This window comes from Spinacia oleracea, chromosome 3 (genome assembly GCF_020520425.1).
Source record: "Spinacia oleracea cultivar Varoflay chromosome 3, BTI_SOV_V1, whole genome shotgun sequence".
NCBI classification, from domain to species: Eukaryota; Viridiplantae; Streptophyta; class Magnoliopsida; order Caryophyllales; family Amaranthaceae; genus Spinacia; species Spinacia oleracea.
This window is the reverse complement of record NC_079489.1, coordinates 115,109,591-115,239,349: the sequence shown is the minus strand read 5'-3', so window position 1 is coordinate 115,239,349 and position 129,759 is coordinate 115,109,591. Positions and strand designations below refer to the sequence as shown.

At 41.6% G+C, this 129,759-nt stretch overlaps 4 protein-coding genes, 1 non-coding gene and 1 pseudogene across 5 annotated transcripts; 3 read left to right on the top strand and 3 right to left on the bottom strand.

Moving 5' to 3' along the window:
* The first annotated feature begins 48,314 nt into the window (after positions 1-48,314).
* On the top strand, positions 48,315-50,136 carry LOC130469987 (uncharacterized). The gene is made up of 2 exons (XM_056839540.1): positions 48,315-49,712; positions 49,924-50,136. Exons 1-2 carry the CDS (start codon positions 48,315-48,317, stop codon positions 50,134-50,136), a joined length of 1,611 nt encoding a protein of 536 aa, XP_056695518.1.
* LOC130471076 (small nucleolar RNA R71) lies at positions 48,486-48,591 on the bottom strand. Its single transcript, XR_008931760.1, has one exon. It is a non-coding gene; the product is annotated as a small nucleolar RNA R71 (small nucleolar RNA).
* A 5,865-nt stretch (positions 50,137-56,001) lies between the features above and the next one.
* LOC130470478 (uncharacterized) lies at positions 56,002-59,778 on the top strand. Its single transcript, XM_056840688.1, has 4 exons — positions 56,002-58,192; positions 58,276-58,654; positions 58,733-58,917; positions 59,001-59,778. Exons 1-4 carry the CDS (start codon positions 58,040-58,042, stop codon positions 59,613-59,615), a joined length of 1,332 nt encoding a protein of 443 aa, XP_056696666.1. The 5' UTR covers positions 56,002-58,039; the 3' UTR covers positions 59,616-59,778.
* A 20,287-nt stretch (positions 59,779-80,065) lies between these two features.
* LOC130469986 (uncharacterized) lies at positions 80,066-106,835 on the top strand (annotated as a pseudogene).
* A 13,644-nt stretch (positions 106,836-120,479) lies between these two features.
* Positions 120,480-124,346, bottom strand: LOC110779806 (uncharacterized). The gene is made up of 3 exons (XM_056839539.1): positions 124,133-124,346; positions 123,722-124,039; positions 120,480-120,601 (listed from the first exon to the last, which is right to left on the bottom strand). The coding sequence occupies exons 1-3, from the start codon at positions 124,344-124,346 to the stop codon at positions 120,480-120,482; spliced, it is 654 nt and encodes a 217-aa protein (XP_056695517.1).
* A 121-nt stretch (positions 124,347-124,467) lies between these two features.
* LOC130469985 (uncharacterized) lies at positions 124,468-125,043 on the bottom strand. Its single transcript, XM_056839538.1, has one exon. The coding sequence runs from the start codon at positions 125,041-125,043 to the stop codon at positions 124,468-124,470; it is 576 nt and encodes a 191-aa protein (XP_056695516.1).
* Between the last annotated feature and the right edge of the window lie 4,716 nt (positions 125,044-129,759).

Below are 129,759 nucleotides of genomic sequence, written 5' to 3'. Positions count from 1 at the left end.
CAGTTCAAGTGGAATTAATAATATTAATCCACAGCTTACTCTTGACTGAACCCGTAGGGTCACACAAATAATACGTGAACGGATCAAGTATTTAAGTGAATTAAATACTCCATTTATGGATATTCGGAATCGACGGATCTCGGTTCTAGTGGGAGCTGAAATCGTCAAAGGCAAATTATAAATACCCTGGAAAGGATGATATTGCCGGAAACGGAAATATGGATCGTATCAGAAATATAAATATTATCCAATTCGTAGATGTTGCCGGAAACGGAAACATGGTACGTATCGGAAAATATTATCGGAAATGGAAATATTGCCGGAATCGGAAATATTGCCGGAAACGGAAATATTGTCGGAATCGGAAATATTATTGGAATCGGAAAATATTTCCGCAATCGGAAATATTAAATATTTGTTCGAAATGGAAATTAATTCCGGAATCGGAAATATTAAATATTGTTCAAATCGGAAATGAATTCCGGAATCGGAAATTTAATCGGAAGCCAACGTACGAAATAAACATCGGACGAGCTTGCTAGACGCAAGGCCCAACACGAAGCCAGGCCTGCGCCTAGCAAGCCCATGTGCGCAAGGCAGCAAGGCAGCCCGCCAGCATCGCAAGGCCCAGCCAAGCAAAGCGCAAGGCCAGGCCTAAGCGAGGCCAGCAGGCTGGCACGCCCACTCGTGGGCTGCAGCACTGCTGGGCCGAGCCTTCTCCGCGCGCGCGCGCACCTAGCGCCCCTCGTGGGCTGTGCGTGCGTAAGTGCGTTGAGTTCGTGCATGCATCGAATCCTTAAGCAATTAGGATTAGATTAAAGATTAATTTCCTAAAGCTACTAGAGCTACTAGATTAACTTCCTAAAGCTACTAGGATTAGATTAAAGTTAAACATTAACTTAATAAGTTTTAATTAATGTCTAATTCTAATAGGATTAGATTAATTGAAACCTTGTAGGCTTCTAGTTCCAATAATCCAACCCTATAAATAGGTGATGGTATTCCCAAATTATTATCACCCAATTCTACTATTCATATAGTTTTAAGGTTAAAACTAAAGTTAATAATTTGCCACAAATTATATTCGAATAACTTAAAACCTTAGGTTGAATTCTAGTTAATTAAATCTAAGGCGGATCCGAACGTGTTGTGGACTATCTACGGAGGGACTACACTTGGCGTCCTAAACTTGTTCTTGTTCGGTTCAGGAGCAGCTAGGGAAGGCACGCTACACAAGTATGTATCCTAAATTATGCTAATTGTTATGTGGCAATTAATTTGGATTCCTGGCTTTATGGTTTTTCCGCATTAAATATATATGCTTTATATTTGTCATAATCTAACAGGGGTATCACAAGCCTCTAGTTAACATGGTTAAATTTTATACATTTGCAATGAATTAAAGGGGTGATTAATTTCGTTTTTTGTAATTAATTGCAAATTCGTGCGATTATTTAATTATATGTTCGCAAAATTTTTGGCAGTTTAGTCAATAATGGTCGGAATCGTATAATTTTATAGTGAATTTCGCATGTAATCAGCGTTTTAAAATTTTGACTAAAATCAAAGATTTGATGCCGAATCCAGAATTCCCAAATTCGAAGCCTAACTATGACTTTTCGGAGGTTTTAGTTTTTCGAACGCAAAATTTGTAATTTTTAAGATGTTAAATTAAATATTTGCGATTCTTGTTTGTAAATCTTGAATCTATGATTGACCTACTGTATATGTTTAACAATTTTAATTCCTAAGCTTGTTAATTATACAACCTAATTTGTAATTGTAATTAATTTGTTGAAATTCGAATAATTTAGAATTTGATTTGATTTTCATAATTAATTTACAATTTAATTAGGAATCCATGATTAAAAATTACCATGAAATTTGTTAAATTTGGAAAATTTTAAATTTTTATGACCTAGATTTGAATCCATGAAAATAAACTTGATCGGAAATTAATTTGAATAATAAATTTTTGATTTTTCGCCCTAAATTTATGAAATTAATATGATTTATTAATTAGTCTATAAATTTAAATTATAAAGTTTTGATTTTTAAAAAAACCGCTCACGAAACTTGCACGCACAAAGCAATGGACGCTAAGTGTTACCCTTAAGGGGTGTTGTATAGTGCGGGCATGCGACGACGAGCAAGGGAGCTCGTCGCCCATGCGGTACGTATGCAGCGAGCAAGCATGTGGCACGAGAGCACAAGGCAGTAGCCCTGCCTTGCGTCGAGTGCTGCGACGTGCATGGGCGGATGGGGCGAGAGGCAAGGCACCAAGCAAGCAGGCCGCAGCGCGGGCAGCAAGGAAGCCTCGCCCAGCGAGCGCTGCCTTGCCACAAGCAGCGAGCTGCTGCTGCGCGTAGGCGTGGCTCGGCTTGCTGCGTCTACGCGTGGCTGCTCGTGCCTTGCTGTGCAATTAGTCGAGTAGGGCGATGCTGCCTCGTGGACTCGACAGGGCATGGGCGCAAGCCCATGGCCTCGTCTTGACACGATTGATACGCTTTAATTGAATTTTTAATTTTCAGTTGAAAAACGATTTTAATTAAATTTAAAATTTGTAATTTAATTTTTTCTCGGAATTTAATTTTGAATAATTTAATTATTATGAATTTTATTTATACTAATTATTTTACTAAAATAAAAACCTTGATTAAATTTAAATTAATTAATTTAATAAACTGAAAATAAATTAAATGATTCAAATAATAATTTATATGAGCTTTAAATTTTAATTAAATTTGTATGTTTCCGGTTAGACTAGGAAATACAATTTTATGTTTAAAATTAGTAAAGCATGTAAATTTCTTGGTTTAAGTGGGAGCGTTTTAGTCATAAACTCTTGATTAGGTCTACATTCCTTTAAGCTTAAAACAACATGATTAGAATTAATAAGGATTGAATAATTGGTAGATTATTGGAAGCCTTGATTCATTGCTGCAAATATTTATGTGATGCATAATATGTTCTACTAACCAGCTATGTGGGCCATTCATTGATAAATGAATGGGTGAATGGTATATTGTGAATGTACTGTTTTGCACTATGGAAAGTGACTAGTATGGCCCAAATAGGATAGAAAATATGGTCTGCGTACTATTAATTTGAATGTAATTTTGGTCTAAAGTACCAAATTTTATTGCTTTAAATATGGTCTGCGTACCATCAAATAGTTGTAATTAGTTTAAATTATAGCTTATCCTATTTGGAGAAAATGGCGCCTCCCATGGTGAAATTCAAGACGGAGTTTCCAATCCATTTTCAAAGACGGAGTTTGAAGTTGAAGCTTCAAGATGAAGTCGGGCCATACTAGATCACAATTATATCTTATGCATGTTTTAAGTTATTTATTGCTTTAAATATATCTTAATTATGCATGAGATTGTGGCTTGATTATGTTGCATGATTAAGGATTTTAGTTCACTTAAAATCTAACCAACATAGTAAGAGCCTTAAGTTCCAAACTTTAAAAAATTGAGTTAAAAGGTGCCATGCCAAAATAACACTTACTTGGATAACCTTTACATCAATCTTAGTAATAGTTTTCCGCCTAAGCGAGGTGTTACTTATTGATCCTAAAGGGGTAAGGTACACAAATAATTGTGAGTACATGTTAGTTTTGGTGAAACTCAACGATATAAGTAAGGAGTCCTTTTATGTCGTGGCAAATGAGATAGGTTTACCTAATAAGTTCTTAGACGTACGTATCAACCAAGAGTAGTTTCTAGACTATTAGCAAAGGCTTTGCTTACCTAAAATATTTTAGAATTGAGTCTAAATACATAATGTGCTTAATTCTTCAATGATTTAAGGATCTTGGAATCATTTTATTCACACCTGCCGGAACACATAATTTGAATAAAATGCTTGATAAATGATAAATTATGCATGTATGCTAGAATTTAAGTTTATTAAGAGAAACTATGAATGGTTATTTATTTGTTTATTCTTTTTCAATTGTAGTTTTTACTATGGCAAACAACAATCAAAACATCATCATGGGTTCTGGGCTTATGGTCAAGCTGAACCTAACAAATTTTCTTGAATGGGAAGCTAAGCTAGTTGAAGTAGGCAGACTCAATGGATTTGAGTATGTACTGTTCAATCCAATGCCAAGCTACTATGCCAAAGACATGACCCCTGAAAGACATGCCGCCTGGGATGCGGATCTCAAAAAGGTTATGAGTCTCATGCTGAACAATATCCCTGATGAATGGGCTAGGAGGTTTGTAGCTTACGAACCTTTTATGCTCATCAAGAATCTGAGGGATATCTGTCGTGGAAACACGGAGGACAGAGACCTAAATGTCCATGAGTTGATTGAATCAATGTCAGGCCTGCAGGTTAGTTCTCATAACAGATGTTTTAGGATGGAAGTCCAAGAAACACATGTTCAGGTCCTTCGCACTAAACAAAGGGTGGGCGTTCCACTAAGGTTCCATGTAGACCATATGCTTTCATTGTTTGATCGCTTAAGTCTGCTAGGAACACCAATAAGCGAAAGGATGGAGTCTCTATCTTGCCCAATTCACTACACAGTGGGTTTGGTCGCTTTAAGCAACTATACCTAAGTGAACCAAGAGAAGAAACAGTTGCAGAGTTTGTTCACCTGGTCAAAAAGGCTGAGACAATACTCGACTGTGAAGCCAAGGATTTACTCAAGGCTAAAGGGAGACCCTTCAAGAAAGGTGGAAAGTCCAAGGGCAATGCTGAGTCAAGAAAGAAGACAAAGCAGGACAAGTCCACATCAAGATGTCTTTATTGTGATGGAATTGGCCATTACAAGAGAGAATGTCTGAAGCTTAAGGAAGATCAAAAGAACGGAACAGTCGTTCCATCTTCAGGTATTTTTGTTATAGACTGTATACTTGCTAATTCAACTTCTTGGGTATTAGATACAAGTTGTGGCTCACACTTATGTTCCAATTCACAGGGACTAAGAAGAAGTAGAAGGTTAAGCAAGGGTGAAGTCGACCTAAGAGTGGGAAATGGAGCAAGGATTGCTGCATTAGCTGTAGGAACTTATTATTTGTCGTTTCCCTCTGGGCTACTTGGAACTGGAAGAATGTTTCCATGTTCCAAGTCTTACTAAAAACATCATTTCTGTTTCTTGCTTAGATGCTAAGGGATTTTCCTTTTTAATAAAAGACAATAGTTGCTCGTTTTATTTTAAAGAGATGTTTTATGGATCTGCTAGATTAGTCAATGGACTTTATTTATTATATCACGACAAACAAGTTTATAACATAAATACCAAAAAGGACAAAAGGAATGATTCAGATCTCACCTATCTGTGGCATTGTCGATTAGGCCATATAAACATAAAGCGCATAGAAAGACTTCAAAAGGAAGGAATTCTAGAACCATTTGACTTAGAGGATTATGGTAAGTGCGAATCATGTTTACTTGGCAAAATGACAAAGCAACCTTTCTCTAAAGTTGGAGAAAGAGCAACTGAATTATTGGGTTTAATCCATACAGATGTATGTGGACCAATGAGTACAAATGCAAGAGGTGGTTTCAGCTACTTTATCACTTTCACTGATAACTTCAGTAGATATGGTTATGTCTACCTAATGAAGCATAAGTCTGAATCCTTTGACAAATTCAAGGAATTTCAGAGTGAAGTAGAGAATCAATTAGGCAAGAAGATTAAGGCACTGCGGTCTGATAGAGGCGGTGAATATCTAAGCTATGAATTTGATGACCATCTGAAAGAATGTGGAATTCTATCAGAATTGATTCCTCCCGGAACACCTCAATGGAACAGTGTGTCTGAACGGAGGAATAGAACCTTGCTAGACATGGTTAGATCAATGATGGGTTATGCCGAACTTCCAATAGAATTTTGGGGACATGCACTAAATACAGCTGCACTCACTATAAATAGAGCTCCGTCTAAAGCTGTCGAAAAGACTCCATATGAGTTATGGTTTGAAAAGCCTCCAAATGTGTCTTTTCTTAAGATTTGGGGTTGTGAAGTATATGTCAAACGATTAATTTCGGACAAACTTCAACCAAAATCTGATAAATGTATCCTTGTGGCTATCCAAAGGAAACAAAGGGATATTACTTCTACAATACTTGATGGTAATGTTATTCACATCCCTACTATCAACACACATTCGCCATGTGCCATCTTTCTTAGGCACAAGCAACACCGGAACAGCACATGGACTCAAGCTTTCTCTAACATAGCCTCGATTCACAAGTTCATCAATTTGCTTTTGTGATTCCTTTGTTTCCTCCGGATTGCAACGATAGGCAGCCTTATTAGGCAAAGAAGTTCCTTGAATAAGATCAATTTGATGTTCAATACCACGAATAGGGGGCAAACCTGGTGGTAATTCATCCGGAAATACATCCTTGAACCCATACAGCAATTCGGCAATGGGACTGCCTTCTTTCCAATTTTGGCCTTCAATTGGACTCTCCTTAGCCACGAGAAAATACACCAACTCTCCATGATCAAGAGCTTGCTCAATTTCTCGTTCACTAGCCAACATGGTGAGATTCGGCTTTTTCTTTTGTTTCACACTCATGGATCGAACCGCTTGAGATGACATAGGCTTTAGCACAATTTTCTTGCCTTTGTCTCTCAATTCATACTCATTGCTTCTCCCTTTATGAATCACGTCCCTATCAAACTGCCAAGGACGACCCAACAAAATATGACAAGCATCCATAGGAATAACATCACAAAGAACTTCATCCACATACGAACCCATAGTCAAACCAACCCTTACTTGCTTCGACACTTTTACACTATTACCATCATCAAGCCAATGGAGTGCGTATGGCCTAGGATGGGCAGTAGTGATTAAACCTAATTTTGACACCATTTCGATAGAAGCAGCATTGGTACAACTCCCCCCATCAACAATTACACTACACCACTTATCTTTCACTAGACATTTAGTATGAAACAACTGATCTCGTTGGTCTAGATCAGTAGGTGAAATTTGAGTTTGTAGCGCTCTAAGAACCAGATTTGTGTCATAAATTGGAGCCTCCTCATCACCACTCTCATCAAACACAAATACGTCCCCCAACCTCTTTTCCTCTTCCAACAACTCCTCACGACATTCAACAGCTTCTCTCAAGGTCACTACTCGTTTATTTGGACACGCATTTTGATAATGCCCAAACCCTTGACACTTAAAACAACGCACCTTGGACAGACTTGTTTCTTTGGTTGGGTTAGATAGTTTAGGGGCAGCCGTAGAATTACTTGAACCTACGGTACTAGGTGATGTGTTTGGTTTCAAGCTAGGTTCGGATTTAGCCCAAGACTTGGCTTTACCATCCATACTAGACCCTCCCCCATATTTTGCCTTCCCTTGATTTTCCAATTTTAAACAAAGTCCACAAAGAGTGTCAAAATCAGAATATGGATAAAGGTCTACGGTATTGGCAATATTATAATTTAGACCCCTTAAAAATCTGGACAGTTTTTGTTCCTCAATTTCCTCAATTTCTCCCATTAAGGACAACTTTTCAAACTCATCAATATATTCAGCCACACTCATTTTTCCTTGCCTCAATTCGGCAATTTTACGATAAGTTATTATTCTATGAGTTGTTGGCACATACCTTTTACGTAGCTTACGTTTCAAAGACTCCCAAGAGGTAATTTTCTCCTTCCCTTCACGTATTCTCTTGGATTTCAGTCCCTCGAACCACAATGAAGCCCCTCGTCCTAGCTTCAATATGGCATATTTGCACAGTTCTCATCATCAATGTCCTTGAAATCGAACATTCTCTCTATTTTGCGCTCCCACTCCAAATAGGCTTCCGGATCTGTTCCACCAACAAATTCAGGAAGTTCGGTGACCTTGAATTCATCCATAGCCCGTAGATCACGCCTAGGAGGCCTACGATACCCCCCATCTCTAACGTTCTTCAAGGCTTCTTGGAGATGTTGTAGAAAGTCAGGATCATCAAAATCCATATTTCAGTTTGTAAGAATTACGAACAGCAGCTCTTTTTTTATTTATTTTTTTTTTTTTTGGGCGGATCACACGAACAGCAGCTCTGATACCAGTAATGATACGAGTTTAAAAACTCGTTGTACAAACAAGGATAGTATTAACAAGCTAGACCTTTAACTCGTTGATCGTGAATGCAAGACAAGACCTATTGACTCACAATCAGTTCTTTGAATAGGAAACGCGTCCAAAACAAAGAAAAAAAGCTGAATTATAAACTATAATTCGAAATGTAACACACAAGTGTTTTAATCATCCAGTTGGTTGTTTATTCCAATCAAGAAGCTGACTATAAATAGCCAAAAACCAACAGCTACAAGAGCTTTAAACGGCTAATTAAGAGCCATTTAAGAGCCTTTAAAACTGGCAGTTACAAGCTCTAAAGCCTCCTAATTCAGTCACTAAATTGGAGGTTACAAAGGCTTAAAACTCTCCTTACAAACAGCAATAATCAAAGCTAAGTAATGACTGAATTTAAATTGGGGATTTAAACAAATATCCCTTTATTAAACCGACTTTAACCAAAGCAATTAAAAATAATAAGTGCGTACAATCTGTTTAAACAAGCGGACCAATGTGATTAAACGGACCGGTTTGATTAACGTACCACCTTGATAATAAGGACCATATAACGAGCTCACTCAATCCAAGTCACCATGCACACAAAATGAGCCATTGAACCCAAATCAGTTTTGGTTCCAATTGCTAGCATAAGACTATCACTTTCATCCATAACCGTATCATGGGGTGTCCGTGGATCGGTCCAAGATCGAGGCTATCAAATCATGGCCTAGTCCTAAAACTATAAGTGAGGTGCGTTCATTTCATGGTCTTGCTTCATTTTATAGACGTTTTATTCGTGATTTCAGTACCATTACTAGTCCTATTACTAGTTGTTTGAAGAAAGGTGCGTTTGTATGGGGACAGGGCGCTCAAATTGTGAATACTATATGAATAATTGAATTGGGTGATTATAAATTGTGAATACCATCACCTATTTATAGGGTTGGATTATTGGAACTAGAAGCCTACTAGGTTTCAATTAATCTAATCCTATTAGAATTAGACATTAATTAAAACTATTAAGTTAATGTTTAATTTAACAACCAACTCTAGTAGCTTTAGGAAATTAATCTTTAATCTAATCCTACTTCTCTGTAAGTAAGACTGCGCTTAGAGCGTAGTCTGAGATGGCAAGATAGAGGCATAGAACCTCCCCTTGGAGAGGGCTGACTAGGCGCGGCAGAGAGTGCAAATGCTCCTTCAAATGAAGGAAAGCGGCTTTTTCCCGCGGCGTCCATTTGAACTGGGTCCCCTTTTTGATGGTGCTGAAGAAGTAATGACACTTATCTCCAGCTCTGGACAAAAATCGTCCTAAGGCGGCAAGACAACCAGTCAGGCGTTGCACATCTTTAACTGTCTTCGGGGACGTCATTGTGATGACTGCTTGTACTTTGTCAGGAATGGCTTCAATGCCCCTTTCGTCAACTAGAAAACCGAGAAACTTGCCGGAGGTGACTCCTAAAATGCATTTCTTTGGATTGAGCCTCATTTGGTATGCCCTAAGGGTCTCGAAAGTCTCCCACAAGTCGCCGAGGTGATATGTCCTTTGTCTGCTTTTTACAATCATGTCATCAATATAGGCCTCTATGTTCCTTCCAAGCTGCTTTGCAAAAACTGTGTTCACTAAGCGTTGGAAGGTGGCTGGTGCATTCTTTAGGCCGAACGGCATCACCTTGTAACAGTACAGACCCTAATATGTGACAAACGATGTCTTCTCCTGGTCTTCAGGCCATAATGGAACCTGATGAAATCCAGAGTAGGCGTCCATAAAGCTCATCGTAGCATGCCCTGCTGATGAATCGACGAGGCGATCTATCTTTGGTAATGGAAAGCTGTCTTTGGGGCAGGCTTTGTTTAAATCTGTGTAATCGACGCACATTCTCCACGTCCCATTTAAATCTGTGTAATCGATTGCACTGTGTAATCGACGCACATTCTCCACATTCTTTCTGTGTGAGGTTCACATGCCGCCTTCTAGAATTTATAGAGGGCCTTTTTGTGAAGTGACTATCCTGAGGTTTGCAAGCTGGCCGTCGTGATGGTAGGCTCGTCCGCCATCCCAGACGCTCTTCTCTTACATGTTGACTTTCTTCCTTCAGATGCCGTCTTTCCCTAGGTGGGCCGCGGCCATCTGCTACTGGCTCCACCACTCTGCCGCTTCCCTGCACTGGGTTGGCTTCGCTGAAGGATTTGGTGATTTCTTCTTGGAGGACGTGCTGAAATCCTTCTTGCCATTCATTCGTGATGTTCTGATGGAGACCATTCAACAGGTACCGCAGAGACCTCGCTGAAGCCGGACGGCTAGTTGAGGCGTCACACTGCTTGCTAGTCTTGCCTTTAACAGGGGGCTTCCCTTCGTTGATAGCAGACCGGGTTCCTTCCGCGCTTTCCTCAGATTGCTGTTCGGCCATGATACTATACCTCCCCACAGACGGCGCCAAATGTTGTGGGATCTTTTACGGTGATGACGTGTCACGTGTTCCTCGGAGGTATCAAGTATGAGCTGGCACGATCCTCTGGCAACCTGCAAAACAAGAATATTCCTGTAGGAATATTCCCTTCGATGCTTAAGTAAGTATGAGCTAGAGAGAGAAGTAATTTGTAGAGAGAAGGCAGAGCAAAGATAGTTTTAGGTTGTTGGGAATGAATTGAATGCCCCTTTTACCTTGGGATCTGAGCTATTTATAGGGCTAGGGTTTCTTGGGATATGATCCCACAATCCTAGCTGCAGGATGTGTTGCCTACTTGGGATTTGGGACACTTGTCCTTGGGCAAAAGTTGATGGACCCTTTGCAATTTGGGCCTGGCCACCAACGAAGGTGGGCTTACGATAAAGTCATTGTTCTTTTATTGTTTAAGTATGTAGGCTTGAGCCATCTTCCAGGGCTTGGACCCATGAATCACCTGGAGGTGGGCTGTACTCACCTTTCAGCCCCTTTGGGCCTTATTGTGGAGATATTCAAGCCCATATCAGATGACCTTGCTGAATTGAGGTCAATTCCTTTTAAAGGGGAGGGGATGATACCGTCATGGATGAAGGTGATGGTCAAGGTGACGGTCTTATGCTAACAATTGGAACCAAATCTGATTTAGGTTCGATGGCTCATTTTGTGTGCAGGGTGACTTGGATTGAGTGAGTTGTTTGATGGTCTGTTTAATCAAGTGCGTTTGATGGTCCGTTTAATCAAGTGCGTTTGATGTTCCATTTAAGCTTATCTTTATTTGTTTTCGTTTAATTCAATTTAATAAGGGGACAATTGTTTTAATCCCATTTAAATTCAGTCTTGTACTTAGGTTTAAATATTGCTGTTTGTAAGGAGGGTTTTAAGCCTTTGTAACCTCCAAATTGGTGACTGAATTAGGAGGCTTTTAGAGCTTTGTAACCACCGGTTTTAAAGGCTCTTAAATAGCTTTTAAATGGCTGTTTAAAGTTCTTGTAACCACCGGTTTTTAACTGAGTGTTTAGGCTATTTATAGCCAGCATGTTGAATAGATTAAAACAACCAATTTTTAAGAATACACACTTGTTTTCAGTTTACTTTGAATTATTGATTATAATTCAACCTTTTCTTTGTTTTGGACGTGTTTCCTACTTAAAGAGCCAATTGTGAGTTAATAGGTCTTGCCTTTCAATCACGTTTGACGAGCTATAGGTCTAGCTTGTTAATCAACTATCCTTACTCCATGGTTCTAAGTTGTTCTCAAAAATTGATTTGCGGAGTGGTTATCATCAGATCCGGATGCGTGAAGGAGATAAGTGGAAAACGGCTTTCAAGACGAAACATTGTTTGTATGAATGGACCGTCATGCCATTTGGTCTCACTAATGCTCCTAGTACGTTTATGAGGCTAATGAACGAAGTGCTTAAATCATTTTTGGGCAGATTCGTTGTGGTGTATCTCGATGACATCTTGGTGTATAGTAAGAACGAAGAGGAGCATCTGATTCATTTGAGGGATGTTTTTGAAACCCTTAGAGCTCAAAAGCTCTACGGGAAGTTAGAGAAGTGTTCGTTCCTTGTTGATAATGTGGTATTCTTGGGCTATGTGGTTTCGAAGGATGGGGTGTCCGTGGATTAGCCATGATCGAGGCTATCAAATCATGGCCTAGTCCTAAAACTATAAGTGAGGTGCGTTCATTTCATGGTCTTGCTTCATTTTATAGACGTTTTATTCGTGATTTTAGTACCATTACTAGTCCTATTACTAGTTGTTTGAAAAAAGGTGGGTTTGTATGGGGAGAGGACGCTGAAAAGGCATTTGATGTAATTAAGGAGCGTTTGTGTGCTGCTCCTATTTTGGCATCGCCGGATTTTTCTCAACCTTTTGAGGTCGAGTGTGATGCTAGTGGTGTGGGAATTGGTGTTGTTTTGATCCAAGGTAAGCGTCCCATAGCTTATTTTTCGGAAAAGTTAGGTGGTGGTGGTTTGAATTATTGCACTTATGATAAAGAGTTCTATGCCATTGTTAGAGCTTTGGATCATTGGAGTCATTATTTGCGTTCTAGTCACTTTGTCTTGCATTCTGACCATGAATCTTTGAAGTATATTAATGGGCAACGAAAATTGAGTCCAAGGCATGCTAAATGGGTTGAGTTCTTACAATCATTTTATTTTTCTTCGAAGTACAAAGATGGTAAGAGCAATGTGGTGGATGATGCATTATCACGGTGATATACTTAGCTTGCTACACTTGATGTTCGTCTATTGGGGTTTGAGACCTTGCAAGACCACTATCGTGACGATGGTGACTTTGGAGTTGCATTTGAGAAATGTGCAGTTGGTGCCTATGGAGAGTACATGTTGCCAGATGGGTTTCTTTTCAAAGGCTACCGTCTTTGTATTCCCAAGCACTCAATTCGTGAGCTACTAGTTCGTGAGGCTCATGGTGGAGGGTTGGCTGGTCACTTTGGCATAGCTAAGACCTTGGAGATATTGAGGGAGCATTTCTTTTGGCCTAAAATGTTGGGCGATGTGACGAACATTGTGGGTAAGTGTGTGACTTGTCATATGGCCAAGAGTTCTTTCAAGCCAGGTTTGTACTCACCATTACCAGTTCCAGTTCGTCCTTGGCAAGATGTTTCTATGGATTTCATAGTGGCTTTGCCTCGTACTCAAAGAGGTAAGGATGCTATCATGGTCGTTGTTGATAGATTTTCCAAGATGGCTCACTTTGTTGCTTGTCACAAAACGGATGATGCTTGTAATGTGGCTGATTTGTATTATTTGTTCGTTTGCATGGAATTCCCAAGACTATAGTTTCGGATCGTGATTCCAAGTTTTTGAGTTACTTTTGGAATACATTATGGAGAAAGGTGCGAACCAAATTGTTGTTTAGCACTTCACATCACCCTCAAACTGATTGGCAAACGGAGGTTACAAATCGAACCTTGGGAACGTTGTTAAGTGGGTTGGTAAGTAAGACGCAAAAGGATTAGGATGTCAAGCTTGCTCACGCTGAATTTGCTTATAATCGTTCTCCTACTTATGCTACTGGTCATTCTCCATTTGAAGTGTTATATGGGACTAATCCATATTTTCCATTGGATCTGATTCCATCGCCAAACGATGAGTTGGTTCACAAAGATGCCGATGCAAAGTTGAAATCTACGATGAAATTGCCCCAACAAGTTCGTGACCGTATTGAAGCTATCAATGCCTCTTATAAACAGAAATAAAATACAAAATCGCAAACCTCGGGTGTTTGTCGAAGGTGATTTGGTTTGGGTTCATTTAAGGAAAGAGCGTTTTCCAAGCAAACGCAAGAACAAGCTTATGCCTAGGGCTGAAGGTCTTTCGAAGGTGGTTGCATGTGTGAATGATAATGCTTACAAGATCGAGCTTCCGGGAGATTATGGTGTCCATGCTACTTCCAATGTAGGTGACCTCTCACCCTATCTTAATGACGATGGCCTTGCTGAATTGAGGTCAATTCCTTTTAAAGGGGGAGGGGATGATACCGTCATGGATAAAGGTAATGGTCAAGGTGACGGTCTTATGCTAACAATTGGAACCAAAGCTGATTTAGGTTCGATGGCTCATTTTGTGTGCATGGTGACTTGGATTGAGTGAGTCGTTTGATGGTCCGTTTAATCAAGTGCGTTTGATGGTCCGTTTAATCAAGTGCGTTTGATGGTCCGTTTAAGCTTATCTTTATTTGTTTTGGTTTAATTCAATTTAATAAGGGGACAATTGTTTTAATCCAATTTAAATTCAGTCTTGTACTTAGCTTTAAATATTGCTGTTTGTAAGGAGGGTTTTAAGCCTTTGTAACCTCCAAATTGGTGACTGAATTAGAAGGCTTTAGAGCTTTATAACCACCGGTTTTAAAGGCTCTTTAATGGCTTTTAAATGGCTGTTTAAAGCTCTTGTAACCACCGGTTTTTAACTGAGTGTTTAGGCTATTTATAGCCAGCTTGTTGAATGGATTAAAACAGCCAATTTTGAAGAATAAACACTTGTTTTCAGTTTACTTTGAAATATTTATTATAATTCAACCTTTTCTTTGTTTTGGACGTGTTTCCTACTTAAAGAGCCGATTGTGAGTTAATAGGTCTTGCCTTTCAATCACTTTTGACGAGCTATAGGTCTAGCTTGTTAATCAACTATCCTTACTCATATAATGACTTTTTAAACTCGTATCATTTGTGGTATCAGAGCTGCTCTTCGTGATTCTTACGATCTAAAATGGATTTTACGATCCTGACTTTCTACAACATCTCCAAGAAGCCTTGAGTTCGAGATGGGGGATTTTGAAGGCATCCTAGACGTGATCCACTACGGGTTGTGGATGAATTCAAAGTCACGGAACTTCTTGAATTTTTTGGTAGAACAGATCCGGAAGCTTATTTGGAATGGGAGCGCAAGATAGAGCGAATGTTCGATTTCAAGGACATTGATGACGAGAAGCGTTGTAAGTATGCCATATTGAAGCTAGGACGAGGAGCTTCATTGTGGTTCGAAGGACTGAAATCCAAAAGAATTCGTGATGGGAAGGAGAAAATCACCTCTTGGTAGTCTTTCAAATGTAAGCTACGTAAAAGGTATGTGCCAACAACTCATAGAATAACGACTTATCGTAAATTTGCTGAATTGAGGCAAGGGAAAATGAGTGTGGCTGAATATATTGATGAGTTCGAAAAGTTGTCCTTAGTGGGGGAAATTGAGGAGATTGAGGAACAAAACTGTCTAGATTTTTAAGGGGTTTAAACTACAATATTGCCAATACCGTAGACCTTTATCCATATTCTGATTTTGATACTCTTTGTAGACTTTGTTTAAAATTGAAAAACCAAGGGGAAGCAAAATATGGGGGAGGGTCAAGTATGGATGGTAAGGCCAAGTCTTGGTCTAAATCCGAACCTATCTTGAAACCAAACACATCACATAGTATCGTAGGTTAAAGTAATTCTACGGCTGCCCCAAAATTAGTTAACTCAACCAAAGAAACAAGTTTATCCAAGGTGCATTATTTTAAGTGTCAAGGGTTTGGGCATTATCAAAATGCGTGTCCAAATTAAACGGGTAGTGACCTTAGAGAAGCTGTTGAATGCCGTGAGGAGTTGTTGAAGAGGAGAAGAGGTTGGGGGACGTATTTGTGTTTGATGAGAGTGGCGATGAAGAGGAAGAGGAGGGGTATGAGGCTCCAGTTTATGACACAAATCTTGTTCTTAGAGCTCTACAAATCCAAATTGCATCTACTGATTCGGACCAACGAGATCAGTTGTTTCATACTAAATGTCTAGTGAAAGATAAGTGGTGTAGTGTGATTATTGATGGGGGGGGGGTTTCACCAATGTTGCTTCTAGTGAGATGGTTTCAAAATTAGGCTTAATCACTACAGCCCATCCTAGGCCATACACACTCCATTGGCTCGATGATGGTAATAGTGTGAAGGTGTCGAAACAAGTAAGGGTGGTTTGACTAAGGGTTCGTATTTGGATGAGATTCTTTGTGATGTTATTCATATGGATGCTTGTCATATTTTGTTGGGTCGTCCTTGGCAGTTTGATAGGGACGTGGTTCATAACGGGAGAAGCAACGAGTATGAATTGAGAGATAAAGGCAAGAAGATTGTGCTAAAGCCTATGTCATCACAAGCGGTTCGATCCATGAGTGTGCAGCAAAAAAAGAAGCCGAATCTCACCATGTTGGCTAGTGAACGAGAGATTGAGCAAGCTCTAGATCATGGAGAGTTGGTGTATTTGCTCGTGGCTAAGTTCAATCGAAGGCCAAAATTGGAAAGAAGGCAGTCCCATTGCCGAGTTGCTTTCTGAGTTCAAGGATGTATCTCCCGACGAATTACCACCAGGTTTGCCTCCTATTCGTGGTATTGACATCAAATTGATCTTGTTCCAGGAACTTCTTTGCCTAATAAGGCTTCTTATCGTCGCAATCCGGAGGAAACAAAGGAGTTGCAAAAACAAATTGATGAACTTGTGAGTCGAGGCTATGTTAGAGAAAGCTGGGACATGGCGTATGTGTGTTGATAGTAGGGCTGTGAATAACATTACCATCAAGTATCGTTTTCCAATTCCGAGACTTGATGATATGTTAGATGAGCTCCATGGTTCGAAGTTGTTCTCAAAAATTGATTTGCGGAGTGGGTATCATCAGATTCGGATGCGTGAAGGAGATGAGTGGAAAACGGCTTTCAAGACGAAACATAGTTTGTATGAATGGACCGTCATGCTATTTGGTCTCACTAATGCTCCTAGTACGTTTATGAGGCTAATGAACGAAGTGCTTAAATCATTTTTGGGCAGATTCGTTGTGGTATATCTCGATGACATCTTGGTGTATAGTAAGAACGAAGAGGAGCATCTGATTCATTTGAGGGATGTTTTTGAAACCCTTAGAGCTCAAAAGCTATATGGGAAGCTAGAGAAGTGTTCGTTCCTTGTTGATAATGTGGTATTCTTGGGCTATGTGGTTTCGAAGGATGGGGTGTCTGTGGATTAGTCCAAGATCGAGGCTATCAAATCATGGGCTAGTCCTAAAACTATAAGTGAGGTGCGTTCATTTCATGTTCTTGCTTCTTTTTTTAGAAGTTTTATTAAGTGCGTTTGATGGTCCGTTTAATCAAGTGCGTTTGATGGTCCGTTTAAGCTTATCTTTATTTGTTTTCTTTTAATTCAGTTTAATAAGGGGACAATAGTTTATTCCCATTTAAATTCAGTCTTGTACTTAGCTTTAAATATTGTTGTTTGTAAGGAGGGTTTTAAGCCTTTGTAACCTCCAAATTGTTGACTAAATTAGGAGGCATTTAGAGCTTTGTAACCACCGGTTTTAAAGGCTCTTAAATGGCTTTTAAATGTCTGTTTAAAGCTCTTGTAACCACCGGTTTTTAGCTGAGTGTTTAGGCTATTTATAGCCAGCTTGTTGAATGTAATAAAACAACCAATTTTGAAGAATAAACACTTGTTTTCAGTTTACTTTGAATTATTGATTATAATTCAACCTTTTCTTTGTTTTGGACGTGTTTCCTACTCAAAGAGCCGATTGTGAGTCAATAGGTCTTGCCTTTCAATCACGTTTGACGAGCTATAGGTCTAGCTTGTTAATCAACTATGTTACTCGTACAACGGGTTTTTAAACTCGTATCATTTGTGGTATCAGAGCTGTTGTTCGTGATTCTTACGAGCTAAAATGGATTTTGACGATCCTGACTTTCTACACATCTCCAAGAAGCCTTGAAGAAAGTTCGAGATGGGGGATTTTGAAGGCATCCTAGACGTGATCCACTACGGGTTGTGGATGAATTCAAAGTCACGGAACTTCCTGAATTTGTTGGTTGAACAGATCCGGAAGCTTATTTGGAATGGGAGCGCAAGATAGAGCGAATGTTCGATTTCAAGGACATTGATGATGAGAAGCGTTGTAAGTATGCCATATTGAAGCTAGGACGAGGAGCTTCATTGTGGTTCGAAGGACTGAAATCCAAGAGAATTCGTGATGGGAAGGAGAAAATCACCTCTTGGGAGTCTTTAAAACGTAAGCTACGTAAAAGGTATGTGCCAACAACTCATTGAATAAGGACTTATCGTAAAATTGCTGAATTGAGGCAAGGGAAAATGAGTTTGGCTGAATATATTGATGAGTTTGAAAATTTGTCCTTAGTGGGGGAAATTGAGGAGATTGAGGAACAAAAACTGTCTAGATTTTAAGGGGTTTAAACTACAATATTGCCAATACGGTAGACCTTTATCCATATTCTGATTTTGATACTCTTTGTGGACTTTATTTAAAATTGGAAAACCAAGGGAAAGCAAAATATGGGGGAGGGCCAAGTATGGATGGTAAGGCCAAGTCTTGGTCTAAATCCGAACCTATCTTGAAACCAAACACATCACCTAGTACCGTAGGTTTAAGTAATTCTACGGCTGCCCATTAGTTAACGCAACCAAAGAAACAAGTCTGTCCAAGGTGCGTTGTTTTAAGTGCCAAGGGTTTGGGCATTGTCAAAATGCGTGTCCAAATAAAAGGGTAGTGACCTTGAGAGAAGTTGTTGAATGCCGTGAGGAGTTGATTGAAGAGGAGAAGAGGTTGGGGGACGTATTTGTGTTTGATGAGAGTGGCGATGAAGAGGAGGAGGGAAATTAGGCTTAATCACTACAGCCCATCCTAGGCCATACGCACTCCATTGGCTCGATGATGGTAATAGTGTGAAGGTGTCGAAACAAGTAAGGGTTAGTTTGACTATGGGTTAGTATGTGGATGAGATTCTTTGTGATGTTATTCCTATGGATGCTTGTCATATTTTGTTAAGTAGTCCTTGGCAGTTTGATAGGGACGTGGTTCACAAGGGGAGAAGCAACGAGTATGAATTGAGAGACAAAGGCAAGAAGATTGTGCTAAAGCCTAGATGACAAGCGGTTCGATCCATGAGTGTGCAGCAAAAAAAGAAGCCGAATCTCACCATGTTGGCTAGTGAACGAGAGATTGAGCAAGCTCTAGATCATGGAGAGTCGGTGTATTTGCTCTTGGCTAAGGAAAGATCGTTCGAAGGCCAAAATTGGAAAGAAGGCAGTCCCATTGCGGAGTTGCTTTTTGAGTTCAAGGATGTATTTCCAGACGAATTACAACCAGGTTTGCCTCCTATTCGTGGTATTGAACATCAAATTGATCTTGTTCCAGGGACTTCTTTGCCTAATAAGGCTGCTTATCGTTGCAATCCGGAGGAAACAAAGGAGTTGCAAAAACAAATTGATGAACTTGTGAGTCGAAGCTATGTTAGAGAAAGCTTGAGTCCATGTGGTGTTCCGGTGTTACTTGTACCTAAGAAAGATGGGACATGGCGTATGTGTGTTGATAGTAGGGCTATGAATAACATTACCATCAAGTATCGTTTTCCAATTCCGAGACTTGATGATATGTTAGATGAGCTCCATGGTTCGAAGTTGTTCTCAAAAATTGATTTGCGGAGTGGTTATCATCAGATTCGGATGCGTGAAGGAGATGAGTGGAAAACGGCTTTCAAGACAAAACATGGTTTGTATGAATGGACCGTCATGCCATTTGGTCTCACTAATGCTCCTAGTACGTTTATGAGGCTAATGAACGAAGTGCTTAAATCATTTTGGGGCAGATTCGTTGTGGTATATCTCGATGACATCTTGGTGTATAGTAAGAACGAAGAGGTGCATCTGATTCATTTGAGGGATGTTTTTGAAACCCTTAGAGCTCAAAAGCTCTATGGGAAGCTAGAGAAGTGTTCGTTCCTTGTTGATAATGTGGTATTCTTGGGGTATGTGGTTTCGAGAGATGGGATGTCCGTGGATCAGTCCAAGATCGAGGCTATCAAATCATGGCCTAGTCCTAAAACTATAAGTGAGGTGCGTTCATTTCATGGTCTTGCTTCATTTTATAGACGTTTTATTAGTGATTTCAGTACAATTACTAGTCCTATTACTAGTTGTTTGAAGAAAGGTGCATTTGTATGGGGAGAGGACGCTCAAAAGGAATTTGATGTAATTAAGGAGCATTTGTGTGCTGCTCCTATTTTGGCATTGCCGGATTTTTCTCAACCTTTCGAGGCCGAGTGTGATACTAGTGGTGTGGGAATTGGTGCTGTTTTGATCCAAGGTAAGCGTCCCATAGCTTATTTTTCGGAAAAGTTAGGGTGTGCTCGTTTGATTTATTGCACTTATGATAAAGATTTCTATGCCATTGTTAGAGGTTAGGATCATTGCAGTCATTATTTGCGTTCTAGTCACTTTGTCTTGCATTCTGACCATGAATCTTTGAAGTATATTAATGGGCAACAAAAATTGAGTCCAAGGCATGCTAAATGGGTAGAGTTCTTGCAATCCTTTCATTTTTTTTCGAAGTACAAAGATGGTAAGAGCAATGTGGTGGATGACGCATTATCACGGAGATATACTTTGCTTGCTACCGTTGATGTTCGTCTATTGGGGTTTGAGACCTTCAAAGACTGATGGTGACTTTGGAGTTGCATTTGAGAAATGTGCAGTTGGTGCCTATGGAGAGTACATGTTGCAAGATTGGTTTCTTTTCAAAGGAAATCGTCTTTGTATTCCCAAGCACTCAATTCGTGAGCTACTAGTTCGCGAGGCTCATGGTGGAGGGTTGGCTGGTCACTTTGGCATAGCTAAGACCTTGGAGATATTGAGGGAACATTTCTTTTGGCCTAAAATGTTGGGCGATGTAACGAACATTGTGGGTAAGTGCGTGACTTGTCATATGGCCAAGAGTTCTTTCAATCCCGGTTTGTACTCACCATTACCAGTTCCGGTTCGTCCTTAGGAAGATGGTTCTATGGATTTTATAGTGGCTTTGCCACGTACTCAAAGAGGTAAGGATGCTATCATGGTTGATACGAGTTTTTAAACTCGTTGTATAAACAAGGATAGTTGATTAACAAGCTAGACCTTTAACTCGTTGATCGTGAATGCAAGACAAGACCTATTGACTCACAATCAGTTCTTTGAATAGGAAACGCGTCCAAAACAAAGAAAAAGGCTGAATTATAAACTATAATTCGAAATGTAACAAACAAGTGTTTTAATCATCCAGTTGGTTGTTTATTCCAATCAAGAAGCTGACTATAAATAGCCAAAAACCAACATCTACAAGAGCTTTAAACGGCTAATTAAGAGCCATTTAAGAGCCTTAAAAACTGGCAGTTACAAGCTCTAAAGCCTCCTAATTCAGTCACTAAATTGGAGGTTACAAAGGCTTAAAACTCTCCTTACAAACAGCAATAATCAAAGCTAAGTAATGACTGAATTTAAATTGGTGATTTAAACAAATATTCCTTTATTAAACCGACTTTAACCAAAGCAATTAAAATAATAAGTGCGTACAATCTGTTTAAACAAGCGGACCAATGTGATTAAACGGACCAGTTTGATTAACGTACCACCTTGATAATAAGGACCATATAACGAGCTCACTCAATCCAAGTCACCATGCACACAAAATGAGCCATTGAACCCAAATCAGTTTTGGTTCCAATTGCTAGCATAAGACTATCACTTTCATCCATAACCGTATCATTCCCTCCCCCTTTAAAAGGAATTGACCTCAATTCAGCAAGGCCATCATCATCAAGATAAGGTGAAAGATCACCTACATTGAAAGTAGCATGGACACCATAGTCTCCCGGAAGCTCAATCTTGTAAGCATTATCATTCACACGTGCAACCACCTTGTAAGGACCTTCAGCCCTAGGCATAAGCTTGTTCTTGCGTTTGCTTGGAAAACGCTCTTTCCTTAAATGAACCCAAACCAAATCACCTTCTTCAAACAACCTCGGTTTGCGATTCTTATTTGATTTCTGTTTATAAGAGGCATTAATAGCTTCAATTCGCTCACGAACTTGTTGGTGCAGTTTCATCATTGACTTTAACTTAGCATCGGCATCCTTGTGAACCAACTCATCTTTTGGTAATGGAATTAAATCCAAGGGCAAGTATGGATTAATCCCATATACTACCTCAAATGGAGAATGACCAGTAGCATAAGTAGGAGACCTATTATAAGCAAATTCAGCGTGAGCAAGCTTGACATCCCAATCCTTTTGCGTTTTACTTACCAACCCTCTCAATAGCGTTCCCAAGGTTCGATTTGTCACCTCTGTTTGCTCATCAGTTTGAGGGTGATGTGAAGTGCTAAACAACAACTTGGTTCCCACCTTTCTCCACAATGTATTCCAAAAGTAACTCAAGAACTTGGAATCTCGATCAGAAACAATAGTCTTTGGAATTCCATGCAAACGAACGATCTCCTTATAATACAAATCAGCCACATTACAAGCATCATCCGTTTTGTGACAAGCAACGAAGTGAGCCATTTTTGAAAATCTATCCACCACGACCATAATAGCATCCTTACCTCTTTGAGTACGAGGCAAAGCCACTATAAAATTCATGGATACATCTTCCCAAGGGCGAACTGGAACCGGCAAAGGTGAGTATAAACCGGGTTTGAAAGAACTCTTGGCCATATGACAGGTCACACATTTATTCACAATGTTCGTTACATCACCTAACATTTTAGGCCAAAAGAAATGTTCTCTCAATATTTCCAAGGTCTTGGCTATGCCAAAGTGACCAGCCAATCCTCCACCATGAGCCTCACCCACTAGTAACTCACGAATTGAATGCTTAGGAATACAAAGGCGATTACCTTTGAAAAGAAACCCATCTTGCAACATGTACTCCCCATAAGCACCAACTGCACATTTCTCGAATGCAACTCCATAATCACCATCATCATGATAATAATCTTTTAAGGTTTCAAACCCCAACAAACGAACATCAAGTGTAGCAAGCAAAGTGTACCTTCGTGATAATGCATCAGCCACCACATTGCTTTTACCATCTTTGTATTTCGAAGAAAAATGAAAGGATTGCAAGAACTCAACCCATTTAGCATGCCTTGGGCTAAATTTTTGTTGCCCATTAATATACTTCAAAGATTCATGATCAGAATGCAAAACAAAGTGGCTAGGACGCAAATAATGACTCCAATGATCCAAAGCTCTAACAATGGCATAGAACTCTTTATCATAAGTGCAATAATTCAAACGAGCACCACCTAACTTTTCCGAAAAATAAGCTATGGGACGCTTACCTTGGATCAAAACAGCACCAATCCCCACTCCACTAGCATCACACTCGACCTCAAAAGGTTGAGAGAAATCTGGCAGCGCCAAATAGGAGCAGCACACAAACGCTCTTTAGTCACATCAAACGCCTTTTGAGCGTCCTCTCCCCATACAAAAGCACCTTTCTTCAAGCAACTAATGATAGGACTAGTAATAGTACTGAAATCACGAATGAAACGTCTATAAAATGAAGCAAGACCATGAAATGAACGCACCTCACTTATAGTTTTAGGATTAGGCCACGATTTGATAGCCTCGATCTTGGACTGATCCACGGACACTCCATCTTTCGAAACCACATAGCCCAAGAATACAACATTGTCAACAAGGAATGAACACTTCTCTAGCTTCCCATAGAGGCTTTGAGCTCTAAGTGTTTCAAAAACATCCCTCAAATGAATCAGATGCTCCTCTTCGTTCCGACTATACACCAAGATGTCATCAAGATATACCACAACGAATCTGCCCAAAAATGATTTAAGCACTTCGTTCATTAGCCTCATAAACGTACTAGGAGCATTAGTGAGACCAAATGGCATGACGGTCCACTCATACAAACCATGTTTTGTCTTGAAAACCGTTTTCCACTCATCTCCTTCACGCATCCGAATCTGATGATAACCACTTCGCAAATCAATTTTTGAGAACAACTTCGAACCATGGAGCTCATCTAACATATCATCAAGTCTCAGAATTGGAAAATGATACTTGATGGTAATGTTATTCACAGCCCTAATATCAACACACATTCGCCATGTTCCATATTTCTTAGGCACAAGCAACACCGGAACAGCACATGGACTCAAGCTTTCTCTAACATAGCCTCGATTCACAAGTTCATCAATTTGCTTTTGTAATTCCTTTGTTTCCTCCGGATTGCAACGATAGGCAGCCTTATTAGGCAAAGAAGTTCCTGGAATAAGATCAATTTGATGTTCAATACCACAAATAGGGGGCAAACCTGGTGGTAATTCATCCGGAAATACATCCTTGAACTCAAACAGCAATTCGGCAATGGGACTGCCTTCTTTCCAATTTTGGCCTTCAATTGGACACTCCTTAGCCAAGAGCAAATACACCAACTCTCCATGATCAAGAGCTTGCTCAATTTCTCGTTCACTAGCCAACATGGTGAGATTCGGCTTTTTCTTTTGTTTCACACTCATGGATCGAAACGCTTGAGATGACATAGGCTTTAGCACAATTTTCTTGCCTTTGTCTCTCAATTCATACTCATTGCTTCTCCCTTTATGAATCACGTCCCTATCAAACTGCCAAGGACGACCCAACAAAATATGACAAGCATCCATAGGAATAACATCACAAAGAACTTCATCCACATACGAACCCATAGTCAAACCAACCCTTACTTGCTTCGACACTTTTACACTATTACCATCATCAAGCCAATGGAGTGCGTATGGCCTAGGATGGGCAGTAGTGATTAAGCCTAATTTTGACACCATTTCACTAGAAGCAGTATTGGTACAACTCCCCCCATCAACAATTACACTACACCACTTATCTTTCACTAGACATTTAGTATGAAACAACTGATCTCGTTGGTCTAGATCAGTAGGTGAAATTTGAGTTTGTAGCGCTCTAAGAACCAGATTTGTGTCATAAATTGGAGCCTCATACCCTTCCTCTTCCTCCTCATCACCACTCTCATCAAACACAAATACGTCCCCCAACCTCTTTTCCTCTTCAAACAACTCCTCACGACATTCAACAGCTTCTCTCAAGGTCACTACTCGTTTATTTGGACACGCATTTTGATAATGCCCAAACCCTTGACACTTAAAACAACGCACCTTGGACAGACTTGTTTCTTTGGTTGGGTTAGATAGTTTAGGGGCAGCCGTAGAATTACTTGAACCTACGGTACTAGGTGATGTGTTTGGTTTCAAGCTAGGTTCGGATTTAGCCCAAGACTTGGCTTTACCATCCATAATAGACCCTCCCCCATATTTTGCCTTCCCTTGATTTTCCAATTTTAAACAAAGTCCACAAAGAGTGTCAAAATCAGAATATGGATAAAGGTCTATGGTATTGGCAATATTATAATTTAGACCCCTTAAAAATCTGGACAGTTTTTGTTCCTCAATTTCCTCAATTTCTCCCATTAAGGACAACTTTTCAAACTCATCAATATATTCAGCCACACTCATTTTTCCTTGCCTCAATTTTGCAATTTTACGATAAGTTGTTATTCTATGAGTTGTTGGCACATACCTTTTACGTAGCTTACGTTTCAAAGACTCCCAAGAGGTAATTTTCTCCTTCCCTTCACGTATTCTCTTGGATTTCAGTCCCTCGAACCACAATGAAGCCCCTCGTCCTAGCTTCAATATGGCATATTTGCAACGCTTCTCATCATCAATGTCCTTGAAATCGAACATTCTCTCTATTTTGCGCTCCCACTCCAAATAGGCTTCCGGATCTGTTCCACCAACAAATTCAGGAAGTTCGGTGACTTTGAATTCATCCATAGCCCGTAGATCACGCCTAGGAGGCCTACGATACCCCCCATCTCTAACGTTCTTCAAGGCTTCTTGGAGATGTTGTAGAAAGTCAGGATCATCAAAATCCATATTTCAGTTTGTAAGAATTACGAACAGCAGCTTTTTTTTTTTTTTTGGGCGGATCACACGAACAGCAGCTCTGATACCACTAATGATACGAGTTTTTAAACTCGTTGTATAAACAAGGATAGTTGATTAACAAGCTAGACCTTTAACTCGTTGATCGTGAATGCAAGACAAGACCTATTGACTCACAATCAGTTCTTTGAATAGTAAACGCGTCCAAAACAAAGAAAAAGGCTGAATTATAAACTATAATTCGAAATGTAACAAACAAGTGTTTTAATCATCCAGTTGGTTGTTTATTCCAATCAAGAAGCTGACTATAAATAGCCAAAAACCAACAGCTACAAGAGCTTTAAACGGCTAATTAAGAGCCATTTAAGAGCCTTCAAAACTGGCAGTTACAAGCTCTAAAGCCTCCTAATTCAGTCACTAAGTTGGAGGTTACAAAGGCTTAAAACTCTCCTTACAAACAGCAATAATCAAAGCTAAGTAATGACTGAATTTAAATTGGGGATTTAAACAAATATCCCTTTATTAAACCGACTTTAACCAAAGCAATTAAAATAATAAGTGCGTACAATCTGTTTAAACAAGCGGACCAATGTGATTAAACGGACCAGTTTGATTAACGCACCACCTTGATAATAAGGACCATATAACGAGCTCACTCAATCCAAGTCACCATGCACACAAAATGAGCCATTGAACCCAAATCAGTTTTTGTTCCAATTGCTAGCATAAGACTATCACTTTCATCCATAACCGTATCAATGGTCGTTGTTGATAGATTTTCCAAGATGGCTCACTTTGTTGCTTGTCACAAAATGGATGATGCTTGTAATGTGGCTGATTTGTATTATAAAGAAATTGTTCGTTTGCGTGGAATTCCTAAGACTATTGTTTCGGATCGTGATTCCAAGTTTTGAGTTACTTTTGGAATGCATTGTGGAGAAAGGTGGGAACCAATTTGTTGTTTAGCACTTCACATCACCCTCAAACTGATGGGCAAACGGAGGTTACAAATCGAACCTTGGGAACGTTTGATGGTCCATTTAATCAAGTGCGTTTGATGGTTCGTTTAAGCTTATCTTTATTTGTTTTCGTTTAATTCAGTTTAATAAAGAATAATTGTTTTAATCCCATTTAAATTCAGTCTTGTATTTAGCTTTAAATATTGTTGTTTGTAAGGAGGGTTTTAAGCCTTTGTAACCTCCAAATTGGTGACTGAATTAGGAGGCTTTTAGAGCTTTGTAACCACCGGTTTTAAAGGCTCTCAAATGAATATTAAATGGCTGTTTAAAGCTCTTGTAACGACCGGTTTTTAGCTGAGTGTTTAGGCTATTTATAGCCAGCTTGTTGAATGGAATCAAACAACCAATTTTGAAGAATAAACACTTGTTTTCAGTTTACTTTGAATTATTGATTATAATTCAACCTTTTCTTTTTTTTTGGACGTGTTTCCTACTCAAAGAACCGATTGTGAGTCAATAGGTCTTGCCTTTCAATCACGTTTGACGAGTATAGGTCTAGCTTGTTAATCAATTATCCTTACTCATACAACGAGTTTTTAAACTCGTATCAGCTACATTGTTACTTAACAAGGAAAAAGAAATGTAATTCCATGGTGAAAACAAGCTAAATAGCCAATAACCATTATTACTGAACCGCAATGTAGGGAAACAATAATTTACTCGTCAATTTGTCATATATAATTCTAGATTTTTGGTTACTACAATCCATGCATTTTTTTTTGGCAAATACAATTAATGGTAATTGTTTGCATTTTACTCCAAGAGTACAAAACGTTTAGAGAATGATTTCAATGCTTTGATACCTAATAACTAACTTAATTTCTGTAAATTTCCCTATTCTATAACATAATTAATTCTCACTAGCAAGAACACGTAGCTTAACAAATTCACTAGAAATATCAACAGATTTCAACTAAGTGGCCAACTTAACAGTATAAACATCAAAATTCGATAACAAACAACATCAAAATTAGAATTAATCAACAAAATTAATCTAGGTATAAATAATTAATTCGTGAAATATTTCTTGACTGGCATAAGTATAGAGAGAATGAAGAACCAGTGAATTGAGTGGTGGATGACCTCAGCTCGGCAACGTGGCAACCAACGAGGATGCGCCGGGGAGGAGGGAATGTAAGAGTAGGGAACACAACCGGCGAGCATGTGGGGTACGTATAATATCACACCATTTTAGCAACACATGTGGGGTCTTGAATTACTACAATATCGCAACATAAGTATAAGATTAAAGAGATTACCTAATTAAGTGGTGGGTTGTCGAAGATGGCAATTCAAGATCACCATTATCGGCGGTACAAGAGAGAGAGAAAGAGAGAGAGAGAGAGAGAGAGAGAGAGAGAGAGAGAGAGAGAGAGAGAGAGAGAGAGAGAGAGAGAGAGAGAGAGAGAGAGAGAGAGGGAGAGAGAGGGAGGGAGGCACCGCCAACAACAATAGTGCAACAACAAGAACCGTATCAATTACGACCAACCAGATGGAGAGGCGGGAAAGCAGTCGTTTTGGCGCGGCGACACAGAGGACAGAGAAAATTTAATTCGAGAGGAAGTGAGGTGAATAGTTGGATTTAAATAAATTATTTTAGAGCAACAAAATCCATAATCATTATAAGAATTAATTTCCAAAAATATATCTAAGGTAAAACCCGAGATTTAAATTTCGAAGACTATCTTATGAGTTAATAATAAATTTTCAAATTCACTAACTAATTTTTAAAACTTGAAAACAATATTGTCACATTCATTTAGAAAGAAAATTTGAAAAGAAGCATTAAGAAAATATTTAGACTTAATGATCAAGTTAAAAGCTGCTCAAAATCTGGCATATTACACTATACCGAACTTACAACAAGTTTCGTCCTTGAAACTTCAAAATGTTAAACCTTAAGTCAATTGAATAACCTTAGTTACTAGTTACTTAGTTAATTATAAATAGCTGAAATAACTAGAAACTTATAAATGTAAGTATAAAAAGAGTTCAAGATTTATAAGCTTGTAAACCTTACGTATGCAACACGAGCAAGCTTTAATTACTTATAAAATTCTTGTGCACGATAGCTCTTATATATGTAGCAAAACTTGTGGCACAAGTGAAGGTTTGTAGTAATGCGTTCAATAATAAATTCAAACAAAGTAAAATTAAGGTTCTACCACGTCAATGAGTTTCAATAAATTTCAACCATTCAACATGTTTACTCTAACTCTATAGTTCACTCTCTTCCAAGCATGTATGAATAGGTCCAATTAGTTCAATTCAGGTCAATCAAATTCAAGGTTAATCAGTTCCAATAAGTCCAGTTAAGTTCATGTTTAGGGGTTAGAGTTTAGGGTTTTAGGGTTTAGGCTTTTGGCATAACTTATTTTTCATTTTTTTTCTTTACATTAATAACATATTCAAGTAATTCTACGGCTGCCCCAAAATTAGTTAACTCAACCAAAGAAACAAGTATGTCCAAGGTGCGTTGTTTTAAGTGTCAAGGGTTTGGGCATTATCAAAAAGCGTGTCCAAATAAACGGGTAGTGACCTTGAGAGAAGCTGTTGAATGCCGTGAAGAGTTGTTTGAAGAGGAGAAGAGGTTGGGGACGTATTTGTGTTTGATAAGAGTGGCGATGAAGAGGAGGAGGAGGAGGGGTATGAGGCTCCAGTTTAAGACACAAATCTGGTTCTTAGACCTCTACAAAGCCAAATTGCATCTACTGATTCGGACCAACGAGATAAGTTTTTTCATAATAAATGCCTAGTGAAAGATAAGTGGTGTAGTGTGATTGTTGATGGGGGGAGTTGCACCAATGTTGCTTCTAGTGAGATGGTTTCGAAATTAGGCTTAATCAATATAGCCCATCCTAGGCCATACGCACTCCATTGGCTCGATGATGGTAATAGTGTCAAGGTGTCAAAACAAGTAAGGGTTGGTTTGACTATGGGTTCATATGTGGATGAGATTCTTTGTGATGCTATTCCTATGGATGCTTGTCATATTTTGTTGGGTCGTCCTTGGCAATTTGATAGGGACGTGGTTCACAAGGGGAGAAGCAACGAGTTTGAATTGAGAGACAAAGGCAAGAAGATTGTGCTAAAGCCTATGTCATCACAAGCGGTTCGATCCATGAGTGTGCAGCAAAAAAAGAAGTCGAATCTCACCATGTTGGCTAGTGAACGAGAGATTGAGCAAGCTCTAGATCATGGAGAGTTGGTGTATTTGCTCGTGGCTAACGAAAGTTCGATCAAAGGCCAAAATTGGAAAGAAGGAAGTCCCATTGCCGAGTTGCTTTTTGAGTTCAAGGATGTATTTCCCAACAAATTTCCACCAGGTTTTCCTCCTATTCGTGGTATTGAACATCAAATTGATATTGTTCCAGGAACTTCTTTTCCTAATAAGGCTGCTTATCGTTGCAATCCGGAGGGAACAAAGGAATTGCAAAAACAAATTGATGAACTTGTGAGTCGAGGCTATGTTAGAGAAAGCTTGAGTCCATGTGTTGTTCCGGTGTTACTTGTGCCTAAGAAAGATGGGACATGGCGTATGTGTGTTGATAGTAGGGCTGTGAAAAAAATTACCATCAAGTATCGTTTTCCAATTCCATGGTATGGCATTCTAACCATGAATCTTTGAAGTATATTAATGGGCAAGAAAAATTCAGTCCAAAGCATGCTAAATGGGTTGAGTTCTTACAATACTTTCATTTTTCTTCGAAGTAAAAAGATGGTAAGAGCAATGTGGTGGAAGATGCATTATCACGGAGATATACTTTGCTTGCTTCACTTGACGTTCGTCTATTGGGGTTAGAGACCTTGAAAGACTACTATCGTGATGATGGTGACTTTGGAGTTGCATTTGAGAAATGTGCAGTTGGTGCCTATGGAGAGTACATGTTGCAAGATGGGTTTTTTTTCAAAGGTAATCGTCTTTGTATTCCCAAGCACTCAATTCGTGAGCTACTAGTTCGTGAGGCTCGTGGTGGAGGGATGGATGGCCACTTTGGCATAGCTAAGACCTTGGAGATATTGAGGGAGCATTTCTTTTGGCCTAAAATGTTGGGCGATGTAACGAACATTGTGGGTAAGTGCGTGACTTGTCATATGGCCAAATTCTTTCAAGCCCTGTTTGTACTCACCATTACCAGTTCTGGTTCGTCCTTATGAAGATGTTTCTATGGATTTTATAGTGGCTTTGCCTCGTACTCAAAGAGGTAAGGATGCTATCATGGTCGTTGCTGATAGATTATCCAAGATGGCTCACTTTGTTGCTTGATACAAAACGGATGATGCTTGTAGTGGCTGATATGTATTATAAAGAGATTGTTCGTTTGCATGGAATTCCCAAGACTATTGTTTTGGATCGTCATTCCATGTTTTTGAGTTACTTTTGGAATACATTATGGAGAAGGTGGGAACCTAATTGTTGTTTAGCACTTCACATCACCCTCAAACTGATGGGGAAACGGAAGTTACAAATCGAACCTTGGGAACGTTGTTACGAGAATTGGTAAGTAAGACGCAAAAGGATTGGGATGTCAAGCTTGCTCACGCTGAATTTGCTTATAATCGTTCTCCTACTTAAGCTACTGGTCATTCTCCATTTGAAGTGGTATATGGCATTAATCCATATTTTCCATTGGATCTGATTCCATTGCCAAATGATGAGTTGGTTCATAAAGATGCCGATGCCAAGTTGAAATCTATGATGAAATTGCACTAACAAGTTCGTGACCGTATTGAAGATATCAATGCCTCTTATAAACAGAAATCAAAAAAGAATCGCAAGCCTCAGGTGTTTGTCGAAGGTGATTTGGTTTGGGTTCATTTGAGGAAAGAGCGTTTTCCAAGCAAACGCAAGAACAAGGTTATGCCTAGGGCTGAAGGTCCTTACAAGGTGGTTGCTCTCAAGAATTGATTTGCGGAGTGGTTATCATCAGATTAGGATGCTTGAAGGAGATGAGTGGAAAACAACTTTCAAGACAAAACATGGTTTGTATGAATGGACCGTCATGCCATTTGGTCTCACTAATGCTCCTAGTACGTTTATGAGGCTAATGAACGAAGTGCTTAAATCATTTTTGGGCAGATTCGTTATGGTATATCTCGATTACATCTTGGTGTATAGTAAGAACGAAGAGGAGCATCTGATTCATTTGAGGGATGTTTTTGAAACCCTTAGAGCACAAAAGCTCTATGGGCAGCTAGAGAAGTGTTCTTTCCTTGTTGATAATGTTGTATTCTTGGGCTATGTTGTTTCGAAAGATGGGGTGTCCCTGGATCAGTCCAAGGTCGAGGCTATCAAATCATGGCCTAGTCTTAAAACTATAAGTGAGGTGCGTTCATTTCATGGTCTTGCTTCATTTTATAGACGTTTTATCGTGATTTCGGTACCATTACTAGTCCTATTACTAGTTGTTTGAAGAAAGGTGCGTTTGTATGGGGAGAGGACGCTCAAAAGTCATTTGATGTAATTAAGGAGCGTTTGTGTGCTGCTCCTATTTTGGCATTACCGGATTTTTCTCAACTTTTCGAGGTCCAGTGTGATGCTAGTTGTGTGGGAATTGGTGCTGTTTTGATCCAAGGTAAGCGTCCCATAGCTTATTTTTCGGAAAAGTTAGGGGGTGCTCGTTTGAATTATTGCACTTATGATAAAGAGTTTTATGCCATTGTTAGAGCTTTGGATCATTGGAGTCATTATTTGCGTTCTAGTCACTTTGTCTTGCATTCTGACCATGAATCTTTGAAGTATATTAATGGGAAACAAAAATTGAGTCTAAGGCATGCTAAATGGGTCGAGTTCTTACAATCCTTTCATTTTTCTTCGAAGTACAAAGATGGTAAGAGCAATGTGGTGGATGATGCATTATCACGTATATATACTTTGCTTGCTACACTTGATGTTCGTCTATTGGGGTTTGAGACCTTGAAAGACTACTATCGTGATTATGGTGACTTTGGAGTTGCATTTGAGAAATGTACAGTTGGTGCCTATGGAGAGTACATGTTGCAAGATTGGTTTCTTTTCAAAGGCAATCGTCTTTGTATTCCCAAGCACTCAATTCGTGAGCTACTAGTTCGTGAGGCTCATGGTGGAGGGTTGGCTGGTAACTTTGGCATAGCTAAGACCTTGGAGATATTGAGGGAGCATTTCTTTTGGCCTAAAATGTTGGGCGATGTAATGAATATTGTGGGTAAGTGTGTGACTTGTCATATGGCCAAGAGTTCTTTCAAGCCCTGTTTGTACTCACCATTATCAGTTCGGGTTCGTCCTTGGGAAGATGTTTCTATGGATTTTATAGTGGCTTTGCCTCGTACTCAAAGAGGTAAGGATGATATCATGGTCGTTGTTGATAGATTTTCCAAGATGGCTCACTTTGTTGCTTGTCACAAAACGGATGATGCTTGTAATGTGGCTGATTTGTATTACAAAGAGATTGTTCGTTTGCATGGAATTCCCAAGACTATTGTTTCGGATCGTCATTCCAAGTTTTTGAGTTACTTTTGGATTACATTGTGGAGAAAGGTGGGAACCAAATTGTTGTTTAGCACTTCACATCACCCTCAAACTAATGGGCAAACGAAGGTTACAAATCAAACCTTGGGAACGTTGTTACGAGGGTTGATAAGTAAGACGGATGTCAAACTTGCTCACGCTGAATTTGCTTATAATCGTTCTCCTACTTACGCTACTGGTCATTCTCCATTTGAAGTGGTATATGGGATTAATCCATATGTTCCATTGGATCTGATTCCATTGCCAAAAGATGAGTTGGTTCACAAAGATGTCAATGCCAAGTTGAAATCTATGATGAAATTGCACCAAAAAGTTCTTGACCGTATTGAAGCTATCAATGCCTCTTATAAACAGAAATCTGATAAGAATCGGAAGCCTCGGGTGTTTGTCGAAGGTGATTTGGTTTGGGTTCATTTGAGGAAAGAGCGTTTTCTAAGCAAACGCAAGAACAAGCTTATGCCTAGGGTTGAAGGTCCTTACATGGTGGTTGCACGTGTGAATGATAATGCTTACAAGATCGAACTTCCGGGAGATTATGGTGTCCATGCTACTTTCAATGTAGGTGACCTCTCACCCTATCTTGATGATGATGGCCTTGCTGAATTGAGTTCAATTCCTTTTAAAGGGGGAGGGGATGATACGGTCATGGATGAAGGTGATGGTCAAGGTGACGGTCTTATGCTAACAATTGGAACAAAAGCTGATTTAGGTTCGATGGCTCATTTTGTGTGCATGGTGACTTGGATTGAGTGAGTCGTTTAATGGCCCGTTTAATTAAGTGCGTTTGATGGTCCGTTTAATCAAGTGCGTTTGATGGTCCGGTTTAATCAAGTGCGTTTGATGGTCCTTTTAAGATTATCTTTATTTGTTTTCGTTTAATTCGGTTTAATAAGGGGCAATTGTTTTAATCCCATTTAAATTCAGTCTTGTACTTAGCTTTAAATATTGTTGTTTGTAAGGAGGGTTTTAAGCCTTTGTAACATCTTAATTGGTGACTGAATTAGAATGATTTTAGAGCTTTGTAACCACCGGTTTTAAAGGCTCTTAAATGGATTTTAAATGGCTGTTTAAAGCTCCTGTAACCACCGGTTTTTAGCTGAGTGTTTATGCTATTTATAGCCAGCTTGTTGAATGGAATAAAACAACCAATTTTGAAGAATAAACACTTGTTTTCAGTTTACTTTGAATTATTGATTATAATTCAACCTTTTCTTTGGTTTGGTCGTGTTTCCTACTTAAAGAGCCGATTTTGAGTTAATAGGTCTTGCCTTTCAATCACGTTTGACGAGCTATAGGTCTAGCTTGTTAATCAACTATCCATACTCATATAACGAGTTTTTAAACTCGTATCATTTGTGGTATCAGAGCTGCTGTTCGTGATTGTTACGAGCTAAAATGGATTTTACTATCCTGACTTTCTACATCTCCAAGAAGCCTTGAAGAAGTTCGAGATGGGGGATTTTGGAGGCATCTTAGACGTGATCCAGTACGGGTTGTGGAAGAATTCAAAGTCACGGAACTTCCTGAATTAGTTGGTGGAACAGATCCGGAAGCTTATATATTTGGAATGGGAGCGCAAGATAGAGCGAATGTTCGATTTCAAGGACATTGATGATGAGAAGCGTTGTAAGTATGCCATATTGAAGCTAGGACGAGGAGCTTCATTGTGGTTCGAAGGACTGTAATCCAAGAGAATTCATGATGGAAGGAAAAAATCACCTCTTGGGAGTCTTTGAAACGTAAGCTACGTAAAAGGTATGTGCCAACAACTCATAGAATAACGACTTATCGTAAAATTGCTGAATTGAGGCAAGGGAAAATGAGTGTGGCTGCATATATTGATGAGTTTGAAAAGTTTTCCTTAGTGGGAGAAATTGAGTAGATTGAGGAACAGTTTTCTTTACATTAATAACATATTCAAGTAATTCTATGGCTACTCCAAAATTAGTTAACTCAACCAAATAAACAAGTCTGTCCAAGGTGCGTTGTTTTAAGTGTCAAGGGTTTGGGCATTATCAAAATGCGTATCCAAATAAACGGGTAGTGACCTTGAGAGAAGCTGTTGCATGCCGTGAGGAGTTGTTTGAAGAGGGGAAGAGGTTGGGGGACGTATTTGTGTTTGATGAGAGTGGCGATGAAGAGGAGGAGGAGGGGTATGAGGCTCCAGTTTATGACACAAATCTGGTTCTTAGAGCTCTACAAACCCAAATTGCATCTACTGATTCGGACCAAGGAGATCAGTTGTTTCGTACTAAATGTCTAGTGAAAGATAAGTGGTGTAGTGTGATTGTTGATGGGGGGAGTTGCACAAATGTTGCTTCTAGTGAGATGGTTTCGAAATTAGGCTTAATCACTACAGCCCATCCTAGGCCATACGCACTCCATTGGCTCGATGATGGTAATAGTGTGAAGGTGTCGAAACAAGTAAGGGTTGGTTTGACTATGAGTTCGTATGTGGATGATATTCTTTGTGATGTTATTCCTATGGATGCTTGTCATATTTTGTTGGGTCGTCCTTGGAAATTTGATAGGGACGTGGTTCACAAGGGGAGAAGCAACGAGTTTGAATTAAGAGACAAAGGCAAGAAGATTGTGCTAAAGCCTATGTCATCACAAGCGGTTCGATCCATGAGTGTGCAGCAAAAAAAGAAGTCGAATCTCACCATGTTGGCTAGTGAACGAGAGATTGAGCAAGCTCTAGATCATGGAGAGTTGGTGTATTTGCTCGTGGCTAAGGAAAGTTCGATCGAAGGCCAAAATTGGAAAGAAGGCAGTCCCATTGCCGAGTTGCTTTTTGAGTTCAAGGATGTATTTCCCAACAAATTTCCACCAGGTTTTCCTCCTATTCGTGGTATTGAACATCAGAATGATCTTGTTCTAGGGACTTCTTTGCCTAATAAGGCTGCTTATCGTTGCAATCCGGTGGAAACAAAGGAGTTGCAAAAACAAATTGATGAACTTGTGAGTCGAGGCTATCTTAGAGAAATCTTGAGTCCATGTGTTGTACCAGTGTTGCTTGTGCCTAAGAAAGATGGGACATGGCGTATGTGTGTTGATAGTAGGGCTGTGAATAACATTACCATCAAGTATCGTTTTCCAATTCCAAGACATGATGATAGGTTAGATGAGCTCCATGGTTCGAAGTTGTTCTTAAAAACTGATTTGCGGAGTGGTTATCATCAGATTCGGATGCATGAAGGAGATGAGTGGAAAACGGCTTCCAAGACAAAATATGGTTTGTATGAATGGACCGTCACGCTCTTTGGTCTCACTAATGCTCCTAGTACGTTTATGAGGCTAATGAACGAAGTGCATAAATCATTTTTGGGCAGATTCGTTATGGTATATCTCGATGACATCTTGGTGTATAGTAAGAACGAAGAGGAGCATCTGATTCATTTGAGGGATGTTTTTGAAACCCTTAGAGCTCAAAAAGCTCTATGGGCAGATATAGAAGTGTTAGTTCCTTGTTGATAATGTGGTATTCTTGGGCTATGTTGTTTCGAAGGATGGGGTGTCCGTGCATCAGTCCAAGATCGAGGCTATCAAATCATGGCCTAGTCATAAACTATAAGTGAGGTGCATTCATTTCATGGTCTTGCTTCATTTTATAGACGTTTTATTCGTGATTTCAGTACCATTACTAGTCCTATTACTAGTTGTTTGAAGAAAGGTGCGTTTGTATGGGGAGAGGACGCTCAAAAGGCATTCAATGTAATTAAGGAGCGTTTGTGTGCTGCTCCTATTTTGGCATTACCGGATTTTTCTCAACTTTTCGAGGTCTAGTGTGATGCTAGTTGTGTGGGAATTGGTGCTGTTTTGGTACAAGGTAAGCGTCCCATAGATTATTTTTCGGAAAAGGTAGGGGGTGCTTGTTTGAATTATTGCACTTATGATAAAGAGTTTTATGCCATTGTTAGAGCTTTTGATCATTGGAGTCATTATTTGTGTTCTAGTCACTTTGTCTTGCATTCTGACCATGAATCTTTGAAGTATATTAATGGGCAACAAAAATTGAGTCCAAGGCATGCTAAATGGGTTGAGTTCTTACAATCCTTTCATTTTTCTTCGAAGTACAAAGATGGTAAGAGCAATGTGGTGGATGATGCATTAGCACGGAGATATACTTTGCTTACTACACTTGATGTTCGTCTATTGGGGTTTGAGACCTTGAAAGACTACTATCGTGATGATGGTGACTTTGGAGTTGCATTTGAGAAATGTGCAGTTGGTGCCTATGGAGAGTACATGTTGCAAGATGGCTTTCTTTTCAAAGGCAATCGTCTTTGTGTTCCCAAGCATTCAATTCGTGAGCTACTAGTTCGTGAGGTTCATGGTGGAGGTTTGGCTGGTCACTTTGGCATAGCTAAGACCTTCGAGATATTGAGGGAGCATTTCTTTTGGCCTAAAATGTTGGGCGATCTAACGATCATTGTCGGTAAGTGCGTCACTTGTCATATGGCCAAGAGTTCTTTCAATCCCGGTTTGTACTCACCATTATCAGTTCCAGTTCGTCCTTGGGAAGATGTTTCTATGGATTTTATAGTGTCTTTGCCTCGTACTCAAAGAGGTAAGGATGATATCATGGTCGTTGTTGATAGATTTTCCAAGATGGCTCACTTTGTTGCTTGTCACAAAACGGATGATGCTTGTAATGTGGCTGATTTGTATTAAAAAGAGATTGTTTTTTTGCATGGAATTCCCAAGACTATTGTTTCGGATCGTCATTCCAAGTTTTTGTGTTACTTTTGGAATACATTGTGGAGAAAGGTGGGAACCAAATTGTTGTTTAGCACTTCACATCACCCTCAAACTGATGGGGAAACGGAGGTTACAAATCGAACCTTGGGAACGTTGTTACGAAGGTTGGTAAGTAAGACAGATGTCAAGCTTGCTCACGCTGAATTTGCTTATAATTGTTATCCTACTTACGCTACTGGTCATTCTCCATTTGAAGTGGTATATGGGATTAATTCATATTTTCCATTGGATCTGATTCAATTGCCAAAAGATGAGTTGGTTCACAAAGATGTCGATGCCAAGTTGAAATCTATGATGAAATTGCACCAACAAGTTCGTGACCATATTGAAGCTATCAATGCCTCTTATAAACAGAAATCAAATAACAATCGCAAGCCTTGGGTGTTTGTCGAAGGTGATTTGGTTTTGGTTCATTTGAGGAAAGAGCGTTTTCCAAGCAAACGTAAGAACAAGCTTATGCCTAGGGCTGAAGGTCTTTACAAGGTGGTTGCACGTGTGAAGGATAATGCTTACAAGATCGAGCTTCCGGGAGATTAAGGTGTCCATGCTACTTTCAATGTAGGTGACCTCTAACCCTATCTTAATGATGATGGCCTTGCTAAATTGAGGTCAATTCCTTTTAAAGGGGGAGGGGATGATACTGTCATGGATGAAGGTGATGGTCAAGGTGACGGTCTTATGTTAACAATTGGAACCAAAGCTGATTTAGGTTTGATGGCTCATTTTGTGTGGTTCGATGGCTCATTTTGTGTGCATGGTGACTTTGATTGAGTGAGTCATTTGATGGTGCGTTTAATCAAGTGTGTTTGATGGTCCGTTTAATTAAGTGCGTTTGATGGTCCGTTTAATCAAGTGCGTTTGATGGTTCGTTTAAGCTTATCTTTATTTGTTTTCTTTTAATTCAGTTTAATGAGGGGACGATTGTTTTTATCCCATTTAATTAAGTCTTGTACTTAGCTTTAAATATTGTTGTTTGTAAGGAGGGTTTTAAGCCTTTTAAACCTCCAATTGGTGACTGAATTAGGAGGCTTTTAGAGCTTTGTAACCACCGGTTTTAAAGGCTCTTAAATGACTTTTAAATGGCTGTTTAACGCTCTTGTAACCACCGGATTTTAGCTTATTGTTTAGGCTATTTATAGCCAGCTTGTTGAGTGGAATAAAACAACCGCTTTTGAAGAATAAACACTTGTTGTCAGTTTACTTTGAATTATTGATTATAATTCAACCTTTTCTTTGTTTTGGACATGTTTCCTACTCAAAGAGCCGATTGTGAGTCAATAGGTCTTGCCTTTCAATCACGTTTGACGAGCTATAGGTCTAGCTTGTTAATCAACTATCCTTACTCATACAACGAGTTTTTAAACTTGTATAATTTGTGGTATCAGAGCTGCTGTTCGTGATTCTTACGAGCTAAAATGGATTTTGACGATCTTGACATTCTACAACATCTCCAAGAAGCCTTAAAGAACGTTCGAGATGGAGGATTTTGAAGGCATCCTAGACGTGATCCACCACGGGTTGTGGATGAATTCAAAGTCACGGAACTTCCTGAATTTGTTGGTGGAACAGATCCGGAAGCTTATTTGGAATGGGAGCGCAGGATAGAGTGAATGTTCGATTTCAAGGACATTGATGATGAGAAGCGTTGTAAGTATGCCATATTGAAGCTAGGACGATGATACGAGTTTAAAACTCGTTGTATAAACAAGGATAGTTGATTAACAAGCTAGACCTTTAACTCGTTGATCGTGAATGCAAGACAAGACCTATTGACTCACAATCAGTTCTTTGAATAGGAAACGCGTCCAAAACAAAGAAAAAAAACTGAATTATAAACTATAATTCGAAATGTAACAAACAAGTGTTTTAATCATCCAGTTGGTTGTTTATTCCAATCAAGAAGCTGACTATAAATAGCCAAAAACCAACAGCTACAAGAGCTTTAAACGGCTAATTAAGAGCCATTTAAGAGCCTTTAAAACTGGCAGTTACAAGCTCTAAAGCCTCCTAATTCAGTCACTAAATTGGAGGTTACAAAGGCTTAAAACTCTCCTTACAAATAGCAATAATCAAAGCTAAGTAATGACTGAATTTAAATTGGGGATTTAAACAAATATCCCTTTATTAAACCGACATTAACCAAAGCAATTAAAAATAATAAGTGCGTACAATCTGTTTAAACAAGCGGACCAATGTGATTAAACGGACCAGTTTGATTAACGTACCACCTTGATAATAAGGACCATATAACGAGCTCACTCAATCCAAGTCACCATGCACACAAAATGAGCCATTGAACCCAAATCAGTTTTGGTTCCAATTGCTAGCATAAGACTATCACTTTCATCCATAACCGTATCAGACGAGGAGCTTCATTGTGGTTCGAAGGACTGAAATCCAAGAGAATTCATGATGGGAAGGAGAAAATCACCTCTTGGGAGCCTTTGAAACGTAAGCTACGTAAAAGGTATGTGCTAACAACTCATAGAATAACGACTTATCGTAAAATTGCTGAATTGAGGCAAGGGAAAATGAGTGTGGCTGAATATATTGATGTGTTTGAAAAGTTGTCCTTAGTGGGGGAAATTGAGGAGATTGAGGAACAAAAACTGTCTAGATTTTTAAGAGGTTTAAACTAGAATATTTCCAATACCGTAGACCTTTATCCATATTCTGATTTTGATACTCTTTGTGGACTTTGTTTAAAATTGGAAAACCAAGGGAAAGCAAAATATAGGGGAGGGTCAAGTATGGATGCTAAGGCCAAGTCTTGGTCTAAATCCGAACCTATCTTGAAACCAAACACATCACCTACTATCGTAGGTTCAAGTAATTCTACGGCTGCCCCAAAATTAGTTTACTCAACCAAAGAAACAAGTCTGTCCAAGGTGCGTTTTTTTAAGTGTCAAGGGTGTGGTCATTATCAAAATGTGTGTCCAAATAAACGGGTAGTGACCTTGAGAGAAGCTGTTGAATGCCGCGAGGAGTTGTTTGAAGAGGAGAAGAGGTTGGAGGACGTATTTGTGTTTGATGAGAGTGGCGATGAAGAGGAGGAGGAGGGGTATGAGACTCCAGTTTATGACACAAATCTGGTTCTTAGAGCTCTACAAACCCAAATTGCATCTACTGATTCGGACCAACGAGATCAATTGTTTCATACTAAATGTCTAGTGAAAGATAAGTGGTGTAATGTGATTGTTGATGGGGGGAGTTGCACCAATGTTGCTTCTAGTGAGACTAGTCTTATATGCACGCGATGCGTGCGAGATTGGATAAAACCTAAAAATTGCGTATTGACAAACTCATCAAAATCTACTTTAAGTCAGTATCTAAATAAGATTACATTGATCAAATTCCAGTCAAGCAACATTTATGTTATGTTACTCATCTGCTTCTCATTATACAATTTCATGAAATGCAAGGGATCTCGAGAATGCAGCGGGATTTGCTTGTAGAACCATAGATGATGCATCAATCAAACCAAGCCATCGTTGTTGTATTAGCTGTTGTACAAATGCAAAGACTTGTTTAAGGCAGGATCGTCATCAACTACATTATAAATCTTCCTGTACAAAACAAACACTAAAAGAATATGAACATTTGAACTTCCTGGAGCAGAATCAGAATTACATAGCCAACTATTAAACGAAAAAGGAACTGAAAACTGAAACAAAGTACACATGCAACATCTTAAACTCACTATAATATCTAGAAGGAATCTATCAGTTTAAGTTGTATACAAATACATAATCCACGAACAACAGCTAAAGATGCAACGATCTTCCAAATCTTAACCTAGATGAAAAAAGAGACATATGTCTTTGCACTGAAGGACCACAGTAATCCAAAGGGTTGTTGACTTCTACAACCCGTGAAGCGGAGTATATGTTCAAGAACACTACAAAGATCACATCAAATATTCCTTTTGAAACCAAGGCCTCAATCAGGGTGCTCTGTTGTGAGCACTTTCCCTATACATTGCAAATTTCATTTTGGTTTAATGAACCAGACACTAAGATTAATTTCAGGAATCAAACCTACAATTGGAAGAAAACCCAGAACTCTAGAAACCTAATCAGATCCAGAAAAAATTCAAAAGAGCTAAATTGCAGTTCCACTGGTTGTTTTAGGGTTGTCCTAACTATTGCCACCATTGGTTGACATAGCACTCTTCAACTCATAACATCAAACAGCTGCATCTTATGCAAGACTCGAGCTACATCGAGAACTTGTCCTTTTTTAGTGCACATTATGTCACCGAAACCCTATTGCTCATGGCTCATTCCCTTTCTCTTAGACAATCTTACAATGCAACATTTGGAGCTATCCTCCAGCTCAAGATCGAGCTAGAAAAACAATCTTGGTCTATGTCTGAACTCGATTCAAGAAATAAAGTTATATAACTGCCTAATTTTTACTCTTCTCACATCAATAATCAAATCAAACCATAAAAAACAACTATAATCTCAAGCAAGAATAAAAATTCAACACAACATCAGCTCATCAAATTCAGCATAAAAACCCATTTCTATAAATCAATCATCATAAATAAAAATTCAACCCTAATCCACTCACAATAGTAATTCAAATAAATACAAACAAAAAGGTCTATAGACAAATGCTCACACAAATTCACCACAAAATACACAAATTAAACCGAAAAAAAAACATCTAATCACAAAATGCAGGTGAATAATAATACGAAACATACCTGGAAAATAATACTCAATAGACCACAAAAAATGGAAGCAGATTTAAAAAAAATGTAAGAGGAGAGTGAGAAAACAAAAGGAAATCCTAGGGTTTCTCAGATCGAAAAATGATGCCAAAAGCATGGATTTTCATTTTATTTACTCATTTAGTAGTCAAAAACTATCTGTCAATGTTTACATTATCAAATTATAAGAATTATCATATTATAAGAAAAATCAAAGCAAAAAACTTTCAAGAAAAAAAATTATACCCACAATATAATGTTTACCCACCTGTTCAACAGTTGCACAATCTGCTTTCTCTGTGTTCTTTTTTTTTTACCAATTGCCATCCCACGCACACTCTCACGAATTGCAGTAGTGACTGAGTTGGACATGCCAGCATTTGTCCTGCCCTTTCATTCCTGCAAGAACAATAAACTTGAATCAAAATACTCAAATGTCACTGAAGCAAAGAGCTCAGAGTGACAATGGTGACACCCCCCCCCCCTCCCCCCCCAAAAAGACACACACATAAAACAAAAAAAAGCTTCTTCTACGGAAACTAAGCCAAGCACGGAATAGTGGTCTTCCATTGTTGCACTATAAGGGATTTGAGATCTTCAGTGAAGGGAGTAGAGAGAAAGTACGTGAGAGTGAAGCAGTGAAGCGGCGAAGGAAGAGAAGTAGGGAACTTCGTTTTTGACGCGTAGGATTTGAGAGTAAAAGGGTAGAGGGTATAATGAATCTTCTAGCAGCTCAAAACAATCAAATAATCTATTAAAAGACCTTAAATTTACGAATGGTTGTTGAAGAAATTGAGATTGAATTTATGTCTATTTAAATTGAGATCGAACACCTTAAATAGACAGAAAGATTAACTCCAAATAAAATTTAAGTTAATAAATTGAGATTGAATTTATGTCTTGCTAATTAATGTAATTTAATCCAAAATCAATTGAAATCGATCAATTGAAGTATTATATGAAAATTTTGAAATCAGATTAACAAAAAAAGATGCATAAATTCATCTCTATAATAAGGAGTCTCCGAAGTTAGATCCAGACAACTTTTAAAATCATTTAATTACCTGACTATCAACATTTAGCATAAAATTATAATGTAATGTTTACACTTTATACTACCCAAAATCACAATCTTACACATTTTAATCAAATTCTAAAAACAACTAATAGCCAAGTTTTCAATAATTAATAACTCTGAATCCTTAGTAAAACAACGAAAATTCAGCAATTCACATTATGAACAAACAATCCCAATTCACAGAAATGCCTTGGAAATTACATCTTATCAAAAAATACAATATTAAACCTGAAAAAGGTAGTAGTGAAAAGGATCAAAACCTGGGCAAGAACTTGTTTATTCAAGCCAGATACTTGAAAAACAGCAGTACGATTATGCGAATTTCCTTCAACCAACACCTGCTAAGATAATCGAATAGCAAAAAAAAATTATTAAATGTAATTAATTGATGAACTAATCCATAATTAAGCAGAACATAAAGAAAAGGAGACCTGGTCGTTGAGATCAGAAGAAAGAGTTCTTTGACATTGACGAATTGCTGTTAAGAAATTCAAACCAAAATCCGAAAACACACATGATCAACAAAATCTCCAGATCTCAGAATTACTGTGAAAAAATGAAATTTAATCATCTGAAGATTAAAGAAATAAGAATTACCTCTTTCAATCCCAAACCCGAATCCATTCCCACCGTCAGATCCTCCACCTTTACCCACCCACCACCGTCGGAATCTCTTTTCTGATCCACCACACTCTCCTCTTCTTCCTCCTCAACCACCCTCTCTCAAACCGAACCCACCGTTCATCAACAACCTCGATCCCAATCCAGAATCGGACCCAATACCCGCCCAAAAAGGACTTCGTTTAGGGGAAACGGCGGTGAGATGGCGGAGATATTTGAAGACAAAAAAAACCCTATGAGAGAGAAATGTATAACTAAAGATTTGAGATCCACATCTAAAGAGAGAACTGAAGATTTGAGAGAGAGAGAAAAAAACGCAAAAAAAAAAATTGAGAACTGATTTGAGAGAAAGAGAGAACCGAAGATTTTGGGATGGAGGTTTTTGCGGGGGGTGGGGGGCGAAATTTGGGGTGGACGGTTTTGATGGAAGGTGGAATGACAGTAGCTGTTTGGGGGGTGTGGGAGGGTTTTTTAGTCTTTTTATAAGAGGACACGAAAAGTTAATTTACTTAAAAGCCCTCAGAAGTTGGCTTATATAATAGAGATGGTTCAAGTATATTTTTTCTTAGTCTTATAATTTATTGTTAAATTAGCTTAAATACTTGGTCATGTAACAGGTGCTAAGCTCGTGAGAAGCCGTAGCCCGTTATTTGCTCACGGGTCATTACCAATTACAATCAATAAGGGGAAGTGTAGAAGAGTCCAAACTTGTCAAGTGAAGCCCATGTTTAAAACAATTGTGAAGGAAGAATGGCCCACCCAAATTAAAGAAATTCCATAAGATGGGAATCTCACATTAATACGTGAGGTAATTAAGAGTCATCACTTTGACTCATTCTTTCCTATCACCTACCTTTCTCGCTATTATCGCTACCCACAACCCTTCATCTCCTACTTCTACTTTAAAGATAGCTACGAATCAGTTGGAAACAAAAGTAAAAATCTCGGTTAATTTCCTTGTTCTCCACGCACTTAGAGGTATAAATTCACTTTCCCTGTTGAGTTTCAATACACAGCAAACACGACAAAGAATAAGAGATTTTGATAGATTCGATTGGTGAATTGACGGTATTGAAGGTGGGCGACCTCCATTGACGGCGAACTCGAAGGCAGCTGCTGCGGTGTAGTTCCTAATCAATGAGTTTTCTCTTTCTCTATTTTCAATTGAGAGTACTTGTATTGTTCTTTTTTTGGATTTACAATTCATTACACTCAAATTTAATTTTAGTTTTCATGTTCCTGGAAGTTTGTCTTACTCGAAAAAACGCTGAGTATTTTCTGATTAATGTTGAGTTTGGTATTTATTCAATTCATATGATTGTTGGATTCATTGCTCTAGGTTTAATCTTCATATTTGTGATAGTGCACGATTACAGGTGTGTAGTAATTAGACTATGCTAGATTACTACTTGACGCGGCGTTAAGCGGTTATTTAGAGTTAACGACTTAGTATTGTTAGGAGTGAGCTGATCACTTTAATTTTATTAAGTATATGGATTGTTCTAATGAAACTAGTTTATTAGGGTTAGATTTATCGCGGCGGTAAGTTCACAACCTATTTCCCAAACTAAGTGTTAAATGAGATTAGGCTGCTTGGAAAATGGACTTTAAATTGTCTGGCCTTCCTATAATCAAACCATACCAATTGGGCTTGTTTGCTTGTCACTTGTAAATAACTAGTTTAGTTAGTTCTTTAGCTTTTACGTAGATCGTTTAAGTGAGTCTTAAATACCCCCTCTTTGTGAATAGGTATATATTTGTATATGCTAGGTATGCTATAACTATGTCGGATTGGATGTAAGACTCGTTTGGTTAGTTAAACTTTGATGTTAGAAATTAGTAGTCTCTTCGTGGGATCGACCCTTTCTTATCCTTCTACTACTTGTTAATATTTTTGAAGGTCTAAGTTAGGTTTTTGATTTAATACGGGAAACGACACGTATCAAATTTTGGCGCCGTTGCAGGGGAGATTTATATTCTTTCTTTACTCAAAGTTTAACTAAGATACTAAATTTTCTTTTGGAATTTAGTTGATATATGAAATTTTTTTATTAATTATTCCTTGTGATATTTGGTTGTCTAAATAAACTTTGGTTAGGTTGAAATTTCTAAGCTTATAGTATGTTTCTTAAATTTGTTTTCTTTTTTGCATACTATGTGCCTAGCTATTCTTTCTTTCTGCTGACTGGTATTTGGATTATTCAAGGAGGCAAAGACACTTTCTCTACATTTATAAGTAGTAGCTTCCATTGTATTCGTTTTATAATTTTTTACTTGACATTGTGAGTAGCTCTTTAAATCATATGCTATGCTAAATCTGAAATCTCTGCACATATATTATATCTTATGCATTACGATTAATGAAATACTACGGTTAGATGCATAAACTAGAGTGCAAATCAATGGAAAGCTTGAATTCAAAGGAAAATAATAATTAAAAAAAAAATTGCTAAATCATATGTGTTACCCTACTAGATCACTGTTTTCATGGTGTTTTAATAGCTGTAAATTTCTAAATTAAAAGGCCACCTGTTATTACCTGTAATCAAGCTAGTTTACATTTCTAATGTCTTGTGGTGTTAGAGTACCTGAACTTACTTCTACCTTGCTGAAAATTTCATTTTGAGTAATCACCGAAGTCTATTACCTGAAATTTATCTACATCTTGTTCTATCATACGGCCATAGGTCAAAGTACATGGATTTTTCCAACTAGGGTTCAGGAAGTTATTGCTTGATTTTGTGTGAATTATAGGCTGTCTGAAAATCTGGTTTTAAAAGTTGCTGAAAGTATTCTGATTAGTCTTCTGTGATGCTATTTGATAAAACCTCATAATCACCCTTTATTGTCACTCTCAGTGAGGTGTTAATGAGGATATTTGTAATATACAAATTCTGGTTCAAAGAGAAATTACTAAGATAATGCACAATTATGTCTAGGTGATTCAATTTTAAATGTAACTAGGGGCATGCATGTGATGAGTTTCTGCTTTCTGAATGCATTCTACTGAATTCTATTTTACAGTGGCTACTGAATGCGTTTGCAGTAGCTGTTATAATAAAAGCATAATGTTCATTAGAAATGTATAGTGTTTTCAGGTGTTAGTTTCTCTTTCTAACTGATTGTTGTGGCTTGAAATGAATTCATGATTCTTGTTGTTACACTTTAAATAAAGCATTGTTAGGTAAATCAATTTTGATGTTCATACCATTCAAGAATTCAGTTATGAACAAAGTTTAAAATATCGGCTTAGGAATTAAAAAAAGTTGCTGACATGTTCATTCTCCAGACTCGTGTAATATTGGAGTCATGTATTTAGATGCAGCACCTAATTATCATTATACATTCTATTCTCATTTAAGTGACCCGAAATTTTAAGAATGTCCAATTTCTTAATTTTTTATGCATTCACTTAAATATTGAGAATAGTGACTAACTTTTTAAGTTTTTACTTTTCAGGTGAATGAGCGGTGGCACACCTAATCCTAAACTCAAGCGAATCAGGAAGTATATCGATTTTGTGAACATCATAAGTCAAGAGAGATTAATCTACGCGTTTCAAATAGATCAACCAGAAGAGGTGAAACCAGAGGAAGTTAAACCAACAGAAGATAGTCTAAAAGGAGCAAAAACGGGTGAAAGAACCTTGAAGGAGATGGCAGCCCCAGATACGGGAGATGATCCTCTCTGCATTGTGTTTCCAGAGCTGGACAAACCCCTCAAACTGAGAATTCAGGTTTCCTTAATCTTCTTCCCAAATATTATGGGAAATCAGGTGAGAATCCTAATCGACATTTGAAAGAGTTTAAGGTTGTTTGTTCTTCTATGAATCTTGAAGGAGTCGAACATGATCATATTAGATTGCACGCTTTTCCTTTTTCTTTGCAAGATTTGGCTAAAGATTGGTTGTATGATCTTCCTGCTGGATCAATTACGACTTGGAATGTTATGGTATCAACTTTTCCAGGAAAGTACTTTCCAGCAAGTCTAATTGGATCCATCAGGAAGGAGATATGTGGCATTAGGCAGCATGATAATGAGTCCTTGTATGAGTATTGGGAACGTTTTAAGAGATTGTGTTCCTCATGTCCCCAACATCATATTAGTGACCAACTATTAATTCAGTACTTTTATGAAGGCCTATTGCCTACTGATAGGGGTATGATAGATGCTTCGAGTGGGGGGGCATTAGTGGACAAAACACCAACCCAAGCTAGGGCTTTAATTTCTAATATGGCTCAAAACACCCAACAACATGGTACTAGAAATGATGTTAAAAATGGAGTTGATTTAAGTGGTATTCAGAATCAATTACAAGAAAATGCTCAACAAATTACTACCTTAACTACTCTCGTGTCTAAAATTGTTGCTAGTAACGAGTCTAAAGCTAGAGTTTGTGGAATTTGCTATAATGAGTCTCATCCTACTGATAAATGTCACGACTTGCAATCTGAAGATGTGAATGCTATAGGTGGTTATTCTGGTCAAAGAAAATATGATCCTTACTCAAAAACTTATAATGAAGGTTGGAAAGACCACCCTAATATAAGGTATGGAAATAGACCACAACTTCCACAATCTAATCAACCAAGGCAATATGGTCAACCAAATCACCCACCCCAATCTGGTCCTTCACTAGAAGACTTAGTTAAGCAACTAACTAATCAAGTAGGGCAAGTCCATAATCAGGGTATTGAGTATCAAAAGAAAACTGACACGCGCCTTCGTCACATAGACACTCAAATAGGTCAGATTTGCACTTCTTTAAGTAATCTTGAAACTCAACTATCAGGTAAACTTCCATCACAAACAATCCCTAATCCCAATGGTCATGTTAAAGCTATCACAGTTAGGAGTGGTAAAGTGTTAACTGAACCTAAAATGAAAAGTCGTGAAGTTGAAAAAGAGATAGAAGTCAATCCTGAAGTTGGATCAGGGGAAAGAGTAGAAAGTGAGGGTACGGTGAAGGACAATGAAAAAGAAAATGAAGGGAAGAGTAAAACTGAATCTGATTCTGTTGTTTCTCGTTTTAAAGAATTGCCTCCTTTCCCTTCTCGATTTTCTAAAGCTAAGAAAGAGAGTCTTGACAATGAAATTCTAGAAACTTTTAGGAAAATTGAAGTCAATATTCCCCTTCTTGATGCAATTAAACAAGTACCTCGTTATGCAAAGTTTCTTAAGGAACTATGTACTAACAAAAGACAGTTTCGTCCTTCTAAAAAGGTAAGTATGGGGGAAAATATTTCAGCTATTATTCAAAAGAAGCTTCCCCCTAAGTGTAAGGACCCTGGCATGTTTTGTATTCCTTGCAAAATTGGAGATTCTAAGTTTGAGAGGTGTATGCTAGATTTAGGAGCCTCCATAAATGTTATGCTGAAATCTGTTTATGATACTTTACATGGGTTCTTTGTCTAAAACTGATATTGTTATTCAGTTAGCTGATAGATCTAAAGCATTCCCAATAGGAGTCTTAGAAGATGTACTTGTCCAAGTGAATGAATTGGTTTTTCCTGCTGATTTTTATGTTCTGGATATGGGTGATAGATGTGATAGTGTTCCCTTGTTGTTAGGTAGACCATTTCCGAAAACTTCTAAGACAAAAATTGATGTTCATGAGGGTAACTTAACTATGGAATTTGATGGATAAATTATTAAGTTTAATATTTTTGATGCTATGAGATACCCAAGTGATATCAATAATGTTAGTTCAATATATACTTTTGATGCTTGTGATTGGATGGCTCAGGATGTATTTGATAAATGGTGTGATAAACTATTTAAAATTGATGTTCTTAATGATACTAAAGAGAATGAAATGCCTAATTTTTCTATTGTAGTTGCGTCTGATGTGGCTGGTGATGTTGAAAATAAAAATTTTGATTTTTCTTTGCCTTTATCTGTGCCTAAATTGATTCCTTCTATTGTTGAAGCACCAATTTTAGAGTTAAAACCCCTACCCTCTAATTTGAAATATGTTTATTTGGGTGCTAATGAAACTTTGCCAGTAATTATTTCAAGTTCTTTAAATGAATATCAAGAAGCAAAGTTGTTGAATGTGCTTAAAAATTATAAAGAGGCAATAGGATGGACTTTAGCAGATATAAAAGGCATTAGTCCCACCTTGTGCATGCATAGAATATTTCTTGAACAAAATGCTAAACCCAATAGAGAAACTCAACGAAGGTTAAACCCTTCGATGAGGGAAGTTGTTCAAAAGAAAATTATTAAATGGATAAATGCGGATGTAATCTACCCTATTTCTGATTCTCAATGGGTAAGTCCTATTCATGTGGTCCCTAAGAAAAGCGGAATAACAGTTGTTGAAAATAATAAAGGCGAGTTTGTCCCCACTAGAGTTCCTAATGGTTGGAGAGTATGCATAGACTATAGGAAGCTTAATCAAGCTACTAGGAAAGACCATTTCCCTTTGCCTTTTATTGACCAAATGCTAGAAAAGCTTGCTGGACAATCTTATTTTTGTTTTCTAGATGGTTATTCTGGTTACACTCAAGTTCCAATAGCTCCTGAAGATCAAGATAAAACCACTTTTACTTGTCCTTTTGGTACATTTGCATTTAGGAGAATGCCTTTTGGATTATGCAATGCCCCTAGAACTTTTCAAAGATGAATGATGAGTATTTTTTCTGATTTAATTGAAAAAGATATGGAAGTGTTTATGGATTATTTTACTGTATTTGGTGATTCATTTGATAGAGGCCTTCATAGACTGTCTCGAGTTCTGAAAAGATGTGTTGAAACTAACCTTGTGTTGAATTTCGAAAAGTGTCATTTTATGGTTGAACAAGGTGTAGTTCTTGGACATATTGTAAGTGCTAAAGGTTTAGAGGTTGACAAGGCTAAAATTGATGTCATTAGTGCATTAACTTATCCTACTTGTGTTCGTGAAATTAGGTCGTTTTTAGGGCATGCTGGCTTTTACAGACGTTTTATTAAAAATATCTCTAAAATTGCATCCTCTTTGTGTGTTTTACTTGGTAAGGATGTTGTTTTTTACTTTAATGATAAATGAAAGAAAGCTTTTGATGATCTGAAAGATAGACCACCTGATTGGTCACTGCCTTTCGAAATCATGTGTGATGCTAGTGATAAGACAATAGGTGCTGTTTTAGGTCAAAAGAAAGATAAAGTAGTCTTACATAATCCATTATGCTTCTAAATCACTTGATCCTGCCCAATGCAATTACAGTGTGACTGAAAAAGAAATGTATGCTGTTGTTTTTGCTTTGGAAAAGTTTAGACCTTATTTTCTTGGCACTCATGTGATTATATATTCTGATCACGCAGCTCTTAAATATTTGTTGAAAAAGAAAGAGTCAAAACCTAGATTGCTTAGATGGATTCTTTTGTTGCAAGAATTTGACCTTGAAATTAGGGATAAAAAGGGTGTAGAGAATCTGGTTGCTGACCACTTAAGTAGGATTGTTCCTAGAGATTATTGGCCGTTAATGACCGAGTTCTTTCCTGATGAACAATTACTTTCTTTATGTCGTATTGATACTCCTTGGTATGCTGATATGGTGAATTACTTAGTCACTAGAACATTTCCTCCTACATTGTCTAGAGCTCAAAAGGAAAAGATTAAATCTGAATCAAAGTATTATTTTTGGGAGGACCCATACCTTTGGAAATGTTGTGCAGATCAACTCATGCGTAGGTGTGTCGATAAATCTGAGTTCACTTCTATTCTCAATTTTTGTCATTCTTTGGAAGCTGGGGGACATTTTGGTCCTCAAAGGACTGCATATAAAGTCCTTCAGTGTGGTTTTTATTGGCATACGTTGTTTAAAGATGCTTATATTTTTGTTAAGTCTTGTGAACCATGTCAGAAAACAGGTAATACCTCTAAGAGAAATGAAATGCCACAACATGGAATTATAGTTTGTGAAATATTTGATGTATGGGGCATTGATTTTATGGGTCCCTTCCCCTCATCCTTTGGTAATCTTTACATTGTTCTTGCTGTGGACTATGTGTCTAAATGGGTGGAGGCTATTGCCACCATAAATGATGATGCTAAGACCGTTGTCAAATTTGTTAAGAGTTACATTTTTAATAGGTTCGGCATGCCAAAGGACATAATTAGTGATAGAGGAACTCATTTTTGCAATAAAACTTTTGGTGCTCTTCTTGAGAAATTTCATGTGACACATAGAGTAGCAACTGCTTATCACCCTCAAACAAACGGTCAAACTGAGGTGTCTAATCGGGAAATCAAATCAATATTAGAAAAAATTGTGAGCCCTAATAGGAAGGACTGGAGCCTTAGGCTAGATGGCGCATTATGGGCCTATAGGACAGCTTACAAAACGCCTTTAGGGATGTCACCATATCGACTTATTTTTGGGAAAGGTTGTCATTTACCTGTGAAAATCGAGCATAAGTCTTATTGGGCTGTTAAGCAATGTAATATGGATTATGATTTGGTTGGACAGCAGAGAAAACTTAGTTTGCAAAAGCTTGAAGAAATCAGATTAGAGGCTTATGAAAATGCTCAGATGTACAAAGACAAAACTAAGGCATTTCATGATAAAAGGATAGTCAAAACTACTTTTTCTGTAGGACAAAAAGTTCTTTTATACAATGCTCGTTTGAAATTATTCCTTGGCAAACTTCGATCTAGAGGGCTTGGTCCCTTTGTTATTACTAATATATTTGATCATGGTGCAGTTGAGATTAAATGTGTGGATTCTGGTAAAGTATTCAAGGTGAATGGTCACAGATTAAAAGCATTCTATGAGTATGAACAAGCAGGGATGATTGAAGAAATAAAGCTTTCAATTTCATTTATTTTCATTTCCCTATAATTTCAATTTTTTGTTTTTGTTTTTGTTTTCTTTTTCTCAGCTTTAGTTAATAACTTAGTTTTTAATTTTAGCTTTAAAAAAAAAAGGTGGACAGGTTATTTTTTGTGCTTTTCTAGTACAGGCAGACCGAAACAAGAGGGACATGATTCCGCTTGCACCTGATGCTATTTTGTTTATTCTTTCCACAGATTTGTTCAGGTTGTTTTAAACTCTCACACAATGCAACCACCTAACTTCTGAAATCTCTGATGCCATTATCGTGGGGCGTGCTACGGTTTGCTGAACAACATAGTTCTCATCAGATCTCTAATACAACTTCACACCAAATATGCAGATCTTGTTTTCTTCTGGCACCTCCCATAACCAGCTAAGTCTCTTCTAACTTTTCTACATTTTTTTTTCCATTTGGGACAATGTAAAGTTTCAGTGTGGGGGGGGGGGGGGGGGGAGTGGTTAGAAATCGTCATTTTTAAAACGAAATGCTGTCAAAATTTCAGTAAAAGTCTCTCTGTCATATTTAAGCATACTCAGTTGTACTTGTGACATATGAAAATAAAGGTTGGTTCTTTTGATTTCCAAACCAAATGACTAAAAGTGAAAAAAAAGGTTTTATGGTTTTGTCACAAACTAGCTTGCATTGGATCAATATGAATGGTATTAAAGATTGCATAAACCCCTCTTTGACATGGTTTGTGCTGCATGGTTTCGCTTTCCCTTTGTGCGATGAGACCCGAAATGGAGGGCCACGAACCTCGTAAGACTCACTTATTTACTTTCCTCCTTATTGATCGCCCAAATTGCGACTTGCATTTTAGCTTCTCGAGATCGATGACCAAAGTGTAGAGGAGAAATGATTGAGGCATTTTATTTTTCATAATTAGAGCTTCCAGATATTTAGGCCTTCTGTCATTTATATATTCACAAAAATTCCACTTTCTTAGCCCTGTTGAGCTTCAATATCATTTTTTGGCAAACCGTACATTACAAGCATGTGACCTCCAACATATTTTACCTTAAGTCTTGCTAAGTGGAGTAATTATTATTGTTAGATTTTCAAGTATTATGTTACAGAAGAGGTAAAAAAAAAAAAAAAGAAAAAAAAAGGTGGAGGATACGGTTAAACAAAGTCGTTGGGGGTATAGTATTACTTGTATAATTGGAGTTTCTTGTGACCTTAAGGTTATGTATCATGTATTTTTGCTCCACTTAGCTTGACTATTTATACCACCACATTTCTTAATAAATTTCCTACCCTTAACCCTAGCCCTGTTACAACCATATAAAAGTCCTATTTGATCTCCTAAGTATAATTTTGGTCCCTAAATGGTGAAGGGTAAGATTTTGTGCAAGTCCTGACGAGGGTCATCAAATTAAGTGAGGCATGATCTAATATGGTTGCGCATCTATGAGGGAAGATTCAAACTTAGGGGAAAGGAAGCGGTAAGATTGGTTGGTCAACTAGGGTGCTAAATTCTTGTTATATATTATTCAATGATCCATACTTGTTGGTAGTGATATAAAATACATTTTGAATTAAAAATCTAAAAAATATTCACTTTTCTCATTGGTTTTGATTGTCCAAAATAACAGGGTTTTATTTCTTTATTCGCATAGTACACCTTAGTGTTGTTTATTTTGATTGAGGACGACCAAAAGCTAAGTGTGGGGGGAATTTGATAAGTGCATTATTTACCATATATTTATTCCCTTATTTTAACAATGTAGTCATCTTTTATTTATTATTTTAGGTCTTTAATTACTTTTAATATTATAAGTATATTTTTTCTTAGTCTTATAATTTATTGTTAAATTAGCTTAAATAGTACTTGGTTATGTAACAGGTGCTAAGCTCGTGAGAAGCCATAGCCCGTTATTTGCTCACGGGTCATTACCAATTATAATCAATAAGGGGAAGTGTAGAAGAGTCCAAACTTGTCAAGTGAAGCCCATGTTTAAAACAATTGTGAATTAAGAATGACCCACTCAAATTAAAGAAATCCCATAAGATGGGAATCTCACATTAATACGTGAGGTAATTAAGAGTAATCACTTTGACTCATTCTTTCCTATCACCTACCTTTCTCGCTATTATCACTACCCACAACCCTTCATCTCCTACTTCTACTCCAAAGATAGCTACGAATCAGTTGGAAACAAAAGCAAAAATCTCGGTTAATTTCCTTGTTCTCCACGCACTTAGAGGTATAAATTCACTTTCCCTGTTGAGTTTCCATACACAGAAAACACGGCAAAGAATAAGAGGTTTTGATAGATTCGATTGGTGAATTGACGGTATTGAAGGTGTGCGACCTCCATTGACGGCGAACTCGAAGGCAGCTGATGCGGTGTAGCTCCTAATCAATGAGTTTTCTCTTTCTCTATTTCCAATTGAGAGTACTTGTATTGTTCTTTTTTTGGATTTACAATTCATTACACTCAAATTTAATTTTAGTTTTCATGTTCCTGGAAGTTTGTCTTACTCGAAAAAACGCTGAGTATTTTCTGATTAATGTTGAGTTTGGTATTTTTTCAATTCATATGATTGTTGGATTCATTGCTCTAGGTTTAATCTTCATATTTGTGATAGTGCACGATTACAGGTGTGGAGTAATTAGACTATGCTAGATTACTACTTGACACGGCGTTAAGCGGTTATTTAGAGTAAACGACTTAGTATTGTTAGGAGTGAGCTGATCACTTTTGTTGTGGGATCTTTTACGGTGATGACGTGTCACGCGTTCCTCGGAGGTATCGAGTATGACCTGGCACGAACTTCTGGCAACCTGCAAAACAAGAATATTCCCGTAGGAATATTCCCTCCGATGCTTAAGTAAGTATATGCTAGAGAGATAAGTAATTGGTAGAGAGAGGGCAGAGCAAAGTTAGTGCTAAGTTGGTGGGAATGAATTGATTGTCCCATTTACCTAGGGATCTACACTATTTATAGTGCTAGGGTTTCTTGGGAGCTAGTCCTGCATTGATTGGATGGTTTCTTAAGATCAGGACACGTGTCTTGCGTAAATACTGGGGGATTGATTTGAGCCTGGCGGGCTTATTAGGTGTTTTGGGCTTCTTGTAATCAGTGGAAATGGGTCCCTTCCGAGTAAGAGGGCCTCAAGACCTTCTGGAAGGCCTTTTAGGCTTTCTTAATGGGCCTTTACGGTTTAGCCTAGGTGGCGTTTATTTTAGGCCACATCATTTGCCCCTCAAGGAGGATGCCCCTCACCCATGTGGGGTAGGCTGCTTATCCTGGGAACGTGCCACGTGTGAGGGCTTTTCAGAGCTTAGTTTTTCCTTTAAAACCTTCAGAACTTCTCTCATTTTCCCTTTGTTACCTCAGAGCAATTTTCCTAGAGAGAGAAAGCGAATTCGATTCGCCAAAGATCTGCTTGTGCTTGCGTTTGAGTGTTCTTGGATTCTTGTTCAGTGTTCTTGAGGCTTTAGAACATTTGCCCAGACTTCTCATCAGTTTGATCATTTTCTGGTAAGTTCTCTATCAAAACTCTTGTTTTCTATATGCTTATGGGTCTCCTTTCTTTTATCGTTTATAGTGTCCTGGGGAGGCGTCCTGTGGGTTATGACGCCCTTTTCTTTCTTTCTTTTGCTAAAGTCAGGCGTCCTGTTCCTTATGCAGGACGGCATGGCTCGAATTAGGCAAACAGCCAACGTGCGTGCATGGGCTACACCGCGAGAGAGGGACGATAGGGTTCCTTTTTTGAACCCGTCTCAAGGAGATAGGAGTGGAGTCCGCTCCTCTCGTAATACAGGAGACAGGGCCGTAAGAACAGCACATTCTTCTAGGAAAAGGAAAAACGTGGCTTGCCGTCCTCGCGTTCCGCACGAGGATTTTGAAGATGACTCCTCTAGTTCTTCGGACGAGGAGTTTGTAAAAAAATCTTCCTCCTATGGTCCGGGGGAAAGAGGATGTCAATTTGTTTCCTTCTGACATCTTTCCCAGCATGAAATGGCTGAGGTATCTGAGGGAGCAGGGACGTGACTTTGAGCGTTTTCTGCTTCTGCCCCTAGGTTTTAGTCTTAGGAGCCCTCGACCCCATGATTTTGTGGACCAACTCTCTCAGGGAGAGGTTGCTGTCTATACTGCTGCCTTTAGATTGGGTCTTAGATTTCCTTTGCTTCCCTTTGTGATGGACGTCCTAGAGGGGTATGATATTGGCCTTGCTCAACTGACGCCTAACTCTTAGGCAAACGTTTTTTGATTTATTGCCAAATGTGCTTTGAGCGGCATCACCCCTTCCTTTCCTGCTTTCCTTCGTCTTGTAGTTATTGCCCCTTCCTCTCGCTCTCCCCAGGGATGGTTCACCCTTTACAGCCGTGGGTGATATAAGACGGTGGTGGGTAAGACCTCTAGCTGGGTTTGGTGGAGGAAGAATTGGTCTGTTGTTCGAATGGAAGACCTCTCTCTTTCAAGGCGTCTTTCTAGGTGGAACCGTCGGCCCCGTTATTTATCTAGGGATGACGCCTTCCCCCGCCTTTCGTCAAGGGATTGGGGACTCATAAAGCCCTTGTTTCAGGCCGAGATGTATCGGCTGTCGTCAAAGAGCCATGCCTGGGTGCCTAATGCTTGGCTCCCCCATGTAGGCCAGTTCACCAACATAGTCTTTCTTTCGGCCGTCGGTCTTTGTCCCTATTTAAGTAGAGGTAGTTTTCCATAGAACATCGTTGTTCTTTTTTCTTCTACTAACCCTTGGTTCTGTGGATTTTGCCATGGATCGTTTATCCTCCGAGGACAAGGGCGTAGTGGACGTACCCGCTTGGCTGTCCGAGGTATACACTAAGGACATTCTCAAGACCGTGGAGGCCAAGAAGAAGGAATCCTCAAAGAAGTCCGACGAGGGTGCCTCTGGTGACGTCGCCAAGGTATTTTTTTTGTGTGTGCTTTTAATATGCCTCTGTATTCCTTTCAGATTTCGACTTGGTCGTTTACTTTTTACATTTTTTAGGAGCCCACTTCGTCAGCTACGAAGAAGCGTCCTGCATCTTCGATGGTGGCTCCTAAGCCAAAGCGGCCCTTCTTTAAGAAGATGGGTACGGCCGATGCTGCAACAAAGCCGTCGCTGTCAAAACCATCTGCTCCTCTGGCTGGGGGAGAGGTTCTCCTTAACCAGGCGTCCATTCCTCCGTCTGAGCATAAGGAAGTCTCTCCCCAGGTGGACACCGAAGGAGATTCCGCTGCCAGAGCGGCTGCTGACGAAGTAGCGGCCGACCAGGCTGAGGCTGCTGAAGCCACCACCTCGTCCAAGGAGGACAAGGGTAAGGGCAAGGAGGCTGACGCTCCTTCTACTGATAACGCCTCCATGCCTCCTCCGGCTTCGTCGATTGGTTAGTGTTTCTATACTTTAAATCTGTCATGACAACTCGGTATTTGCATGGTGTTTGATATCTTGACGTTTGGTTTAGTTGATATGTTCAAACGGATGCGGCGTGCTGAGGTGGCGAGCATCCCCCCTTCTGAGGGTTTTAGCTCAGAGGCGAAAGATAAGATCCTTTCGGACGTGTATGCGGCCATTCCTGAGGAGTATGTGAGGTCACTTCCCGGGATTGACTTGGGATTCTTTGGGTCCATTCAGTCCCTAGTACTTGATGTGAGACACTTATTCCTGGTCTTCTTTTCTCTTGTGTATTATTATTACTATTTTTTTTGTTAACTCTATTTTGTTTTCGGCAGCTCTTAATCCGCTGTGCCGAGAGTAGGAACTATCGCTTCGATATGCATAATGAGATGCTCAAGCATAAGGACCAGATTGAGGATCATGAGAAGTATGCTGAGAGGACGGCCAGATTGATCAACGTGGACGCGGATGCGAAGATTAAGTCCGAAACGGACGCTCTGAAGAAGGCTGAGGAGGACGCCCAGAATTACGAACAGAAATTGCTGGAGCATGAGGAGAGGCTGGCCGTGCTGAGAAAGGAGTACTCCTCCGTCTCGGAGCGGGTGACCAATTTCTCATCCAAGGTGAACGTCCTGGAGGGTCAGCTCAAGGCTATGCAGGGTGAGATTGAAGCCGTGCACAAAGAGGCAGCGAGCTCTTTCAAATTAGGCGAAGAGTCCATCTTGGAGAATGCCCAAAGGGCATGGGATCAGTCTATGGATGGGAAGGACTTTTCCGGGTTCAAACGTCGCATCTCCTACCAGATGGCCGTTTCGACGACTAGACGCCTAGGCTTAGATCCCCCTGAGTTCGTTAGCGACGGGGAGGAGGAGGACATGGAGGAGGAAGAAGTGAACTCCCTTGAAGGCCAAGACGTCCAGGACGGGAGTTCAACCGCCCCTCATCCTTGAGCAGCCTTTTATGTAATTGGTTTGAATGACGCCGTGGGCGTTTGTAATAACTTTGATGCCTTTTGGCATTTATTTGTGTTGGTTTGTTTGCGCTATGAGCGCATGTATAAACATTTTGTGCCTTCGTGCACTTGTTTTACTTTAATTCCATTTCAGTTCGTTACTGATTTCTTAGGAATTCTTTATGGGTCCATTTGATGGACGGGAACCTCAGTGTTTTAGGTGATCAACCTAATTTGAGGCGCTAATCTAGGCCACTTCTCAGGCCGTCAATCGATTAGTCTTTTTAGACGCCTTCCAAGGAGGAGGCCTCATGTTGAATGTCTGCTCTTGTTGAGTCTTCTCCCTTTTTTTTGGACGCCTTCCAAGGAGGAGGCGTCATGTTGGATATCTGCTCTTGTCGAGTCTTTTGTGTTTGTTCACATGGTATTTTTAGGGTCGTCGTTTATTTAGTAAATATTGACGCCACCATTTGGAGTTTGTTTTCTTGTGGGTTTCTCCACCCCTTAGTGTTTTTAAAGGGTTTAACTGAGACTTGTATTTGTCAGATAAGAAAATATTCATTTACTAAATTGCAATCTAAATTCACCGCGTCTTAGGCGGGCATTTACAGGCCGTTTTGTGGGCTCTAGTACAATAGCTAGGTCGTTTTGTAGGCTCTGGGTACAATAGTTAACCTAATGATATTCTATTTTCAGCCACTTTCCTCAATCTTGACCGTTTCTGTTTGGGCGGTTTACTCTCCTTGGCGGCTAGCAGTTCGTCTTCATGCTTTCTTTTGCCTCTGGCTTCGGCAGAATCTCGCTTCCATGCTGACGGGTTGAGGGTCGTCAAATAACAGTCCCTAGCCTGTTGTTGGTCTCCATGTATGGTGCCTATCACTCCATCATTGCACACAAACTTCAAAAGCATCAGATGGGTGACGACTACAGCTTTAATCTTGTTCAAGGTGGGTCGTCCCAAGATGACATTGTATGCTGTCAAGTCCTTAACAATCAGGAAGTCCACCTCCATCCTTCGTCCATTTTTCCTATCCTCAATTCGAACCGGCAGAGTGATGACGCCCACAGGGTGAATAATGCTCTCTCTGAAGCCAATGATGGGATAGTGAATACTTTCAATGGTTTTGGGATCATGCGCTAGGCGATTGAGGCATTCTAGGCTCATTATGTCGGACGAGCTTCCGGTATCTATTAGAATGCGTTTGACTCTCATGTTGGATATCTTGAATTCGACCACAAGAGGATCATCATGCGGAGTGGCTATTCGTCCACCATCTGACTCACATATCTCTATCCGTGGGAATGGATCCATAGGTGACTTTGCCGACAGCATTACTTGTCCTAGGCGACGAGCATAATCTTTTTGTCCCCTCATGGTGGGTCCTCCAGCGGCTGGTCCTCCAGATATGACGGCTACAAACCCCCCATCGCTGTGCTGTTCCTCCGTAGGTGAGGCAGGTGACTTGTTCTTTTTGTATTGGTTTTTTCCAAAGCCATGAGCATTCTTCTGTAAGTAGTTCTTGAGGTATCCTTTGGAGGCTAGGCCGTCTAAAGCCCTTTTCAAGCTTCTACAATTCTTAGTTTCATGTCCTATGTCTTCATGGAACTGGCAATATAACTTGGGATCTCGACCCTCAGCAGGAGATTTCATGGGGAAAGGCCGTTCAAGGTCAAACCTGGTTCCGACGTCTTTCAGTATTGTGAGGAGGTCTGTGTTATACTCAAAGTATTCCCTTTCCTGCGGACGTTCTCTCTTGTGCCCATGAGAGTTGGTATCATGCTCTTTTGAGAGGGCCCATGTGCCATTTACTCGTGGGGCTTTTCGGTCCACTTTATCTTTCTTTCCGGAGGAGTATGTTGTTTCTCCAATCCTTCCTTCCTTTGACGCGCTGCATATTTCTGTTGCATGGATAAATGCTTCGGCCTCGTCCAAGACTTCGGCCATAGTCCTCACGCTTTTCTTGACCAGATCAAACTAAAAGGATCCCTTCTTCAATCCTCTGATAAAATTATCAAAGGAGACGCCATCGGGCAAGTCTGGGATCTGTCCGGCTTCTAAGTTGAAACGCTTCACATAGCTTCTTAGGGATTCATCTTTCCCCTGTTGGATCCGTCCCAAATGCATGCTTGTTTTCCTTTCTTCCTTGTGTGCCATGAACCTTGTGGAGAACAGAGTTTGTAGTTCGTTGAAAGAGGCAATTGACCCTAGGGGCAGCCGTTCAAACCACTTAGACGCCACTCCTTTGAGAGTGGCCGGGAAGTATTTGCACCAAGTGGCTTCAATGGTTCCTTGAACATACATGTGATGGCGGTATGCGACTAAGTGCATATCAGGATCGGTGGTCCCGTCATAGGCTTCAATGGTAGGAGTTTTTACCTTGGGTTCCTTCGGGGCCTTCATGATCTCTTCGGAGAAGGGGGGTACTCATGTGCCTTAGTGTCAGATTATTAAACCCTTGCTGGATGTGATAAGTTGGTTCACGGCGGTTGGATAGCAGGCGGGGGCGCATGCTTACCCTGTTGGGCGTCATCTGGGTCTGTCCTCGAGTAGAGGGGTAAAATGGAGGATCTTCCATCACAGGGGTGGACCCAGTGTTTGATAGTTTAGATTTAGCTTCATAATGTTCTTGACGCCTTGAGGCGGGCCGGAAGACAGCTGGTGGGCTTCCCCTAGACGGTGGTCGTATGACCGAGTCCCTTCGAGGTAAGAAAGTAGGGGGGTCGCGGCCGTTTCCCGAGCGCTCAGGCACAAGGCTGACTCCCCTGCTAGCTTGTGGACGAGAGCCTTCTCCAGCCCTCCATACATTGGATCTGAGTGGCATTCTGCTTATCCGATTGACGTCGAGGCTGAGGGGTCTCTGTGGAGCCGTCCTCTCAGCGCTGTAGATTAGCATATTTTTCCAAATTTCATCTTGCAATGTGGTGCTCATCTTCTGTCGAAAAGTTTGATTCATTTGCTGTTGGAATCCTGCTAAGATCTCGCGTAAAGATCTCACTGAGACCGGCAAGTCTAGATTCTCATCTAGCACGGCGTCTCCGACGCTGGGGCTTAGGTGGCCGCCTGACGGAGACGCCTCTATCATTGGTTCTTCTTCTACAACCACCTCAGCCTCCTGCACCCGACGTGGTGTGTTTCCTGCATTTGCGATTCGATTGGCTTCTTCCATGTGCCTTTGGCTCCTTTCGAGAGGCCGCCTCTCTTCTCCCTCACCAGTGTACTCTCTGTCAGAGTGTAGTTCGGCCATGATCTATACCTCCCCACAGACGGCGCCAAATTTTGTGGGATCTTTTACGGTGATGACGCGTCACGTTCCTCGGAGGTATCAAGTATGACCTGGCACGAACTTCTGGCAACCTGCTAAACAAGAATATTCCCGTAGGAATATTCCCTCTGATGCTTAAGTAAGTATATGCTAGAGAGAGAAGTAATTGGTAGAGAGAGGGCAGAGCAAAGTTAGTGCTAAGTTGGTGGGAATGAATTGATTGTCCCGTTTACCTAGGGATCTGCACTATTTATAGTGCTAGGGTTTCTTGGGAGCTGGTCCTGCATTGATTGGATGGTTTCTTAAGATCAGGAAACGTGTCTTGCGTAAATATTGGGGGATTGATTTGAGCCTGGCGGGCTTATTAGGTGTTTTGGGCTTCTTGTAATCAGTGGAAATGGGTCCCTTCTGAGTAAGAGGGCCTCAAGACCTTCCGGAAGGCCTTTTAGGCTTTCATAATGGGCCTTTACGGTTTAGCCTAGGTGGCGTTTATTTTAGGCCACATCAACTTTAATTTTATTAAGTATATGGATTGTAGTAATGAAACTAGTTTATTAGGGTTAGATTTATCGCGGCGGTAAGTTCACAACCTATTTCCCAAACTAAGTGTTAAATGAGATTAGGCTGCTTGGAAAATGGACTTTAAATTGTCTGGCCTTCCTATAATCAAACCATACCAATTGGGCTTGTTTGCTTGTCACTTGTAAATAACTAGTTTAGTTAGTTCTTTAGCTTTTACGTAGATCGTTTAAGTGAGTCTTAAATACCCCCCCCCCTCTTTGTGAATAGGTATATAATTGTATATGGTAGGTATGCTATAACTATGTCGGATTAGATGTAAGACTCGTTTGGTTAGTTAAATTTTGATGTTAGAAATTAGTAGTCTCTTCGTGGGATCAACCCTTTCTTATCCTTTTACTACTTGTTAATATTTTTGAAGGTCTAAGATAGGTTTTTAATTTAATACGGGAAACGACACGTATCACAAGTAAGGGTTGGTTTGACTATGGGTTCGTATGTGGATGAGATTCTTTGTGATGTTATTCCTATGGATGCTTGTCATATTTTGTTGGGACGCCTTGGCAGTTTGATAGGGATGTGGTTCACAAGGGGAGAAGCAACGAGTATGAATTGAGAGACAAAGGCAAGAAGAATTTGCTAAAGCCTATGTCATCACAAGCGGTTCGATCCATGAGTGTGCAGCAAAAAAAGAAGCCGAATCTCACCATGTTAGCTAGTGCTCGTGGTTAAGGAAAGTTCTATCAAAGGGCAAAATTGGAAAGAAGGAAGTCCCATTGCCGAGTTGCTTTTTGAGTTCAAGGATGTATTTCCCGACGAATTACCACCAGGTTTGCCTCCTATTAGTGGTATTGAACATCAAATTGATCTTGTTCCAGGAACTTGTTTGCCTAATAAGGCTGCTTATCATTGCAATCCGAAGGAAAGAAAGGAGATGCAAAAACAAATTGATGAACTTGTGAGTCGAGGCTATGTTAGAGAAAGCTTGAGTCCATGTGATGTTCCGGTGTTGCTTGTGCCTAAGAAAGATGGGACATGGCGTATGTGTGTTAATAGTAGGGTTGTGAATAACATTACCATCAAGTATAGTTTTCCAATTACGAGACTTGATGATATGTTAGATGACCTCCATGTTTCGAAGTTGTTCTCAAAAACTGATTTGCGGAGTTGTTATCATCAGATTCAGATGCGTGAAGGAGAAGAGTTCTTTCAAGCCCGGTTTGTACTCACAATTACCAGTTCCGGTTCGTCCTTGGGAAGATGTTTCTATGGATTTTATAGTGGATTTTCCTCGTACTCAAAGAGGTAAGGATGCTATCATGGTCGTTATTGATAGATTTTCCAAGATTGCTCACTTTGTTGCTTGTCACAAATCAGATGATGCTTGTAATGTGGCTGATTTGTATTATAAAGAGATTGTTCGTTTGCAAGGAATTCCCAAGACTATTGTTTCGGATCGTGATTCCAAGTTTTTGAGTTACTTTTGGAATACATTGTGGAGAAAGGTGGGAACGAAATTGTTGTTTAGCACTTCACATCACCCTCAAACTGATGGGAAAACGGAGGTTACAAATCAAACCTTGGGAACGTTGTTACGAGGGTTGGTAAGTAAGACGCAAAAGGATTGGGATGTCAAACTTGCTCACGCTGAATTTTCTTATAATCGTTCTCCTACTTATGCTACTGGTCATTCTCCATTTGAAGTGGTATATGGGATTAATTCATATTTTCCATTGGATCTGATTCCATTGCCGAAAGATGAGTTGGTTCACGAAGATGCCGATGCCAAGTTGAAATGTATGATGAAATTGCACCAACAAGTTCGTGGCCGTATTGAAGCTATCAATGCCTCTTATAAACAGAAATCAAATAACAATCGCAAGCCTCGGGTGTTTGTCGAAGGTGATTTTGTTTGGGTTCATTTGAGGAAAGACCATTTTCCAAGCAAACGCAAGAATGAGCTTATGCCTAGTGTTGTGGGCAAAATTACCGTGCCTTCGTGTACCAATGAGGATGTGACACATGGCACGTATTGCGCCCCCTAAGCAGAAATCATACGAAGTCTACTCCGGGGCATGAGTATTAATCTAGGTATCTACAATTTATGTATTTAAGTGTGTATAAATGTATGTATAAAACCTATACCTGGAAAGGGGCTTAATTAGTATGTATCCCAAGTGAATGACTAAGCACAATAGGCCCAAATAGCCCACTATTGCCAAAAGGGACCAGAGAATTGTAAGGAGAAAGGACACGTGTCCTCCTCCCATTCCCCAGCCAATCATGTAAGGGGAATATTAGGTCATTCCCACAAAAACCTAGTACTATAAATATTCCCACTTCCCTAGAAAAAGGGGTCACAATCAATACATTCAAGAGCAATTGCTGCTCTGCCTTCTCTCTACTTTCTCTCTCTATAAAAATACAATCTTGTTAAATCCTTAAAAGTTACCGGAAAACCTCCAAGGTATCTCACCGGAAAAACCCCACAACATTTGGCGCCGTCTGTGGGGAGGTACGGTAACATGGAAGATCAACGACAGGACAACGATACTGGGCGGCCTACGCGAGTAGAGCGGCCACCCCTCGAAAGAGAAATGCCGGCTGAACATCATACGTCGGCCACAAGAATCACCGAAGATGCCGCGCGTATATTTGCGGCCGGGCACACCCCTCGTCACGCTGCCGAGGTAGAGGTGCTCAGCGAGGAGGACGACCAGGCCAATCGCACCCCTCCTGGAGGACACCTGGATCCTCGGGTGGATACGGTAATAGAGGAGAACCCTGATATGCCTGTCTCTGTGGGTGCTCTTCGGGCTATTTTGGCTGAGTTCCAAGCTGATGTGGGAAAGACAGTTAATGCTGAGGTACAGAAGAGTATGCTGATCTACACCACTGCTGTGGCTGCAAATCATGAGAGGCCGGCAAGCAATAGGCCAACACTTTCTTTGCGCCCCCCAAATGTCTGGACCAGGCTGACAGGCGAGGACCTGAGGAGACAGCCGCCAGCAAGTCAGCCCAATCAGGCAATGTCTTACCTACCACGCCGAATGCCACAGCGGCTGATCGGAGAAACGTCCCGAGGACGTGAGCAGCCACGCGCAGAGCAATTGCCTGACTCTGAGTCTGAACTTTCTGACACGGGGTCAACCCCCGTCATGCCGGATAGACCTCTCCCTCATCCAACTTATACGCATCTGAGCCAGGCGCGTCCAGGGGTCACCCGTCCAACCCGTCAAACTCGCGGACGCGAGTCTTCCCAGCGGCTACCCTACTCAAGGCGTCAAGATCCTGTGTATCACATTCAGGAGGGGGTGTCCAACATGGCCCTAGGGCACACCACCCCTTTTGCAGACTCCATCATGAGAGCCCCGAGGGAACCCAAAGTCAAGCCGCCCAACATTGATGCTTACGATGGTACCACAGATCCGGACATGCACCTCTTGGTTTACCGGCATCACATGTATGTCCAAGGAACAACTGACTCAACCTGGTGTAAGTATTTTCCGGGCACACTCAAAGGAGTAGCATCTAAGTGGTTCGAGAGACTTCCAGCCGGAACTATTCGCTCTTTTTCGGAGCTCGAGCTATTATTCTCTACTCGGTTCATGGCTCACAAGGAAGAGAAGAAGACGAGCATGCATCTGAGTAGGATTCAGCAAGGGAAGGACGAGTCCCTGAGGAGTTATGTGAAGAGATTCAATCTAGAGGCAGGGCAAATTCCGGATTTGCCAGATGGTGTTGCATTCGATAACTTTATTCGAGGGCTTAAAAAGGGCTCTTTCAAGTTTGATCTGGTAAAGAAAAGCGTCCGAACAATGGCAGAAGTGCTGGATGAGGCCGAGGCCTTCATTCATGCAACAGAGATTTGCAGCGTCCCGAAAGATCCTAGAGGAAGTGATACCGCCGAGCTAGCGGCAAAAAAGGAGAAATTCGAAAAGAAGAACCGGCCTAACGGGACGTGGGCTATTGCAAAAGAGTCAGACAGGGCCCCCGGAGCGGCAGGTCAGAAACGGCCCAGAACTTATGATCGGGAGCGATTCGAGTATAACACAGACATGTACACAATTCTGATGGACGTCGGGTCCAAATATGACATTGATCGTCCATTTCCCATGAAGTCGCCACCAGAAAGTAGGGACCCCAAACTGTACTGTCACTTTCACAGTGACATTGGGCATGACACCAATGAATGTAAGAGCTTGAAAAGGGCATTGGATGGCCTAGCCACCAAGGGATTCTTAAAAAGTTATATCAGCAGGAACACGAGAGGTTCTGGCAAACCCTTCTACAAGAAAAACAAATCCCCTCCCTCGGAGGAAGATGGGAATCGTACCGACCCAGAGTGCGTGGCAGTCATCTCAGGAGGATTGGCCGCCGGCGGGCCGACCATGAGGGGCCAGAAGGATTATGCCAAGCGATTGGGGCAAGTGATGCTGTCCGGCAAGGCCACAGTTGACCCGTTTCCAAAAGTTGAAATCGGCGAGGCCGACCGTGGGAAAATCTCCACCCCGCATGACGATCCTTTGGTAATTGAGTTAAAAGTTGCTAACCTGAGGGTTAGGCGTATTTTGGTTGATACAGGAAGTTCGTCGGACATAATTAGTCTAGAGTGCTTGAATCGGCTGCAACATGATTCCTCAAAGATTGAGAAAATCCACTATCCCATTATAGGCTTCGGAGGTAGTGTCATCCACCCAGTCGGCATAATTACCCTTCCTCTGAGGATGGGAAATAAAAAGGAATCTCGGCAAATGGATGTCCGTTTTCTCATAGTGAAAGACCTGACGGCATATAACATCATCTTGGGGCGTCCCACGTTGAATAGGGCAAAGGCTGTCATTGTGACTCATCTGATGCTTCTTAAGTTCATTTGTGACGATGGGGGTGTCAGCACTATACATGGTGACCAGCAACAAGCTAGAGATTGCTACCTAACCACCTTGAGTCCAGAAGCATGGGGGACGGGTGAAGAGAAAGGGACATCGAGCAACAAACGAAAATGTGGCGACACGCAACCCAAGGTCGTCAAAGAAACATTAACTATCTCAGCAGGGCACATGGAAGAGAGACGCCCAGAGCCTGTTGGGGCCCATTTCAATGTGGTATTAAACACAGATAAACCTGACAGAGTAGTGCCCATCGGGATTTCTCCTGACGACCCGCTGGCGGCAGAGTTGGTCCACCTTTTGAAAGAATTTGAAGATATCTTTGCTTTCACAGTGGACGAAATGCCGGGTATTGACCCTGCTGTGGCCGTCCATAAGCTGAATGTGGACCCAAACTTCAAACCGGTTCGTCAGAAGAAAAGGAACCATGGGGAAGATAGAAATCAGGCGGCAGCCGCGGAAATACAAAAGTTGATGGAGGCTGGGTTCGTCAGGCCTAGTCAGTACCCCGACTGGGTTGCTAACGTGGTCCTCGTCAAAAAACCTAATGGTACCTGGAGAATGTGTGTTGACTACACCAACCTCAATAAGGCATGTCCAAAGGACAGTTTCCCATTGCCCAAGATTGACCGCCTCGTCGACTCTACAGCAGGGCATGCTATGATGAGCTTTATGGATGCCTACTCAGGGTTTCATCAGATTCCGTTGTGGCCTGACGACCAGGAAAAAACGTCATTTGTTACTGAGCAAGGCCTTTACTGCTACAAGGTGATGCCGTTTGGGTTAAAGAATGCACCGGCCACCTTTCAGCGTCTTATTAACACTGTGTTCATTAAGCAGCTCGGCAGAAATATTGAAGCTTACATTGATGATATGATCGTAAAAAGTAAGCTGAGGGCGGCGCACATAACTGATCTCAGGGAGACATTTGAGACTATTCGAGCTTACAACATGAGGTTGAATCCTAAGAAGTGTGTGTTCGGGGTGACGGCAGGCAAATTCTTAGGTTTCTTGATTGATGAAAGAGGAATTGAAGCCAACCCAGACAAAATCCAGGCAGTAATTGATATGAGCTCACCAAAGACAGTGAAGGAGGTCCAGCGGCTCACAGGTTGCTTGGCCGCCCTGGGCAAATTCCTTTCCAGGGCTGGAGACAAGTGCCACTACTTTTTTAGGTCTGTCAGAAAGAAGGCCAAGTTTGAATGGTCGGACGAGGCCGAGGCGGCATTGGTCAGATTAAAGGAGCACTTGCATACCTTGCCTCGTCTTGTTAGTCCCTTGCTAGGAGAGACTTTGTACATGTATCTCGCCGTGTCCGAGCACTCGTTGAGTGCCGTTCTACTGACAGAGAGGGAGGGAATACAGATGCCGGTATACTTTGTCAGTCATGTTCTTCAAAATGCTGAAGTTAGATACCCTACAGTGGAAAAGTTTGGCTTGGCTCTGTTCATGGCCAGCAAAAAGCTCCGTCCTTATTTCTTAGCTCACAAAATAGTGGTCTACACAGATCAACCGCTCAAACTGCCCTTCACAAAGCTGGAGGCGTCAGGACGAATGCTGAATTGGGCAATAGAGCTGAACGCCTTTGATATCACTTATGAGCCGAGGAAAGCTGTCAAGGGGCAGGCATGTGCCGACTTTATTGTTGAAATGACGAGGCCAGACTTTGCCAAGAATACAAACACGGTGTGGACAGTGTATGTAGACGGCTCATCCACACAGAATGGATGTGGAGCAGGGATAATCTGTCACTCCCCAGAAGGAGATACTTTTGAGTATGCTATGCGATTTAACTTCCAGGCGTCAAATAATGAAGCCGAATATGAAGCCCTGCTTTGTGGCATTAAAATGTGTAAGGCGGCAGGCGCCGAGGAGATTGTAGCACTATCTGACTCCCAACTGATTGTGAGCCAAGTTAATGGGACCTACGAAGCTAGGGATCCGACTATGGTCAAATACATGCAGGCCGTCCATCAGGAAGTAGAGCCACTGAAAAGTTTTGAAGTAAGGCAAGTCCCTCGCTCGGAAAATAACCAAGCTGATGCCCTGTCAAAGTTGGCAAGCTCCGCGTCTTGTGATACCCCTCGGCACGTGTTTTGGGAGGTAAAAGAGCACAAAAGTGTTGAGCAAATGGAGGTGGAAACTCTTGACAGAACGTCCACATGGATGGATGACATAGTAAACTTCAAAATGAATGGAGTCTTGCCCGAAGACTCAAGGGAAGCGGCAAAACTTCAAAAGAAATGTTCTTGGTTTGAAATGTGGAACGGCACCCTCTATAAAAAGGCCTACTCCCGTCCTTTGTTAAGATGTGTAACACCTGAGAAGGGGCAGGAAATTCTAGAAGACCTTCATCAGGGGTTGTGCAGCTCGCATATTGGTGGAAGGACTTTGGCTGAAAAGGCACTTCGAACCGGCTATTACTGGCCGACTCTTAAGGAGGACGCAATTTCACTGGTCAAGAAGTGTGACAAATGCCAGCGTTTTTCTCACCTAATACACCAACCGGCACGAGTTCTGACGCCCATTACAAGCCCAATTCCATTTGCTAAATGGGGGATGGATCTTCTAGGCCCATTTACGACCGCACCAGGAGGAAGGCGTTATGTCATCGTTGCTGTAGATTACTTCACCAAATGGGTGGAGGCAGAAGCGCTCAAAAACATAAAAACTACTGATGTGAGAGCATTCATTTGGAAGAACATCATGACTCGCTTTGGGATTCCACAGGCTATCGTCTTCGATAATGGGCCCCAGTTTGAGACGCCTAAGCTGAAAGAGTGGCTGGCAGATCACGGTATACACACTTGTTTTGTATCAGTCGGACGACCCCAAGCCAATGGTCAGGTTGAGGCGTTCAACAAAATTATCTCCGAAGGAATGAAAAAGAAGCTTGACGAAGCCAAAGGTCTATGGGCTGATGAGCTGCCAAATGTCTTATGGTCCATCCGCACCACGGCTAAGAATTCAACCGGTGAAACACCCTTCTTGCTAGCCTATGGCGCCGTGGCTGTCCTACCCATAGAAATGTGTGAACCAACGTTGAGAGTCATGCTGTATGACGAAAATGCTAACTGGGAGACAATGAAAGCAGCCTTGGAATTTCTGCCCGAGGTTAGAGGAAATGCAGCGCTCAGGCAACAGCTGTACAAGATAAGGATGGCAAGAGAATACAACAAGAGAGTCTCTAATAGAGTGCTCAAAGTGGGAGATTTTGTCCTCAGGAAAATGGAGTCCACAGGACGAGCAAATGAACAGGGTAAGCTGACGCCCACTTGGGAGGGACCTTACGAGATCTATGATGAGGTTAGAGATGGAACCTACCGCATTCAAGACATGCAAGGCCGGCCTATTTTGCGCACTTGGAATGCCGACAATCTCAAGAAGTATTTCTTCTAGATATGTGCTAAGCTTTGTCTTACTTACCACGATCCATTGCCCAAGGGGCGGCCTCTAATGGTCATAGTAGGGTAGTAACTCCTTTTGTAACCGGCTAAATTCGCCTTGCAAAGTTATAAATAATACTACTCTATGTATCTCGTAATATTTATTGCTCGCACAATGAATATAAAAATGTACACTCCAATGCATAACCAAAGCCTAATTATATGACGGCCTGAGAAGTGGCCCAGATTAGCAAAAACTCTCAGCAAGACTAATTGTTTGAAGCCTAAGAAGTGGCCCAGATTAGCACCAAGTTGTAGGCTGATCACCTATCCAACTCCCTTCCCAGTATAGCAAGCCACTGGCCAACCAGTACGGCATAGTAAGTGCCAGCGGCACAAATAAACTAAAATCATAGGTTGTTTGCTCAAAAGCACAGCGGCACCAATATCTTTGAGACAAAGGTTGTTTGCTAAAAAGTGCGGCAGCACCCAGCGGCATAAACAACTTTGAAACATAGGTTGTTTGCTCAATAGCTCAGCGGCACAAATAACCATAAATCATAGGTTGTTTGCTCAAAAGCTCAGCGGCACCAATAACTTTGAGACAGGTTGTTTGCTCAAAAGTGCGGCGGCACGAATATTTGGCCGTCCAGTCCATTTGACGAGCATGTCTAGCGGCAATCATACCTATTGATTGACTTGCGTCAATCAATATCGTTATAGACATGCTCGCCAAAGAAAGAGACGACCACAGTAGTGCCTAGCGCATGCTCAGTTGCCTGCGGCACCAATATCTTTGAGACAAAGGTTGTTTGCTAAAAAGTGCGGCGGCACGCACGTTTGGCCGACCAGTCCATTTGACGAGCATGTCTAGCGGCAATCATACCTATTGATTGACTTGCGTCAATCAATATCGTTATAGACACGCTCGCCAAAGAAGGCGACGACCACAGTGGGGCCTAGCACATGCTCAGTTGCCAGCGGCACCAACAACTTTGAAACAAAGGTTGTTCGCTCAAAAGTTCAGCGGCACGATTAACTTCGAAACAAAGGTTGTTTGCTCAGAAGTTAGGCGGCACGAACGTTTGGCCGTCCAGTCCATTTGACGAGCATGTCTAGCGGCAATCATACCTATTGATTGACTTGCGTCAATCAATATCGTTATAGACACGCTCGCCAAAGAAAGAGACGACCATAGTAGTGCCTAGCGCAAACTCAGTTGCCTGCGGCACCAACGTGCTTAGTGTACACTCAGTTGCACCTTGGCTACCATACCTATTGATTAAGCCTATTGACTAAGGAATAATCAAATTATGAAGAGCAAATAAATGCGAGATAAGAGAAGCATCAAAAACAACCTATTTACTTATAAAACAACGCCCGTAGAAAGGCGTGTAAAAGTAGCTCAGAATTCAAAAACAAAAAGAAAGAAAATTGTTGTGTGCTCAGCAGGCACAATGGTACAGACGCCAGCAGCGCCAAAACTTAACAAAATAATTGTTTTTTGCCCTTATGCACGGGAACACTTGAATGAAATTTTAAAGAGCGGGAAAGGAAGCAAATCAGGGAGCGGCCGCATCGTCCTCATCATCAGATGATACAAACTCAGGGGGCGGCTGACCAAGACGCTCAGCAGCCAACACATCGGCACTGTGTTCCATTCGCCGCTGGAACCACGCAAGATCATACTCTGACATGTGGCTCTCCCAGGCGTGCTTAACAGCGTCCTTGGTCGCTTGTTCCCCCTGATCATAGGATTCCAGAAGACGCTCACGCAAGATGCGAACTTGCGATCTGGCCGTCTCCAGCTCCCCACGAAGATGCTCGGCTTCCTCAGCCGCCTCTTTGACCTGAGGGTACTCCCGCAACTGGTCCTGAAGCGTCCATATTTCCGCCGCCGCTGTCTTGGCCTCCTCGACCATTGCCACCATGTCTTTGTCCTGCGCCAAGATCTTCTTAAGCAGCTCGGCCTTGTCAGACCTCAACGCAGCTACCTCCTTTGCTTGAAGGTCTATGGTCGTCTGCATCTGCAGGCGGACCTCTTCAATGGATTTGAACGCATAGTCGCCATGGTGGGTGGACTCAGCCACCTGAGCTTTGAGCTCCTCAGCAGTGCGGGTCTTCCAACTCTTGCAGAATTCCATGTGGCAGAACAACTGCAAAAGGAGCTACATGTTAGTAAATGACTCTAAAAGAGAAGACAAGTACAAGCAAGCTGGAAATAGACTTACGTCGAGAAGAGTGGCCTGGATCGCACCAAACTGGGCGTCAGTCTTGCGGCCAGGAAGAGAAGCAACATACTCTGTGGGGACGGCCTTAAAAACCTTACGGCATATAGCCACCCTATCCTTTGACGAATAGTGGGGAGTAGCGGGTACGTTCTCGTCCTCTGCAGCAGCTGCATCCTTCCCTTTGTCTTTGGCTATAGGAAAAACAACGGCCTTAGGATGACGCGGAGAGTAAGAAGAACTGCCAGAGGAGGCTCGATACGTCTGAACGACGTTCGAATAATACTTACCGCCCGACGACCTAGCTCGGCGGGCCACCTCCGCAGGTATCTGAGAGCGGACGTCGGCCGGGATTCCAGAAAGAGGGTCCTCCAGCTCGTCCGGATGCCCACCGGACTTCGATTTGGACACCAAGTCCACAACCAGAGACGGCTTGTCCACGCCAATCTCAGCGTCATCAGGGAAACCCCCCTCAGCAACCTTCGACTCGTCTTTCTTCACGAGACGGCGGGGTATGGGTTTGGGCTTTTTGAAGGTACTCGGAGTCTCCGAGCCAGCTGGCACAGCTCTCTTCTTCAGCTGGGACAGAGTCGTCCCCTTCTTCTTCCCTGACGCCCTAGCCGCGTCCTTAGCTTGCTAAAAAAGAAAGTAAAGGACAGTCAAATATTGGGCCTCGTCATCAATCACAAGTCACTCACCAGATAGTGGCTCGTCATTACAAAGGACGCCCGTCTCAAAAATGACAAGAGGTACCTTATCACAGGTCACTCACAAGATAGTGGCTCGTCATTAAAAAGGACGCCCATCTTAAAAATGACGAGGCGTACCTTATCAATCACAAGTCACTCACCAGATAGTGGCTCGTCATTAAAAAGGACGTTCATCTTAAAAACGACGAGGCGTACCTTATCAATCACAAGTCACTCACTAAATAGTGGCTCGTCATTAAAAAGGACGCCCATCTTAAAAATGACGAGGCGTACCTTATCAATCACAAGTCACTCACAGAATAGTGGCTCGTCATTAAAAAGGACGCCCGTCTCAAAAATGACGAGGCGTACCTTATCAATCACAAGTCACTCACCAGATAGTGGCTCGTCATTAAAAAGGACGCCCATCTTAAAAACGACGAGGCGTACCTTATCAATCACAAGTCACTCACAGAATAGTGGCTCGTCATTAAAAAGGACGCCCGTCTCAAAAATGACGAGGCGTACCTTATCAATCACAAGTCACTCACCAAATAGTGGCTCATCATTAAAAAGGACACCCATCTTAAAAATGACGAGGCGTACCTTATCAATCACAAGTCACTCACAGAATAGTGGCTCGTCATTAAAAAGGACGCCCGTCTTAAAAATGACGAGGCGTACCTTATCAATCACAAGTCACTCACAGAATAGTGGCTCGTCACTAAAAAGGACGCCCGTCACAAAAATGACGAGGCGTACCTTATCAATCACAAGTCACTAAATAGTGGCTCGTCATTAAAAAGGACGCCCGTCTTAAAAATGACGAGGCGTACCTTATCAAGTGCAAGTCACTCACAGAATAGTGGCTCGTCATTAAAAAGGACGCCCGTCTCAAAAATGACGAGGCGTACCCTATCAACCACGAGTCACTTGTAAAAAAAAAGGGGACGACCCGTCTTAAAAGGTGACGAGGCGCACCTTGGCAACCGCAGGAAAAACACTAACTAAGGGGCCCGTCATTAAAAAGTGACGAGGCCTACCTTAGCAAACACGGGTCACATGTCAGGATATCGGCTCGTCACTAAAAAGACGTCCACTGTAGACACTGGACGGGGGAAGCTTAACTTGCAAAAACAACCTAAGAGAATACTCACCTTCTCCTCCAACTCGGCCTTGGCTTTCTGCATCTTGGCCTCATAGATGTCCGCCATCCAATCGGTCATATCGCCCTTCCCGGTATCCGCCGCCGATAACTTGCTCATTCCTTCCTCTGTGAACAAAAGAAATCCAAAGTTAGAAAAATGAATAGACCAAGGCGGAGCGGCACATAAATTGGCATACAACCTCGAGTCATAGAATATCCTAAGCCTACGGCCGCTAGAAAGGCCTCGTTCCGAAACTGGCTAATGTGCGGCAACCACTCGGCCGGCACATGGAAACTCTTGTCCACTGTTAAGTGGTAAGTGTTGGCCCTGAACAGGACCATTATCTGATCCCACTCTTCGGCAGTAAGGGGTGGAAGGGGCTCGTCACGGTCCATATAGTTGGCGTTGCAGTTCCAGCGGCTCATCCTCTCATACATCTCCTGGTCGTCCGTGTAAAACACGACCCACCTTTTCCTCCACATATGCCATTTGCTGAGCTTGCCGACCACTGTCTGGTAGGTACCACGGCTGCTCAGATTAAACCACCCTTTGGCGGCACTGGGGGAACGAGAGAGGGAGACCAGATGCAGAAAAGCGTTGAAAGACGGCTCCACGTCGTTCAGCGCACATTTGGCAATATAGCCAAAGATATCCGCCCATGAGTTGGGGGTCAGCTTGGCCACCCCAATGTTAAAACCATCTAACACCTCCACAACGAAGGGGTGTGGAGGGAATCTCATGCCGAGTTTGATGGATGCGGCATACACGGGGAATTCTCCCTCGGCAAGCAGGCTGACGGTCGAGTCCAGACCGGCCGGCACGCGCATTTGGTACCCTTCCCCCACGCAGAGGTCATCCCTCATCTTGGCCCCGTGCCTGTCTAGCCACCGCATCCAGCCCACGTCTGGGTGAATCTCTGACGGAAGCAATTGGGCCTCCTCCCGCCCTCTGGGCCTAATAGGCTGGGGAGCAGCCTCTTGCTCCTCGGCGGCCGATGACAATGGAGCGACGCTTGACTCCCCCACTGCCTGGCTCGCTGTACCCTCTGACGAGCTTGCCGCTTGCTCCCCCGCCTCGACATACTCGTCGATCTCTTGAAAGAGTTCGGCATATTCTTCGTCGACTGCCGGGGCGGTGGAAGAATATCTCTCCCTAGGGGGTGTCGATGCTTCTTCCCGCAAGCGCAGACGCGTAGGATCTGCCGTTTGCTTGGTTCTAGCCATGCCTTCTACATAGTGAACGAAGCACGGCTTAGGAGTGACCAACAATGAAGAAAAAGACGCGATTGGACGTCCGCCCCGACAAAAGATGAACGGCGGAAAAAGCTTAAATAAAACCTTCAAACCCTTACCTAGTACTAAGAGGTCGGCCGCTAACAAAGAGAAACATGACGAGAGGATAACAAAAACAAGAAAGAAAGGCGAAAACTAACCTTGAAAGATCTGCGAAGTACACGGTGAAGAACAGGATGAGTTTCGCGAAGAACAGGATGAGTTTCGCGAAGAACAGGGTGAGTTTGACGAGGAAAAGGATGAGTCTCGTGGTGGCCGGAAATCGCCTGATGGTGGTGGGAATACGCCGGAAATCGCCTATGAGACAGCTCTGTGAAAACGAAATGTAAAAAAATGAAATTTACCCCCCCCTCTATATATATAGGGAGGGGCAAAATGGAGAAAGGTGACACGTGTCACCACCTCAACACCTGACCCAAAGATGAAGATGCAAATCAAAGGTCAAGAAGCGATACCCGGAAAGTGTTTCCAGAAATGCCCTTCTTGAGGGGCAAATGTTGTGGGCAAAATTACCGTGCCTTCGTGTACCAATGAGGATGTGACACATGGCACGTATTGCGCCCCCTAAGCAGAAATCATACGAAGTCTACTCCGGGGCATGAGTATTAATCTAGGTATCTACAATGTATGTATTTAAGTGTGTATAAATGTATGTATAAAACCTATACCTGGAAAGGGGCTTAATTAGTATGTATCCCAAGTGAATGACTAAGCACAATAGGCCCAAATAGCCCACTATTGCCAAAAGGGACCAAAGAATTGTAAGGAGAAAGGACACGTGTCCTCCTCCCATTCCCCAGCCAATCATGTAAGGGGAATATTAGGTCATTCCCACAAAAACCTAGTACTATAAATATTCCCACTTCCCTAGAAAAAGGGGTCACAATCAATACATTCAAGAGCAATTGCTGCTCTGCCTTCTCTCTACTTTCTCTCTCTATAAAAATACAATCTTGTTAAATCCTTAAAAGTTACCGGAAAACCTCCAAGGTATCTCACCGGAAAAACCCCACAACATTGGAAACCTTGAAAGATCTGCGAAGTACTCGGTGAAGAACAGGATGAGTTTCGCGAAGAACAGGATGAGTTTCGCGAAGAACAGGGTGAGTTTGACGAGGAAAAGGATGAGTCTCGTGGTGGCCGGAAATCGCCTATGAGACAGCTCTGTGAAAACGAAATGTACAAAAATGAAATTTACCCCCCCCCCTCTATATATATAGGGAGGGGCAAAATGGAGAAAGGTGACACGTGTCACCACCTCAACACCTGACCCAAAGATGAAGATGCAAATCAAAGGTCAAGAAGCGATACCCGAAAAGTGTTTCCAGAAATGCCCTTCTTGAGGGGCAAATGTTGTGGGCAAAATTACCGTGCCTTCGTGTACCAATGAGGATGTGACACATGGCACGTATTGCGCCCCCTAAGCAGAAATCATACGAAGTCTACTCCGGGGCATGAGTATTAATCTAGGTATCTACAATGTATGTATTTAAGTGTGTATAAATGTATGTATAAAACCTATACCTGGAAAGGGGCTTAATTAGTATGTATCCCAAGTGAATGACTAAGCACAATAGGCCCAAATAGCCCACTATTGCCAAAAGGGACCAGAGAATTGTAAGGAGAAAGGACACGTGTCCTCCTCCCATTCCCCAGCCAATCATGTAAGGGGAATATTAGGTCATTCCCACAAAAACCTAGTACTATAAATATTCCCACTTCCCTAGAAAAAGGGGTCACAATCAATACATTCAAGAGCAATTGCTGCTCTGCCTTCTCTCTACTTTCTCTCTCTATAAAAATACAATCTTGTTAAATCCTTAAAAGTTACCGGAAAACCTCCAAGGTATCTCACCGGAAAAACCCCACAACACCTAGGGCTGAAGGTCCTTACAAGGTGGTTGCACGTGTGAATGATAATACTTACAAGATCGAGCTTCCGGGAGATTATGGTGTCCATGCTACTTTCAATGTAGGTGACCTCTCACCCTATCTTGATGATGACGGCCTTGCTAAATTGAGGTCCAAGAGAATTCGTGATAGGAAGGAGAAAATCACCTCTTGGGAGTCTTTGAAACGTAAGCTACGTAAAAGGTATGTGTCAACAACTCATAGAATAACGACTTATCGTAAAATTGCTGAATTGAGGCAAGGGAAAATGAGTGTGGCTGAATATATTGATGAGTTTGAAAACTTGTCCTTAGTGGGGGAAAATGAGGAAATTGAGGAACAAAACTGTCTAGATTTTTAAGGGGTTTAAACTACAATATTGCCAATACCGTAGACATTTATCCATATTCTGATTTTGATACTCTTAGTGGACTTTGTTTAAAATTGGAAAACCAAGGGAAAGCAAAATATGGGGGAGGGTCAAGTATGGATGGTAAGGCCAAGTCTTGGTCTAAATTCGAACCTATCTTGAAACCAAACACATCACCTGGTACCGCAGGTTCAAGTAATTCTACGGCTGCCCCAAAATTAGTTAACTCAACCAAAGAAACAAGTCTGTCCAAGGTGTGTTGTTTTAAGTGTCAAGGGTTTGGGCATTATCAAAATGCGTGTCCAAATAAACGGGTAGTGACCTTGAGGAGTTGTTTGAAGAGGAGAAGAGGTTTGGGGACGTATTTGTGTTTGATGAGAGTGGAGATAAAGAGGAGGAGGAGGGGTATGAGGCTCCAGTTTATGACACAAATCTGGTTCTTAGAGCTCTACAAACGCAAATTGCATCTACTGATTCTGACCAACGAGATCAGTAGTTTTATACTAAATGCCTAGTGAAAGATAAGTGGTGTAGTGTGATTGTTGATGGGGGGAGTTGCACCAATGTTGCTTCTAGTGAGATGGTTTCGAAATTAGGCTTAATCACTACAGCCCATCCTAGACCATACGCACCCCATTGGCTCGATGATGGTAATAGTGTGAAGGTGTCGAAACAAGTAAGGGTTGGTTTGACTATGTTCGTATGTGGATGAGATTCTTTGTGATGTTATTCCTATGGATGCTTGTCATATTTTGTTGGGTCGTCCTTGGCAGTTTGATAGGGACGTGGTTCATAAGGGGAGAAGCAACAAGTATGAATTGAGAGACAAAGGCAAGAAGATTGTGCTAAAGCCTATGTCAGCACAAGCGGTTAGATCCATGAGTGTGCAGCAAAAAAAAGAAGCCGAATCTCACCATGTTGGCTAGTGAACGAGAGATTGAGCAAGTTCTAGATCATGGAGAGTTGGTGTCTTTGCTCGTGGCTAAGGAAAGTTTGATCGAAGGCCAAAATTGGAAAGAAGGCAATCCCATTGCCGAGTTGCTTTCTGAGTTCAAGGATGTATTTCCCGACGAATTACCACCAGGTTTGCCTCCTATTCGTGGTATTGAACATCAAATTGATCTTGTTCCAGGAACTTCTTTTCCTAATAAGGCTGCTTATCGTTGCAATCCGGAGGAAACAAAGGAGTTGTAAAAACAAATTGATGAACTTGTGAGTCGAGGCTATGTTAGAGAAAGCTTGAGTCCATGTGTTGTTCCGGTGTTGCTTGTGCCTAAGAAATATGGGACATGGAGTATGTTTGTTGATAGTAGGGATGTGAATAACATTACCACCAAGTATCATTTTCCAATTCCGAGACTTGAGGATATGTTAGATGAGCTCCATTGTTCGAAGTTGTTCTCAAAAATTGATTTGCGGAGTGGTTATCATCAGATCCGGATGCGTGAAGGAGATGAGTGGAAAACGACTTTCAAGACGAAACATGGTTTCTATGAATGGACCGTCATGCCGTTTGGTCTCACTAATGCTCCTAGTACGTTTATGAGGCTAATGAACGAAGTGCTGAAATCATTTTTGGGCAGATTTGTTGTGGTATATCTCGATGACATCTTGGTGTATAGTAAGAACAAAGAGGAGCATATGATTCATTTGAGGGATGTTTTTGAAACCCTTAGAGCTCAAAGCTCTATGGAAATCTAGAGAAGTGTTCGTTCCTTGTTGATAATTTTGTATTCTTGGGCTATGTGGTTTCGGAGGATGGGGTGTCCGTGGATCAGTCCAAGATCGAGGCTATCAAATCATGGCCTAGTCCTAAAACTATAAGTGAGGTGAGTTCATTTCATGGTCTTGCTTTATTTTATAGACGTTTTATTCGTGATTTCAGTACCATTACTAGTCCTATTACTAGTTGTTTGAAGAAAGGTGTGTTTGTATGGGGAGAGGACACTCAAAAGGCATTTGATGTAATTAAGGAGCGTTTGTGTGCTGCTCCTATTTTGGCATTGCCGAATTTTTCTCAACCTTTCGAGGTCGAGTGTGATGCTAGTGGTGTGGGAATTGGTGCTGTTTTGATCCAAGGTAAGCGTCCCATAGCTTATTTTTCGGAAAAGTTAGGGGGTGCTCGTTTGAATTATTGCACTTATGATAAAGTGTTTTATGCCACTGTTAGAGCTTTGGATCATTGGAGTCATTATTTGCGTTCTAGTCACTTTGTCTTGCATTCAGACCATGAATCTTTGAAGTATATTAATGGGCGACAAAAATGTATTCCAAGGAATGCTAAATGGGTTGAGTTCTTACAATCCTTTCATTTTTCTTCGAAGTACAAAGATGGTAAGAGCAATGTGGTGGATGGATGCATTATCACGGCGATATACTTTGCTTGCTAAACTTGATGTTCGTGTATTGGGGTTTGAGACCTTGAAAGACCACTATCGTGATGATGGTGACTTTGGAGTTGCATTTGAGAAATGTGCAGTTGGTGCCTATGGAGAGTACGTGTTGCCAGATGGGTTTCTTTTCAAAGACAATCGTCTTTGTATTCCCAAGCACTCAATTCTTGAGCTACTAGTTCGTGAGGCTCATGGTGGAGGGTTGGCTGGTCACTTCGGCATAGCTAAGACCTTGGAGATATTGAGGGAGCATTTCTTTTGGCCTAAAATGTTAGGCGATGTAACGAACATTGTGGGTGAGTGCGTGACTTGTCATATGGCCAAGAGTTCTTTCAAGCCCGGTTTGTACTCACCATTACCAGTTCAGGTTCTTCCTTGGGAAGATGTCTCTATGGATTTATTAGTGGCTTTGCCTCGTACTCAAAGAGGTAAGGATGCTATCATGGTTGTTGTTGATAGATTTTACAAGATGGCTCACTTTGTTGCTTGTCACAAAACGGATGATGCTTGTAATGTGGCTGATTTGTATCCTAAAGAGATTGTTCGTTTGCATGGAATTCCCAAGACTATTGATTTGTATCGTGATTCCAAGTTTTTAAGTTACTTTTGGAATAAATTGTGGAGAAAGGTGGGAATCAAATTGTTGTTTAGCACTTCACATCACCCTCAAACTAATGGGCAAACGAAGGTTACAAATCAAACCTTAGGAACGTTGTTACGAGGGTTGGTAAGTAAGACGCCAAAGGATTGGGATGTACAGCTTGTGTAGGAACATATAGATGCATAAAGCGGAATTTCAGGAAACAATTTCCTAACATCTATCACAGGATATCATGCATAACAATAGTATAGATCAGATTAAGTCGAAAGAATAATCACCTTTGTAGCGTGTTCTCCCGTTCGTATGCAAGCTTCGAAGATCTTAGAGCCCCACTTGTTGCTCCTCTACTTAGTCCACAAGCACCAATTGAATCCCACGTATGCTAGTACGGAAGAGAATGATCACGATCAATCTCTTGCTTTGTTTGGGAAGAACGGCGTTTCAGAGAAATAAGAATTAGGGTTTTTGTGTTTTCCTTTTTGTCAGATATTGAATCAACGTAATGATTAAATCCCTGACATTATAACTATTATAATGTGAGAGTTTTAGGTTAACACAAAACCAAAGCCCAACATTCTTTCCCTTAATAGACCGGTTGCCATCGGGCCTTTTGGGCCCATTCCAATTAGTGCTTATATGTGAGACCTTATAGGATTAATATATTTTAGTTGTAGGTCCAATCAATATTGTCCTACTAATCACATTTATTCTCTAGCAAGGAAATATGATTACTAAAATAATTAACTTATTATCTTCATAATTAATTCCTATTTATATTTAGTAATTGCCGGAAATGTCTAAGGACATAATTCCTTCAATCTCCCACTTGTCCGAAGACAAGAACGCAATGTTAAATTCCTTAAGTCTCTTAATGCCAAAATTTGATAACACACTGTTATTCTCAAATTCTAGTTTCTTGATCGCCGAGTTCGAACTGTTCAAATAAAGATTAACATTTTAATCCCATTCCGCATGGCCATGCAATTTTTTTCAGTTCTCGCTCATCAAGAGGCCCAGACACCAATCCTATCAAATAGGAGGACTTATTCACTCTTGTATGACCATAACTCCCACTCAATTCTTAGCCCACCTGATCACTGCTTTTATAACCTCCTTTTACGACGCGGCGTTTAATAGAGTCAAGGTTAAACTAATTGTCTCATGGTTATTAAGACATACTCATGTCTAAGGAATCCACTAAATATAGAGGTTTGATTCTACTTTTAGAATCTAGTTAGGTCAAGTCTCAATGTATCAAGTATACATCCATATAATCAATTAGACATCCCTATGTCTCCATAGCCCATGGAACTGCACTATCAATTAATTACATGCTAGTCTTCTCATAAATCACTTATGTCCAATTTAGTGATTTAGACTAGGGACTTAATAAGTTGTGATTTCAGTTCACTTTATAGGGTTCCATTATCAAAACGTTTTCGATAATCCTATTTGAAAACACAAGTTATTTGGACATTTTATTTAATACTAAACCAAACAATCAAATAAGAATGAACTTTTATTGATAAACATTCAAAGCATAATAAATGTCTTTACAATTGTAAACATAAAGTAAACAACCTAAAGCCATTCTCCCATATGCCTAAGCCCCATAGACCTAGTATGACTCTCATGCTTAGGTTGAGCAAGCGGTTTAGTCAAAGGATCAGCCACGTTATCCTCAGTATGAACCTTGCTTACTTTCACATACCCTCTTTCAACGATCTCTCGAATAAGATGGAATCTCCTGAGCACATGTTTGGATTTTTGGTGCGATCTGGGTTCCTTGGACTGAGAAATGGCACCATTGTTGTCACAATACAACTCAATGCCATTTTCAATGCTAGGAACTACACCAAGTTCACTAATGAACTTTTTGATCCAAACAGCTTCTTTTGCTGCATCACTTGCTGCAATATACTCAGCCTCTGTTGTAGAATCTGCGATGGTACTCTGCTTAGAACTCTTCCAGCTCACAGCCCCTCCATTGAGACAAAATATGAAACCAGATTGTGATCGGAAATCATCTTTGTCACTTTGGAAGCTTGCATCGGTGTATCCAGTGGCAACCAACTCATTATCTCCTCCATAGACCAAGAAATTATCCTTAGTCCTTCTCAAGTACTGGTATCTTTGCTGCCATCCAGTGCGCCTCTCCTGGGTTTGACTGGTATCTGCTGCACATACTCAAAGCATATGCAACATCCGGTCGAGTGCATACCATGGCATACATAATGGACCCTACTGCAGAGGCATAAGGGACATTACTCATGCTCTTGACCTCATCAGGTGTCGAAGGACACTGAGTCTTGCCAAGTGAAATGCCATGTTGCATGGGAATGAAACCACTTTTGGAGTTTTCCAGCTTGAACCTTGCAAGAACCTTATCAATATAAGTCTCTTGGCTAAGTCCAATCAGCCTTTTGGATCTATCTCTATGGATCCTTATTCCCAAGATGTACTCAGCTTCTCCTAGGTCTTTCATGGAAAAACAACTTTTAAGCCATTCCTTGACTGACTCAAGCATGGTCTTGTCGTTTCCTATGAGAAGTATGTCATCCACATACAAGACCAGGAAAGCAATACTACTCCCATTCAACTTCTTGTATATACGAGATTCCTCTTCATTTCTAAGGAAGCCAAAAGATTTGACTGCCTCATCAAATCTGAGGTTCCAACTCCGGGATGCTTGCTTAAGCCCATAAATGGACTTCTTAAGCTTGCAAACTTTTCTTGGACTGTTTGGATCTTCAAAACCTTGTGGTTGTGTCATGTACACATCCTCTTTCAAGAACCCATTCAAGAAAGCGGTTTTGACGTCCATCTGCCAGATCTCATAGTCATGAAAGGCAGCAATCGCAAGAATTATCCTAATGGATTTCAGCATGGCTACTGGTGAGAAGGTTTCATCATAGTCAATACCATGAATTTGTCTAAAACCTTTTGCCACTAGTCTTGCCTTAAAGATATCAATGTTTCCATCTTTGTCCTTTTTCAGTTTGAAAATCCATTTGCAACCTATGGGTTTAACCCCATCAGGCAAAGCAACCAAGTCCCATACTTGATTTTCAAACATCGAATCCATTTCGGATCTCATGGCTTCAAGCCATTTCTCGGAGTCTTGACTTGTCAAAGCATTTGTGTAGCTAGTAGGTTCCTCATGTTCTAAAATCTCTATTTCTAAACTTTCAGTCAAAAGGAAATCAATATATCTCTTTGACGGAATGACGGTCCTACTAGACCTACGTTGGGGAACAACAGGAGAAGTTTCCACCTCATTAGGTTGAGGTACTTCGCATGGATTATCTCCAAGTGGGACGGTAGAAGGCGCATGAATGGAATGCACCGCCTCCTGAGAATTTTCATGCTGGGTCGTCTCTGACGAGGTGTGAACCTCATCCATTTGTTGCTCATCTCGAATTTCTTCGAGATATACATTACTCCCACTTGTTTTTCTGGAAATAAACTCCTTTTCCTGAAAGACACCATCGCGAGCAACAAACACTTTGTTTTCGCTTTGGTTGTAGAAGTAGTATCCCTTAGTCTGTTTTGGGTAACCCACAAAAAGACACTTATCGGACTTGGGTGAAAGCTTATCAGAAAGTAAACGTTTTACGTAAACTTCACAACCCCATGTCCTTAGAAAAGACAATTTCGGAACTTTTCCAGTCCACATCTCATATGGCGTCTTTTCTACTGCTTTGGACGGAGCCCTGTTGAGTGTGAATGCCGCTGTTTCAAGCGCAAATCCCCAAAATGAGGCAGGAAGGTTAGCAAGACTCATCATGGACCGAACCATATCTAATAGAGTTCGGTTCCTTCTTTCGGAAACCCCATTCAATTGTGGTGTCCCTGGTGGAGTCAATTGCGAAAGTATTCCACAATCTTTCAAATGATCACCAAACTCTTGAGATAAATATTCACCTTCAAGATCGGATCGCAATGCTTTAATTTTCTTTCCAAGTTGGTTTTGTACTTCATTTTGGAATTCTTTGAACTTTTCAAAAGATTCCGACTTATGCCGCATGAGGTAAACATATCCAAATCTGCTCACATCATCAGTAAAAGTAATGAAATACCCGTACCCTCCCCTAGCCAAAGTACTCATAGGTCCGCAAACATCAGTATGTATGAGGGCTAAAAGATCATTGGCCCTTTCACTTGAGCCTGTGAAAGGAGACTTTGTCATTTTTCCCATTAAGCAAAATTCACATACTTCAAATGATTCAAAATCAAATGATTTGAGAATTCCATCCTTATGAAGTTTCTCTATGCGCTTTGAGCTTATATGGCCTAATCGACAATGCCATAGGTAAGTAGGGTTCAAATCATTTGTTTTGTGTTTCTTGTTTTCTATGTGATAGATATGGTTTTGTAAGTCTAGTACATATAAACCATTTGATAATTTAGCAGAGACATAGAACATACCATTCAAATATGCTGAACAACAATTATTCATAATTTGAAATGAAAAACCTTCCGAATCCAAAATCGGAATATAAATTATGTTCTTGGTAATAACTGGAATGTAATAATAATTATAAAGTTCTAATATTAAACCAGAAGGCAAGCGTAAACTATAATCTCCTACAGCTAAAGCAGCAACTCTTGCTCCATTGCCTACTCGGAGATCCACTTCGCCTTTGCTCAAGCTCCTACTTCTTTTTAGTCCCTGCACATTACCAATAATGTGAGATCCACAAGCGGTATCAAATACCCAAGAAGCAGTTGTAGCTAAATTAACTTCTATGACATAGATACCTGAAATTGAAGCACCAGTCTTCTTATCCTCCAGATACTTGGGGCAGTTCCTCTTCCAATGACCAATCTTGTGGCAGTGGTAGCACTCATGTTGAGCGGCTACCTTAGCCTTGGGAGTGGCCTTTGGCTTGGTTGAAGAGTTCTCATTGGCAACCACCTTGCCCTTGTTCTTCTTCATGGGAGCCCCTTTCTTCTTGAACTGCTTACCTTTACTAACCATTAGAACATCCTTATGTTTAGGTTCACTTGGTAAGTTTCTCTCAGCCTGAATTAGTGAACCATGCAACTCTTGCAGGGTAGCCTCCCCTCCTTGCATGTAGAAGTTCAACTTAAAGTTATAAAAATCTTCAGGCAAGGATCTGATGACTATGTCAGTTGCCAGGTCCTTAGGATAAGGGAAGCCCAATTTCTCCATGGTCTGAAAATGTCCAATCAAATCGAACACACGCGGACCAACGGGCTTCCCCTCTTCCAACTTGGAATCCAGAAGTTTGCAGTTTGCTTCAAATCTCTCCAATCTAGCATTTTTCTGAAACAAAGTTTTCAGTTGCTGGATTATGCTGTAGGCATCCAGACCATCAAAACGTTTTTGATACTCTGGTTCCATGCAAGCAAGCATCAAGCATATTACTTGCAAGGAATTATCCTCTAGAGTTTGTCTAGCTCGCCTTTGAGCTGCAGTAGCATTTTCTGGCAGGGGTTCAGGGAGAGGATTGTCAAGAACACTTTCTTTTCCTTCCGCTCTGAGAACAATTCTCACAGCCATTTGCCATTGTAGGAAGTTGGTAGCATTCAGTTTGTCTTTTTCAATTAGAGGGCGCAAGTTAAAAGTAGAGTTGTTTGCACCAGACATGATAACTACAATAAAAAAGTAAAGCAAGATTCAATATAATGTTTATCAAAAGTAGCAATTAAACAAATTCAATTCACTACTACCCTTTATTCAAAATTAGAAGTCCCCATTGAATAAAGAATTAACCAAGATCCCCTCCCACTACAATCAAACGGACTTTGGCCCTGCTACTTTAATTTATAGTATTTGAGGTAAGTAAACATTTTACTAATTATAACTAATTATAACTCTTGGTAGACAGGTTAACAACTCTTTGTATTTTCCTATCTCTTAGCTTCAAAACCCAAAACTTTGTCTTTTGATAGTTTTGTTGAGTTAAACCAAACATTAACATGTAAGTTTCAAAAACCTACCCTACTATCCCCGTAATTATAAGCAACACCCTGCTTTGGCAGAACGTATTACTCATGATCTAAGGCTTTATAGGTGTTGTATGGAAAAGCACTTAAACTCAATATTATTTTGGGACCTAAGTTTACTATGTTGGTTAATTAAAAGTGAACACATTGCTTTAAATAACCACATACATAAACTCATTAAGCATTTTAAGGCAATATAAAATGCATAAAAATAAATGTGATCCTAGTATGGCCCTTAAAAATATAAGCTCAAATCTTCTTGGTTTCCTGTTCATCTTTCTTTGGATCTCCATCCTTGAATTTCTGATGGAACCTTCTTACTCCATCGAGCTCATAATACAAACTTTATAATCTAATTTAAACTTTTAAATTAAATTACAACAATACAGAACGATGCGCAGATCGTATTTCAAAATTTACAAGAATACAAAACGATACGCAGATTGTATTTTCTATCCTATTTTGGGCCATACTAGTCACTTGCCTGTAACAAAATATCATATATTCCATACACGCATATAATATCATAATATATTAAACACAAAGTACTTATTAACTGTTAATAAGTAAATAACTATTCCAAAATAATTATGAAAACTTAAACAATTTAAGTTCAATATTACTTAGAATACTTTATTATTTTAATTCAATTACTATTTAAATATGGCTAGAATAATCTTATTAATCTCTAATTTGCATGAAAAGGAAATTTATTGATTTATGCTCAACATAGAAAATATAATTTTCCAAAAAAAAATATTTTCAAATTACTCAAAATAACAATATTCTGAATTTAAAAAAAAAAAAAAAACTAAATCATTGACTTTTTCCTTTTAAAGGAAAGTCTAATTTTCCTAAACAATCGAATATGTAAGTTTGGAAAAAGTCAATGACTTTTTAATTTTCCTTTTAATATCTAATTTTCCTTTTAATGGAAAATTAGTTTGACTTTTTCAAATTCTTAAACCACGCTTTAACTGATTGCTATTTGTCAGACTTTTTAAAACAACATGAAACCACGATTTATGAAACCATGAATTTAACCAATAATGTCGGCCAGCAATCACCAGGGCCACCGGACAGCAACCACTATTACCGGTCATCTTCCTGACCCAGTCACGCCGACCGACCCGACCACCAGAACAATCCGGCAGCCCGGCCGAGCAGCGAGCCAGGCCAAACAGCGAGTTCATCGCAACTGCCATTCAGATGCAATATCAGCATCCCTACGCTGCCCTTACTGCCGCCCGTCCGCCGCCCCTTTTCCCGCCGGAAGGCGGCCCTAATTCTCCCTCCACCGTGGCTCCACCGTCGCAGGTGGTGGCCACCCAGCCATGGTGGGCAATTTTATTTAAATTGTGCAACATTTACCAATTTAAATTAATCTTTATCCAACCTTTGTTTAAAGATTAAGAAATTTAATTAGGTGTGATAATCCGAAAATTATGGCAGAAAATTTGAGTAATTTAACAAAATTAAAACTGAATTTTTAGGTTTGTTAAAAGTTAGATTTCAATTAGAATCTTTATTCAAATTAAATCTAACAAGAATTCAAGATTTTAGGGCATTATTATCTCATTTTATTCAAATAATTCAGAAAAATAACATTTATAATCCAAAAAATTCGAATTAAATTACCAGGCTGATCTATTGAATTTTCTTAACAAATAAAATTAAAAATTTTAATTGTTATCCTTAAATTTTATGATTAATCGAATTAAACATAAAAATTAACCAAATTCAATAATTAATATACAAAAATTCCGAAAATTAGTTAAAAAATTACCAAAAAATTTCGGCTGTTGTATAAAAATTTAGGGGATAATCAGTAGATTTATTTAACAAATTAAAAATCAAATCTTTAATTGTTCACAAATTATTTCCATGATTAATCTTATTAACCAATAAATAATTTAAAATCTGACGAATTTAATTTTAAAAAATCCGAAAATTTTTATGTGATATTAACTGTTAATTTCGACCCTGTGATAAAAATTTCGGAATTTTATAAATTTATTTTGAGCAAAAATTAATTAAATCACGATTTAATGATTCCAATCAATTAATATCATATATTAATTTTGCAAATTCAAGCCATAAATAAATCTACCCTTAATTGAATCCAAAAAATAATGATGCATACAATCATGATCATAAAATATTATGCAAGAGGCTAAAACTGATACCACTGTAGGAACATATAGATGCATAAAGCGGAATTTCAGGAAACAATTTCCTAACATCTATCACATGATCTCATGCATAACAATAGTATAGATCAGATTAAGTCGGAAGAATAATCACCTTTGTAGCGTGTTCTCCCGTTCGTATGCAAGCTTCGAAGATCTTAGAGCCCCACTTGTTGCTCCTCTACTTAGTCCACAAGCACCAATTGAATCCCACGTATGCTAGTACGGAAGAGAACGATCACGATCAATCTCTTGCTTTGTTTGGGAAGAACGGCGTTTCAGAGAAATAAGAATTAGGGTTTTTGTGTTTTCCTTTTTGTCAGATATTGAATCAACGTAATGATTAAATCCCTGACATTATAACTATTATAATGTGAGAGTTTTAGGTTAACACAAAACCAAAGCCCAACATTCTTTCCCTTAATAGACCGGTTGCCATCGGGCCTTTTGGGCCCATTCCAATTAGTTCTTATATGTGTGACCTTATAGGATTAATATATTTTAGTTGTAGGTCCAATCAATATTGTCCTACTAATCACATTCATTCTCTAGCAAGCAAATATGATTACTAAAATAATTAACTTATTATCTTCATAATTAATTCCTATTTATATTTAGTAATTGCCGGAAATGTCTAAGGACATAATTCCTTCAGCTTGCTCATGCTGAATTTGCTTATAATCGTTCTCCTACTTATGCTACTGGTCATTCTCCATTTGAAGTGGTATATGGGATTAATCAAACCTAAAATGGATGAAGGTGATGGTCAAGGTGACGGTCTAATGCTAACAATTGGAACCATGGCTCATTTTGTGTGGTTCGATGGCTCATTTTGTGTGCATGGAGACTTGGAGAGTGAGCTGTTTGATGGTCCGTTTAATCAAGTGCGTTTGATGGTCCGTTTAATCAAGTGTGTTTGATGGTCCGTTTAAGCTTATCTTTATTTCTTTTCGTTTAATTCAGTTTAATAAGGGGACAATTGTTTAATCCCATTTAAATTCAGTCTTGTACTTAGCTTTAAATATTGCTGTTTGTAAGGAGGGTTTTAAGCCTTTGTAACCTCCAAATTGGTGACTAAATTAGGAGGCTTTTAGAGCTTTGTAACCACCGGCTTTAAAGGCTCTTAAATGGCTTTTAAATGGCTGTTTAAAGCTCTTGTAACCACCGGTTTTTAGCTGAGTGTTTAGGCTATTTATAGCCAGCTTGTTGAATGGAATAAAACAACCAATTTTAAAGAATAAACACTTGTTTTCAGTTTACTTTGAATTACTGATTATAATTCAACCTTTTCTTTGTTTTGGACGTGTTTCCTACTCAAAGAGCCGATTGTTAGTCAATAGGTCTTGCCTTTCAATCACGTTTGACGAGCTATAGGTCTAGCTTGTTAATCAACTATGTTACTCATACAACGAGTTTATAAACACGTATCATTTGTGGTATCAGAGATGCTGTTCGTGATTCTTACGAGCTAAAATGGATTTTGACGATCCTGACTTTCTACATCATCTCCAAGAAGCCTTGAAGAACGTTCGAGATGGGGGATTTTGAAGGCATCCTAGACGTGATCCACTACGGGTTGTGGATGAATTCAAAGTCACGGAACTTCCTGAATTTGTTGGTGGAACAGATCCGGAATCTTATTTGGAATGGGAGCGCAAGATAGAGCGAATGTTCGATTTCAAGGACATTGATGATGAGAAGCGTTGTAAGTATGCCATATTGAAGCTAGGACGAGGAGCTTCATTGTGTTTAGAAGGACTGAAATCCAAGAGAATTCGTGATGGAAAGGAGAAAATCACCTCTTAGGAGTCTTTGAAACGTAAGTTACGTAAAAGGTATGTGCCAACAACTCATAGAATAATGACTTATCGTAAAATTGCTGAATTGAGGCAAGGGAAAATGAGTGTGGCTTAATATATTGATGAGTTTGAAAAGTTGTCCTTAGTGGGGAAAATTGAGGAGATTGAGGAACAAAGATTGTCTAGATTTTTAAGGGGTTTAAACTACAATATTGCCAATACCGTAGACCTTTATCCATATTCTGATACTCTTTGTGGACTTTGTTTAAAATTGGAAGGCCAGGGGAAAGCAAAATATGGGGGAGGGGCAAGTATGGATGGTAAGGCCAAGTCTTGGTCTAAATCCGAACCTATCTTGAAACCAAACACATCACCTAGTACCGTAGGTTTAAATAATTCTACGGCTGCCCCAAAATTAGTTAACTCAACCAAAGAAACAAGTCTGTCCAAGGTGCGTTGTTTTAAGTGTCAAGGGTTTGGGCATTATCAAGATGCGTGTCTAAATAAACGGGTAGTGACCTTGAGTGAAGCTGTTGAATGACGTGAGGAGTTGTTTGAAGAGGATAAGAGGTTGGGGGACGTATTTGTGTTTGATGAGAGTGGCGATGAAGAGGAGGGAAATTAGGCTTAATCACTACAGCCCATCCTAGGCCATACGCACTCCATTGGCTCGATGATGGTAATAGTGTGAAGGTGTCGAAACAAGTAAGGGTTGGTTTCACTATGGGTTCTTATGTGGATGAGATTCTTTGTGATGTTATTCCTATGGATGCTTGTCATATTTTGTTGGGTCGTCCTTGGCAGTTTGATAGGGACGTGTTCACAAGGGGAGAAGCAACGAGTATGAATTGAGAGACAAAGGCAAGAAGATTGTGCTAAAGCCTATGTCATCACAAGCGGTTCGATCCATGAGTGTGCAGCAAAAAAAGAAGCCGAATCTCACCATGTTGGCTAGTGAACGAGAGATTGAGCAAGCTCTAGATCATGGAGAGTTGGTGTATTTTCTCATGGCTAAGGAAAGTTCGATCAAAGGCCAAAATTGGAAAAAAGGAAGTCCCATTGCCGAGTTGCTTTTTGAGTTCAAGGATGTATTTCCCGATGAATTACCACCAGGTTTGCCTTCTATTCGTTGTATTGAACATCAAATTGATCTTGTTCCAAGGATTTCTTTGCCTAATAAGGCTGCTTATCGTTGCAATCCGGAGGAAACAAATTAAAGGAGTTGCAAAAACAAATTGATGAACTTTTGAGTCAAGGCTATGTTAGAGAAAGCTTGAGTCCATGTGTTGTTCCGGTGTTTCTTGTGCCTAAGAAAGATGGGACATGGCGTATGTGTGTTGATAGTAGGGATGTGAATAACATTACCATCAAGTATCGTTTTCCAATTCCGAGACATGATGATATGTTAGATGAGCTCCATGGTTCGAAGTTGTTCTTAAAAATTGATTTGCGGAGTGGTTATCATCAGATTCGGATGCGAGAAGGAGATGAGTGGAAAACGGCTTTCAAGACAAAACATGGTTTGTATGAATGGACCGTCATGTGGCTTAGTCCGTGGATTAGTCCAAGATCAAGGCTATCGAATCATGGCCTAGTCCTAAAATTATAAGTGAGGTGTGTTCATTTCATGGTCTTGCTTCATTTTATAGACGTTTTATTTGTGATTTAACTACCATTACTGTTGTGGGGTTTTTCCGGTGAGATACCTTGGAGGTTTTCCGGTAACTTTTAAGGATTTAACAAGATTGTATTTTTATAGAGAGAGAAAGTAGAGAGAAGGCAGAGCAGCAATTGCTCTTGAATGTATTGATTGTGACCCCTTTTTCTAGGGAAGTGGGAATATTTATAGTACTAGGTTTTTGTGGGAATGACCTAATATTCCCCTTACATGATTGGCTGGGGAATAGGAGGAGGACACGTGTCCTTTCTCCTTACAATTCTCTGGTCCCTTTTTGCAATAGTGGGCTATTTGGGCCTATTGTGCTTAGTCATTCACTTGGGATACATACTAATTAAGCCCCTTTCCAGGTATAGGTTTTATACATACATTTATACACACTTAAATACATACATTGTAGATACCTAGATTAATACTCATGCCCCGGAGTAGACTTCGTATGACTTCTGCTTAGGGGGCGTAATACGTGCCATGTGTCACATCCTCATTGGTACACGAAGGCATGGTAATTTTGCCCACAACATTTGCCCCTCAAGAAGGGCATTTCTGGAAACACTTTCCGGGTATCGCTTCTTGACCTTTGATTTGCATCTTCATCTTTGGGTCAGGTGTTGAGGTGGTGACACGTGTCACCTTTCTCCATTTTGCCCCTCCCTATATATATAGAGGGGGGTAAATTTCATTTTTTACATTTCCTTTTCACAGAGCTGTCTCATAGGCGATTTCCGCCATCAGGCGATTTCCGGCCACCGCGAGACTCATCCTTTTCTTCGTCAAACTCATCCTGTTCTTCGCGAAACTCCTCCTGTTCTTCACCGAGTACTTCGCAGATCTTTCAAGGTTAGTTTTCGCCTTTCTTTCTTGTTTTTGTTATCCTCTCGTCATTTTTCTCTTTGTTAGCGGCCGACCTCTTAGTACTAGGTAAGGGTTTGGAGGTTTTATTTAAGATTTTTCCGCCGTTCATCTTTTGTCGGGGCGGACGTCCAATCGCGTCTTTTTCTTCATTGTTGGTCACTCCTAAGCCGTGCTTCGTTCACTATGCAGAAGGCATGGCTAGAACCAAGCAAACGGCAGATCCTACGCGCCTGCGCTTGCGGGAAGAAGCATCGACACCCCCTAGGGAGAGATATTCTTCCACCGCCCCGGCAGCCGACGAGGAATATGCCGAACTCTTTCAAGAGATTGACGAATATGTCGAGGTGGGGGAGCAAGCGGCAAGCTCGTCAGAGGGTACAGCGAGCCAGGCGGTGAGGGAGTCAAGCGTCGCTCCATTGTCATCGGCCGCCGAGGAGCAAGAGGCTGCTCCCCAACCTATTAGGCCCAGAGGACGGGAGGAGGCCCAATTGCTTCCGTCGGAGATTCACCCAGACGTGGGCTGGATGCGGTGGCTAGACAGGCACGGGGCCAAGATGAGGGATGACCTCTGCGTGGGGGAAGGGTACCAAATGCGCGTGCCGGCCGGTCTGGACTCGACCGTCAGCCTGCTTGCCGAGGGAGAATTCCCCGTGTATGCCGCATCCATCAAACTCGGCATGAGATTCCCTCCACACCCCTTCGTTGTGGAAGTGTTAGATGGTTTCAACATTGGGGTGGCCCAGCTGACCCCCAACTCGTGGGCTGATATCTTTGGCTATATTGCCAAATGTGCGCTGAACGACGTGGAGCCGTCTTTCAACGCTTTCCTGCATCTGGTCTCCCTCTCTCGTTCCCCCAGTGCCGCCAAAGGGTGGTTTAATCTGAGCAGCCGCGGTACCTACCAGACAGTGGTCGGCAAGCTCAGCAAATGGCATATGTGGAGGAAAAGGTGGGTCGTGTTTTACACGGACGACCAGGAGATGTATGAGAGGATGAGCCGCTGGAACTGCAACGCCAACTATATGGACCGTGACGAGCCCCTTCCACCCCTTACTGCCGAAGAGTGGGATCAGATAATGGTCCTGTTCAAGGCCAACACTTACCACTTAACAGTGGACAAGAGTTTCCATGTGCCGGCCGAGTGGTTGCCGCACATTAGCCAGTTTCGGAACGAGGCCTTTCTAGCGGCGTAGGCTTAGGATATTCCATGACTCGAGGTTGTATGCCAATTTATGTGCCGTTCCGCGTTGGTCTATTCATTTTTTCTAACTTTGGATTTCTTTTGTTCACAGAGGAAGGAATGAGCAAGTTATCGGCGGCGGATATTGGGAAGGGCGATATGACCGATTGGATGGCGGACATCTATGAGGCCAAGATGCAGAAAGCCAAGGCCGAGTTAGAGGAGAAGGTGAGTATTCTCTTAGGTTGTTGTTTTTTGCAAGTTAAACTTCTCCCGTCCAGCGTCTACAGTGGACGTCTTTTTAGTGACGAGCCGATATCTTGATATGTGACCCGTGTTTGCTAAGGTAGGCCTCGTCACTTTTTATTGACGGGCCCCTTAGTTAGTGTTTTTCCTGCGGTTGCCAAGGTGCGCCTCGTCACCTTTTAAGACGGGCGTCCCCCCCCCCCCCCCTTTTTTTTTTTTTTTTTTACAAGTGACTCGTGATTGATAGGGTACGCCTCGTCATTTTTGAGACGGGCGTCCTTTTTAATGACGAGCCACTTTTCTGTGATTGACTTGCACTTGATAAGGTACGCCTCGTCATTTTTAAGACGGGCGTCCTTTTTAATGACGAGCCACTATTTATTGAGTGACTTGTGATTGATAAGGTACGCCTCGTCATTTTTAAGGCGGGCGTCCTTTTTAATGACGAGCCACCATCTTGTGAGTGACTTGTGATTGATAAGGTACGCCTCGTCATTTTTAAGACGGGCGTCCTTTTTAATGACGAGCCACTATCTTGTGAGTGACTTGTGATTGATAAGGTACGCCTCGTCATTTTTGAGACGGGCGCCCTTTTTAATGACGAGCCACTATCTTGTGAGTGACTTGTGATTGATAAGGTACACCTCGTCATTTTTGAGACGGGCGCCCTTTTTAATGACGAGCCACTATCTTGTGAGTGACTTGTGATTGATAAGGTACGCCTCGTCATTTTTGAGACGGACGTCCTTTTTAATGACGAGCCACTCTCTTGTGAGTGCCTTGTGATTGATAAGGTACGCCTCGTCATTTTTGAGACGGGCGTCCTTTTTAATGACGAGCCACTATCTTGTGAGTGCCTTGTGATTGATAAGGTACGCCTCGTCATTTTTGAGACGGGCGTCCTTTTTAATGACGAGCCACTATCTTGTGAGTGACTTGTGATTGATAAGGTACGCCTCGTCAGTTTTGAGACGGGCGTCCTTTTTAATGATGAGCCACTATCTTGTGAGTGACTTGTGATTGATGACGAGGCCCAATATTTGACTGTCCTTTACGTTCTTTTTTAGCAAGCTAAGGACGCGGCTAGGGCGTCAGGGAAGAAGAAGGGGACGACTCTGTCCCAGCTGAAGAAGAGAGCTGTGCCAGCTGGCTCGGAGACTCCGAGTACCTTCAAAAAGCCCAAACCCATACCCCGCCGTCTCTTGAAGAAGGACAAGTCGAAGGTTGCTGAGGGGGGTTGCCCTGATGACGATGAGATTGGCGTGGACAAGCCGTCTCTGGTTGTGGACTTGGTGTCCAAATCGAAGTTGAAGCGGCATCCGGACGAGCTGGAGGACCCTCTTTCTGGAATCCCGGCCGACGTCCGCTCCCAGATACCTGCGGAGGTGGCCCGCCGAGCTAGGTCATCGGGCGGTAAGTATTATTCGAACGTCGTTCAGACGTATCGAGCCTCCTCTGGCAGTTCTTCTTACTCTCCGCGTCATCCTAAGGCCGTTGTTTTTCCTATAGCCAAAGACAAAGGGAAGGATGCAGCTGCTGCAGAGGACGAGAACGTACCCGCTACTCCCCACTATTCGTCAAAGGATAGGGTGGCTATATGCCGTAAGGTTTTTAAGGCCGTCCCCGCAGAGTATGTTGCTTCTCTTCCTGGCCGCAAGACTGACGCCCAGTTTGGTGCAATCCAGGCCACTCTTCTCGACGTAAGTCTACTTTCAACTTGCTTGTACTTGTTTTCTCTTTTAGAGTCATTTACTAACATGTAGCTCCTTTTGCAGTTGTTCTGCCGCATGGAATTCTGCAAGAGTTGGAAGACCCGCACTGCTGAGGAGCTCAAAGCTCAGGTGGCTGAGTCCACCCACCATGGCGACTATGCGTTTAAATCCATTGAAGAGGTCCGCCTGCAGATGCAGACGACCATAGACCTTCAAGAAAAGGAGGTAGCTGCGTTGAGGTCTGACAAGGCCGAGCTGCTTAAGAAGATCTTGGCGCAGGACAAAGACATGGTGGCAATGGTCGAGGAGGCCAAGACAGCGGCGGCGAAAATACGGACGCTTCAGGACCAGTTGCGGGAGTATCCTCAGGTCAAAGAGGCGGCTGAGGAAGCCGAGCATCTTCGTAGGGAGCTGGAGACGGCCAGATCGCAAGTTTGCACCTTGCGTGAGCGTCTTCTGGAATCCTATGATCAGGGGGAGCAAGCGACCAAGGACGCTGTTAAGCACGCCTGGGAGAGCCACATGTCAGAGTATGATCTTGCGTGGTTCCAGCGGCGAATGGAACACAGTGCCGCTGTGTTGGCTGCTAAGCGTCTTAGTCAGCCGCCCCCTGAGTTTGTATCATCTGTGATGAGGACGATGCCGCCGCCCCCTGATTTGCTTCCTTCCCCGCTCTTTAAAATTTTATTCAAGTGTTCCCGTGCCTAAGGGCAAAAAACAATTATTTTGTTAAGTTTTGGCGCTGCTGGCGTCTGTACCATTGTGCCTGCTGAGCACACAACAATTTCCTTCTTTTTTGTTTTTGAATTCTGAGCTACTTTTACACGCCTTTCTACGGGCGTTGTTTTATAAGTAAATAGGTTGTTTTTGATGCTTCTTTTATCTCGCATTTATTTGCTCTTCATAATTTGATTATTCCTTAAACAATAGGCTTAATCAATAGGTATGGTAGCCAAGGTGCAACTGAGTGTACACTAAGCACGTTGGTGCCGCAGGCAACTGAGTATGCGCTAGGCACTACTATGGTCATCTCTTTCTTTGGCGAGCGTGTCTATAACGATATTGATTGACGCAAGTCAATCAATAGGTATGATTGCCGCTAGACATGCTCGTCAAATGGACTGGACGGCCAAACATTCGTGCCGCCTAACTTCTGAGCAAGCAACCTTTGTTTCAAAGTTAATCGTGCCGCTGAACTTTTGAGCGAACAACCTTTGTTTCAAAGTTGTTGGTGCCGCTGGCAACTGAGCATGCGCTAGGCACTACTATGGTCGTCTCTTTCTTTGGCGAGCGTGTCTATAACGATATTGATTGACGCAAGTCAATCAATAGGTGTGATTGCCGCTAGACATGCTCGTCAAATGGACTGGACGGCCAAATCGTTCGTGCCGCCTAACTTCTGAGCAAACAACCTTTGTTTCAAAGTTAATCGCGCTGCTGAACTTTTGAGCGAACAACCTTTGTTTCAAAGTTGTTGGTGCCGCTGGCAACTGAGCATGCGCTAGGCACTACTATGGTCGTCTCTTTCTTTGGCGAGCGTGTCTATAACGATATTGATTGACGCAAGTCAATCAATAGGTATGATTGCCACTAGACATGCTCGTCAAATGGACTGGACGGCCAAACGTTCGTGCCGCCGCACTTTTGAGCAAACAACCTTTGTCTCAAAGTTATTGGTGCCGCTGAGCTATTGAGCAAACAACCTATGTTTCAAAGTTGTTCATGCCGCTGGGCCTTTGAACAAATAACTTATGATTTTAGTTTATTTGTGCCGCTGGCGCTTACTATGCCGTACTGGTTGGCCAGCGGCTTGCTATACTGGGAAGGGAGTTGGATAGGTGATCAGCCTACAACTTGGTGCTAATCTGGGCCACTTCTTAGGCTTCAAACAATTAGTCTTGTTGAGAGTTTTTGCTAATCTGGGCCACTTCTCAGGCCGTCATATAATTAGGCTTTGGTTATGCATTGGAGTGTACATTTTCATATTCATTGTGTGAGCAATAAATATTACGAGATACATAGAGTAGTATTATTTATAACTTTGCAAGGCGAATTTAGCCGGTTACAAAAGTAATTACTACCCTACTATGACCATTAGAGGCCGCCCCTTGGGCAATGGATCGTGGTAAGTAAGACAAAGCTTAGCACATATCTAGAAGAAATACTTCTTGAGATTGTCGGCATTCCAAGTGCGCAAAATAGGCCGGCCTTGCATGTCTTGAATGCGGTAGGTTCCATCTCTAACCTCATCATAGATCTCGTAAGGTCCCTCCCAAGTGGGCGTCAGCTTACCCTGTTCATTTGCTCGTTCTGTGGACTCCATTTTCCTGAGGACAAAATCTCCCACTTTGAGCACTCTATTAGAGACTCTCTTGTTGTATTCTCTTGCCATCCTTATCTTGTACAGCTGTTGTCTGAGCGCTGCATTTCCTCTAACCTCGGGCAGAAAGTCCAAGGTTGCTTTCATTGTCTCCCAGTTAGCATTTTCGTCATACAGCATGACTCTCAACGTTGGTTCACACATTTCTATGGGTAGGACAGCCTCGGCGCCATAGGCTAGCAAGAAGGGTGTTTCACCGGTTGAATTCTTAGCCGTGGTGCGGATGGACCATAAGACATTTGGCAGCTCATCAGCCCATAGACCTTTGGCTTCGTCAAGCTTCTTTTTCATTCCTTCGGAGATAATTTTGTTGAACGCCTCAACCTGACCATTGGCTTGGGGTCGTCCGACTGATGCAAAACAAGTGTGTATACCGTGATCTGCCAGCCACTCTTTCAGCTTAGGCGTCTCAAACTGGGGCCCATTATCGAAGACGATAGCCTGTGGAATCCCAAAGCGAGTCATGATGTTCTTCCAAATGAATGCTCTCACATCAGTAGTTTTTATGTTTTTGAGCGCTTCTGCCTCCACCCATTTGGTGAAGTAATCTACAGCAACGATGACATATAACGCCTTCCTCCTGGTGCGGCCGTAAATGGGCCTAGAAGATCCATCCCCCATTTAGCAAATGGAATTGGGCTTGTAATGGGCGTCAGAACTCGTGCCGGTTGGTGTATTAGGTGAGAAAAACGCTGGCATTTGTCACACTTCTTGACCAGTGAAATTGCGTCCTCCTTAAGAGTCGGCCAGTAGTAGCCGGTTCGAAGTGCCTTTTCAGCCAAAGCCCTTCCACCAATATGCGAGCTGCACAACCCCTGATGAAGGTCTTCTAGAATTTCCTGCCCCTTCTCAGGTGTTACACATCTTAACAAAGGACGGGAGTAGGCCTTTTTATAGAGGGTGCCGTTCCACATTTCAAACCAAGAGCATTTATTTTGAAGTTTTGCCGCTTCCCTTAAGTCTTCGGGCAAGACTCCATTCATTTTGAAGTTTACTATGTCATCCATCCATGTGGACGTTCTGTCAAGAGTTTCCACCTCCATTTGCTCAACACTTTTGTGCTCTTTTACCTCCCAAAACACGTGCCGAGGGGTATCACAAGACGCGGAACTTGCCAACTTTGACAGGGCATCAGCTTGGTTATTTTCCGAGCGAGGGACTTGCCTTACTTCAAAACTTTTCAGTGGCTCTACTTCCTGATGGACGGCCTGCATGTATTTGACCATAGTCGGATCCCTAGCTTCGTAGGTCCCATTAACTTGGCTCACAATCAGTTGGGAGTCAGATAGTGCTACAACCTCCTCGGCGCCTGCCGCCTTACACATTTTAATGCCACAGAGCAGGGCTTCGTATTCGGCTTCATTATTTGACGCCTGGAAGTTAAATCGCATAGCATACTCAAAAGTGTCTCCTTCTGGGGAGTGACAGATTATCCCAGCTCCACATCCATTCTGTGTGGATGAGCCGTCTACATACACTGTCCACACCGTGTTTGTATTCTTGGCAAAGTCAGGCCTCGTCATTTCAACAATAAAGTCGGCACATGCCTGCCCCTTGACAGCTTTCCTCGGCTCATAGGTGATATCAAAGGCGTTCAGCTCTATTGCCCAATTCAGCATTCGTCCTGACGCCTCCAGCTTTGTGAAGGGGAGTTTGAGCGGTTGATCTGTGTAGACCACTATTTTGTGAGCTAAGAAATAAGGACGGAGTTTTTTGCTAGCCATGAACAGAGCTAAGCCAAACTTTTCCACTGTAGGGTATCTAACTTCAGCATTTTGAAGAACATGACTGACAAAATATACCGGCATCTGTATTCCTTCCCTTTCTGTCAGTAGAACGGCACTCAACGAGTGCTCGGACACGGCAAGATACATGTACAAATTCTCTCCTAGCAAGGGACTAACAAGACGAGGCAAGGTATGCAAGTGCTCCTTCAGTCTGACCAATGCCGCCTCGGCCTCGTCCGACCACTCAAACTTGGCCTTCTTTCTGACAGATCTAAAAAAGTAGTGGCACTTGTCTCTAGCCCTGGAAAGGAATCTGCCCAGGGCGGCCAAGCAACCTGTGAGCCGCTGGACCTCCTTCACTGTCTTTGGTGAGCTCATATCAATTATTGCCTGGATTTTGTCTGGGTTGGCTTCGATTCCTCTTTCATCAATCAAGAAACCTAAGAATTTGCCTGCCGTCACCCCGAACACACACTTCTTAGGATTCAACCTCATGTTGTAAGCTCGAATGGTCTCAAATGTCTCCCTGAGATCAGTTATGTGCGCCGCCCTCAGCTTACTTTTTACGATCATATCATCAATGTAAGCTTCAATATTTCTGCCGAGCTGCTTAATGAACACAGTGTTAATAAGACGCTGAAAGGTGGCCGGTGCATTCTTTAACCCAAACGGCATCACCTTGTAGCAGTAAAGGCCTTGTTCAGTAACAAATGACGTTTTTTCCTGGTCGTCAGGCCACAACGGAATCTGATGAAACCCTGAGTATGCATCCATAAAGCTCATCATAGCATGCCCTGCTGTAGAGTCGACGAGCCGGTCAATCTAGGGCAATGGGAAACTGTCCTTGGGACATGCCTTATTGAGGTTGGTGTAGTCAACACACATTCTCCAGGTACCATTAGGTTTTTTGACGAGGACCACGTTAGCAACCCAGTCGGGGTACTGGCTAGGCCTGACGAACCCAGCCTCCATCAACTTTTGTATTTCCGCGGCTGCCGCCTGATTTCTATCTTCCCCATGGTTCCTTTTCTTCTGACGAACCGGTTTGAAGTTTGGGTCCAAATTCAGCTTATGGACGGCCACAGCAGGGTCAATACCCGGCATTTCGTCCACTGTGAAAGCAAAGATATCTTCAAATTCTCTCAAAAGGTGGACCAACTCTGCCTCCAGCGGGTCGTCAGGAGAAATCCCGATGGGCACTACTCTGTCAGGTTTATCTGTGTTTAATACCACATTGAAATGGGCCCCAACAGGCTCTGGGCGTCTCTCTTCCATGTGCCCTGCTGAGATAGTTAATGTTTCTTTGATGATCTTGGGTTGCGTGTCGCCACATTTTCGTTTGTTGCTCGATGTCCCTTTCTCTTCACCCGTCCCCCATGCTTCTGGACTCAAGGTGGTTAGGTAGAAATCTCTAGCTTGTTGCTGGTCACCATGTATAGTGCTGACACTCCCATCGTCACAAATGAACTTAAGAAGCATCAGATGAGTCACAATGACAGCCTTTGCCCTATTCAACGTGGGACGCCCCAAGATGATGTTATATGCCGTCAGGTCTTTCACTATGAGAAAACGGACATCCATTTGCCGAGATTCCTTTTTATTTCCCATCCTCAGAGGAAGGGTAATTATGCCGACTGGGTGGATGATACTACCTCCGAAGCCTATAATGGGATAGTGGATTTTCTCAATTTTTGAGGAATCATGTTGCAGCCGATTCAAGCACTCTAGACTAATTATGTCCGACGAACTTCCTGTATCAACCAAAATACGCCTAACCCTCAGGTTAGCAACTTTTAACTCAATTACCAAAGGATCGTCATGCGGGGTGGAGATTTTCCCACGGTCGGCCTCGCCGATTTCAACTTTTGGAAACGGGTCAACTGTGGCCTTGCCGGACAGCATCACTTGCCCCAATCGCTTGGCATAATCCTTCTGGCCCCTCATGGTCGGCCCGCCGGCGGCCAATCCTCCTGAGATGACTGCTACGCACTCTGGGTCGGTACGATTCCCATCTTCCTCCGAGGGAGGGGATTTGTTTTTCTTGTAGAAGGGTTTGCCAGAACCTCCCGTGTTCCTGCTGATATAACTTTTTAAGAATCCCTTGGTGGCTAGGCCGTCCAATGCCCTTTTTAAGCTCTTACATTCATTGGTGTCATGCCCAATGTCACTGTGAAAGTGACAGTACAGTTTGGGGTCCCTACTTTCTGGTGGCGACTTCATGGGAAATGGACGATCAATGTCATATTTGGACCCGACGTCCATCAGAATTGTGTACATGTCTGTGTTATACTCGAATCGCTCCCGATCATAAGTTCTGGGCCGTTTCTGACCTGCCGCTCCGGGGGCCCTGTCTGACTCTTTTGCAATAGCCCACGTCCCGTTAGGCCGGTTCTTCTTTTCGAATTTCTCCTTTTTTGCCGCTAGCTCGGCGGTATCACTTCCTCTGGGATCCTTCGGGACGCTGCAAATCTCTGTTGCATGAATGAAGGCCTCGGCCTCATCCAGCACTTCTGCCATTGTTCGGACGCTTTTCTTTACCAGATCAAACTTGAAAGAGCCCTTTTTAAGCCCTCGAATGAAGTTATCGAATGCAACACCATCTGGCAAATCCGGAATTTGCCCTGCCTCTAGATTGAATCTCTTCACATAACTCCTCAGAGACTCGTCCTTCCCTTGCTGAATCCTACTCAGATGCATGCTCGTCTTCTTCTCTTCCTTGTGAGCCATGAACCGAGTAGAGAACAATAGCTCGAGCTCCGAAAAAGAGCGAATAGTTCCGGCTGGAAGTCTCTCGAACCACTTAGATGCTACTCCTTTGAGTGTGCCCGGAAAATACTTACACCAGGTTGAGTCAGTTGTTCCTTGGACATACATGTGATGCCGGTAAACCAAGAGGTGCATGTCTGGATCTGTGGTACCATCGTAAGCATCAATGTTGGGCGGCTTGACTTTGGGTTCCCTCGGGGCTCTCATGATGGAGTCTGCAAAAGGGGTGGTGTGCCCTAGGGCCATGTTGGACACCCCCTCCTGAATGTGATACACAGGATCTTGACGCCTTGAGTAGGGTAGCCGCTGGGAAGACTCGCGTCCGCGAGTTTGACGGGTTGGACGGGTGACCCCTGCACGCGCCTGGCTCAGATGCGTATAAGTTGGATGAGGGAGAGGTCTATCCGGCATGACGGGGGTTGACCCAGTGTCAGAAAGTTCAGACTCAAAGTTCATTATTTTCCTTTTTCTATATGGAGTTCATTGAGAATGACATTTTAAAAACAATTCATTTTATAATTCATAAATATTTTCTCTAAAATATTTTCTCTCTCTATCAAATACTTACTTAGGCATCGGAGGGAATATTGCTACTTGAAAATTTTCTTGTTTTGCAGGTTGTACGAAGATTGTGTCATCGCATACTTTTGATAACTCCTTGGAAAGGGTGACACATCAGCACCAACAAAGGTTCCCACATTATTTGGCGCCTTTTGTGGGGAGGTATAGTATCATGGAAGACTTGCAATCTGACACCCACGAGAGTAGGGATGACTCAAGACAAAGGCGTCCACACGAAAGGAGCCCTTCGCGAATTCATCCTCGCATAAATTTCCAGCCTACATCAGAAGGTACGACACCAAACGAAGGTCGGGTAGCTGTGACACCCATGGATGCAGAGGTAAGCCGACCTGCTTCAGCAAGATCACTGTAACAGATGCTACACGGCCTTCGCCAAGACATCACTGCAGAATGGCAGATACAGCTGTAACATGCCCTCCGAGAAGTGATTGCAAGATCCTTTAACAATGTCGGCCTAGAGCCGGGACAAGTCAAGACGAGTTAACTAGAAGTTGGGAAAGACAAAGAGGAACTTCTTCTTAGTCCTGTCAGGAGAAATTGGTGAGAGGCGAAGCATCAGATACCGACTCCGCACCTAGGGTGGTTCTCTCACCTGAAGCTCCCAACTACCATGTGAGAGAGGGACGCCTGAGGCGGCGGATGGGATCGGTATATCATATCCAGCAAGGGGTCACACCCATGATGCTAGGATGCGCATCCCCCTATGCATCAACATCATGTCTGCACCTATAGAGCCCAAGGTGAAAGCTCCCATCATTGACGCTTACGATGGTACTTCTGATCCTAACATGCATTTGGTAGCATACCGACATCACATGTAAGTATAAGGGACCAATGAAGCTACCTAGTGCAAATACTTTCTGGCTACATTGAAAGGAGCCGCGTCCAAGTGGTTTGAAAGGCTGTCAATCGGGTCAATAACTTTTTTCGGGGAATTAGAGGCTGTTTTTTCCTCTTGGTTTATGGCTTATAAAGAAGAGCAAAAGACGTGTATGCATTTAGGACGCATACACTAGGGGCATGAAGGGTCATTGAGAAGATATGTAAAGCAGTTCAATAAGGAAGTCGGCCAAATCCCAGACTTGCCAGATGAAATAGCCCTTGATAACTTTGTGCGTGCGTTGAAGAAGGGATCTTTCAAATTTGACCTGCTAGAAAAAAGTGTGAAGACAATGGAAGATGTACTGGATGAAGCTAAAGCCTTCATACATGCTATAGAGATATGTAGTTTCACAAACGAGTCGAAATCTACCGAACACAGTGGCCCCTCCCAATTCAAGAGAGATAACTCTACTGTTCAGGCTATTGATATCTGGGCCGTAAATGAAAAAACATCAGGATCACACGTGTTGAAGAGAGAACGTCCGGTGGCTGATAAAACATTTGAATACGGCACAGATCTTTGCACAATCCTTATGGATGTGAGTCCAAGGCAAGAGATACATCGCCCTTTTTCGGATTAAGTTGTCTATGGAGAATCTATATTTCAGATTATTTTGCCAATTTCATAATGACATAGGTCATGACACCAAAGACTGCCGAAAATTAAAGAGAGCTTTGGACGGTTTGGCAGCCAGAGGGTTTTTTAAACCAATATCTCCGCAAGACAGTTAGCAACAATGCTAGAAGTCGCAAAGAGTCACCAACGCCTCTGTCTAAATATGAGGATATTCCATCGGACTGAGAGTCCGTAGCCGTCATTTTGGGTGGACTAGCATATGGGGGACCTACGAATCCAAGGCGTCAAGACTATGAACAATTTTCTGAGCAGGAAAATACCAGCAATCTGGAGAATACCCCTCGCATAGAAATCTTAGAGGACGATTACCGAAGGTAGGCAACCCCATATGATGACGACCCATTAGTTGTAGAGATCAGGGTGGCTAATTTGAGAGTAAAGAGAGTTCTGATTGATACGGGAAACTCATCCGATATAATCAGTCTTCAATACCTAAAGAAGTTGCAACATGATCCGAGCATAATATAGGACGTCCATAGCCCATTGGTAAGTTTTGGAGGAAGCATAATTCGTCCTATAGGTGTCGTCTCACTCTCTGTTCAGATTGGGGAACCTCCACTGGTTAGTGAACCATGCAACTCTTGCAGGGTAGCCTCCCCTCCTTGCATGTAGAAGTTCAACTTAAAGTTATAAAAATCTTCAGGCAAGGATCTGATGACTATGTCAGTTTCCAGGTCCTTAGGATAAGGGAAGCCCAATTTCTCCATGGTCTGAAAATGTCCAATCAAATCGAACACATGCGGACCAACGGGCTTCCCCTCTTCCAACTTGGAATCCAGAAGTTTGCAGTTTGCTTCAAATCTCTCCAATCTAGCATTTTTCTGAAACAAAGTTTTCAGTTGCTGGATTATGCTGTAGGCATCCAGACCATCAAAACGTTTTTGATACTCTGGTTCCATGCAAGCAAGCATCAAGCATATTACTTGCAAGGAGTTATCCTCTAGAGTTTGTCTAGCTCGCCTTTGAGCTGCAGTAGCATTTTCTGGCAGGGGTTCAGGGAGAGGATTGTCAAGAACACTTTCTTTTCCCTCCGCTCTGAGAACAATTCTCACAGCCATTTGCCATTGTAGGAAGTTGGTAGCATTCAGTTTGTCTTTTTCAATTAGAGGGCGCAAGTTAAAAGTAGAGTTGTTTGCACCAGACATGATAACTACAATAAAAAAGTAAAGCAAGATTCAATATAATGTTTATCAAAAGTAGCAATTAAACAAATTCAATTCACTACTACCCTTTATTCAAAATTAGAAGTCCCCATTGAATAAAGAATTAACCAAGATCCCCTCCCACTACAATCAAACGGACTTTGGCCCTGCTACTTTAATTTATAGTATTTGAGGTAAGTAAACATTTTACTAATTATAACTAATTATAACTCTTGGTAGACAGGTTAACAACTCTTTGTATTTTCCTATCTCAAAGCTTTATAGGTGTTGTATGGAAAAGCACTTAAACTCAATATTATTTTGGGACCTAAGTTTACTATGTTGGTTAATTAAAAGTGAACACATTGCTTTAAATAACCACATACATAAACTCATTAAGCATTTTAAGGCAATATAAAATGCATAAAAATAAATGTGATCCTAGTATGGCCCTTAAAAATATAAGCTCAAATCTTCTTGGTTTCCTGTTCATCTTTCTTTGGATCTCCATCCTTGAATTTCTGATGGAACCTTCTTACTCCATCGAGCTCATAATACAAACTTTATAATCTAATTTAAACTTTTAAATTAAATTACAACAATACAGAACGATGCGCAGATCGTATTTCAAAATTTACAAGAATACAAAACGATACGCAGATTGTATTTTCTATCCTATTTTGGGCCATACTAGTCACTTGCCTGTAACAAAATATCATATATTCCATACACGCATATAATATCATAATATATTAAACACAAAGTACTTATTAACTGTTAATAAGTAAATAACTATTCCAAAATAATTATGAAAACTTAAACAATTTAAGTTCAATATTACTTAGAATACTTTATTATTTTAATTCAATTACTATTTAAATATGGCTAGAATAATCTTATTAATCTCTAATTTGCATGAAAAGGAAATTTATTGATTTATGCTCAACATAGAAAATATAATTTTCCAAAAAAAAATATTTTCAAATTACTCAAAATAACAATATTCTGAATTAAAAAAAAAAAAAAAAACTAAATCATTGACTTTTTCCTTTTAAAGGAAAGTCTAATTTTCCTAAACAATCGAATATGTAAGTTTGGAAAAAGTCAATGACTTTTTAATTTTCCTTTTAATATCTAATTTTCCTTTTAATGGAAAATTAGTTTGACTTTTTCAAATTCTTAAACCACGCTTTAACTGATTGCTATTTGTCAGACTTTTTAAAACAGCATGAAACCACGATTTATGAAACCATGAATTTAACCAATACTGTCGGCCAGCAATCACCAGGGCCACCGGACAGCAACCACTATTACCGGTCATCTTCCTGACCCAGTCACGCCGACCGACCCGACCACCAGAACAATCCGGCAGCCCGGCCGAGCAGCGAGCCAGGCCAAACAGCGAGTTCATCGCAACTGCCATTCAGATGCAATATCAGCGTCCCTACACTGCCCTTACTGCCGCCCGTCCGCCGCCCCTTTTCCCGCCGGAAGGCGGCCCTAATTCTCCCTCCACCGTGGCTCCACCGTCGCAGGTGGTGGCCACCCAGCCATGATGGGCAATTTTATTTAAATTGTGCAACATTTACCAATTTAAATTAATCTTTATCCAACCTTTGTTTAAAGATTAAGAAATTTAATTAGGTGTGATAATCCGAAAATTATGGCAGAAAATTTGAGTAATTTAACAAAATTAAATCTGAATTTTTAGGTTTGTTAAAAGTTAGATTTCAATTAGAATCTTTATTCAAATTAAATCTAACAAGAATTCAAGATTTTAGGGCATTATTATCTCATTTTATTCAAATAATTCAGAAAAATAACATTTATAATCCAAAAAATTCGAATTAAATTACCAGGCTGATCTATTGAATTTTCTTAACATATAAAATTAAAAATTTTAATTGTTATCCTTAAATTTTATGATTAATCGAATTAAACATAAAAATTAACCAAATTCAATAATTAATATACAAAAATTCCGAAAATTAGTTAAAAAATTACCAAAAAATTTCGGCTGTTGTATAAAAATTTAGGGGATAATCAGTAGATTTATTTAACAAATTAAAAATCAAATCTTTAATTGTTCACAAATTATTTCCATGATTAATCTTATTAACCAATAAATAATTTAAAATCTGACGAATTTAATTTTAAAAAATCCGAAAATTTTTATGTGATATTAACTGTTAATTTCGACCCTGTGATAAAAATTTCGGAATTTTATAAATTTATTTTGAGCAAAAATTAATTAAATCACGATTTAATGATTCCAATCAATTAATATCATATATTAATTTTGCAAATTCAAGCCATAAATAAATCTACCCTTAATTGAATCCAAAAAATAATGATGCATACAATCATGATCATAAAATATTATGCAAGAGGCTAAAACTGATACCACTGTAGGAACATATAGATGCATAAAGCGGAATTTCAGGAAACAATTTCCTAACATCTATCACATGATCTCATGCATAACAATAGTATAGATCAGATTAAGTCGGAAGAATAATCACCTTTGTAGCGTGTTCTCCCGTTCGTATGCAAGCTTCGAAGATCTTAGAGCCCCACTTGTTGCTCCTCTACTTAGTCCACAAGCACCAATTGAATCCCACGTATGCTAGTACGGAAGAGAACGATCACGATCAATCTCTTGCTTTGTTTGGGAAGAACGGCGTTTCAGAGAAATAAGAATTAGGGTTTTTGTGTTTTCCTTTTTGTCAGATATTGAATCAACGTAATGATTAAATCCCTGACATTATAACTATTATAATGTGAGAGTTTTAGGTTAACACAAAACCAAAGCCCAACATTCTTTCCCTTAATAGACCGGTTGCCATCGGGCCTTTTGGGCCCATTCCAATTAGTGCTTATATGTGTGACCTTATAGGATTAATATATTTTAGTTGTAGGTCCAATCAATATTGTCCTACTAATCACATTCATTCTCTAGCAAGCAAATATGATTACTAAAATAATTAACTTATTATCTTCATAATTAATTCCTATTTATATTTAGTATTTGCCGGAAATGTCTAAGGACATAATTCCTTCAGCTTGCTCATGCTGAATTTGCTTATAATCGTTCTCCTACTTATGCTACTGGTCATTCTCCATTTGAAGTGGTATATGGGATTAATCAAACCTAAAATGGATGAAGGTGATGGTCAAGGTGACGGTCTAATGCTAACAATTGGAACCATGGCTCATTTTGTGTGGTTCGATGGCTCATTTTGTGTGCATGGAGACTTGGAGAGTGAGCTGTTTGATGGTCCGTTTAATCAAGTGCGTTTGATGGTCCGTTTAATCAAGTGTGTTTGAGGTCCGTTTAAGCTTATCTTTATTTCTTTTCGTTTAATTCAGTTTAATAAGGGGACAATTGTTTAATCCCATTTAAATTCTGTCTTGTACTTAGCTTTAAATATTGCTGTTTGTAAGGAGGGTTTTAAGCCTTTGTAACCTCCAAATTGGTGACTAAATTAGGAGGCTTTTAGAGCTTTGTAACCACCGGCTTTAAAGGCTCTTAAATGGCTTTTAAATGGCTGTTTAAAGCTCTTGTAACCACCGGTTTTTAGCTGAGTGTTTAGGCTATTTATAGCCAGCTTGTTGAATGGAATAAAACAACCAATTTTGAAGAATAAACACTTGTTTTCAGTTTACTTTGAATTACTGATTATAATTCAACCTTTTCTTTGTTTTGGACGTGTTTCCTACTCAAAGAGCCGATTGTTAGTCAATAGGTCTTGCCTTTCAATCACATTTGACGAGCTATAGGTCTAGCTTGTTAATCAACTATGTTACTCATACAACGAGTTTATAAACACGTATCATTTGTGGTATCAGAGATGCTGTTCGTGATTCTTACGAGCTAAAATGGATTTTGACGATCCTGACTTTCTACATCATCTCCAAGAAGCCTTGAAGAACGTTCGAGATGGGGGATTTTGAAGGCATCCTAGACGTGATCCACTACGGGTTGTGGATGAATTCAAAGTCACGGAACTTCCTGAATTTGTTGGTGGAACAGATCCGGAATCTTATTTGGAATGGGAGCGCAAGATAGAGCGAATGTTCGATTTCAAGGACATTGATGATGAGAAGCGTTGTAAGTATGCCATATTGAAGCTAGGACGAGGAGCTTCATTGTGTTTAGAAGGACTGAAATCCAAGAGAATTCGTGATGGAAAGGAGAAAATCACCTCCTAGGAGTCTTTGAAATGTAAGTTACGTAAAAGGTATGTGCCAACAACTCATAGAATAATGACTTATCGTAAAATTGCTGAATTGAGGCAAGGGAAAATGAGTATGGCTTAATATATTGATGAGTTTGAAAAGTTGTCCTTAGTGGGGAAAATTGAGGAGATTGAGGAACAAAGATTGTCTAGATTTTTAAGGGGTTTAAACTACAATATTGCCAATACCGTAGACCTTTATCCATATTCTGATTTTGATACTCTTTGTGGACTTTGTTTAAAATTGGAAGGCCAGGGGAAAGCAAAATATGGGGGAGGGTCAAGTATGGATGGTAAGGCCAAGTCTTGGTCTAAATCCGAACCTATCTTGAAACCAAACACATCACCTAGTACCGTAGGTTTAAATAATTCTACGGCTGCCCCAAAATTAGTTAACTCAACCAAAGAAACAAGTCTGTCCAAGGTGCGTTGTTTTAAGTGTCAAGGGTTTGGGCATTATCAAGATGCGTGTCTAAATAAACGGGTAGTGACCTTGAGTGAAGCTGTTGAATGCCGTGAGGAGTTGTTTGAAGAGGATAAGAGGTTGGGGGACGTATTTGTGTTTGATGAGAGTGGCGATGAAGAGGAGGAGGGAAATTAGGCTTAATCACTACAGCCCATCCTAGGCCATACGCACTCCATTGGCTCGATGATGGTAATAGTGTGAAGGTGTCGAAACAAGTAAGGGTTGGTTTCACTATGGGTTCTTATGTGGATGAGATTCTTTGTGATGTTATTCCTATGGATGCTTGTCATATTTTGTTGGGTCGTCCTTGGCAGTTTGATAGGGACGTGTTCACAAGGGGAGAAGCAACGAGTATGAATTGAGAGACAAAGGCAAGAAGATTGTGCTAAAGCCTATGTCATCACAAGCGGTTTGATCCATGAGTGTGCAGCAAAAAAAGAAGCCGAATCTCACCATGTTGGCTAGTGAACGAGAGATTGAGCAAGCTCTAGATCATGGAGAGTTGGTGTATTTGCTCATGGCTAAGGAAAGTTCGATCAAAGGCCAAAATTGGAAAAAAGGAAGTCCCATTGCCGAGTTGCTTTTTGAGTTCAAGGATGTATTTCCCGATGAATTACCACCAGGTTTGCCTTCTATTCGTTGTATTGAACATCAAATTGATCTTGTTCCAAGGATTTCTTTGCCTAATAAGGCTGCTTATCGTTGCAATCCGGAGGAAACAAATTAAAGGAGTTGCAAAAACAAATTGATGAACTTTTGAGTCAAGGCTATGTTAGAGAAAGCTTGAGTCCATGTGTTGTTCCGGTGTTTCTTGTGCCTAAGAAAGATGGGACATGGCGTATGTGTGTTGATAGTAGGGATGTGAATAACATTACCATCAAGTATCGTTTTCCAATTCCGAGACATGATGATATGTTAGATGAGCTCCATGGTTCGAAGTTGTTCTCAAAAATTGATTTGCGGAGTGGTTATCATCAGATTCGGATGCGAGAAGGAGATGAGTGGAAAACGGCTTTCAAGACAAAACATGGTTTGTATGAATGGACCGTCATGTGGTTTAGTCCGTGGATTAGTCCAAGATCAAGGCTATCGAATCATGGCCTAGTCCTAAAATTATAAGTGAGGTGTGTTCATTTCATGGTCTTGCTTCATTTTATAGACGTTTTATTTGTGATTTAAGTACCATTACTAGTCCTATTACTAGTTGTTTGAAGAAAGGTGCGTTTGTATGGGGAGAGGACGCTCAAAAGTCATTTGATGTAATTAAGGAGTGTTTGTGTGCTGCTCCTATTTTGGCATTACTGGATTTTTCTCAACCTTTTTGAGGTCGAGTGTGATGCTAGTTGTTGTGGGGTTTTTCCGGTGAGATAACCTGGAGGTTTTCTGGTAACTGAGATCTTAGCAAGAATGTATTTTTATAGAGAGAGAAAGTAGAGAGAAGGCAGAACAGTAATTGTTCTTGATTGTGACCCCTTTTTCTAGGGAAATGGGGCTATTTATAGTACTAGGTTTTGGTAGGAATGACCTAACATTCTCTTCACCTGATTGGCTAAGCTATGGGAGGAGGACACATGTCCTTCCCTTTTACAATTTCCTGGCCTTTTAGACATAAGTGGGCCATTTGGGCCTTTGTGCCCATTGTAGAGTACTGATTACATGTGCCCATTAAGTTTAGATACATTATATGTAATTATACGTACATAATACAAATACGTATACCTTAGAGATACATGGACTGACACTTATTCTACAGAATAGACGTTGTATGGTCTTTGCTTACGGGGCGCAATACGGGCCACGTGTCACATCCTTATTGGTACACGATGGTACGGTAATTTTGCCCACAACATTTGCCCCTCAAGAAGGGCATTTCTGGAAACAATCTTACGGATACCGCTTCTTGACCGTTGATTCGCAGGTACATATTCGGAAAAATGTTGAGGTAGTGACATGTGTCACTTTTCTCATTTTTTCCCTTTCCTATATATATGGGGGGGGGGGTAAATCTCATTTTTACGTTTCACTTTCACATAGCTCAAAGCAGGCGATTTCCGGCACATTTCCACCACCAGCAGGCAATTTCCGGCCACCGCAGGACTCAACCTGTTCTTCATCGCCTTCAACCGGTTCTTCGTGATACTCATCTTGTTCTTCACCGACCGTTCCCAGATCTTTCGAGGTTAGTTTTCACCTTTCATTTATGTTTTTGTCTATCGCCTCGTCATTTTTTTCCTCGTTAGTAGCCGGCATTTTAGTAATCGGTAAAGATTCTTAGGGTTCAAATGGGGCGTTTATGCCGCTCGTCTTTTTTCTGGACGACCGCTCAGTCTCATCTTTTTCTTCATTGTTGGTCACCCCTAAGCCGTGCCCTGTTCCCTATGTAGAGAGCATGGCAAGAACTAAGCAGACAGCAGACCCCACTCGTCTGCGTTTGCGAGAAGGGCCGGCTACTCCTCCGATGGAGAGGTATTCTTCTACCGACCCAGCAGTCGATCCTGAGTATACCGACCTCTTTCAAGAGATCGAAGATTATGCAGAGACTGAGGGGGAGTACACTACAAGCTCGTCCGAGCATACAGCGAGCCGGGCAGTCGGGGAGTCGAGCGTAGCTTTACTGCCTTTGGTTGCCGAGGAGCCGGCGGCTGCTGATGCTATGGTTAGGCCGAGAGGTGGGGAAGAGGCTCAGCTTCTTCCTTCAGAGATTCATCCAGACGTCGGTTGGCTGAGGTGGCTGGAGAGGAAGGGGGCCGACATGAGAGACGACCTATGCGTTGGTGAGGGGTACGAGATGCGGGTGCCGGCCGGCCTGGATTCGACGGTCAGCCTGCTTGCTGAGGGAGAGTTGCCCGTCTATGCTGCCACCATCAAGCTAGGTATGAGGTTTCCCCCGCATCCATTTGTGGTGGAGGTGTTAGATGGATTCAACATTGGGGTGGCCCAACTGACCCCCAATTCCTGGGCAGACATATTCGGCTATATAGCCAAATGCGCGCTGAACAATGTGCAGCCGTCCTTCAATGCTTTCTTGCATTTGGTCTCTATCTCTCGCTCCCCCAAGGCCGCCGAGGGATGGTTTAATCTCAGCAGCCGAGGCACATACCAAACTGTGGTGGGTAAGCTCAACAAGTGGCACAAGTGGAGGAAGCGATGGGTGGTGTTTCACACTAATGACGAGGAGATGTACGACAGAATGAGCCGTTGGAGCAGAACGGCCAATTACATGGTGCATGACGAGGGTCTCCCACCCCTTACAGCGGACGAGTGGGATCACATAACGGTGTTGTTCAAGGCCAACACCTACCATCTGACTGCTGACAAGACATTCCATGTGTCGACCGAGTGGTTGCTGCACATAAGTCAGTTACGGGACGAAGCGTTTTTGGATGCTGTGGGTTTAGGATATTCTATGACCCAAGGTAGAATGTTAGGTTGTATGCCGTCTCCCTTTGTTCTATTCTTTCTCTAACCATCTCCCTTTTTGTGTGCAGAAGGGGAATGAGCAAGTTATCTGAAGCAGATAAAGGCAAGGGGGACCTGACCGACTGGATGGCTGACATTTATGAAGCCAAGATGAAGAAGGCTAAGGCCGAGCTGGAAGAGAAGGTGTGTGCCAAACCTATTTGATTTAGCCTTTGTTTTGAATAGAGTGCTCACGTCATAAATGTACGGGCGTCTCTTTTGATGACGAGCCACTTTTTTCTTAAGAGAAAAGTAACTTGTGATCACAGGGATGTTCCTCGTCATAAATTTGCGGGCGTCTCCTTTGGTGACGAGTCACTTCTTTGAGAGTGTCTTGTGATCACGGAGATGTCCCACGTCACAATTTTGTGGGCGTCTCTTTTGATGACGAGTCACTTCTTTGAGGGTGACTTGTGATCAATGTGATGCCCCACGGCATAAATGTGTGGGCGTCTCCTTTGGTGACGAGTCACATCTTCGTGAGTGACTTGTGATCACAGAGATGTCCCACGTCACAATTTTGTGGGCGTCTCTTTTGATGACGAGTCACTTCTTTGAGAGTGACTTGTGATCACAGAGATGCCCCCGTCATAATTTTCTGGGCGTCTTTTTTGTTGACGAGTCACTTCCTTGAGAGTGACTTGTGATCAATGTGATGCCCCACGGCATAAATGTGTGGGTCGTCTCCTTTTGGTGACGAGTCACATCTTCGAGAGTGACTTGTGATCACAGAGGAACGTCACAATTTTGTGGGCGTCTCTTTTGATGACGAGTCACTTCTTTGAGAGTGACTTATGATCACAGAGATGTCCCACGTCACAATTTTCTGGGCGTCTTTTTTGATGACGAGTCAGTTCCTTGAGAGTGACTTGTGATCAATGTGATGCCCCACGGCATAAATGTGCGGGTCGTCTCCTTTGGTGACGAGTCACATCTTTGAGAGTGACTTGTGATCACAGGGATGTCCCACGTCACAATTTTGTGGGCGTCTCTTTTTAATGACGAGCCACTATCCTGTGAGTGGCCTGTGATCAATGTGATGCCCCACGGCATAAATGTGCGGGTCGTCTCTTTTTGATGACGAGTCACTTCTGTGAGAGTAACTTGTGATTGCTAAAGTACACCTTGTCACATTGTTTTGGACGGGCGTCCTTTTTAATGACGAGCCCCTATCTTGTGAGTGGCCTGTGACCAATTTACTGATTCTCCTTGTGTTCATGGTCAGCAAGCGAAGGACGCGGCGAAGGCGGCGGGAAGGACGAAGGGAACGACCCTTTCCCAGCTAAAAAAGAGGTCAGCTCCTGCCGTCTCGGAGACCCCGAGCACCTTTAAGAAGCCAAAGTCCAAACCCCGGCGTCTGGTCAAGAAGGGCGAGTCGCAGGCCGCCGAGGGGGATCATCCTGCCGATGATGAGCAGGTTGTAGACAAGCCCTCTGCGATTGTGGACTTGGTGTCCAAATCAAAGTCTGGCGGGAACCAGGTCGAGCCGGAGGACCCTCTTGCTGGAATTCTGGCCAATGTCCGCTCACAGATTCCTGCGGAGGTGGCCCGCCGAGCTAGGTCATCGGGCGGTAAGTTTTATTCAAACGTCGTACAGACGTATCGAGCCTCATCTGGCAGTTCTTCTTACTCTCCGCGTCATCCTAAGGCCGTTATTTTTCCTATAGCTAAAGACAAAGGGAAGGAAGCAGCTGCTGCAGAGGACGAGAATATACCCGCTACTCCTCACTATTCGTCAAGGGATAGGGCGGCTATATGCCGCAAAGTGTTTAAGGCCGTCCCAGCGGAGTACGTTGCTTCTCTTCCTGGCCGTAAGACCGATGCCCAGTTTGGTGCCATCCAGGCCACTCTACTCGACGTGAGTCTGTTTCCAATTTTTGTATGTGTTTTTTTTTCTGCTTTTCTTTTTAGATCTTTTACTAACATGTAGCCCCTTTTGCAGTTGTTCTGCCGCATGGAATTCTGCAAGGGTTAGAAGACCCGCACTGCTGAGGAGCTCAAAGCTCAAGTGGCCGAGTCCACCCACCATGGTGATTATGCGTTCAAATCAATTGAAGAGGTCCGCTTGCAGATGCAGACGACCATAGACCTTCAGGCAAAGGAGGTGGCTTCGTTGCGGTCTGATAAGGCCGAGCTGCTAAAGAAGGTCTTTGCGCAGGACAAGGACATGGTGGCGATGGTCGAGGAGGCCAAGGCGGCAGCGGCGGAAATACAGACGCTTCAGGACCAGCTGCGGGAGTACCCCCAAGTCAAAGAGGCGGCTGAGGAAGCCGAGCATCTTCGAGGGGAACTGGAGACTGCAAGGTCGCAGGTTCGCACCGTGCGCGAGCGTCTTCTCGAGTCCTACGATCAGGGGGAGCAGGCGGCGAAGGACGCCGTTAAGCATGCCTGGGAGAACCACATGGAGGAGTATGACGTCGCGTGGTTCCAGCGGCGCTTAGAACACAGTGCTGCTGTGTTGGCTACTGAGCGTCTCGGCCAGCCGCCCCCTGAGTTTGTACCCTCCGATGATGAGGACGATGCGGCTGGTCCCTGATTTGCTTCCTTCTGCTTTATAAAGTTTTTTATTTAAGTGTTCTCATGCCTAAGGGAAAAAACAATTACTTTATCAAGTTTTGGCGCCGTTGGCGTCTGTATCATTGTGCCTGATGAGCACACAACAATTTCTCTCTTTTTTGTTTGGGCTACTTTTGCACGCCTTTCAATGGGCGTTGTTCTATAAGTAGGCTGCTTCTGTTGCTTCGTCTATGTCGTGTTTATTCGTTTTTCGTACTTTGATTTTTTCCAGGGGTGCTATCAATCAACAGGTATGGTCGTCACAGTCTTTGACGAGCGTGTCTACTACGACATTGATTGACGCAAGTCAATCAATAGGTATGATTGCCGCTAGACATGCTCGTCAAATGGAGTGGACGATCAAGAACACGCACAAACAACCCTTTGTTCCCCGGATATTCGTGCCGCCCCCATTTGGGCAGACAACTTTTGCCTCATAGTCGTTTCCGCCGCGGGCACCTGAGTGTGTCCTCGGCGCTTGGGTGGTCGTCACAGTCTTTGACGACCGTGTCTACTACGACATTGATTGACGCAAGTCAATCAATAGGTATGATTGCCGCTAGACATGCTCGTCAAATGGAGTGGACGATCAAGAACATGCACAGACAACCCTTTGTTCCACGGATATTCGTGCCGCCGCCCATTTGGGCAGACAACTTTTGCCTCATGGTCGTTTCCGCCGCGGGCACCTGAGTATGTGCTCGGCGCTTGGGTGATCGGCACAGTCTTTGACGAGCGTGTCTACTACGACATTGATTGACGCAAGTCAATCAATAGGTATGATTGTCGCTAGACATGCTCGTCAAATGGAGTGGACAATCAAATAAGGGATACGTAACACCCTTTTCAAAGAACATTTTTGCCGCATAACTTTTGAGTAAACCACCCTCGTTCCAAGGTCGTCCTTGCCGCAGGGCGTTTTAGCAAACCACCTTTGTCACAAAGTTAATTTTGCCGCAGGGCTTTTGAGCAAACCACTTTTGTCACAAAGTTAATTTTTCCGTGGGGCTTTTGAGCAAACCAACATTGTCACAAGGTTAGTTTTGCCGCGGGGCTTTTTAACAAACCACCTTTGTCACGAAGTTAATTTTGCCGTGGGGCTTTTGAGCAAACCAACATTGTCACAAGATTAGTTTTGCCGCAGGGCTTTTTATTACGCCATTCGTGAGCTAATGTGCCCCTAGGCGGTTTAATTGCGGCATGCTTTCCCGCAGGAGTGTGAGTTGAATAGGTGATCAGCCTATAACTCAGTGCTAATCTAGGCCACTTCTTAGGCCTCAAACAATTAGGCTTGTTATGTATAGGTGCTAATCTAGGCCACTTCTCAGGCCGTCATTCAATTAGGCTTTGATATTCGACTTACGAGTAATAAATGATATGAAAGGAATAGAGTAGTATTATTTATAACTTTGCATGGCGAATTTAGCCGCTTACAAAAGTGATTGCTACCCTATTAGGACCATTAGAGGCTGCCCCTTAGGCAATGGATCGTTCCAAGTAAGACAAAGCTAGCACATGTCTAGAAGAAATATTTCTTGAGGTTGTCAGCATTCCAAGTGCGCAGAATAGGTCGGCCTTGCATGTCTTGAATGCGATACGTTCCATCTCTGACCTCATCATAGATCTCGTAGGGTCCTTCCCAAGTGGGCGTCAGCTTACCCTGTTCATTTGCCCGGCCTGTGGATTCCATTTTTCGAAGTACAAAATCTCCCACTTTGAGCACTCTGTTAGAGACTTTCTTGTTGTATTCTCTCGCCATTCATCTCCCAGTTAGCATTTTCATCATACAGCATGACCCTCAAAGTTGGTTCACACATCTCTATGGGTAAAACAGCCTCGGCACCATAGGCTAGCAAGAAGGGTGTTTTGCTGGTTGAGTTCTTAGCCGTGGTACGGATCGACCACAAAATGTTTGGCAGCTCGTCAGCCCATAGACCTTTGGCTTTGTCAAGCTTCTTTTTCATCCCTTCAGAGATGATTTTGTTAAATGCCTCAACCTGGCCATTGGCTTGGGGACGTCCGACTGATGCAAAACAAGTTACGTCGTGGTCTGCCAGCCACTCTTTCAGCTTAGGCGTCTCAAACTGAGGCCCATTATCAAAGACTATAGCCTGCGGAATCCCAAAACGAGTCATGATATTCTTCCAAATGAATGCCCTTACATCAGCGGTTTTTATGTTTTTGAGCGCTTCTGCCTCCACCCATTTGGTGAAGTAATCTACGGCAACGATGACGTAACGCCTCCCTCCCGGAGCGGCGGTAAATGGGCCTAGGAGATCCATTCCCCACTTAGCAAATGGAATTGGACTCGTGATGGGCGTCAGGACTCTTGACGGCCGATGTATTAGGTGAGCAAAGCGCTGGCATTTGTCACACTTCTTGACCAGTGAGATTGCATCATCCTTAAGAGTCGGCCAGTAATAGCCAGTTCGAAGTGCCTTTTCAGCCAAGGCCCTTCCACCAATATGCGAGCTACACAATCCTTGGTGAAGGTCTTCTAGAATTTCCTGTCCTTTTTCAGGCATCACATCTTAACAAAGGACGAGAGTAGGCCTTTTTGTAAAGGGTGTCGTTCCACATTTCAAACCAAGAGCATTTCTTCTGAATTTTTGCCGCTTGTCTCGAGTCCTCTGGCAAGACTCCATTCATTTTGAAGTTTACTATGTCATCCATCCATGTGGAGGTCCTGTCAAGGGTTTCCACCTCCATTTGCTCAATACTTTTGTGCTCTTTTACCTCCAAAAACACGTGCCGAGGAGTATCACAAGACGCAGAACTGGCCAATTTTGACAAGGCATCAGCTTGGTTATTTTCCGAGCGAGGGACTTGTCTTACTTCAAAGCTTTTCAGTGGCTCTACTTCCTGATGGACGGCCTGCATGTATTTGACTATCGTCGGATCCCTAGCTTCGTAGGTCCCATTAACTTGGCTCACAATCAATTGAGAGTCGGATAGTGCTACAATCTCCTCGGCGCCTGCCGCCTTACACATTTTTATGCCACAAAGTAGGGCTTCATACTCGGCTTCATTATTTGACGCCTGAAAGTTAAATCGCATAGCATACTCAAAGGTATCTCCTTCTGGGGAATGACAGATTATCCCAGCTCCACATCCATTCTGCGTGGACGAGCCATCTACGTACAATGTCCACACAGTCTTTGTATTCTTAGCAAAGTCAGGCCTCGTCATTTCAACAATAAAGTCGACACATGCTTGCCCCTTGACAGCTTTCCTCGGCTCATAGGTGATATCAAAGGCATTCAGCTCTATTGCCCAATTCAGCATTCGTCCTGACGCCTCCAGCTTTGTGAAGGGCAGTTTAAGCGGTTGATCTGTATAGACCACTATTTTGTGAGCTAAGAAATAAGGACGGAGCTTTTTGCTGGCCATGAACAGGGCTAAGCCAAACTTTTCCACTATGGGGTATCTAACTTCAGCATTTTGAAGAACATGACTGACAAAGTATACTGGCATCTGTATTCCCTCCCTCTTTGTCAGTAGAACGGCACTCAACGAGTGTTCGGACACGGCGAGATACATGTATAAAGTCTCTCCCTGCAAGGGGCTAACAAGACGAGGTAAGGTATGCAAGTGTTCCTTTAATCTGACCAACGCCGCCTCGGCTTCGTTCGATCATTCGAACTTAGCCTTCTTTCTGATTGCCCTAAAAAAGTAGTAACACTTGTCTCCGGCCCTGGAAACGAATCTGCCCAGGGCGGCCAAGCAACCTATGAGCCGCTGGACCTCTTTTACTGTCTTTGGTGAGCTCATATCAATTACAGCCTGGATCTTGTCTGGGTTGGCTTCAATTCCTCTTTCATCAATCAAGAAACCTAAGAATTTGCCTGACGTCACCCCAAACACACACTTCTTAGGATTCAATCTCATGTTGTAAGCTTGAATAGTCTCAAATGTCTCCCTAAGATCAGTTATGTGTGCCGCCCGCAGCTTACTTTTCACGATCATATCATCAATATAAGCTTCAATATTTCTGCCGAGCTGCTTGTTGAACACAGTGTTAATAAGACGCTGAAAGGTGGCCGGTGCATTTTTTAATCCAAACGGCATCACTTTGTAGCAGTAAAGGCCTTGTTCAGTAACAAATGACGTTTTTTCCTGGTCGTCAGGCCACAACGGGATCTGATGAAACCCTGAGTATGCATCCATGAAGCTCATCATAGCATGCCCCGCCGTAGAGTCGACAAGCCGGTCAATCTTAGGCAATGGGAAACTGTCCTTGGGACATGCCTTATTGAGGTTGGTGTAGTCAACACACATTCTCCAGGTGCCGTTTGGTTTCTTGACCAGGACCACATTAGCAACCCAGTCGGGGAACTGACTAGGCCTGACGAACCCTGCATCCATCAACTTCTGTATTTCCGCCGTTGCCGCCTGATTTCTATCTTCCCCATGGTTCCTTTTCTTCTGACGAACCGGTTTAAAGTTTGGGTCCACATTCAGCTTATGGACGGCCACAACAGGGTCAATACCCGGCATTTCTTCCACTGTGAAAGCAAAGATATCTTCAAATTCTCTGTGTTTAATACCACATTGAAATGGGCCTCAACAGGCTCTGGTCGTCTCTCTTCCATGTGCCCTGCTGAGATAGTTAATGTTTCTTTGACGACTTTGGGTTGTGTGTCGCCACATTTTCGTTTGTTTCCCACCGTGTCTTTCTCTTCACCTAACCCCCACGCTTCCGGACTCAAGGTTGTTAAATAGCAGTCTCTAGCTTGTTGCTGATCACCATGTATGGTGCTGACGCTCCCATCATCATAGCCAAACTTAAGAAGCATCAGGTGGGTCACGATAACAGCCTTTGCCCTATTCAAGGTGGGACGCCCCAAGATGATATTATATGCCGTCAGGTCTTTCACTATGAGGAAACGGACGTCCATTTGTCGAAATTCTTTTTTATTTCCCATCCGCAGGGGAAGAGCAATGATGCCGACTGGATGGATGATACTACCTCCGAAACCTATGATGGGGTAGTGGATTTTCTCAATCTTTGAGGAATCATGTTGCAACCGATTTAAGCACTCAAGACTGATTATGTCTGACGAGCTCCCGGTATCAACCAGGATACGCCTAACCCTCAGGTTGGCGACCTTCAACTCAATTACCAAGGGATCATCGTGCGGGGTGGCTATTTCTCCACGGTCGGCCTCGCCGATCTCTACTTTTGGGAACGGGTCGGCTGTGGCCTTGCCTGATAGCATCACTTGTCCCAGCCGCTTGGCATAATCTTTCTGACCTCTCATGGTCGGTCCACCGGCGGCCAATCCTCCTGAGATGACTGCCACACACTCTGGGTCGGTACGGTTACCATCCTCTTCCGAGAGGGGTGATTTTTTCTTTTTGTGGAATGGTTTGCCTGTACCTCCCGTATTTCTGCTAATATAACTCTTTAGGAATCCCTTAGCGGCTAGGCCGTCCAGTGCCCTTTTTAGGCTTTTACATTCGTTGGTGTCATGTCCAATGTCACTATGGAAGTGACAGTACGGCTTGGGATCCCTGCTTTCTGGTGGCGACTTCATGGGGAATGGACGATCAATCTCATACTTGGACCCAGCGTCCATCAGAATTGTGTACATGTCTGTGTTATACTAAAAGCGCTCTCGGTCATAAGCTCTGGACCTCTTCTGGCCTACCGCCCCGGGAGCCCTGTCCGACTCTTTTGCAATAGCCCACGTCCCGTTAGGCCGACTCTTCTTCTCAAATTTTTCCTTTTTTTGCCGCCGGCTCAGCGGTATCAATTCCCCTGGGATCTTTTGGGACGCTGTAAATTTCTGTTGCGTGAATGAAGGCCTCGGCCTCATCTAACACCTCGGCCATGGTTCGCACACTTTTCTTTACCAGATCAAACTTGAACGAGCCCTTCTTAAGCCCTCGGATAAAGTTATCAAATGCCACACCATCCGGCAAATCTGGGATTTGCCCCGCCTCCAAGTTGAATCTTTTTACATAGCTTCTCAGAGACTCGTCTTTCCCTTGCTGAATTCGACTCAAGTGCATGCTCGTTTTCTTATCTTCTTTGTGAGCCATGAACCGAGTGGAAAACAATAACTCAAGCTCCGAAAAGGAGCGAATGGTTCTAGCTGGGAGCCTCTCAAACCACTTAGACGCTACCCCTTTCACTGTTCCTGGAAAGTACTTACACCAAGTTGAGTCGGTTGTTCCTTGAACATACATGTGATGTCTGTAAACTAAGAGATGCATGTCTGGGTCCGTAGTCCCATCATAGGCATCAATGTTGGGCGGCTTGACCTTGGGCTCCCTTGGTGCTCTCATAATGGTGTCTGCAAAAGGGGTGGTGTGTCCTAGGGCCATGTTGGACACCCCCTCCTGAATGTGATACACAGGATCCATGGCGGCCGCCTCCTCAGGTCCTCGCCTGTCTGCCTGGTCCAGACGTTTGGGGGACGCAAAGAAAGTGTTGGCCTATTGCTTGCCGGTCCCTCATGATTTGCAGCCGCAGCAGTGGTGTAAATCAGCATGCTCTTCTGTACCTCAACATTAACTGTCTTGCCCATATCAGCTTCGAACTCGGCCAAAATAGCCCGAAGAGCACCCACAGAGACGGGCATATCTGGGTTCTCCTCTATTACGGTATCTGCCCGAGGATCCAGGTGTCCACCTGGAGGGGTGCGATTGGCCTGGTCGTCCTCTTCACTGAGAACCTCTACCTCGACGGCGTGACGAGGTGTGTGCCCTACCGCAAAGACCCGGGCGGCCTCTCCGGTGATTCTCGGGGCCGGCGTCTGATGCTCAGCCGGCATTTCTCTTTCCAGGGGTGGCCGCTCCACTCGCTTAGGCCGCCCAGTATCATTGTCCTGTCGTTGATCTTCCATGCTACCGTACCTCCCTATAGACGGCGCCAAATGTTGTGGGGTTTTTCCGGTGAGATAACCTGGAAGTTTTCTGGTAACTGAGATCTTAGCAAGAATGTATTTTTATAGAGAGAGAAAGTAGAGAGAAGGCAGAACAGTAATTGTTCTTAATTGTATTGATTGTGACCCCTTTTTCTAGGGAAATGGGGCTATTTATAGTACTAGGTTTTGGTAGGAATGACCTAACATTCTCTTCACCTGATTGGCTAAGCTATGGGAGGAGGACACATGTCCTTCCCTTTTACAATTTCCTGGCCTTTTAGACATAAGTGGGCCATTTGGGCCTTTGTGCCCATTGTAGAGTATTGATTACATGTGCCCATTAAGTTTAGATACATTATATGTAATTATACGTACATAATACAAATACGTATACCCTAGAGATACATGGACTGACACTTATTCTACAGAATAGACGTTGTATGGTCTTTGCTTACGGGGCGCAATACGGGCCACGTGTCACATCCTTATTGGTACACGATGGTACGGTAATTTTGCCCACAATACTAGTTGTGTGGGAATTGGTCCTGTTTTGATCCAAGGTAAACGTCCCATAGCTTATTTTCGGAAAAGTTAGGGGGTGCTCGTTTGAATTATTGCACTTATGATAAAGAGTTTTATACCATTATTAGAGCTTTATCATTGGAGTCATTATTTGCGTTCTAGTCACTTTGTCTTGCATTCTGACCATGAATCTTTGAAGTATATTATTGGGCAACAAAAATTGAGTCCAAGGCATGCTAAATGGGTTGAGTTCTTACAATCCTTTCATTTTTCTTCGAAGTACAAAGATGGTAAGAGCAATGTGGTGGATGATGCATTATCACGGAGATATACTTTGCTTGCTACACTTGATGTTCGTGTATTGGGGTTTGAGACCTTGAAAGACTACTATCGTGATGATGGTGACTTTGGAGTTGCATTTGAGAAATGTGCAGTTGGTGCCTATGGAGAGTAAATGTTGCAAGATGGGTTTATATTCAAAGGCAATCGTCTTTGTATTCCCAAGCACTCAATTTGTGAGCTACTAGTTTGTGAGGCTCATGGTGGAGGGTTGGCTGGTCACTTTGGCATAGCTAAGACCTTGGAGATATTGAAGGATCATTTCTTTGGCCTAAAATGTTGGGCGATGTAACGAACATTGTGGGTAAGTGCGTGACTTGTCATATGGCCAAGAGTTCTTTCAAGCCCGGTTTGTACTCACCATTATCAGTTCCGGTTCTTTCTTGGGAAGATGTTTCTATGGATTTAATAGTAGCTTTGCCTCGTACTCAAAGAGGTAAGGATGGGTTTATGGTCGTTGTTGATAGATTTTCCAAGATAGCTCACTTTATTGCTTGTCACGAAACGGATGATGCTTGTAATGTGGCTGATTTGTATTATAAAGAGATTGTTCGTTTTGCATGGAATTCCCAAGATTATACCGTCATGGATGAAGGTGATGGTCAAGGTGACGGTCTTATGCTAACAATTGGAACCAAAGCTGATTTAGGTTCGATGGCTCATTTTGTGTGCATGGTGACTTGGATTGAGTGAGTCGTTTGATGGTCCGTTTAATCAAGTGCGTTTGATGGTCCGTTTAATGAAGTGTGTTTGATGGTCCGTTTAATCAAGTTCGTTTGATGGTCTGTTTAATCAAGTGCGTTTGATGGCCCGTTTAATCAAGTGCGTTTGATGGTCCGTTTAATCAAGTGCGTTTGATGGTCCATTTAAGCTTATCTTTATTTGTTTTCGTTTAATTTGAACTATTTGTAAGGAGGGTTTTAAGCCTTTGTAACCTCCAAATTGGTGACTGAATTAGGAGGATTTTAGAGCTTTGTAACCACCGGTTTTAAAGGCTCTTAAATGGATTTTAAATGGCTGTTTAAAACTCTTGTAACCACCGGTTTTTAGCTTATTGTTTAGGCTATTTATAGCCAGCTTGTTGAATGGAATAAAACAACCAATTTTGAAGAATAAACACTTGTTTTCAGTTTGCTTTGAACTATTGATTATAATTCAACCTTTTCTTTGTTTTGGACGTGTTTCCTACTCAAAGAGCCGATTGTGAGTCAATAGGTCTTGCCTTTCAATCACTTTCTACAACATCTCCAAGAAGCCTTAAAGAACGTTCGAGATGGGGGATTTTGAAGGCATCCTAGACGTGATCCACTAGGGGTTGTGGATGAATTCAAAGTCACGGAACTTCCTGAATTTGTTGGTGGAACAGACCAGGAAACTTATTTGGAATGGGAGCGCAAGATAGAGCGAATGTTCGATTTCAAGGACATTGATGATGAGAAGCGTTGTAAGTATGCCATATTGAAGCTGGGACGAGGAGCTTCATTGTGGTTCGAAGGACTGGAATCCAAGAGAATTCGTGATGGGAAGGAGAAAATCACCTCTTGGGAGTCTTTGAAAAGTAAGCTACGTAAAAGGTATGTGCCAATGACTCATAGAATAACGACTTATCGTAAAGTTGCTGAATTGAGGCAAGGGAAAATGAGTATGGTTGAATATATTGATGAGTTTGAAAAGTTGTCTTTAGTGAGGGAAATTGAGGAGATTGAGGAACAAAAACTGTCTAGATTTTTAAGGGGTTTAAACTACAATATTGCCAATACCGTAGACCTTTATCCATGTAGGGGAATATAGTTAAACATAATAACATGTGCGGAAACAATCCCCAAAGCCAGGAAACATGTATAAAGCACAGATTAAGCAAACTTACATTCGAAGCGTATTTTCCCAAGTAATTTGTCAACAAACACGAACAAAGAACTCCACTTGTCGTTCCTCTACTTGGTTCACCAGCACGATCAGATCCGTCTTGATAAGCGTAGCTTAGACAATCATTCAAGAGTTTGTGCTTTTGGGAAGAACACATCCATGGAGGCTGAGAGAGAATTAGGTTTTCTCTCTCATCCTTAGGGTTTGATGTGTGTTGACTGAATTGTGTATTAGGTTAGGAAAACTTGTGTAGAATAATATTATAACCCCTTAGGTTATAATACTATCCGGCCAAGCCACAAGGGCAAGAACCGGACAACACACGCAAGCCTATACGCGCGCACCACACAGGCGTTGGGCCTTGGTCCGCGCTGTGTGCGCTGCTGCTGCTGCTCCTCACATGCGCGCGCTCCCAGCCGAGGCATGGGCCTTCTGCGCGCTGGATCGCTGCTACGCCTAGTGGGCCTTGCGCGCTTGCGCGCCTTGGCTCGTTGGGCTGGCAGCGTTGCCTTCTCGTATTTGCGTCCAATGCCTTACGGCAATTATTTATCGTATAGTACTTGACGATCCAATGTCGAACTATACGATTATTCATTTCGCCTAGCTTACGAATATACGCAATACGATATACGATTCCGATCCAACGTCATATCGTATATTTATGTTTTCCAAACTAATTCTCGAAAAGTTATTAAATGAATTTCCGATTCATTTAATCCGGTGATCTGTTACGTGTCCGTGGTGTGACCTTGTAGGTTTAGTCAAGAGTAAGTTGTGAACTTAATATTCATTAGAACTCACTGATCGGAAGCATTGCTCCAGCTAGCTGTTCCGATCACTTGATCTCACTGACTTAATTGTTCGCAATTAATTTGAACCTTGGTATTAGACTAAATGCACCTTGGTTGAAGGACATATTTCCTTCAGTCTCCCACTTGTCATTCAGACAAGTGTCACTTCAATATTCAAGTTCACTTATGTGTGTTTCTTTGTCGAAGAATCCATCTTGACATCCCATTTGAATGTTTTGAATCACATGGACTTATCATTTAATAATAAACCAAGATTAAATGATCTATGAAATACGATTTCATAAATGATAAATGTTTAAACCAAATGCTTACCAGTTTGTGGGCCTCAAACCCAAAATCAAGCATTTAATGTTTTATAGATATAGGCCTTTCACCCAATACTTAAAACATTCATGGAACTCAAACTTAATTCCATTTTTGCATATGATTGTTGTGTCTCATTCAATGCAGAGGTTTAGTTTATCATACTTTGCTATTCTTAGCATTTTTCCTATCGAAAGCCGTTCGATGTAAGATGAAAAGGTCTTTGAATATGTTTATAGAATGATCTAGTCTTTTATTGCTGTTTAGGATGATAATCATATTTACATTAGAAA

What these genes read in the sequence shown, in the direction of transcription:
- LOC130469985 (XM_056839538.1), bottom strand. Translation starts at nt 125,043, where the DNA reads ATGAGAGCACCAAGGGAGCCCAAGGTCAAGCCGCCCAACATTGATGCC.
- LOC130470478 (XM_056840688.1), top strand. Translation starts at nt 58,040, where the DNA reads ATGGATCGTTTATCCTCCGAGGACAAGGGCGTAGTGGACGTACCCGCT. An exon ending in TCCTCCGGCTTCGTCGATTG is followed by an intron (nt 58,655 to 58,732) that starts GTTAGTGTTTCT and finishes CGTTTGGTTTAG; the next exon opens with TTGATATGTTCAAACGGATG. An exon ending in TTCAGTCCCTAGTACTTGAT is followed by an intron (nt 58,918 to 59,000) that starts GTGAGACACTTA and finishes TGTTTTCGGCAG; the next exon opens with CTCTTAATCCGCTGTGCCGA.
- LOC130469987 (XM_056839540.1), top strand. Translation starts at nt 48,315, where the DNA reads ATGAATCTTGAAGGAGTCGAACATGATCATATTAGATTGCACGCTTTT. An exon ending in AGTTTCGTCCTTCTAAAAAG is followed by an intron (nt 49,713 to 49,923) that starts GTAAGTATGGGG and finishes ATTGTTATTCAG; the next exon opens with TTAGCTGATAGATCTAAAGC.
- LOC110779806 (XM_056839539.1), bottom strand. Translation starts at nt 124,346, where the DNA reads ATGTACACAATTCTGATGGACGCTGGGTCCAAGTATGAGATTGATCGT. An exon ending in TATTAGCAGAAATACGGGAG is followed by an intron (nt 124,040 to 124,132) that starts GTACAGGCAAAC and finishes CAGTCATCTCAG; the next exon opens with GAGGATTGGCCGCCGGTGGA. An exon ending in CCCCATCATAGGTTTCGGAG is followed by an intron (nt 120,602 to 123,721) that starts GTAGTATCATCC and finishes CCTTCTTGCTAG; the next exon opens with CCTATGGTGCCGAGGCTGTT.